Here is a 137,361-nt window from a genome sequence, read left to right as displayed (position 1 = left end):
CAGAAGTTCTACTTCAGCAACATCAGGCCTGCAAAGAAACTGTGTTTCACAGGCCTTTGTAAGAGATGTTCCCGGTAGGCTGTAAGAGCACTGCGCAGAGCTAGTTGTTTCTTAGCTTCCCAAAGAGCTGGAAGCAAGATGCTTTGGGGCCCAACTCGCCCTTTGGAAAGAAGCCTGCACGTTGTGCCTTTCAGCTCTAGGGCAATGTAGCACACCCAGAGCAGAAGTTCTACTTCAGCCAGATCAGGCCTGCAAAGAAACTGCGTTTCACAGGCCTTTGTAAGAGATGTTCCCAGTAGGCTCTAGGAGCACTGTGCAGAGCGAGTTGTTTCTTAGCTTCCCAAAGACCTGGAAGCAAGATGCTTTGGGGCCCAACTCGCCCTCTGTATAGAAGCCTGCACGTTGTCCCTTTCAGCTCTAGGGCAATGGAGCACACCCAGAGCAGAAGTTCTACTTCAGCCAGATCAGGCCTGCAAAGAAACTGCGTTTCGCCGGCCTTTGTAAGAGATGTTCCCGGTAGGCTGTAAGAGCACTGTGCAGAGCGAGTTGTTTGTTAGCTTCCAAAAGAGATGGAAGCAAGATGCTTTGGGGCCCAAATCGCCCTTTGGAAAGAAGCCTGCATGTTGTGCCTTTCAGCTCTAGGGCATTGTAGCACATGCTGAGCAGATGTTCTACTTCAGCCAAATCAGGCCTGCAAAGAAACTGCGTTTCACAGGCCTTTGTAAGAGATGTTCCCGGTAGGCTGTAAGAGCACTGTGCAGAGCGAGTTGTTTCTTAGCTTCCAAAGAGCTGGAAGCAAGGTGCTTTCGGGCCCAACTCGCCCTTTGTAAAGAAGCCTGCACGTTGTGCCTTTCAGCTCTAGGGCAATGTAGCACACCCAGAGCAGAAGTTCTACTTCAGCCAGATCGGGCCTGCAAAGAAACTGCGTTTCACAGGCCTTTGTAAGAGATGTTCCCGGTAGGCTGTAAGAGCACTGTGCAGAGCGAGTTGTTTGTTAGCTTCCCAAAGAGATGGAAGCAAGATGCTTTGGGGCCCAAATCGCCCTTTGGAAAGAAGCCTGCATGTTGTGCCTTTCAGCTCTAGGGCATTGTAGCACATGCTGAGCAGATGTTCCACTTCAGCCAAATCAGGCCTGCAAAGAAACTGCGTTTCACAGGCCTTTGTAAGAGATGTTCCCGGTAGGCTGTAAGAGCACTGTGCAGAGCGAGTTGTTTCTTAGCTTCCCAAAGAGCTGGAAGCAAGGTGCTTTCGGGCCCAACTCGCCCTTTGTAAAGAAGCCTTCACGTTGTGCCTTTCAGCTCTAGGGCAATGTAGCACACCCAGAGCAGAAGTTCTACTTCAGCCAGATCGGGCCTGAAAAGAAACTGCGTTTCACAGGCCTTTGTAAGAGATGTTCGCGGTAGGCTGTAAGAGCACTGTGCAGAGCGAGTTGTTTCTTAGCTTCCCAAAGAGATGGAAGCAAGATGCTTTGGGGCCCAACTCGCCCTTTGGAAAGAAGCCTGCACGTTGTGCCTTCCAGCTCTAGGTCAATGTAGCACACGCAGAGCAGAAGTTCAACTTCAGCAAGATCGGGCCTGCAAAGAAACTGCGTTTCACAGGCCTTTGTAAGAGATGTTCCCGGTAGGCTGTAAGAGCACTGTGCAGAGCGAGTTGTTTCTTAGCTTCCCAAAGAGCTGGAAGCAAGATGCTTTGGGGCCCAACTCGCCCTTTGGAAAGAAGCCTGCACGTTGTGCCTTTCAGCTCTATGGCAATGTAGCACACGCCGAGCAGAAGTTCTACTTCAGCCAGATCAGGCCTGCAAAGAAACTGCGTTTCACAGGCCTTTGTAAGAGATGTTCCCAGTAGGCTCTAGGAGCACTGTGCAGAGCGAGTTGTTTCTTAGCTTCCCAAAGAGCTGGAAGCAAGATGCTTTGGGGCCCAACTCGCCCTTTGGAAAGAAGCCTGCACGTTGTGCCTTCCAGCTCTAGGGTAATGTAGCACACGCAGAGCACATTTTCTACTTCAGTCAGATGAGGCCTGCAAAGAAACTGCGTTTCACAGACCTTTGTAAGAGATGTTCCCAGTAGGCTGTAAGAGCACTGTGCAGAGCGAGTTGTTTCTTAGCTTCCGAAAGAGCTGGAAGCAAGATGCTTTGGGGCCCAACTCGCCCTTTGCAAAGAAGCCTGTACGTTGTGCCTTTCAGCTCTAGGGCAATGGAGCTCACCCAGAGCAGAAGTTCTACTTCAGCAACATCAGGCCTGCAAAGAAACTGTGTTTCACAGGCCTTTGTAAGAGATCTTCCCGGTAGGCTGTAAGAGCACTGTGCAGAGCGAGTTGTTTCTTAGCTTCCCAAAGAGCTGGAAGCAAGATGCTTTGGGGCCCAACTCGCCCTTTGGAAAGAAGCCTGCACGTTGTGCCTTTCAGCTCTATCGCAATGTAGCACACGCAGAGCAGAAGTTCTACTTCAGCCAGATCAGGCCTGCAAGGAAACTGCGTTTCACAGGCCTTTGTAAGAGATGTTCCCAGTAGGCTGTAGGAGCACTGTGCAGAGCGAGTTGTTTCTTAGCTTCCCAAAGAGCTGGAAGCAAGATACTTTGGGGCCCAACTCGCCCTCTGGATAGAAGCCTGCACGTTGTCCCTTTCAGCTCTAGGGCAATGGAGCACACCCAGAGCAGAAGTTCTACTTCAGCCAGATCAGGCCTGCAAAGAAACTGCGTTTCGCCGGCCTTTGTAAGTGATGTTCCCGGTAGGCTATAACAGCACTGTGCAGAGCGAGTTGTTTGTTAGCTTCCCAAAGAGCTGGAAGCAAGATGCTTTGGGGCCCAAATCGCCCTTTGGAAAGAAGCCTGCATGTTGTGCCTTTCAGCTCTAGGGCATTGTAGCACATGCTGAGCAGATGTTCTACTTCAGCCAAATCAGGCCTGCAAAGAAACTTCGTTTCACAGGCCTTTGTAAGAGATGTTCCCGGTAGGCTGTAAGAGCACTGTGCAGAGTGAGTTGTTTCTTAGCTTCCCAAAGAGCTGGAAGCAAGATGCTTTCGGGCCCAACTCGCCCTTTGGAAAGAAGCCTTCACGTTGTGCCTTTCAGCTCTAGGGCAATGTAGCACACCCAGAGCATCAGTTCTACTTCAGCAACATCAGGCCTGCAAAGAAACTGCGTTTCACAGGCCTTTGTAAGAGATGTTCCCAGTAGGCTGTAGGAGCACTGTGCAGAGCGAGTTGTTTCTTAGCTTCCCAAAGAGCTGGAAGCAATATGCTTTGGGGCCCAACTCGCCCTCTGGATAGAAGCCTGCACGTTGTGCCTTCCAGCTCTAGGGCAAAGTAGCACACGCAGAGCAGAAGTTCTACTTCAGCCAGATCAGGCCTGCAAAGAAACTGCGTTTCACAGGCCTTTGTAAGAGATGTTCCCGGTAGGCTGTAAGAGCACTGTGCAGAGCGAGTTGTTTCTTAGCTTCCCAAAGAGATGGAAGGAAGATGCTTTGGGGACCAACTCGCCCTTTGGAAAGAAGCCTGCACGTTGTGCCTTCCAGCTCTAGGGCAATGTAGCATACGCAGAGCAGAAGTTCAACTTCAGCCAGATCGGGCCTGCCAAGAAACTGCGTTTCACAGGCCTTTGTAAGAGATGTTCCTGGTAGGCTGTAAGAGCACTGTGCAGAGCGAGTTGTTTCTTAGCTTCCCGAAGAGCTGGAAGCAAGATGCTTTGGGGCCCAACTCACCCTTTGGAAAGAAGCCTGCACGTTGTGCCTTTCAGCTCTAGGGCAATGTAACACACGCAGAGCAGAAGTTCTACTTCAGCCAGATCAGGCCTGCAAAGACCCTGCGTTTCACAGGCCTTTGCAAGATATGTTGTCGGTAGGCTGTAAGAGCACTGTGCAGAGCGAGTTGTTTCCTAGCTTCCCAAAGACCTGGAAGCAAGATGCTTTGGGGCCCAACTCGCCCTTTGGAAAGAAGCCTGCACGTTGGGCCTTTCAGCTCTAGGGCAATGTAGCACACCCAGAGCAGAAGTTCTACTTCAGCCACATCAGGCCTGCAAAGAAACTGCGTTTCACAGGCCTTGGTAAGAGATCTTCCCGGTAGGCTGTAAGAGCACTGTGCAGAGCGAGTTGTTTCTTAGCTTCCCAAAGAGCTGGAAGCAAGATGCTTTGCGGCCCAACTCACCCTTTGGAAAGAAGCCTGCACGTTGTGCCTTTCAGCTCTAGGGCAATGTAGCACACCCAGAGCAGAAGTTCTACTTCAGCAACATCAGGCCTGCAAAGAAACTGTGTTTCACAGGCCTTTGTAAGAGATGTTCCCGGTAGGCTGTAAGAGCACTGCGCAGAGCTAGTTGTTTCTTAGCTTCCCAAAGAGCTGGAAGCAAGATGCTTTGGGGCCCAACTCACCCTTTGGAAAGAAGCCTGCACGTTGTGCCTTTCAGCTCTAGGGCAATGTAGCACACCCAGAGCAGAAGTTCTACTTCAGCCAGATCAGGCCTGCAAAGAAACTGCGTTTCACAGGCCTTTGTAAGAGATGTTCCCAGTAGGCTCTAGGAGCACTGTGCAGAGCGAGTTGTTTCTTAGCTTCCCAAAGACCTGGAAGCAAGATGCTTTGGGGCCCAACTCGCCCTCTGGATAGAAGCCTGCACGTTGTCCCTTTCAGCTCTAGGGCAATGGAGCACACCCAGAGCAGAAGTTCTACTTCAGCCAGATCAGGCCTGCAAAGAAACTGCGTTTCGCCGGCCTTTGTAAGAGATGTTCCCGGTAGGCTGTAAGAGCACTGTGCAGAGCGAGTTGTTTGTTAGCTTCCCAAAGAGATGGAAGCAAGATGCTTTGGGGCCCAAATCGCCCTTTGGAAAGAAGCCTGCATGTTGTGCCTTTCAGCTCTAGGGCATTGTAGCACATGCTGAGCAAATGTTCCACTTCAGCCAAATCAGGCCTGCAAAGAAACTGCGTTTCACAGGCCTTTGTAAGAGATGTTCCCGGTAGGCTGTAAGAGCACTGTGCAGAGCGAGTTGTTTCTTAGCTTCCCAAAGAGCTGGAAGCAAGGTGCTTTCGGGCCCAACTCGCCCTTTGTAAAGAAGCCTTCACGTTGTGCCTTTCAGCTCTAGGGCAATGTAGCACACCCAGAGCAGAAGTTCTACTTCAGCCAGATCGGGCCTGCAAAGAAACTGCGTTTCACAGGCCTTTGTAAGAGATGTTCGCGGTAGGCTGTAAGAGCACTGTGCAGAGCGAGTTGTTTCTTAGCTTCCCAAAGAGATGGAAGCAAGATGCTTTGGGGCCCAACTCGCCCTTTGGAAAGAAGCTTGCACGTTGTGCCTTCCAGCTCTAGGTCAATGTAGCACACGCAGAGCAGAAGTTCAACTTCAGCAAGATCGGGCCTGCAAAGAAACTGCGTTTCACAGGCCTTTGTAAGAGATGTTCCCGGTAGGCTGTAAGAGCACTGTGCAGAGCGAGTTGTTTCTTAGCTTCCCAAAGAGCTGGAAGCAAGATGCTTTGGGGCCCAAATCGCCCTTTGGAAAGAAGCCTGCACGTTGTGCCTTTCAGCTCTATGGCAATGTAGCACACGCCGAGCAGAAGTTCTACTTCAGCCAGATCAGGCCTGCAAAGAAACTGCGTTTCACAGGCCTTTGTAAGAGATGTTCCCAGTAGGCTCTAGGAGCACTGTGCAGAGCGAGTTGTTTCTTAGCTTCCCAAAGAGCTGGAAGCAAGATGCTTTGGGGCCCAACTCGCCCTTTGGAAAGAAGCCTGCACGTTGTGCCTTCCAGCTCTAGGGTAATGTAGCACACGCAGAGCACATTTTCTACTTCAGCCAGATGAGGCCTGCAAAGAAACTGCGTTTCACAGACCTTTGTAAGAGATGTTCCCAGTAGGCTGTAAGAGCACTGTGCAGAGCGAGTTGTTTCTTAGCTTCCGAAAGAGCTGGAAGCAAGATGCTTTGGGGCCCAACTCGCCCTTTGCAAAGAAGCCTGTACGTTGTGCCTTTCAGCTCTAGGGCAATGGAGCTCACCCAGAGCAGAAGTTCTACTTCAGCCAGATCAGGCCTACAAAGAAACTGCGTTTCACAGGCCTTTGTAAGGGATGTTCCCGGTAGGCTGTAAGAGCACTGTGCAGAGCGAGTTGTTTCTTAGCTTCCCAAAGATATGGAAGCAAGATGCTTTGGGGCCCAACTCGCCCTTTGGAAAGAAGCCTGCACTTTGGGCCTTTCACCTCTAGGGCAATGTAGCACATGCAGAGCAGAAGTTCTGCTTCAGCCAGATCAGACCTGCAAAGAAACTGCGTCTCACAGGCCTTTGTAAGAGATGTTCCCAGTAGGCTGTAAGAGCACTGTGCAGAGCGAGTTGTTTCTTAGCTTCCCAAAGAGCTGGAAGCAAGATGCTTTTGGGGCCCAACTCGTCCTTTGGAAAGAAGCCTGCACGTTGGGCCTTTCAGGTCTAGGGCAATGAGGCACACCCAGAGCAGAAGTTCTACTTCAGCCACATCAGGCCTTCCAAGAAACTGCGTTTCACAGGCCTTTGTAAGAGATGTTCCCGGTAGGCTGTAAGAGCACTGTGCAGAGCGAGTTGTTTCTTAGCTTCCCAAAGAGCTGGAAGCAAGATGCTTTGGGGCCCAACTCGCCCTTTGTAAAGAAACCTGCACGTTGTGCCTTTCTTCTCTAGGGCAATGTAGCACACGCAGAGCAGAAGTTCTACTTCAGCCAGATCAGGCCTTCCAAGAAACTGCGTTCACAGCCCTTTGTAAGAGATGTTCCCGGTAGGCTGTAAGAGCACTGTGCAGAGCGAGTTGTTTCCCAGCTTCCCAAAGAGCTGGAAGCAAGGTGCTTTGGGGTCCAACTCGCTCTTTGGAAAGAAGCCTGCACGTTGTGCCTTCCAGCTCTAGGGCAATGTAGCACACGCAGAGCAGAAGTTCTACTTCAGCCAGATCAGGCTTGCAAAGAAACTGCGTTTCACAGGCCTTTGTAAGATATGTTCCCGGTAGGCTGTAAGAGCACTGTGGAGAGCGAGTTGTTTCTTAGCTTCCCAAAGAGCTGGAAGCAAGATGCTTTGGGGCCCAACTCGCCCTTTGGAAAGAAGCCTGCACGTTGTGCCTTTCAGCTCTATGGCAATGTAGCACACGCAGAGCAGAAGTTCTACTTCAGCCAGATCAGGCCTGCAAAGAAACTCCGTTTCACAGGCCTTTGTAAGAGATGTTCCCAGAAGGCTGTAGGAGCACTGTGCAGAGCGAGTTGTTTCTTAGCTTCCCAAAGAGCTGGAAGCAAGATGCTTTGGGGCCCAACTCGCTCTTTGGAAAGAAGCCTGCACGTTGTGCCTTTCATCTCTAGGGCAATGTAGCACACGCAGTGCAGAAGTTCTTCTTCAGCCACATCAGGCCTGCAAAGAAACTGCGTTTCACAGGCCTTTGTAAGATATGTTCCCGGTAGGCTGTAAGAGCACTGTGGAGAGCGAGTTGTTTCTTAGCTTCGCAAAGAGCTGGAAGCAAGATGCTTTGGGGTCCAACTCGGCCTCTGGATAGAAGCCTGCACGTTGTGCCTTCCAGCTCTAGGGCAATGTAGCACACGCAGAGCAGAAGTTCTACTTCAGCCAGATGAGGCCTGCAAAGAAACTGCGTTTCACAGGCCTTTGTAAGAGATGTTCCCGGTAGGCTGTAAGAGCACTGTGCAGAGCGAGTTGTTTCTTAGCTTCCCAAAGAGATGGAAGCAAGATGCTTTGGGGCCCAACTCGCCCTTTGGAAAGAAGCCTGCACGTTGTGCCTTTCTTCTCTAGGGCAATGTAGCACACGCAGAGCAGAAGTTCTACTTCAGCCAGATCAGGACTGCAAAGAAACAGCGTTTCACAGGCCTTTGAAAGAGATGTTCCTGGTAGGCTGTAAGAGCACTGTGCAGAGCGAGTTGTTTCCCAGCTTCCCAAAGAGCTGGAAGCAAGATGCTTTGGGGTCCAACTCGCTCTTTGGAAAGAAGCCTGCACGTTGTGCCTTCCAGCTCTAGGGCAATGTAGCACACGCAGAGCAGAAGTTCTACTTCAGCCAGATGAGGCCTGCAAAGAAACTGCGTTTCACAGGCCTTTGTAAGAGATGTTCCCGGTAGGCTGTAAGAGCACTGTGCAGAGCGAGTTGTTTCTTAGCTTCCCAAAGAGCTGGAAGCAAGATGCTGTGGGGCCCAACTCGCCCTTTGGAAAGAAGCCTGCACGTTGTGCCTTTCAGCTCTAGGGCAATGTAGCACACCCAGAGCAGAAGTTCTACTTCAGCCAGATCAGGCCTGCAAAGAAACTGCGTTTCACAGGCCTTTGTAAGAGATGTTCCCGGTAGGCTGTAAGAGCACTGTGCAGAGCGAGTTGTTTCCCAGCTTCCCAAAGAGCTGGAAGCAAGATGCTTTGGGGCCCAACTCGCCCTTTGGAAAGAAGCCTGCACGTTGTGCCTTCCAGCTCTAGGGTAATGTAGCACACGCAGAGCACATTTTCTACTTCAGCCAGATGAGGCCTGCAAAGAAACTGCGTTTCACAGACCTTTGTAAGAGATGTTCCCAGTAGGCTGTAAGAGCACTGTGCAGAGCGAGTTGTTTCTTAGCTTCCGAAAAAGCTGGAAGCAAGATGCTTTGGGGCCCAACTCGCCCTTTGCGAAGAAGCCTGTACGTTGTGCCTTTCAGCTCTAGGGCAATGGAGCTCACCCAGAGCAGAAGTTCTACTTCAGCCAGATCAGGCCTACAAAGAAACTGCGTTTCACAGGCCTTTGTAAGATATGTTCCCGGTAGGCTGTAAGAGCACTGTGGAGAGCGAGTTGTTTCTTAGCTTCGCAAAGAGCTGGAAGCAAGATGCTTTGGGGTCCAACTCGCCCTCTGGATAGAAGCCTGCACGTTGTGCCTTCCAGCTCTAGGGCAATGTAGCACACGCAGAGCAGAAGGTCTGCTTCAGCCAGATCAGACCTGCAAAGAAACTGCGTTTCACAGGCCTTTGTAAGAGATGTTCCCAGAAGGCTGTAGGAGCACTGTGCAGAGCGAGTTGTTTCTTAGCTTCCCAAAGAGCTGGAAGCAAGATGCTTTGGGGCCCAACTCGCCCTCTGGATAGAAGCCTGCACGTTGTCCCTTTCAGCTCTAGGGCAATGGAGCACACCCAGAGCAGAAGTTCTACTTCAGCCAGATCAGGCCTGCAAAGAAACTGCGTTTCACAGGCCTTTGTAAGAGATGTTCCCGGTAGGCTGTAAGAGCACTGTGCAGAGCGAGTTGTTTCTTAGCTTCCCGAAGAGCTGGAAGCAAGATGCTTTGGGGCCCAACTCACCCTTTGGAAAGAAGCCTGCACGTTGTGCCTTTCAGCTCTAGCGCAATGTAACACACGCAGAGCAGAAGTTCTACTTCAGCCAGATCAGGCCTGCAAAGACCCTGCGTTTCACAGGCCTTTGCAAGATATGTTGTCGGTAGGCTGTAAGAGCACTGTGCAGAGCGAGTTGTTTCCTAGCTTCCCAAAGACCTGGAAGCAAGATGCTTTGGGGCCCAACTCGCCCTTTGGAAAGAAGCCTGCACGTTGGGCCTTTCAGCTCTAGGGCAATGTAGCACACCCAGAGCAGAAGTTCTACTACAGCCACATCAGGCCTGCAAAGAAACTGCGTTTCACAGGCCTTTATAAGAGATCTTCCCGGTAGGCTGTAAGAGCACTGTGCAGAGCGAGTTGTTTCTTAGCTTCCCAAAGATATGGAAGCAAGATGGTTTGGGGCCCAACTCGCCCTTTGGAAAGAAGCCTGCACTTTGGGCCTTTCACCTCTAGGGCAATGTAGCACATGCAGAGCAGAAGTTCTGCTTCAGCCAGATCAGGCCTGCCAAGAAACTGCGTTTCACAGGCCTTTGTAAGAGATGTTCCCGGTAGGCTGTAAGAGCACTGTGCAGAGCGAGTTGTTTCTTAGCTTCCCAAAGAGCTGGAAGCAAGATGCTTTGGGGCCCAACTCGCCCTTTGTAAAGAAACCTGCACGTTGTGCCTTTCTTCTCTAGGGCAATGTAGCACACGCAGAGCAGAAGTTCTACTTCAGCCAGATCAGGCCTGCCAAGAAACTGCGTTCACAGCCCTTTGTAAGAGATGTTCCCGGTAGGCTGTAAGAGCACTGTGCAGAGCGAGTTGTTTCCCAGCTTCCCAAAGAGCTGGAAGCAAGATGCTTTGGGGTCCAACTCGCTCTTTGGAAAGAAGCCTGCACGTTGCGCCTTCCAGCTCTAGGGCAATGTAGCACACGCAGAGCAGAAGTTCTACTTCAGCCAGATGAGGCCTGCAAAGAAACTGCGTTTCACAGGCCTTTGTAAGATATGTTCCCGGTAGGCTGTAAGAGCACTGTGCAGAGCGAGTTGTTTCTTAGCTTCCCAAAGAGCTGGAAGCAAGATGCTTTGGGGCCCAACTCGCCCTTTGGAAAGAAGCCTGCACGGTTTGCATTTCAGCTCTAGGGCAATGTAACACACGCAGAGCAGAAGTTCTACTTCAGCCAGATCAGGCCTGCAAAGACCCTGCGTTTCACAGGCCTTTGCAAGATATGTTCCCGGTAGGCTGTAAGAGCACTGTGCAGAGCGAGTTGTTTCTTAGCTTCCCAAAGACCTGGAAGCAAGATGCTTTGGGGCCCAACTCGCCCTTTGGAAAGAAGCCTGCACGTTGGGCCTTTCAGCTCTAGGGCAATTTAGCACACCCAGAGCAGAAGTTCTACTTCAGCCACATCAGGCCTGCAAAGAAACTGCGTTTCACAGGCCTTTGTAAGAGATGTTCCCGGTAGGCTGTAAGAGCACTGTGCAGAGCGAGTTGTTCCTTAGCTTCCCAAAGAGCTGGAAGCAAGGTGCTTTCGGGCCCAACTCGCCCTTTGTAAAGAAGCCTGCACGTTGTGCCTTTCAGCTCTAGGGCAATGTAGCACACCCAGAGCAGAAGTTCTACTTCAGCCAGATCGGGCCTGCAGAGAAACTGCGTTTCACAGGCCTTTGTAAGAGATGTTCCCGGTAGGCTGTAAGAGCACTGTGCAGAGCGAGTTGTTTCTTAGCTTCCCAAAGAGATGGAAGGAAGATGCTTTGGGGACCAACTCGCCCTTTGGAAAGAAGCCTGCACGTTGTGCCTTCCAGCTCTAGGGCAATGTAGCATACGCAGAGCAGAAGTTCAACTTCAGCCAGATCGGGCCTGCAAAGAAACTGCGTTTCGCCGGCCTTTGTAAGAGATGTTCCCGGTAGGCTGTAAGAGCACTGTGCAGAGCGACTTGTTTCTTAGCTTCCCAAAGAGCTGGAAGCAAGATGCTTTGGGGCACAACTCGCCCTTTGGAAAGAAGCCTGCACGTTTTGCATTACAGCTCTAGGGCAATGTAACACACGCAGAGCAGAAGTTCTACTTCAGCCAGATCAGGCCTGCAAAGAAAGTGCGTTTCACAGGCCTTTGCAAGAGATGTTCCCGGTAGGTTGTAAGAGCACTGTGCAGAGCGAGTTGTTTCTTAGCTTCCCAAAGACCTGGAAGCAAGATGCTTTGGGGCCCAACTCGCCCTTTGGAAAGAAGCCTGCTTGTTGGGCCTTTCAGCTCTAGGGCAAAGTAGCACACCCAGAGCAGAAGTCCTACTTCAGCCAGATCAGGCCTGCAAAGAAACTGCGTTTCACAGGCCTTTGTAAGAGATGTTCCCAGTAGGCTCTAGGAGCACTGTGCAGAGCGAGTTGTTTCTTAGCTTCCCAAAGACCTGGAAGCAAGATGCTTTGGGGCCCAACTCGCCCTCTGTATAGAAGCCTGCACGTTGTCCCTTTCAGCTCTAGGGCAATGGAGCACACCCAGAGCAGAAGTTCTACTTCAGCCAGATCAGGCCTGCAAAGAAACTGCGTTTCGCCGGCCTTTGTAAGAGATGTTCCCGGTAGGCTGTAAGAGCACTGTGCAGAGCGAGTTGTTTGTTAGCTTCCAAAAGAGATGGAAGCAAGATGCTTTGGGGCCCAAATCGCCCTTTGGAAAGAAGCCTGCATGTTGTGCCTTTCAGCTCTAGGGCATTGTAGCACATGCTGAGCAGATGTTCTACTTCAGCCAAATCAGGCCTGCAAAGAAACTGCGTTTCACAGGCCTTTGTAAGAGATGTTCCCGGTAGGCTGTAAGAGCACTGTGCAGAGCGAGTTGTTTCTTAGCTTCCAAAGAGCTGGAAGCAAGGTGCTTTCGGGCCCAACTCGCCCTTTGTAAAGAAGCCTGCACGTTGTGCCTTTCAGCTCTAGGGCAATGTAGCACACCCAGAGCAGAAGTTCTACTTCAGCCAGATCGGGCCTGCAAAGAAACTGCGTTTCACAGGCCTTTGTAAGAGATGTTCCCGGTAGGCTGTAAGAGCACTGTGCAGAGCGAGTTGTTTGTTAGCTTCCCAAAGAGATGGAAGCAAGATGCTTTGGGGCCCAAATCGCCCTTTGGAAAGAAGCCTGCATGTTGTGCCTTTCAGCTCTAGGGCATTGTAGCACATGCTGAGCAGATGTTCCACTTCAGCCAAATCAGGCCTGCAAAGAAACTGCGTTTCACAGGCCTTTGTAAGAGATGTTCCCGGTAGGCTGTAAGAGCACTGTGCAGAGCGAGTTGTTTCTTAGCTTCCCAAAGAGCTGGAAGCAAGGTGCTTTCGGGCCCAACTCGCCCTTTGTAAAGAAGCCTTCACGTTGTGCCTTTCAGCTCTAGGGCAATGTAGCACACCCAGAGCAGAAGTTCTACTTCAGCCAGATCGGGCCTGCAAAGAAACTGCGTTTCACAGGCCTTTGTAAGAGATGTTCGCGGTAGGCTGTAAGAGCACTGTGCAGAGCGAGTTGTTTCTTAGCTTCCCAAAGAGATGGAAGCAAGATGCTTTGGGGCCCAACTCGCCCTTTGGAAAGAAGCCTGCACGTTGTGCCTTCCAGCTCTAGGTCAATGTAGCACACGCAGAGCAGAAGTTCAACTTCAGCAAGATCGGGCCTGCAAAGAAACTGCGTTTCACAGGCCTTTGTAAGAGATGTTCCCGGTAGGCTGTAAGAGCACTGTGCAGAGCGAGTTGTTTCTTAGCTTCCCAAAGAGCTGGAAGCAAGATGCTTTGGGGCCCAACTCGCCCTTTGGAAAGAAGCCTGCACGTTGTGCCTTTCAGCTCTATGGCAATGTAGCACACGCCGAGCAGAAGTTCTACTTCAGCCAGATCAGGCCTGCAAAGAAACTGCGTTTCACAGGCCTTTGTAAGAGATGTTCCCAGTAGGCTCTAGGAGCACTGTGCAGAGCGAGTTGTTTCTTAGCTTCCCAAAGAGCTGGAAGCAAGATGCTTTGGGGCCCAACTCGCCCTTTGGAAAGAAGCCTGCACGTTGTGCCTTCCAGCTCTAGGGTAATGTAGCACACGCAGAGCACATTTTCTACTTCAGTCAGATGAGGCCTGCAAAGAAACTGCGTTTCACAGACCTTTGTAAGAGATGTTCCCAGTAGGCTGTAAGAGCACTGTGCAGGGCGAGTTGTTTCTTAGCTTCCGAAAGAGCTGGAAGCAAGATGCTTTGGGGCCCAACTCGCCCTTTGCAAAGAAGCCTGTACGTTGTGCCTTTCAGCTCTAGGGCAATGGAGCTCACCCAGAGCAGAAGTTCTACTTCAGCCAGATCAGGCCTACAAAGAAACTGCGTTTCACAGGCCTTTGTAAGGGATGTTCCCGGTAGGCTGTAAGAGCACTGTGCAGAGCGAGTTGTTTCTTAGCTTCCCAAAGAGCTGGAAGCAAGATGCTTTGGGGCCCAACTCGCCCTTTGGAAAGAAGCCTGCACTTTGGGCCTTTCACCTCTAGGGCAATGTAGCACATGCAGAGCAGAAGTTCTGCTTCAGCCAGATCAGACCTGCAAAGAAACTGCGTTTCACAGGCCTTTGTAAGAGATGTTCCCAGTAGGCTGTAAGAGCACTGTGCAGAGCGAGTTGTTTCTTAGCTTCCCAAAGAGCTGGAAGCAAGATGCTTTTGGGGCCCAACTCGTCCTTTGGAAAGAAGCCTGCACGTTGGGCCTTTCAGGTCTAGGGCAATGAAGCACACCCAGAGCAGAAGTTCTACTTCAGCCACATCAGGCCTTCCAAGAAACTGCGTTTCACAGGCCATTGTAAGAGATGTTCCCGGTAGGCTGTAAGAGCACTGTGCAGAGCGAGTTGTTTCTTAGCTTCCCAAAGAGCTGGAAGCAAGATGCTTTGGGGCCCAACTCGCCCTTTGTAAAGAAACCTGCACGTTGTGCCTTTCTTCTCTAGGGCAATGTAGCACACGCAGAGCAGAAGTTCTACTTCAGCCAGATCAGGCCTTCCAAGAAACTGCGTTCACAGCCCTTTGTAAGAGATGTTCCCGGTAGGCTGTAAGAGCACTGTGCAGAGCGAGTTGTTTCCCAGCTTCCCAAAGAGCTGGAAGCAAGGTGCTTTGGGGTCCAACTCGCTCTTTGGAAAGAAGCCTGCACGTTGTGCCTTCCAGCTCTAGGGCAATGTAGCACACGCAGAGCAGAAGTTCTACTTCAGCCAGATCAGGCTTGCAAAGAAACTGCGTTTCACAGGCCTTTGTAAGATATGTTCCCGGTAGGCTGTAAGAGCACTGTGGAGAGTGAGTTGTTTCTTAGCTTCCCAAAGAGCTGGAAGCAAGATGCTTTGGGGCCCAACTCGCCCTTTGGAAAGAAGCCTGCACGTTGTGCCTTTCAGCTCTATGGCAATGTAGCACACGCAGAGCAGAAGTTCTACTTCAGCCAGATCAGGCCTGCAAAGAAACTCCGTTTCACAGGCCTTTGTAAGAGATGTTCCCAGAAGGCTGTAGGAGCACTGTGCAGAGCGAGTTGTTTCTTAGCTTCCCAAAGAGCTGGAAGCAAGATGCTTTGGGGCCCAACTCGCTCTTTGGAAAGAAGCCTGCACGTTGTGCCTTTCAGCTCTAGGGCAATGTAGCACACGCAGTGCAGAAGTTCTTCTTCAGCCACATCAGGCCTGCAAAGAAACTGCGTTTCACAGGCCTTTGTAAGATATGTTCCCGGTAGGCTGTAAGAGCACTGTGGAGAGCGAGTTGTTTCTTAGCTTCGCAAAGAGCTGGAAGCAAGATGCTTTGGGGTCCAACTCGCCCTCTGGATAGAAGCCTGCACGTTGTGCCTTCCAGCTCTAGGGCAATGTAGCACACGCAGAGCAGAAGTTCTACTTCAGCCAGATGAGGCCTGCAAAGAAACTGCGTTTCACAGGCCTTTGTAAGATATGTTCCCGGTAGGCTGTAAGAGCACTGTGCAGAGCGAGTTGTTTCTTAGCTTCCCAAAGAGCTGGAAGCAAGATGCTTTGGGGCCCAACTCGCCCTTTGGAAAGAAGCCTGCACGGTTTGCATTTCAGCTCTAGGGCAATGTAACACACGCAGAGCAGAAGTTCTACTTCAGCCAGATCAGGCCTGCAAAGACCCTGCGTTTCACAGGCCTTTGCAAGATATGTTCCCGGTAGGCTGTAAGAGCACTGTGCAGAGCGAGTTGTTTCTTAGCTTCCCAAAGACCTGGAAGCAAGATGCTTTGGGGCCCAACTCGCCCTTTGGAAAGAAGCCTGCACGTTGGGCCTTTCAGCTCTAGGGCAATTTAGCACACCCAGAGCAGAAGTTCTACTTCAGCCACATCAGGCCTGCAAAGAAACTGCGTTTCACAGGCCTTTGTAAGAGATGTTCCCGGTAGGCTGTAAGAGCACTGTGCAGAGCGAGTTGTTCCTTAGCTTCCCAAAGAGCTGGAAGCAAGGTGCTTTCGGGCCCAACTCGCCCTTTGTAAAGAAGCCTGCACGTTGTGCCTTTCAGCTCTAGGGCAATGTAGCACACCCAGAGCAGAAGTTCTACTTCAGCCAGATCGGGCCTGCAGAGAAACTGCGTTTCACAGGCCTTTGTAAGAGATGTTCCCGGTAGGCTGTAAGAGCACTGTGCAGAGCGAGTTGTTTCTTAGCTTCCCAAAGAGATGGAAGGAAGATGCTTTGGGGACCAACTCGCCCTTTGGAAAGAAGCCTGCACGTTGTGCCTTCCAGCTCTAGGGCAATGTAGCATACGCAGAGCAGAAGTTCAACTTCAGCCAGATCGGGCCTGCAAAGAAACTGCGTTTCGCCGGCCTTTGTAAGAGATGTTCCCGGTAGGCTGTAAGAGCACTGTGCAGAGCGACTTGTTTCTTAGCTTCCCAAAGAGCTGGAAGCAAGATGCTTTGGGGCACAACTCGCCCTTTGGAAAGAAGCCTGCACGTTTTGCATTACAGCTCTAGGGCAATGTAACACACGCAGAGCAGAAGTTCTACTTCAGCCAGATCAGGCCTGCAAAGAAAGTGCGTTTCACAGGCCTTTGCAAGAGATGTTCCCGGTAGGTTGTAAGAGCACTGTGCAGAGCGAGTTGTTTCTTAGCTTCCCAAAGACCTGGAAGCAAGATGCTTTGGGGCCCAACTCGCCCTTTGGAAAGAAGCCTGCTTGTTGGGCCTTTCAGCTCTAGGGCAAAGTAGCACACCCAGAGCAGAAGTCCTACTTCAGCCAGATCAGGCCTGCAAAGAAACTGCGTTTCACAGGCATTTGTAAGAGATGTTCCCGGTAGGCTGTAAGAGCACTGTGCAGAGCGAGTTGTTTCTTAGCTTCCCAAGGAGCTGGAAGCAAGATGCTGTGGGGCCCAACTCGCCCTTTGGAAAGAAGCCTGCACGTTGTGCCTTTCAGCTCTAGGGCAATGTAGCACACCCAGAGCAGAAGTTCTACTTCAGCAACATCAGGCCTGCAAAGAAAATGCGTTTCACAGGCCTTTGTAAGAGATGTTCCCGGTAGGCTGTAAGAGCACTGCGCAGAGCGAGTTGTTTCTTAGCTTCCCAAAGAGCTGGAAGCAAGATGCTTTGGGGCCCAACTCACCCTTTGGAAAGAAGCCTGCACGTTGTGCCTTTCAGCTCTAGGGCAATGTAGCACACCCAGAGCAGAAGTTCTACTTCAGCCACATCAGGCCTGCCAAGAAACTGCGTTTCACAGGCCTTTGTAAGAGATGTTCCCAGTAGGCTGTAGGAGCACTGTGCAGAACGAGTTGTTTCTTAGCTTCCCAAAGAGCTGGAAGCAAGATGCTTTGGGGCCCAACTCGCCCTTTGGAAAGAAGCCTGCACGTTGTGCCTTTCAGCTCTAGGGCAATGTAGCACACGCAGAGCAGAAGTTCTACTTCAGCCACATCAGGCCTGCAAAGAAACTGCGTTTCACAGGCCTTTGTAAGATATGTTCCCGGTAGGCTGTAAGAGCACTGTGCAGAGCGAGTTGTTTCTTAGCTTCCCAAAGAGCTGGAAGCAAGATGCTTTGGGGCCCAACTCGCCCTCTGGATAGAAGCCTGCACGTTGTGCCTTCCAGCTCTAGGGCAATGTAGCACACGCAGAGCAGAAGTTCTACTTCAGCCAGATCAGGCCTGGAAGGAAACTGCGTTTCACAGGCCTTTGTAAGAGATGTTCCCAGAAGGCTGTAGGAGCACTGTGCAGAGCGAGTTGTTTCTTAGCTTCCCAAAGAGCTGGAAGCAAGATGCTTTGGGGCCCAACTCACCCTTTGGAAAGAAGCCTGCACGTTGGGCCTGTAAGCGTTGTTCCCGGTATCCTGTAAGAGCCCTGTGCAGAGCGAGTTGTTTGTTAGCTTCCCAAAGACCTGGAAGCAAGATGCTTGGGGCCCAACTTGCCCTTTGGAAGGAAGCCTGCACGTTGGGCCTTTCAGCTCTAGGGCAATGTAGCACACCCAGAGCAGAAGTTCTACTTCAGCCACATCAGGCCTGCCAGGACATCGCGTTTCACAGGCCTTTGTAAGATATGTTCCCGGTAGGCTGTAAGAGCACTGTGCAGAGCGAGTTGTTTCTTAGATTCCCAAAGAGCTGGAAGCAAGATGCTTTGGGGCCGAACTCGCCCTTTGGAAAGAAGCTTGCAAGTTGTGCCTTTCAGCTCTAGGGTAATGTAGCACACGCAGAGCACATTTTCTACTTCAGCCAGATGAGGCCTTCCAAGAAACTGCGTTTCACAGGCCTTTGTAAGAGATGTTCCCGGTAGGCTGTAAGAGCACTGTGCAGAGCGAGTTGTTTCTTAGCTTCCCAAAGAGCAGGAAGCAAGATGCTTTGGGGCCCAACTCGCCCTTTGGAAAGAAGCGTGCACGTTGGGCCTTTCACCTCTAGGGCAATGTAGCACATGCAGAGCAGAAGTTCTGCTTCAGCCAGATCAGGCCTGCAAAGAAACTTCGTTTCACAGGCCTTTGTAAGAGATGTTCCCAGTAGGCTGTAAGAGCACTGTGCAGAGCGAGTTGTTTCTTAGCTTCCCAAAGAGCTGGAAGCAAGATGCTTTGGGGCCAACTCGCCCTTTGGAAAGAAGCCTGCACGTTGTGCCTTTCTTCTCTAGGGCAATGTAGCACACGCAGAGCAGAAGTTCTACTTCAGCCAGATCAGGACTGCAAAGAAACAGCGTTTCACAGGCCTTTGAAAGAGATGTTCCTGGTAGGCTGTAAGAGCACTGTGCAGAGCGAGTTGTTTCCCAGCTTCCCAAAGAGCTGGAAGCAAGATGCTTTGGGGTCCAACTCGCTCTTTGGAAAGAAGCCTGCACGTTGTGCCTTCCAGCTCTAGGGCAATGTAGCACACGCAGAGCAGAAGTTCTACTTCAGCCAGATCAGGCCTGCAAAGAAACTGCGTTTCACAGGCCTTTGTAAGAGATGTTCCCGGTAGGCTGTAAGAGCACTGTGCAGAGCGAGTTGTTTCTTAGCTTCCCAAAGAGCTGGAAGCAAGATGCTGTGGGGCCCAACTCGCCCTTTGGAAAGAAGCCTGCACGTTGTGCCTTTCAGCTCTAGGGCAATGTAGCACACCCAGAGCAGAAGTTCTACTTCAGCCAGATCAGGCCTGCAAAGAAACTGCGTTTCACAGGCCTTTGTAAGAGATGTTCCCGGTAGGCTGTAAGAGCACTGTGCAGAGCGAGTTGTTTCCCAGCTTCCCAAAGAGCTGGAAGCAAGATGCTTTGGGGCCCAACTCGCCCTTTGGAAAGAAGCCTGCACGTTGTGCCTTCCAGCTCTAGGGTAATGTAGCACACGCAGAGCACATTTTCTACTTCAGCCAGATGAGGCCTGCAAAGAAACTGCGTTTCACAGACCTTTGTAAGAGATGTTCCCAGTAGGCTGTAAGAGCACTGTGCAGAGCGAGTTGTTTCTTAGCTTCCGAAAAAGCTGGAAGCAAGATGCTTTGGGGCCCAACTCGCCCTTTGCAAAGAAGCCTGTACGTTGTGCCTTTCAGCTCTAGGGCAATGGAGCTCACCCAGAGCAGAAGTTCTACTTCAGCCAGATCAGGCCTACAAAGAAACTGCGTTTCACAGGCCTTTGTAAGATATGTTCCCGGTAGGCTGTAAGAGCACTGTGGAGAGCGAGTTGTTTCTTAGCTTCGCAAAGAGCTGGAAGCAAGATGCTTTGGGGTCCAACTCGCACTCTGGATAGAAGCCTGCACGTTGTGCCTTCCAGCTCTAGGGCAATGTAGCACACGCAGAGCAGAAGGTCTGCTTCAGCCAGATCAGACCTGCAAAGAAACTGCGTTTCACAGGCCTTTGTAAGAGATGTTCCCAGAAGGCTGTAGGAGCACTGTGCAGAGCGAGTTGTTTCTTAGCTTCCCAAAGAGCTGGAAGCAAGATGCTTTGGGGCCCAACTCGCCCTCTGGATAGAAGCCTGCACGTTGTCCCTTTCAGCTCTAGGGCAATGGAGCACACCCAGAGCAGAAGTTCTACTTCAGCCAGATCAGGCCTGCAAAGAAACTGCGTTTCACAGGCCTTTGTAAGAGATGTTCCCGGTAGGCTGTAAGAGCACTGTGCAGAGCGAGTTGTTTCTTAGCTTCCCGAAGAGCTGGAAGCAAGATGCTTTGGGGCCCAACTCACCCTTTGGAAAGAAGCCTGCACGTTGTGCCTTTCAGCTCTAGCGCAATGTAACACACGCAGAGCAGAAGTTCTACTTCAGCCAGATCAGGCCTGCAAAGACCCTGCGTTTCACAGGCCTTTGCAAGATATGTTGTCGGTAGGCTGTAAGAGCACTGTGCAGAGCGAGTTGTTTCCTAGCTTCCCAAAGACCTGGAAGCAAGATGCTTTGGGGCCCAACTCGCCCTTTGGAAAGAAGCCTGCACGTTGGGCCTTTCAGCTCTAGGGCAATGTAGCACACCCAGAGCAGAAGTTCTACTACAGCCACATCAGGCCTGCAAAGAAACTGCGTTTCGCCGGCCTTTGTAAGAGATGTTCCCGGTAGGCTGTAAGAGCACTGTGCAGAGCGAGTTGTTTGTTAGCTTCCAAAAGAGATGGAAGCAAGATGCTTTGGGGCCCAAATCGCCCTTTGGAAAGAAGCCTGCATGTTGTGCCTTTCAGCTCTAGGGCATTGTAGCACATGCTGAGCAGATGTTCTACTTCAGCCAAATCAGGCCTGCAAAGAAACTGCGTTTCACAGGCCTTTGTAAGAGATGTTCCCGGTAGGCTGTAAGAGCACTGTGCAGAGCGAGTTGTTTCTTAGCTTCCAAAGAGCTGGAAGCAAGGTGCTTTCGGGCCCAACTCGCCCTTTGTAAAGAAGCCTGCACGTTGTGCCTTTCAGCTCTAGGGCAATGTAGCACACCCAGAGCAGAAGTTCTACTTCAGCCAGATCGGGCCTGCAAAGAAACTGCGTTTCACAGGCCTTTGTAAGAGATGTTCCCGGTAGGCTGTAAGAGCACTGTGCAGAGCGAGTTGTTTCTTAGCTTCCCAAAGAGATGGAAGCAAGATGCTTTGGGGCCCAACTCGCCCTTTGGAAAGAAGCCTGCACGTTGTGCCTTCCAGCTCTAGGTCAATGTAGCACACGCAGAGCAGAAGTTCAACTTCAGCAAGATCGGGCCAGCAAAGAAACTGCGTTTCACAGGCCTTTGTAAGAGATGTTCCCGGTAGGCTGTAAGAGCACTGTGCAGAGCGAGTTGTTTCTTAGCTTCCCAAAGAGCTGGAAGCAAGATGATTTGGGGTCCAACTCGCCCTCTGGATAGAAGCCTGCACGTTGTGCCTTCCAGCTCTAGGGCAATGTAGCACACGCAGAGCAGAAGTTCTACTTCAGCCAGATCAGGCCTGCAAAGAAACTGCGTTTCACAGGCCTTTGTAAGAGATGTTCCCGGTAGGCTGTAAGAGCACTGTGCAGAGCGAGTTGTTTCTTAGCTTCCCGAAGAGCTGGAAGCAAGATGCTTTGGGGTCCAACTCGCTCTTTGGAAAGAAGCCTGCACGTTGTGCCTTCCAGCTCTAGGGCAATGTAGCACACGCAGAGCAGAAGTTCTACTTCAGCCAGATCAGGCCTGCAAAGAAACTGCGTTTCACAGGCCTTTGTAAGAGATGTTCCCGGTAGGCTGTAAGAGCACTGTGCAGAGCGAGTTGTTTCTTAGCTTCCCAAAGAGCTGGAAGCAAGATGCTGTGGGGCCCAACTCGCCCTTTGGAAAGAAGCCTGCACGTTGTGCCTTTCAGCTCTAGGGCAATGTAGCACACCCAGAGCAGAAGTTCTACTTCAGCCAGATCAGGCCTGCAAAGAAACTGCGTTTCACAGGCCTTTGTAAGAGATGTTCCCGGTAGGCTGTAAGAGCACTGTGCAGAGCGAGTTGTTTCCCAGCTTCCCAAAGAGCTGGAAGCAAGATGCTTTGGGGCCCAACTCGCCCTTTGGAAAGAAGCCTGCACGTTGTGCCTTCCAGCTCTAGGGTAATGTAGCACACGCAGAGCACATTTTCTACTTCAGCCAGATGAGGCCTGCAAAGAAACTGCGTTTCACAGACCTTTGTAAGAGATGTTCCCAGTAGGCTGTAAGAGCACTGTGCAGAGCGAGTTGTTTCTTAGCTTCCGAAAAAGCTGGAAGCAAGATGCTTTGGGGCCCAACTCGCCCTTTGCAAAGAAGCCTGTACGTTGTGCCTTTCAGCTCTAGGGCAATGGAGCTCACCCAGAGCAGAAGTTCTACTTCAGCCAGATCAGGCCTACAAAGAAACTGCGTTTCACAGGCCTTTGTAAGATATGTTCCCGGTAGGCTGTAAGAGCACTGTGGAGAGCGAGTTGTTTCTTAGCTTCGCAAAGAGCTGGAAGCAAGATGCTTTGGGGTCCAACTCGCCCTCTGGATAGAAGCCTGCACGTTGTGCCTTCCAGCTCTAGGGCAATGTAGCACACGCAGAGCAGAAGGTCTGCTTCAGCCAGATCAGACCTGCAAAGAAACTGCGTTTCACAGGCCTTTGTAAGAGATGTTCCCAGAAGGCTGTAGGAGCACTGTGCAGAGCGAGTTGTTTCTTAGCTTCCCAAAGAGCTGGAAGCAAGATGCTTTGGGGCCCAACTCGCCCTCTGGATAGAAGCCTGCACGTTGTCCCTTTCAGCTCTAGGGCAATGGAGCACACCCAGAGCAGAAGTTCTACTTCAGCCAGATCAGGCCTGCAAAGAAACTGCGTTTCACAGGCCTTTGTAAGAGATGTTCCCGGTAGGCTGTAAGAGCACTGTGCAGAGCGAGTTGTTTCTTAGCTTCCCGAAGAGCTGGAAGCAAGATGCTTTGGGGCCCAACTCACCCTTTGGAAAGAAGCCTGCACGTTGTGCCTTTCAGCTCTAGCGCAATGTAACACACGCAGAGCAGAAGTTCTACTTCAGCCAGATCAGGCCTGCAAAGACCCTGCGTTTCACAGGCCTTTGCAAGATATGTTGTCGGTAGGCTGTAAGAGCACTGTGCAGAGCGAGTTGTTTCCTAGCTTCCCAAAGACCTGGAAGCAAGATGCTTTGGGGCCCAACTCGCCCTTTGGAAAGAAGCCTGCACGTTGGGCCTTTCAGCTCTAGGGCAATGTAGCACACCCAGAGCAGAAGTTCTACTACAGCCACATCAGGCCTGCAAAGAAACTGCGTTTCACAGGCCTTTATAAGAGATCTTCCCGGTAGGCTGTAAGAGCACTGTGCAGAGCGAGTTGTTTCTTAGCTTCCCAAAGAGCTGGAAGCAAGATGCTTTGCGGCCCAACTCACCCTTTGGAAAGAAGCCTGCACGTTGTGCCTTTCAGCTCTAGGGCAATGTAGCACACCCAGAGCAGAAGTTCTACTTCAGCAACATCAGGCCTGCAAAGAAACTGTGTTTCACAGGCCTTTGTAAGAGATGTTCCCGGTAGGCTGTAAGAGCACTGCGCAGAGCTAGTTGTTTCTTAGCTTCCCAAAGAGCTGGAAGCACGATGCTTTGGGGCCCAACTCGCCCTTTGGAAAGAAGCCTGCACGTTGTGCCTTTCAGCTCTAGGGCAATGTAGCACACCCAGAGCAGAAGTTCTACTTCAGCCAGATCAGGCCTGCAAAGAAACTGCGTTTCACAGGCCTTTGTAAGAGATGTTCCCAGTAGGCTCTAGGAGCACTGTGCAGAGCGAGTTGTTTCTTAGCTTCCCAAAGACCTGGAAGCAAGATGCTTTGGGGCCCAACTCGCCCTCTGTATAGAAGCCTGCACGTTGTCCCTTTCAGCTCTAGGGCAATGGAGCACACCCAGAGCAGAAGTTCTACTTCAGCCAGATCAGGCCTGCAAAGAAACTGCGTTTCGCCGGCCTTTGTAAGAGATGTTCCCGGTAGGCTGTAAGAGCACTGTGCAGAGCGAGTTGTTTCTTAGCTTCCCAAAGAGCTGGAAGCAAGATGCTTTGGGGCCCAACTCGCCCTTTGTAAAGAAACCTGCACGTTGTGCCTTTCTTCTCTAGGGCAATGTAGCACACGCAGAGCAGAAGTTCTACTTCAGCCAGATCAGGCCTTCCAAGAAACTGCGTTCACAGCCCTTTGTAAGAGATGTTCCCGGTAGGCTGTAAGAGCACTGTGCAGAGCGAGTTGTTTCCCAGCTTCCCAAAGAGCTGGAAGCAAGGTGCTTTGGGGTCCAACTCGCTCTTTGGAAAGAAGCCTGCACGTTGTGCCTTCCAGCTCTAGGGCAATGTAGCACACGCAGAGCAGAAGTTCTACTTCAGCCAGATCAGGCTTGCAAAGAAACTGCGTTTCACAGGCCTTTGTAAGATATGTTCCCGGTAGGCTGTAAGAGCACTGTGGAGAGCGAGTTGTTTCTTAGCTTCCCAAAGAGCTGGAAGCAAGATGCTTTGGGGCCCAACTCGCCCTTTGGAAAGAAGCCTGCACGTTGTGCCTTTCAGCTCTATGGCAATGTAGCACACGCAGAGCAGAAGTTCTACTTCAGCCAGATCAGGCCTGCAAAGAAACTCCGTTTCACAGGCCTTTGTAAGAGATGTTCCCAGAAGGCTGTAGGAGCACTGTGCAGAGCGAGTTGTTTCTTAGCTTCCCAAAGAGCTGGAAGCAAGATGCTTTGGGGCCCAACTCGCTCTTTGGAAAGAAGCCTGCACGTTGTGCCTTTCAGCTCTAGGGCAATGTAGCACACGCAGTCCAGAAGTTCTTCTTCAGCCACATCAGGCCTGCAAAGAAACTGCGTTTCACAGGCCTTTGTAAGATATGTTCCCGGTAGGCTGTAAGAGCACTGTGGAGAGCGAGTTGTTTCTTAGCTTCGCAAAGAGCTGGAAGCAAGATGCTTTGGGGTCCAACTCGCCCTCTGGATAGAAGCCTGCACGTTGTGCCTTCCAGCTCTAGGGCAATGTAGCACACGCAGAGCAGAAGTTCTACTTCAGCCAGATGAGGCCTGCAAAGAAACTGCGTTTCACAGGCCTTTGTAAGAGATGTTCCCGGTAGGCTGTAAGAGCACTGTGGAGAGCGAGTTGTTTCTTAGCTTCCCAAAGAGATGGAAGCAAGATGCTTTGGGGCCCAACTCGCCCTTTGGAAAGAAGCCTGCACGTTGTGCCTTCCAGCTCTAGGGTAATGTAGCACACGCAGAGCACATTTTCTACTTCAGCCAGATGAGGCCTGCAAAGAAACTGCGTTTCACAGACCTTTGTAAGAGATGATCCCAGTAGGCTGTAAGAGCACTGTGCAGAGCGAGTTGTTTCTTAGCTTCCGAAAGAGCTGGAAGCAAGATGCTTTGGGGCCCAACTCGCCCTTTGCAAAGAAGCCTGTACGTTGTGCCTTTCAGCTCTAGGGCAATGGAGCTCACCCAGAGCAGAAGTTCTACTTCAGCCAGATCAGGCCTGCAAAGAAACTGCGTTTCACAGGCCTTTGTAAGAGATGTTCCCGGTAGGCTGTAAGAGCACTGTGCAGAGCGAGTTGTTTCTTAGCTTCCCAAAGATATGGAAGCAAGATGGTTTGGGGCCCAACTCGCCCTTTGGAAAGAAGCCTGCACTTTGGGCCTTTCACCTCTAGGGCAATGTAGCACATGCAGAGCAGAAGTTCTGCTTCAGCCAGATCAGGCCTGCCAAGAAACTGCGTTTCACAGGCCTTTGTAAGAGATGTTCCCGGTAGGCTGTAAGAGCACTGTGCAGAGCGAGTTGTTTCTTAGCTTCCCAAAGAGCTGGAAGCAAGATGCTTTGGGGCCCAACTCGCCCTTTGTAAAGAAACCTGCACGTTGTGCCTTTCTTCTCTAGGGCAATGTAGCACACGCAGAGCAGAAGTTCTACTTCAGCCAGATCAGGCCTGCCAAGAAACTGCGTTCACAGCCCTTTGTAAGAGATGTTCCCGGTAGGCTGTAAGAGCACTGTGCAGAGCGAGTTGTTTCCCAGCTTCCCAAAGAGCTGGAAGCAAGATGCTTTGGGGTCCAACTCGCTCTTTGGAAAGAAGCCTGCACGTTGTGCCTTCCAGCTCTAGGGCAATGTAGCACACGCAGAGCAGAAGTTCTACTTCAGCCAGATGAGGCCTGCAAAGAAACTGCGTTTCACAGGCCTTTGTAAGATATGTTCCCGGTAGGCTGTAAGAGCACTGTGCAGAGCGAGTTGTTTCTTAGCTTCCCAAAGAGCTGGAAGCAAGATGCTTTGGGGCCCAACTCGCCCTTTGGAAAGAAGCCTGCACGGTTTGCATTTCAGCTCTAGGGCAATGTAACACATGCAGAGCAGAAGTTCTACTTCAGCCAGATCAGGCCTGCAAAGACCCTGCGTTTCACAGGCCTTTGCAAGATATGTTCCCGGTAGGCTGTAAGAGCACTGTGCAGAGCGAGTTGTTTCTTAGCTTCCCAAAGACCTGGAAGCAAGATGCTTTGGGGCCCAACTCGCCCTTTGGAAAGAAGCCTGCACGTTGGGCCTTTCAGCTCTAGGGCAATTTAGCACACCCAGAGCAGAAGTTCTACTTCAGCCACATCAGGCCTGCAAAGAAACTGCGTTTCACAGGCCTTTGTAAGAGATGTTCCCGGTAGGCTGTAAGAGCACTGTGCAGAGCGAGTTGTTCCTTAGCTTCCCAAAGAGCTGGAAGCAAGGTGCTTTCGGGCCCAACTCGCCCTTTGTAAAGAAGCCTGCACGTTGTGCCTTTCAGCTCTAGGGCAATGTAGCACACCCAGAGCAGAAGTTCTACTTCAGCCAGATCGGGCCTGCAGAGAAACTGTGTTTCACAGGCCTTTGTAAGAGATGTTCCCGGTAGGCTGTAAGAGCACTGTGCAGAGCGAGTTGTTTCTTAGCTTCCCAAAGAGATGGAAGGAAGATGCTTTGGGGACCAACTCGCCCTTTGGAAAGAAGCCTGCACGTTGTGCCTTCCAGCTCTAGGGCAATGTAGCATACGCAGAGCAGAAGTTCAACTTCAGCCAGATCGGGCCTGCAAAGAAACTGCGTTTCGCCGGCCTTTGTAAGAGATGTTCCCGGTAGGCTGTAAGAGCACTGTGCAGAGCGAGTTGTTTCTTAGCTTCCCAAAGAGCTGGAAGCAAGATGCTTTGGGGCACAACTCGCCCTTTGGAAAGAAGCCTGCACGTTTTGCATTACAGCTCTAGGGCAATGTAACACACGCAGAGCAGAAGTTCTACTTCAGCCAGATCAGGCCTGCAAAGAAAGTGCGTTTCACAGGCCTTTGCAAGAGATGTTCCCGGTAGGTTGTAAGAGCACTGTGCAGAGCGAGTTGTTTCTTAGCTTCCCAAAGAGCTGGAAGCAAGATGCTTTGGGGCCCAACTCGCCCTTTGGAAAGAAGCCTGCTTGTTGGGCCTTTCAGCTCTAGGGCAAAGTAGCACACCCAGAGCAGAAGTCCTACTTCAGCCAGATCAGGCCTGCAAAGAAACTGCGTTTCACAGGCATTTGGAAGAGATGTTCCCGGTAGGCTGTAAGAGCACTGTGCAGAGCGAGTTGTTTCTTAGCTTCCCAAGGAGCTGGAAGCAAGATGCTGTGGGGCCCAACTCGCCCTTTGGAAAGAAGCCTGCACGTTGTGCCTTTCAGCTCTAGGGCAATGTAGCACACCCAGAGCAGAAGTTCTACTTCAGCAACATCAGGCCTGCAAAGAAACTGCGTTTCACAGACCTTTGTAAGAGATGTTCCCAGTAGGCTGTAAGAGCACTGTGCAGAGCGAGTTGTTTCCCAGCTTCCCAAAGAGCTGGAAGCAAGATGCTTTGGGGCCCAACTCGCCCTTTGGAAAGAAGCCTGCACGTTGTGCCTTCCAGCTCTAGGGTAATGTAGCACACGCAGAGCACATTTTCTACTTCAGCCACATGAGGCCTGCAAAGAAACTGCGTTTCACAGACCTTTGTAAGAGATGTTCCCAGTAGGCTGTAAGAGCACTGTGCAGAGCGAGTTGTTTCTTAGCTTCCGAAAAAGCTGGAAGCAAGATGCTTTGGGGCCCAACTCGCCCTTTGCAAAGAAGCCTGTACGTTGTGCCTTTCAGCTCTAGGGCAATGGAGCTCACCCAGAGCAGAAGTTCTACTTCAGCCAGATCAGGCCTACAAAGAAACTGCGTTTCACAGGCCTTTGTAAGATATGTTCCCGGTAGGCTGTAAGAGCACTGTGGAGAGCGAGTTGTTTCTTAGCTTCGCAAAGAGCTGGAAGCAAGATGCTTTGGGGTCCAACTCGCACTCTGGATAGAAGCCTGCACGTTGTGCCTTCCAGCTCTAGGGCAATGTAGCACACGCAGAGCAGAAGTTCAACTTCAGCAAGATCGGGCCAGCAAAGAAACTGCGTTTCACAGGCCTTTGTAAGAGATGTTCCCGGTAGGCTGTAAGAGCACTGTGCAGAGCGAGTTGTTTCTTAGCTTCCCAAAGAGCTGGAAGCAAGATGCTTTGGGGTCCAACTCGCCCTCTGGATAGAAGCCTGCACGTTGTGCCTTCCAGCTCTAGGGCAATGTAGCACACGCAGAGCAGAAGTTCTACTTCAGCCAGATCAGGCCTGCAAAGAAACTGCGTTTCACAGGCCTTTGTAAGAGATGTTCCCGGTAGGCTGTAAGAGCACTGTGCAGAGCGAGTTGTTTCTTAGCTTCCCGAAGAGCTGGAAGCAAGATGCTTTGGGGCCCAACTCGCCCTTTGGAAAGAAGCCTGCACGTTTTGCATTTCAGCTCTAGGGCAATGTAACACACGCAGAGCAGAAGTTCTACTTCAGCCAGATCAGGCCTGCAAAGACCCTGCGTTTCACAGGCCTTTGCAAGATATGTTGTCGGTAGGCTGTAAGAGCACTGTGCAGAGCGAGTTGTTTCCTAGCTTCCCAAAGACCTGGAAGCAAGATGCTTTGGGGCCCAACTCGCCCTTTGGAAAGAAGCCTGCTCGTTGGGCCTTTCAGCTCTAGGGCAATGTAGCACACCCAGAGCAGAAGTTCTACTTCAGCCACATCAGGCCTGCAAAGAAACTGCGTTTCACAGGCCTTTGTAAGAGATGTTCCCGGTAGGCTGTAAGAGCACTGTGCAGAGCGAGTTGTTTCTTAGCTTCCCAAAGAGCTGGAAGCAAGATGCTTTGCGGCCCAACTCACCCTTTGGAAAGAAGCCTGCACGTTGTGCCTTTCAGCTCTAGGGCAATGTAGCACACGCAGAGCAGAAGTTCTACTTCAGCAACATCAGGCCTGCAAAGGAACTGTGTTTCACAGGCCTTTGGAAGAGATGCTCCCGGTAGGCTTTAAGAGCACTGTGCAGAGCGAGTTGTTTCTTAGCTTCCCAAAGAGCTGGAAGCAAGATGCTTTGGGGCCCAACTCACCCTTTGGAAAGAAGCCTGCACGTTGTGCCTTTCAGCTCTAGGGCAATGTAGCACACCCAGAGCAGAAGTTCTACTTCAGCCAGATCTGGCCTGCCAAGAAACTGCGTTTCACAGGCCTTTGTAAGAGATGTTCCCAGTAGGCTGTAGGAGCACTGTGCAGAGCGAGTTGTTTCTTAGCTTCCCAAAGAGCTGGAAGCAAGATGCTTTGGGGCCCAACTCGCTCTTTGGAAAGAAGCCTGCACGTTGTGCCTTTCAGCTCTAGGGCAATGTAGCACACGCAGTGCAGAAGTTCTACTTCAGCCACATCAGGCCTGCAAAGAAACTGCGTTTCACAGGCCTTTGTAAGAGATGTTCCCGGTAGGCTGTAAGAGCACTGTGCAGAGCGAGTTGTTTCTTAGCTTCGCAAAGAGCTGGAAGCAAGATGCTTTGGGGTCCAACTCGCCCTCTGGATAGAAGCCTGCACGTTGTGCCTTCCAGCTCTAGGGCAATGTAGCACACGCAGAGCAGAAGTTCTACTTCAGCCAGATGAGGCCTGCAAAGAAACTGCGTTTCACAGGCCTTTGTAAGAGATGTTCCCGGTAGGCTGTAAGAGCACTGTGGAGAGCGAGTTGTTTCTTAGCTTCCCAAAGAGATGGAAGCAAGATGCTTTGGGGCCCAACTCGCCCTTTGGAAAGAAGCCTGCACGTTGTGCCTTCCAGCTCTAGGGTAATGTAGCACACGCAGAGCACATTTTCTACTTCAGCCAGATGAGGCCTGCAAAGAAACTGCGTTTCACAGACCTTTGTAAGAGATGTTCCCAGTAGGCTGTAAGAGCACTGTGCAGAGCGAGTTGTTTCTTAGCTTCCGAAAGAGCTGGAAGCAAGATGCTTTGGGGCCCAACTCGCCCTTTGCAAAGAAGCCTGTACGTTGTGCCTTTCAGCTCTAGGGCAATGGAGCTCACCCAGAGCAGAAGTTCTACTTCAGCCAGATCAGGCCTGCAAAGAAACTGCGTTTCACAGGCCTTTGTAAGAGATGTTCCCGGTAGGCTGTAAGAGCACTGTGCAGAGCGAGTTGTTTCTTAGCTTCCCAAAGATATGGAAGCAAGATGGTTTGGGGCCCAACTCGCCCTTTGGAAAGAAGCCTGCACTTTGGGCCTTTCACCTCTAGAGCAATGTAGCACATGCAGAGCAGAAGTTCTGCTTCAGCCAGATCAGGCCTGCCAAGAAACTGCGTTTCACAGGCCTTTGTAAGAGATGTTCCCGGTAGGCTGTAAGAGCACTGTGCAGAGCGAGTTGTTTCTTAGCTTCCCAAAGAGCTGGAAGCAAGATGCTTTGGGGCCCAACTCGCCCTTTGTAAAGAAACCTGCACGTTGTGCCTTTCTTCTCTAGGGCAATGTAGCACACGCAGAGCAGAAGTTCTACTTCAGCCAGATCAGGCCTGCCAAGAAACTGCGTTCACAGCCCTTTGTAAGAGATGTTCCCGGTAGGCTGTAAGAGCACTGTGCAGAGCGAGTTGTTTCCCAGCTTCCCAAAGAGCTGGAAGCAAGATGCTTTGGGGTCCAACTCGCTCTTTGGAAAGAAGCCTGCACGTTGTGCCTTCCAGCTCTAGGGCAATGTAGCACACGCAGAGCAGAAGTTCTACTTCAGCCAGATGAGGCCTGCAAAGAAACTGCGTTTCACAGGCCTTTGTAAGATATGTTCCCGGTAGGCTGTAAGAGCACTGTGCAGAGCGAGTTGTTTCTTAGCTTCCCAAAGAGCTGGAAGCAAGATGCTTTGGGGCCCAACTCGCCCTTTGGAAAGAAGCCTGCACGGTTTGCATTTCAGCTCTAGGGCAATGTAACACATGCAGAGCAGAAGTTCTACTTCAGCCAGATCAGGCCTGCAAAGACCCTGCGTTTCACAGGCCTTTGCAAGATATGTTCCCGGTAGGCTGTAAGAGCACTGTGCAGAGCGAGTTGTTTCTTAGCTTCCCAAAGACCTGGAAGCAAGATGCTTTGGGGCCCAACTCGCCCTTTGGAAAGAAGCCTGCACGTTGGGCCTTTCAGCTCTAGGGCAATTTAGCACACCCAGAGCAGAAGTTCTACTTCAGCCACATCAGGCCTGCAAAGAAACTGCGTTTCACAGGCCTTTGTAAGAGATGTTCCCGGTAGGCTGTAAGAGCACTGTGCAGAGCGAGTTGTTCCTTAGCTTCCCAAAGAGCTGGAAGCAAGGTGCTTTCGGGCCCAACTCGCCCTTTGTAAAGAAGCCTGCACGTTGTGCCTTTCAGCTCTAGGGCAATGTAGCACACCCAGAGCAGAAGTTCTACTTCAGCCAGATCGGGCCTGCAGAGAAACTGTGTTTCACAGGCCTTTGTAAGAGATGTTCCCGGTAGGCTGTAAGAGCACTGTGCAGAGCGAGTTGTTTCTTAGCTTCCCAAAGAGATGGAAGGAAGATGCTTTGGGGACCAACTCGCCCTTTGGAAAGAAGCCTGCACGTTGTGCCTTCCAGCTCTAGGGCAATGTAGCATACGCAGAGCAGAAGTTCAACTTCAGCCAGATCGGGCCTGCAAAGAAACTGCGTTTCGCCGGCCTTTGTAAGAGATGTTCCCGGTAGGCTGTAAGAGCACTGTGCAGAGCGAGTTGTTTCTTAGCTTCCCAAAGAGCTGGAAGCAAGATGCTTTGGGGCACAACTCGCCCTTTGGAAAGAAGCCTGCACGTTTTGCATTACAGCTCTAGGGCAATGTAACACACGCAGAGCAGAAGTTCTACTTCAGCCAGATCAGGCCTGCAAAGAAAGTGCGTTTCACAGGCCTTTGCAAGAGATGTTCCCGGTAGGTTGTAAGAGCACTGTGCAGAGCGAGTTGTTTCTTAGCTTCCCAAAGAGCTGGAAGCAAGATGCTTTGGGGCCCAACTCGCCCTTTGGAAAGAAGCCTGCTTGTTGGGCCTTTCAGCTCTAGGGCAAAGTAGCACACCCAGAGCAGAAGTCCTACTTCAGCCAGATCAGGCCTGCAAAGAAACTGCGTTTCACAGGCATTTGGAAGAGATGTTCCCGGTAGGCTGTAAGAGCACTGTGCAGAGCGAGTTGTTTCTTAGCTTCCCAAGGAGCTGGAAGCAAGATGCTGTGGGGCCCAACTCGCCCTTTGGAAAGAAGCCTGCACGTTGTGCCTTTCAGCTCTAGGGCAATGTAGCACACCCAGAGCAGAAGTTCTACTTCAGCAACATCAGGCCTGCAAAGAAACTGCGTTTCACAGACCTTTGTAAGAGATGTTCCCGGTAGGCTGTAAGAGCACTGTGCAGAGCGAGTTGTTTCCCAGCTTCCCAAAGAGCTGGAAGCAAGATGCTTTGGGGCCCAACTCGCCCTTTGGAAAGAAGCCTGCACGTTGTGCCTTCCAGCTCTAGGGTAATGTAGCACACGCAGAGCACATTTTCTACTTCAGCCACATGAGGCCTGCAAAGAAACTGCGTTTCACAGACCTTTGTAAGAGATGTTCCCAGTAGGCTGTAAGAGCACTGTGCAGAGCGAGTTGTTTCTTAGCTTCCGAAAAAGCTGGAAGCAAGATGCTTTGGGGCCCAACTCGCCCTTTGCAAAGAAGCCTGTACGTTGTGCCTTTCAGCTCTAGGGCAATGGAGCTCACCCAGAGCAGAAGTTCTACTTCAGCCAGATCAGGCCTACAAAGAAACTGCGTTTCACAGGCCTTTGTAAGATATGTTCCCGGTAGGCTGTAAGAGCACTGTGGAGAGCGAGTTGTTTCTTAGCTTCGCAAAGAGCTGGAAGCAAGATGCTTTGGGGTCCAACTCGCACTCTGGATAGAAGCCTGCACGTTGTGCCTTCCAGCTCTAGGGCAATGTAGCACACGCAGAGCAGAAGTTCAACTTCAGCAAGATCGGGCCAGCAAAGAAACTGCGTTTCACAGGCCTTTGTAAGAGATGTTCCCGGTAGGCTGTAAGAGCACTGTGCAGAGCGAGTTGTTTCTTAGCTTCCCAAAGAGCTGGAAGCAAGATGCTTTGGGGTCCAACTCGCCCTCTGGATAGAAGCCTGCACGTTGTGCCTTCCAGCTCTAGGGCAATGTAGCACACGCAGAGCAGAAGTTCTACTTCAGCCAGATCAGGCCTGCAAAGAAACTGCGTTTCACAGGCCTTTGTAAGAGATGTTCCCGGTAGGCTGTAAGAGCACTGTGCAGAGCGAGTTGTTTCTTAGCTTCCCGAAGAGCTGGAAGCAAGATGCTTTGGGGCCCAACTCGCCCTTTGGAAAGAAGCCTGCACGTTTTGCATTTCAGCTCTAGGGCAATGTAACACACGCAGAGCAGAAGTTCTACTTCAGCCAGATCAGGCCTGCAAAGACCCTGCGTTTCACAGGCCTTTGCAAGATATGTTGTCGGTAGGCTGTAAGAGCACTGTGCAGAGCGAGTTGTTTCCTAGCTTCCCAAAGACCTGGAAGCAAGATGCTTTGGGGCCCAACTCGCCCTTTGGAAAGAAGCCTGCTCGTTGGGCCTTTCAGCTCTAGGGCAATGTAGCACACCCAGAGCAGAAGTTCTACTTCAGCCACATCAGGCCTGCAAAGAAACTGCGTTTCACAGGCCTTTGTAAGAGATGTTCCCGGTAGGCTGTAAGAGCACTGTGCAGAGCGAGTTGTTTCTTAGCTTCCCAAAGAGCTGGAAGCAAGATGCTTTGCGGCCCAACTCACCCTTTGGAAAGAAGCCTGCACGTTGTGCCTTTCAGCTCTAGGGCAATGTAGCACACGCAGAGCAGAAGTTCTACTTCAGCAACATCAGGCCTGCAAAGGAACTGTGTTTCACAGGCCTTTGGAAGAGATGCTCCCGGTAGGCTTTAAGAGCACTGTGCAGAGCGAGTTGTTTCTTAGCTTCCCAAAGAGCTGGAAGCAAGATGCTTTGGGGCCCAACTCACCCTTTGGAAAGAAGCCTGCACGTTGTGCCTTTCAGCTCTAGGGCAATGTAGCACACCCAGAGCAGAAGTTCTACTTCAGCCAGATCTGGCCTGCCAAGAAACTGCGTTTCACAGGCCTTTGTAAGAGATGTTCCCAGTAGGCTGTAGGAGCACTGTGCAGAGCGAGTTGTTTCTTAGCTTCCCAAAGAGCTGGAAGCAAGATGCTTTGGGGCCCAACTCGCTCTTTGGAAAGAAGCCTGCACGTTGTGCCTTTCAGCTCTAGGGCAATGTAGCACACGCAGTGCAGAAGTTCTACTTCAGCCACATCAGGCCTGCAAAGAAACTGCGTTTCACAGGCCTTTGTAAGAGATGTTCCCGGTAGGCTGTAAGAGCACTGTGGAGAGCGAGTTGTTTCTTAGCTTCGCAAAGAGCTGGAAGCAAGATGCTTTGGGGTCCAACTCGCCCTCTGGATAGAAGCCTGCACGTTGTGCCTTCCAGCTCTAGGGCAATGTAGCACACGCAGAGCAGAAGTTCTACTTCAGCCAGATGAGGCCTGCAAAGAAACTGCGTTTCACAGGCCTTTGTAAGAGATGTTCCCGGTAGGCTGTAAGAGCACTGTGGAGAGCGAGTTGTTTCTTAGCTTCCCAAAGAGATGGAAGCAAGATGCTTTGGGGCCCAACTCGCCCTTTGGAAAGAAGCCTGCACGTTGTGCCTTCCAGCTCTAGGGTAATGTAGCACACGCAGAGCACATTTTCTACTTCAGCCAGATGAGGCCTGCAAAGAAACTGCGTTTCACAGACCTTTGTAAGAGATGTTCCCAGTAGGCTGTAAGAGCACTGTGCAGAGCGAGTTGTTTCTTAGCTTCCGAAAGAGCTGGAAGCAAGATGCTTTGGGGCCCAACTCGCCCTTTGCAAAGAAGCCTGTACGTTGTGCCTTTCAGCTCTAGGGCAATGGAGCTCACCCAGAGCAGAAGTTCTACTTCAGCCAGATCAGGCCTGCAAAGAAACTGCGTTTCACAGGCCTTTGTAAGAGATGTTCCCGGTAGGCTGTAAGAGCACTGTGCAGAGCGAGTTGTTTCTTAGCTTCCCAAAGATATGGAAGCAAGATGGTTTGGGGCCCAACTCGCCCTTTGGAAAGAAGCCTGCACTTTGGGCCTTTCACCTCTAGGGCAATGTAGCACATGCAGAGCAGAAGTTCTGCTTCAGCCAGATCAGGCCTGCCAAGAAACTGCGTTTCACAGGCCTTTGTAAGAGATGTTCCCGGTAGGCTGTAAGAGCACTGTGCAGAGCGAGTTGTTTCTTAGCTTCCCAAAGAGCTGGAAGCAAGATGCTTTGGGGCCCAACTCGCCCTTTGTAAAGAAACCTGCACGTTGTGCCTTTCTTCTCTAGGGCAATGTAGCACACGCAGAGCAGAAGTTCTACTTCAGCCAGATCAGGCCTGCCAAGAAACTGCGTTCACAGCCCTTTGTAAGAGATGTTCCCGGTAGGCTGTAAGAGCACTGTGCAGAGCGAGTTGTTTCCCAGCTTCCCAAAGAGCTGGAAGCAAGATGCTTTGGGGTCCAACTCGCTCTTTGGAAAGAAGCCTGCACGTTGTGCCTTCCAGCTCTAGGGCAATGTAGCACACGCAGAGCAGAAGTTCTACTTCAGCCAGATGAGGCCTGCAAAGAAACTGCGTTTCACAGGCCTTTGTAAGATATGTTCCCGGTAGGCTGTAAGAGCACTGTGCAGAGCGAGTTGTTTCTTAGCTTCCCAAAGAGCTGGAAGCAAGATGCTTTGGGGCCCAACTCGCCCTTTGGAAAGAAGCCTGCACGGTTTGCATTTCAGCTCTAGGGCAATGTAACACATGCAGAGCAGAAGTTCTACTTCAGCCAGATCAGGCCTGCAAAGACCCTGCGTTTCACAGGCCTTTGCAAGATATGTTCCCGGTAGGCTGTAAGAGCACTGTGCAGAGCGAGTTGTTTCTTAGCTTCCCAAAGACCTGGAAGCAAGATGCTTTGGGGCCCAACTCGCCCTTTGGAAAGAAGCCTGCACGTTGGGCCTTTCAGCTCTAGGGCAATTTAGCACACCCAGAGCAGAAGTTCTACTTCAGCCACATCAGGCCTGCAAAGAAACTGCGTTTCACAGGCCTTTGTAAGAGATGTTCCCGGTAGGCTGTAAGAGCACTGTGCAGAGCGAGTTGTTCCTTAGCTTCCCAAAGAGCTGGAAGCAAGGTGCTTTCGGGCCCAACTCGCCCTTTGTAAAGAAGCCTGCACGTTGTGCCTTTCAGCTCTAGGGCAATGTAGCACACCCAGAGCAGAAGTTCTACTTCAGCCAGATCGGGCCTGCAGAGAAACTGTGTTTCACAGGCCTTTGTAAGAGATGTTCCCGGTAGGCTGTAAGAGCACTGTGCAGAGCGAGTTGTTTCTTAGCTTCCCAAAGAGATGGAAGGAAGATGCTTTGGGGACCAACTCGCCCTTTGGAAAGAAGCCTGCACGTTGTGCCTTCCAGCTCTAGGGCAATGTAGCATACGCAGAGCAGAAGTTCAACTTCAGCCAGATCGGGCCTGCAAAGAAACTGCGTTTCGCCGGCCTTTGTAAGAGATGTTCCCGGTAGGCTGTAAGAGCACTGTGCAGAGCGAGTTGTTTCTTAGCTTCCCAAAGAGCTGGAAGCAAGATGCTTTGGGGCACAACTCGCCCTTTGGAAAGAAGCCTGCACGTTTTGCATTACAGCTCTAGGGCAATGTAACACACGCAGAGCAGAAGTTCTACTTCAGCCAGATCAGGCCTGCAAAGAAAGTGCGTTTCACAGGCCTTTGCAAGAGATGTTCCCGGTAGGTTGTAAGAGCACTGTGCAGAGCGAGTTGTTTCTTAGCTTCCCAAAGAGCTGGAAGCAAGATGCTTTGGGGCCCAACTCGCCCTTTGGAAAGAAGCCTGCTTGTTGGGCCTTTCAGCTCTAGGGCAAAGTAGCACACCCAGAGCAGAAGTCCTACTTCAGCCAGATCAGGCCTGCAAAGAAACTGCGTTTCACAGGCATTTGGAAGAGATGTTCCCGGTAGGCTGTAAGAGCACTGTGCAGAGCGAGTTGTTTCTTAGCTTCCCAAGGAGCTGGAAGCAAGATGCTGTGGGGCCCAACTCGCCCTTTGGAAAGAAGCCTGCACGTTGTGCCTTTCAGCTCTAGGGCAATGTAGCACACCCAGAGCAGAAGTTCTACTTCAGCAACATCAGGCCTGCAAAGAAACTGCGTTTCACAGGCCTTTGTAAGAGATGTTCCCGGTAGGCTGTAAGAGCACTGTGCAGAGCGAGTTGTTTCCCAGCTTCCCAAAGAGCTGGAAGCAAGATGCTTTGGGGCCCAACTCGCCCTTTGGAAAGAAGCCTGCACGTTGTGCCTTCCAGCTCTAGGGTAATGTAGCACACGCAGAGCACATTTTCTACTTCAGCCACATGAGGCCTGCAAAGAAACTGCGTTTCACAGACCTTTGTAAGAGATGTTCCCAGTAGGCTGTAAGAGCACTGTGCAGAGCGAGTTGTTTCTTAGCTTCCGAAAAAGCTGGAAGCAAGATGCTTTGGGGCCCAACTCGCCCTTTGCAAAGAAGCCTGTACGTTGTGCCTTTCAGCTCTAGGGCAATGGAGCTCACCCAGAGCAGAAGTTCTACTTCAGCCAGATCAGGCCTACAAAGAAACTGCGTTTCACAGGCCTTTGTAAGATATGTTCCCGGTAGGCTGTAAGAGCACTGTGGAGAGCGAGTTGTTTCTTAGCTTCGCAAAGAGCTGGAAGCAAGATGCTTTGGGGTCCAACTCGCACTCTGGATAGAAGCCTGCACGTTGTGCCTTCCAGCTCTAGGGCAATGTAGCACACGCAGAGCAGAAGTTCAACTTCAGCAAGATCGGGCCAGCAAAGAAACTGCGTTTCACAGGCCTTTGTAAGAGATGTTCCCGGTAGGCTGTAAGAGCACTGTGCAGAGCGAGTTGTTTCTTAGCTTCCCAAAGAGCTGGAAGCAAGATGCTTTGGGGTCCAACTCGCCCTCTGGATAGAAGCCTGCACGTTGTGCCTTCCAGCTCTAGGGCAATGTAGCACACGCAGAGCAGAAGTTCTACTTCAGCCAGATCAGGCCTGCAAAGAAACTGCGTTTCACAGGCCTTTGTAAGAGATGTTCCCGGTAGGCTGTAAGAGCACTGTGCAGAGCGAGTTGTTTCTTAGCTTCCCGAAGAGCTGGAAGCAAGATGCTTTGGGGCCCAACTCGCCCTTTGGAAAGAAGCCTGCACGTTTTGCATTTCAGCTCTAGGGCAATGTAACACACGCAGAGCAGAAGTTCTACTTCAGCCAGATCAGGCCTGCAAAGACCCTGCGTTTCACAGGCCTTTGCAAGATATGTTGTCGGTAGGCTGTAAGAGCACTGTGCAGAGCGAGTTGTTTCCTAGCTTCCCAAAGACCTGGAAGCAAGATGCTTTGGGGCCCAACTCGCCCTTTGGAAAGAAGCCTGCTCGTTGGGCCTTTCAGCTCTAGGGCAATGTAGCACACCCAGAGCAGAAGTTCTACTTCAGCCACATCAGGCCTGCAAAGAAACTGCGTTTCACAGGCCTTTGTAAGAGATGTTCCCGGTAGGCTGTAAGAGCACTGTGCAGAGCGAGTTGTTTCTTAGCTTCCCAAAGAGCTGGAAGCAAGATGCTTTGCGGCCCAACTCACCCTTTGGAAAGAAGCCTGCACGTTGTGCCTTTCAGCTCTAGGGCAATGTAGCACACGCAGAGCAGAAGTTCTACTTCAGCAACATCAGGCCTGCAAAGGAACTGTGTTTCACAGGCCTTTGGAAGAGATGCTCCCGGTAGGCTTTAAGAGCACTGTGCAGAGCGAGTTGTTTCTTAGCTTCCCAAAGAGCTGGAAGCAAGATGCTTTGGGGCCCAACTCACCCTTTGGAAAGAAGCCTGCACGTTGTGCCTTTCAGCTCTAGGGCAATGTAGCACACCCAGAGCAGAAGTTCTACTTCAGCCAGATCTGGCCTGCCAAGAAACTGCGTTTCACAGGCCTTTGTAAGAGATGTTCCCAGTAGGCTGTAGGAGCACTGTGCAGAGCGAGTTGTTTCTTAGCTTCCCAAAGAGCTGGAAGCAAGATGCTTTGGGGCCCAACTCGCTCTTTGGAAAGAAGCCTGCACGTTGTGCCTTTCAGCTCTAGGGCAATGTAGCACACGCAGTGCAGAAGTTCTACTTCAGCCACATCAGGCCTGCAAAGAAACTGCGTTTCACAGGACTTTGTAAGAGATGTTCCCGGTAGGCTGTAAGAGCACTGTGCAGAGCGAGTTGTTTCTTAGCTTCCCAAAGAGCTGGAAGCAAGATGCTTTGGGGCCCAACTCGCCCTTTGGAAAGAAGCCTGCACGTTGTGCCTTCCAGCTCTAGGGTAATGTAGCACACGCAGAGCACATTTTCTACTTCAGCCAGATGAGGCCTGCAAAGAAACTGCGTTTCACAGACCTTTGTAAGAGATGTTCCCAGTAGGCTGTAAGAGCACTGTGCAGAGCGAGTTGTTTCTTAGCTTCCGAAAAAGCTGGAAGCAAGATGCTTTGGGGCCCAACTCGCCCTTTGCAAAGAAGCCTGTACGTTGTGCCTTTCAGCTCTAGGGCAATGGAGCTCACCCAGAGCAGAAGTTCTACTTCAGCCAGATCAGGCCTACAAAGAAACTGCGTTTCACAGGCCTTTGTAAGATATGTTCCCGGTAGGCTGTAAGAGCACTGTGGAGAGCGAGTTGTTTCTTAGCTTCGCAAAGAGCTGGAAGCAGGATGCTTTGGGGTCCAACTCGCCCTCTGGATAGAAGCCTGCACGTTGTGCCTTCCAGCTCTAGGGCAATGTAGCACACGCAGAGCAGAAGGTCTGCTTCAGCCAGATCAGACCTGCAAAGAAACTGCGTTTCACAGGCCTTTGTAAGAGATGTTCCCAGAAGGCTGTAGGAGCACTGTGCAGAGCGAGTTGTTTCTTAGCTTCCCAAAGAGCTGGAAGCAAGATGCTTTGGGGCCCAACTCGCTCTTTGGAAAGAAGCCTGCACGTTGGGCCTTTCAGGTCTAGGGCAATGAAGCACACCCAGAGCAGAAGTTCTACTTCAGCCACATCAGGCCTGCCAAGAAACTGCGTTTCACAGGCCTTTCTAAGAGATGTTCCCGGTAGGCTGTAAGAGCACTGTGCAGAGCGAGTTGTTTCTTAGCTTCCCAAAGAGCTGGAAGCAAGATGCTTTGGGGCCCAACTCGCCCTTTGTAAAGAAACCTGCACGTTGTGCCTTTCTTCTCTAGGGCAATGTAGCACACGCAGAGCAGAAGTTCTACTTCAGCCAGATCAGGCCTGCCAAGAAACTGCGTTCACAGCCCTTTGTAAGAGATGTTCCCGGTAGGCTGTAAGAGCACTGTGCAGAGCGAGTTGTTTCCCAGCTTCCCAAAGAGCTGGAAGCAAGATGCTTTGGGCTCCAACTCGCTCTTTGGAAAGAAGCCTGCACGTTGTGCCTTCCAGCTCTAGGGCAATGTAGCACACCCAGAGCAGAAGTTCTACTTCAGCCAGATCGGGCCTGCAGAGAAACTGTGTTTCACAGGCCTTTGTAAGAGATGTTCCCGGTAGGCTGTAAGAGCACTGTGCAGAGCGAGTTGTTTCTTAGCTTCCCAAAGAGATGGAAGGAAGATGCTTTGGGGACCAACTCGCCCTTTGGAAAGAAGCCTGCACGTTGTGCCTTCCAGCTCTAGGGCAATGTAGCATACGCAGAGCAGAAGTTCAACTTCAGCCAGATCGGGCCTGCAAAGAAACTGCGTTTCGCCGGCCTTTGTAAGAGATGTTCCCGGTAGGCTGTAAGAGCACTGTGCAGAGCGAGTTGTTTCTTAGCTTCCCAAAGAGCTGGAAGCAAGATGCTTTGGGGCACAACTCGCCCTTTGGAAAGAAGCCTGCACGTTTTGCATTACAGCTCTAGGGCAATGTAACACACGCAGAGCAGAAGTTCTACTTCAGCCAGATCAGGCCTGCAAAGAAAGTGCGTTTCACAGGCCTTTGCAAGAGATGTTCCCGGTAGGTTGTAAGAGCACTGTGCAGAGCGAGTTGTTTCTTAGCTTCCCAAAGAGCTGGAAGCAAGATGCTTTGGGGCCCAACTCGCCCTTTGGAAAGAAGCCTGCTTGTTGGGCCTTTCAGCTCTAGGGCAAAGTAGCACACCCAGAGCAGAAGTCCTACTTCAGCCAGATCAGGCCTGCAAAGAAACTGCGTTTCACAGGCATTTGGAAGAGATGTTCCCGGTAGGCTGTAAGAGCACTGTGCAGAGCGAGTTGTTTCTTAGCTTCCCAAGGAGCTGGAAGCAAGATGCTGTGGGGCCCAACTCGCCCTTTGGAAAGAAGCCTGCACGTTGTGCCTTTCAGCTCTAGGGCAATGTAGCACACCCAGAGCAGAAGTTCTACTTCAGCAACATCAGGCCTGCAAAGAAACTGCGTTTCACAGGCCTTTGTAAGAGATGTTCCCGGTAGGCTGTAAGAGCACTGTGCAGAGCGAGTTGTTTCCCAGCTTCCCAAAGAGCTGGAAGCAAGATGCTTTGGGGCCCAACTCGCCCTTTGGAAAGAAGCCTGCACGTTGTGCCTTCCAGCTCTAGGGTAATGTAGCACACGCAGAGCACATTTTCTACTTCAGCCACATGAGGCCTGCAAAGAAACTGCGTTTCACAGACCTTTGTAAGAGATGTTCCCAGTAGGCTGTAAGAGCACTGTGCAGAGCGAGTTGTTTCTTAGCTTCCGAAAAAGCTGGAAGCAAGATGCTTTGGGGCCCAACTCGCCCTTTGCAAAGAAGCCTGCACGTTGTGCCTTTCAGCTCTAGGGCAATGGAGCTCACCCAGAGCAGAAGTTCTACTTCAGCCAGATCAGGCCTACAAAGAAACTGCGTTTCACAGGCCTTTGTAAGATATGTTCCCGGTAGGCTGTAAGAGCACTGTGGAGAGCGAGTTGTTTCTTAGCTTCGCAAAGAGCTGGAAGCAAGATGCTTTGGGGTCCAACTCGCACTCTGGATAGAAGCCTGCACGTTGTGCCTTCCAGCTCTAGGGCAATGTAGCACACGCAGAGCAGAAGTTCAACTTCAGCAAGATCGGGCCAGCAAAGAAACTGCGTTTCACAGGCCTTTGTAAGAGATGTTCCCGGTAGGCTGTAAGAGCACTGTGCAGAGCGAGTTGTTTCTTAGCTTCCCAAAGAGCTGGAAGCAAGATGCTTTGGGGTCCAACTCGCCCTCTGGATAGAAGCCTGCACGTTGTGCCTTCCAGCTCTAGGGCAATGTAGCACACGCAGAGCAGAAGTTCTACTTCAGCCAGATCAGGCCTGCAAAGAAACTGCGTTTCACAGGCCTTTGTAAGAGATGTTCCCGGTAGGCTGTAAGAGCACTGTGCAGAGCGAGTTGTTTCTTAGCTTCCCGAAGAGCTGGAAGCAAGATGCTTTGGGGCCCAACTCGCCCTTTGGAAAGAAGCCTGCACGTTTTGCATTTCAGCTCTAGGGCAATGTAACACACGCAGAGCAGAAGTTCTACTTCAGCCAGATCAGGCCTGCAAAGACCCTGCGTTTCACAGGCCTTTGCAAGATATGTTGTCGGTAGGCTGTAAGAGCACTGTGCAGAGCGAGTTGTTTCCTAGCTTCCCAAAGACCTGGAAGCAAGATGCTTTGGGGCCCAACTCGCCCTTTGGAAAGAAGCCTGCTCGTTGGGCCTTTCAGCTCTAGGGCAATGTAGCACACCCAGAGCAGAAGTTCTACTTCAGCCACATCAGGCCTGCAAAGAAACTGCGTTTCACAGGCCTTTGTAAGAGATGTTCCCGGTAGGCTGTAAGAGCACTGTGCAGAGCGAGTTGTTTCTTAGCTTCCCAAAGAGCTGGAAGCAAGATGCTTTGCGGCCCAACTCACCCTTTGGAAAGAAGCCTGCACGTTGTGCCTTTCAGCTCTAGGGCAATGTAGCACACGCAGAGCAGAAGTTCTACTTCAGCAACATCAGGCCTGCAAAGGAACTGTGTTTCACAGGCCTTTGGAAGAGATGCTCCCGGTAGGCTTTAAGAGCACTGTGCAGAGCGAGTTGTTTCTTAGCTTCCCAAAGAGCTGGAAGCAAGATGCTTTGGGGCCCAACTCACCCTTTGGAAAGAAGCCTGCACGTTGTGCCTTTCAGCTCTAGGGCAATGTAGCACACCCAGAGCAGAAGTTCTACTTCAGCCAGATCTGGCCTGCCAAGAAACTGCGTTTCACAGGCCTTTGTAAGAGATGTTCCCAGTAGGCTGTAGGAGCACTGTGCAGAGCGAGTTGTTTCTTAGCTTCCCAAAGAGCTGGAAGCAAGATGCTTTGGGGCCCAACTCGCTCTTTGGAAAGAAGCCTGCACGTTGTGCCTTTCAGCTCTAGGGCAATGTAGCACACGCAGTGCAGAAGTTCTACTTCAGCCACATCAGGCCTGCAAAGAAACTGCGTTTCACAGGACTTTGTAAGAGATGTTCCCGGTAGGCTGTAAGAGCACTGTGCAGAGCGAGTTGTTTCTTAGCTTCCCAAAGAGCTGGAAGCAAGATGCTTTGGGGCCCAACTCGCCCTTTGGAAAGAAGCCTGCACGTTGTGCCTTCCAGCTCTAGGGTAATGTAGCACACGCAGAGCACATTTTCTACTTCAGCCAGATGAGGCCTGCAAAGAAACTGCGTTTCACAGACCTTTGTAAGAGATGTTCCCAGTAGGCTGTAAGAGCACTGTGCAGAGCGAGTTGTTTCTTAGCTTCCGAAAAAGCTGGAAGCAAGATGCTTTGGGGCCCAACTCGCCCTTTGCAAAGAAGCCTGTACGTTGTGCCTTTCAGCTCTAGGGCAATGGAGCTCACCCAGAGCAGAAGTTCTACTTCAGCCAGATCAGGCCTACAAAGAAACTGCGTTTCACAGGCCTTTGTAAGATATGTTCCCGGTAGGCTGTAAGAGCACTGTGGAGAGCGAGTTGTTTCTTAGCTTCGCAAAGAGCTGGAAGCAGGATGCTTTGGGGTCCAACTCGCCCTCTGGATAGAAGCCTGCACGTTGTGCCTTCCAGCTCTAGGGCAATGTAGCACACGCAGAGCAGAAGGTCTGCTTCAGCCAGATCAGACCTGCAAAGAAACTGCGTTTCACAGGCCTTTGTAAGAGATGTTCCCAGAAGGCTGTAGGAGCACTGTGCAGAGCGAGTTGTTTCTTAGCTTCCCAAAGAGCTGGAAGCAAGATGCTTTGGGGCCCAACTCGCTCTTTGGAAAGAAGCCTGCACGTTGGGCCTTTCAGGTCTAGGGCAATGAAGCACACCCAGAGCAGAAGTTCTACTTCAGCCACATCAGGCCTGCCAAGAAACTGCGTTTCACAGGCCTTTCTAAGAGATGTTCCCGGTAGGCTGTAAGAGCACTGTGCAGAGCGAGTTGTTTCTTAGCTTCCCAAAGAGCTGGAAGCAAGATGCTTTGGGGCCCAACTCGCCCTTTGTAAAGAAACCTGCACGTTGTGCCTTTCTTCTCTAGGGCAATGTAGCACACGCAGAGCAGAAGTTCTACTTCAGCCAGATCAGGCCTGCCAAGAAACTGCGTTCACAGCCCTTTGTAAGAGATGTTCCCGGTAGGCTGTAAGAGCACTGTGCAGAGCGAGTTGTTTCCCAGCTTCCCAAAGAGCTGGAAGCAAGATGCTTTGGGCTCCAACTCGCTCTTTGGAAAGAAGCCTGCACGTTGTGCCTTCCAGCTCTAGGGCAATGTAGCACACGCAGAGCAGAAGTTCTACTTCAGCCAGATGAGGCCTGCAAAGAAACTGCGTTTCACAGGCCTTTGTAAGCTATGTTCCCGGTAGGCTGTAAGAGCACTGTGCAGAGCAAGTTGTTTCTTAGCTTCCCAAAGAGCTGGAAGCAAGATGCTTTGGGGCCCAACTCGCCCTTTGGAAAGAAGCCTGCACGTTGTGCCTTCCAGCTCTAGGGCAATGTAGCATACGCAGAGCAGAAGTTCAACTTCAGCCAGATCGGGCCTGCAAAGAAACTGCGTTTCGCCGGCCTTTGTAAGAGATGTTCCCGGTAGGCTGTAAGAGCACTGTGCAGAGCGAGTTGTTTCTTAGCTTCCCAAAGAGCTGGAAGCAAGATGCTTTGGGGCACAACTCGCCCTTTGGAAAGAAGCCTGCACGTTTTGCATTACAGCTCTAGGGCAATGTAACACACGCAGAGCAGAAGTTCTACTTCAGCCAGATCAGGCCTGCAAAGAAACTGCGTTTCACAGGCCTTTGCAAGAGATGTTCCCGGTAGGTTGTAAGAGCACTGTGCAGAGCGAGTTGTTTCTTAGCTTCCCAAAGACCTGGAAGCAAGATGCTTTGGGGCCCAACTCGCCCTTTGGAAAGAAGCCTGCTTGTTGGGCCTTTCAGCTCTAGGGCAAAGTAGCACACCCAGAGCAGAAGTCCTACTTCAGCCAGATCAGGCCTGCAAAGAAACTGCGTTTCACAGGCATTTGGAAGAGATGTTCCCGGTAGGCTGTAAGAGCACTGTGCAGAGCGAGTTGTTTCTTAGCTTCCCAAGGAGCTGGAACCAAGATGCTGTGGGGCCCAACTCGCCCTTTGGAAAGAAGCCTGCACGTTGTGCCTTTCAGCTCTAGGGCAATGTAGCACACCCAGAGCAGAAGTTCTACTTCAGCAACATCAGGCCTGCAAAGAAAATGCGTTTCACAGGCCTTTGTAAGAGATGTTCCCGGTAGGCTGTAAGAGCACTGCGCAGAGCGAGTTGTTTCTTAGCTTCCCAAAGAGCTGGAAGCAAGATGCTTTGGGGCCCAACTCACCCTTTGGAAAGAAGCCTGCACGTTGTGCCTTTCAGCTCTAGGGCAATGTAGCACACCCAGAGCAGAAGTTCTACTTCAGCCACATCAGGCCTGCCAAGAAACTGCGTTTCACAGGCCTTTGTAAGAGATGTTCCCAGTAGGCTGTAGGAGCACTGTGCAGAACGAGTTGTTTCTTAGCTTCCCAAAGACCTGGAAGCAAGATGCTTTGGGGCCCAACTCGCCCTTTGGAAAGAAGCCTGCTCGTTGGGCCTTTCAGCTCTAGGGCAATGTAGCACACCCAGAGCAGAAGTTCTACTTCAGCCACATCAGGCCTGCAAAGAAACTGCGTTTCACAGGCCTTTGTAAGAGATGTTCCCGGTAGGCTGTAAGAGCACTGTGCAGAGCGAGTTGTTTCTTAGCTTCCCAAAGAGCTGGAAGCAAGATGCTTTGCGGCCCAACTCACCCTTTGGAAAGAAGCCTGCACGTTGTGCCTTTCAGCTCTAGGGCAATGTAGCACACGCAGAGCAGAAGTTCTACTTCAGCAACATCAGGCCTGCAAAGGAACTGTGTTTCACAGGCCTTTGGAAGAGATGCTCCCGGTAGGCTTTAAGAGCACTGTGCAGAGCGAGTTGTTTCTTAGCTTCCCAAAGAGCTGGAAGCAAGATGCTTTGGGGCCCAACTCACCCTTTGGAAAGAAGCCTGCACGTTGTGCCTTTCAGCTCTAGGGCAATGTAGCACACCCAGAGCAGAAGTTCTACTTCAGCCAGATCTGGCCTGCCAAGAAACTGCGTTTCACAGGCCTTTGTAAGAGATGTTCCCAGTAGGCTGTAGGAGCACTGTGCAGAGCGAGTTGTTTCTTAGCTTCCCAAAGAGCTGGAAGCAAGATGCTTTGGGGCCCAACTCGCTCTTTGGAAAGAAGCCTGCACGTTGTGCCTTTCAGCTCTAGGGCAATGTAGCACACGCAGTGCAGAAGTTCTACTTCAGCCACATCAGGCCTGCAAAGAAACTGCGTTTCACAGGACTTTGTAAGAGATGTTCCCGGTAGGCTGTAAGAGCACTGTGCAGAGCGAGTTGTTTCTTAGCTTCCCAAAGAGCTGGAAGCAAGATGCTTTGGGGCCCAACTCGCCCTTTGGAAAGAAGCCTGCACGTTGTGCCTTCCAGCTCTAGGGTAATGTAGCACACGCAGAGCACATTTTCTACTTCAGCCAGATGAGGCCTGCAAAGAAACTGCGTTTCACAGACCTTTGTAAGAGATGTTCCCAGTAGGCTGTAAGAGCACTGTGCAGAGCGAGTTGTTTCTTAGCTTCCGAAAAAGCTGGAAGCAAGATGCTTTGGGGCCCAACTCGCCCTTTGCAAAGAAGCCTGTACGTTGTGCCTTTCAGCTCTAGGGCAATGGAGCTCACCCAGAGCAGAAGTTCTACTTCAGCCAGATCAGGCCTACAAAGAAACTGCGTTTCACAGGCCTTTGTAAGATATGTTCCCGGTAGGCTGTAAGAGCACTGTGGAGAGCGAGTTGTTTCTTAGCTTCGCAAAGAGCTGGAAGCAGGATGCTTTGGGGTCCAACTCGCCCTCTGGATAGAAGCCTGCACGTTGTGCCTTCCAGCTCTAGGGCAATGTAGCACACGCAGAGCAGAAGGTCTGCTTCAGCCAGATCAGACCTGCAAAGAAACTGCGTTTCACAGGCCTTTGTAAGAGATGTTCCCAGAAGGCTGTAGGAGCACTGTGCAGAGCGAGTTGTTTCTTAGCTTCCCAAAGAGCTGGAAGCAAGATGCTTTGGGGCCCAACTCGCTCTTTGGAAAGAAGCCTGCACGTTGGGCCTTTCAGGTCTAGGGCAATGAAGCACACCCAGAGCAGAAGTTCTACTTCAGCCACATCAGGCCTGCCAAGAAACTGCGTTTCACAGGCCTTTCTAAGAGATGTTCCCGGTAGGCTGTAAGAGCACTGTGCAGAGCGAGTTGTTTCTTAGCTTCCCAAAGAGCTGGAAGCAAGATGCTTTGGGGCCCAACTCGCCCTTTGTAAAGAAACCTGCACGTTGTGCCTTTCTTCTCTAGGGCAATGTAGCACACGCAGAGCAGAAGTTCTACTTCAGCCAGATCAGGCCTGCCAAGAAACTGCGTTCACAGCCCTTTGTAAGAGATGTTCCCGGTAGGCTGTAAGAGCACTGTGCAGAGCGAGTTGTTTCCCAGCTTCCCAAAGAGCTGGAAGCAAGATGCTTTGGGCTCCAACTCGCTCTTTGGAAAGAAGCCTGCACGTTGTGCCTTCCAGCTCTAGGGCAATGTAGCACACCCAGAGCAGAAGTTCTACTTCAGCCAGATCGGGCCTGCAGAGAAACTGTGTTTCACAGGCCTTTGTAAGAGATGTTCCCGGTAGGCTGTAAGAGCACTGTGCAGAGCGAGTTGTTTCTTAGCTTCCCAAAGAGATGGAAGGAAGATGCTTTGGGGACCAACTCGCCCTTTGGAAAGAAGCCTGCACGTTGTGCCTTCCAGCTCTAGGGCAATGTAGCATACGCAGAGCAGAAGTTCAACTTCAGCCAGATCGGGCCTGCAAAGAAACTGCGTTTCGCCGGCCTTTGTAAGAGATGTTCCCGGTAGGCTGTAAGAGCACTGTGCAGAGCGAGTTGTTTCTTAGCTTCCCAAAGAGCTGGAAGCAAGATGCTTTGGGGCACAACTCGCCCTTTGGAAAGAAGCCTGCACGTTTTGCATTACAGCTCTAGGGCAATGTAACACACGCAGAGCAGAAGTTCTACTTCAGCCAGATCAGGCCTGCAAAGAAAGTGCGTTTCACAGGCCTTTGCAAGAGATGTTCCCGGTAGGTTGTAAGAGCACTGTGCAGAGCGAGTTGTTTCTTAGCTTCCCAAAGAGCTGGAAGCAAGATGCTTTGGGGCCCAACTCGCCCTTTGGAAAGAAGCCTGCTTGTTGGGCCTTTCAGCTCTAGGGCAAAGTAGCACACCCAGAGCAGAAGTCCTACTTCAGCCAGATCAGGCCTGCAAAGAAACTGCGTTTCACAGGCATTTGGAAGAGATGTTCCCGGTAGGCTGTAAGAGCACTGTGCAGAGCGAGTTGTTTCTTAGCTTCCCAAGGAGCTGGAAGCAAGATGCTGTGGGGCCCAACTCGCCCTTTGGAAAGAAGCCTGCACGTTGTGCCTTTCAGCTCTAGGGCAATGTAGCACACCCAGAGCAGAAGTTCTACTTCAGCAACATCAGGCCTGCAAAGAAACTGCGTTTCACAGGCCTTTGTAAGAGATGTTCCCGGTAGGCTGTAAGAGCACTGTGCAGAGCGAGTTGTTTCCCAGCTTCCCAAAGAGCTGGAAGCAAGATGCTTTGGGGCCCAACTCGCCCTTTGGAAAGAAGCCTGCACGTTGTGCCTTCCAGCTCTAGGGTAATGTAGCACACGCAGAGCACATTTTCTACTTCAGCCACATGAGGCCTGCAAAGAAACTGCGTTTCACAGACCTTTGTAAGAGATGTTCCCAGTAGGCTGTAAGAGCACTGTGCAGAGCGAGTTGTTTCTTAGCTTCCGAAAAAGCTGGAAGCAAGATGCTTTGGGGCCCAACTCGCCCTTTGCAAAGAAGCCTGCACGTTGTGCCTTTCAGCTCTAGGGCAATGGAGCTCACCCAGAGCAGAAGTTCTACTTCAGCCAGATCAGGCCTACAAAGAAACTGCGTTTCACAGGCCTTTGTAAGATATGTTCCCGGTAGGCTGTAAGAGCACTGTGGAGAGCGAGTTGTTTCTTAGCTTCGCAAAGAGCTGGAAGCAAGATGCTTTGGGGTCCAACTCGCACTCTGGATAGAAGCCTGCACGTTGTGCCTTCCAGCTCTAGGGCAATGTAGCACACGCAGAGCAGAAGTTCAACTTCAGCAAGATCGGGCCAGCAAAGAAACTGCGTTTCACAGGCCTTTGTAAGAGATGTTCCCGGTAGGCTGTAAGAGCACTGTGCAGAGCGAGTTGTTTCTTAGCTTCCCAAAGAGCTGGAAGCAAGATGCTTTGGGGTCCAACTCGCCCTCTGGATAGAAGCCTGCACGTTGTGCCTTCCAGCTCTAGGGCAATGTAGCACACGCAGAGCAGAAGTTCTACTTCAGCCAGATCAGGCCTGCAAAGAAACTGCGTTTCACAGGCCTTTGTAAGAGATGTTCCCGGTAGGCTGTAAGAGCACTGTGCAGAGCGAGTTGTTTCTTAGCTTCCCGAAGAGCTGGAAGCAAGATGCTTTGGGGCCCAACTCGCCCTTTGGAAAGAAGCCTGCACGTTTTGCATTTCAGCTCTAGGGCAATGTAACACACGCAGAGCAGAAGTTCTACTTCAGCCAGATCAGGCCTGCAAAGACCCTGCGTTTCACAGGCCTTTGCAAGATATGTTGTCGGTAGGCTGTAAGAGCACTGTGCAGAGCGAGTTGTTTCCTAGCTTCCCAAAGACCTGGAAGCAAGATGCTTTGGGGCCCAACTCGCCCTTTGGAAAGAAGCCTGCTCGTTGGGCCTTTCAGCTCTAGGGCAATGTAGCACACCCAGAGCAGAAGTTCTACTTCAGCCACATCAGGCCTGCAAAGAAACTGCGTTTCACAGGCCTTTGTAAGAGATGTTCCCGGTAGGCTGTAAGAGCACTGTGCAGAGCGAGTTGTTTCTTAGCTTCCCAAAGAGCTGGAAGCAAGATGCTTTGCGGCCCAACTCACCCTTTGGAAAGAAGCCTGCACGTTGTGCCTTTCAGCTCTAGGGCAATGTAGCACACGCAGAGCAGAAGTTCTACTTCAGCAACATCAGGCCTGCAAAGGAACTGTGTTTCACAGGCCTTTGGAAGAGATGCTCCCGGTAGGCTTTAAGAGCACTGTGCAGAGCGAGTTGTTTCTTAGCTTCCCAAAGAGCTGGAAGCAAGATGCTTTGGGGCCCAACTCACCCTTTGGAAAGAAGCCTGCACGTTGTGCCTTTCAGCTCTAGGGCAATGTAGCACACCCAGAGCAGAAGTTCTACTTCAGCCAGATCTGGCCTGCCAAGAAACTGCGTTTCACAGGCCTTTGTAAGAGATGTTCCCAGTAGGCTGTAGGAGCACTGTGCAGAGCGAGTTGTTTCTTAGCTTCCCAAAGAGCTGGAAGCAAGATGCTTTGGGGCCCAACTCGCTCTTTGGAAAGAAGCCTGCACGTTGTGCCTTTCAGCTCTAGGGCAATGTAGCACACGCAGTGCAGAAGTTCTACTTCAGCCACATCAGGCCTGCAAAGAAACTGCGTTTCACAGGACTTTGTAAGAGATGTTCCCGGTAGGCTGTAAGAGCACTGTGCAGAGCGAGTTGTTTCTTAGCTTCCCAAAGAGCTGGAAGCAAGATGCTTTGGGGCCCAACTCGCCCTTTGGAAAGAAGCCTGCACGTTGTGCCTTCCAGCTCTAGGGTAATGTAGCACACGCAGAGCACATTTTCTACTTCAGCCAGATGAGGCCTGCAAAGAAACTGCGTTTCACAGACCTTTGTAAGAGATGTTCCCAGTAGGCTGTAAGAGCACTGTGCAGAGCGAGTTGTTTCTTAGCTTCCGAAAAAGCTGGAAGCAAGATGCTTTGGGGCCCAACTCGCCCTTTGCAAAGAAGCCTGTACGTTGTGCCTTTCAGCTCTAGGGCAATGGAGCTCACCCAGAGCAGAAGTTCTACTTCAGCCAGATCAGGCCTACAAAGAAACTGCGTTTCACAGGCCTTTGTAAGATATGTTCCCGGTAGGCTGTAAGAGCACTGTGGAGAGCGAGTTGTTTCTTAGCTTCGCAAAGAGCTGGAAGCAGGATGCTTTGGGGTCCAACTCGCCCTCTGGATAGAAGCCTGCACGTTGTGCCTTCCAGCTCTAGGGCAATGTAGCACACGCAGAGCAGAAGGTCTGCTTCAGCCAGATCAGACCTGCAAAGAAACTGCGTTTCACAGGCCTTTGTAAGAGATGTTCCCAGAAGGCTGTAGGAGCACTGTGCAGAGCGAGTTGTTTCTTAGCTTCCCAAAGAGCTGGAAGCAAGATGCTTTGGGGCCCAACTCGCTCTTTGGAAAGAAGCCTGCACGTTGGGCCTTTCAGGTCTAGGGCAATGAAGCACACCCAGAGCAGAAGTTCTACTTCAGCCACATCAGGCCTGCCAAGAAACTGCGTTTCACAGGCCTTTCTAAGAGATGTTCCCGGTAGGCTGTAAGAGCACTGTGCAGAGCGAGTTGTTTCTTAGCTTCCCAAAGAGCTGGAAGCAAGATGCTTTGGGGCCCAACTCGCCCTTTGTAAAGAAACCTGCACGTTGTGCCTTTCTTCTCTAGGGCAATGTAGCACACGCAGAGCAGAAGTTCTACTTCAGCCAGATCAGGCCTGCCAAGAAACTGCGTTCACAGCCCTTTGTAAGAGATGTTCCCGGTAGGCTGTAAGAGCACTGTGCAGAGCGAGTTGTTTCCCAGCTTCCCAAAGAGCTGGAAGCAAGATGCTTTGGGCTCCAACTCGCTCTTTGGAAAGAAGCCTGCACGTTGTGCCTTCCAGCTCTAGGGCAATGTAGCACACGCAGAGCAGAAGTTCTACTTCAGCCAGATGAGGCCTGCAAAGAAACTGCGTTTCACAGGCCTTTGTAAGCTATGTTCCCGGTAGGCTGTAAGAGCACTGTGCAGAGCAAGTTGTTTCTTAGCTTCCCAAAGAGCTGGAAGCAAGATGCTTTGGGGCCCAACTCGCCCTTTGGAAAGAAGCCTGCACGTTGTGCCTTCCAGCTCTAGGGCAATGTAGCATACGCAGAGCAGAAGTTCAACTTCAGCCAGATCGGGCCTGCAAAGAAACTGCGTTTCGCCGGCCTTTGTAAGAGATGTTCCCGGTAGGCTGTAAGAGCACTGTGCAGAGCGAGTTGTTTCTTAGCTTCCCAAAGAGCTGGAAGCAAGATGCTTTGGGGCACAACTCGCCCTTTGGAAAGAAGCCTGCACGTTTTGCATTACAGCTCTAGGGCAATGTAACACACGCAGAGCAGAAGTTCTACTTCAGCCAGATCAGGCCTGCAAAGAAACTGCGTTTCACAGGCCTTTGCAAGAGATGTTCCCGGTAGGTTGTAAGAGCACTGTGCAGAGCGAGTTGTTTCTTAGCTTCCCAAAGACCTGGAAGCAAGATGCTTTGGGGCCCAACTCGCCCTTTGGAAAGAAGCCTGCTTGTTGGGCCTTTCAGCTCTAGGGCAAAGTAGCACACCCAGAGCAGAAGTCCTACTTCAGCCAGATCAGGCCTGCAAAGAAACTGCGTTTCACAGGCATTTGGAAGAGATGTTCCCGGTAGGCTGTAAGAGCACTGTGCAGAGCGAGTTGTTTCTTAGCTTCCCAAGGAGCTGGAACCAAGATGCTGTGGGGCCCAACTCGCCCTTTGGAAAGAAGCCTGCACGTTGTGCCTTTCAGCTCTAGGGCAATGTAGCACACCCAGAGCAGAAGTTCTACTTCAGCAACATCAGGCCTGCAAAGAAAATGCGTTTCACAGGCCTTTGTAAGAGATGTTCCCGGTAGGCTGTAAGAGCACTGCGCAGAGCGAGTTGTTTCTTAGCTTCCCAAAGAGCTGGAAGCAAGATGCTTTGGGGCCCAACTCACCCTTTGGAAAGAAGCCTGCACGTTGTGCCTTTCAGCTCTAGGGCAATGTAGCACACCCAGAGCAGAAGTTCTACTTCAGCCACATCAGGCCTGCCAAGAAACTGCGTTTCACAGGCCTTTGTAAGAGATGTTCCCAGTAGGCTGTAGGAGCACTGTGCAGAACGAGTTGTTTCTTAGCTTCCCAAAGAGCTGGAAGCAAGATGCTTTGGGGCCCAACTCGCCCTTTGGAAAGAAGCCTGCACGTTGTGCCTTTCAGCTCTAGGGCAATGTAGCACACGCAGAGCAGAAGTTCTACTTCAGCCACATCAGGCCTGCAAAGAAACTGCGTTTCACAGGCCTTTGTAAGAGATGTTCCCGGTAGGCTGTAAGAGCACTGTGCAGAGCGAGTTGTTTCTTAGCTTCCCAAAGAGCTGGAAGCAAGATGCTTTGGGCCCCAACTCGCCCTCTGGATAGAAGCCTGCACGTTGTGCCTTCCAGCTCTAGGGCAATGTAGCACACGCAGAGCAGAAGTTCTACTTCAGCCAGATCAGGCCTGGAAGGAAACTGCGTTTCACAGGCCTTTGTAAGAGATGTTCCCAGAAGGCTGTAGGAGCACTGTGCAGAGCGAGTTGTTTCTTAGCTTCCCAAAGAGCTGGAAGCAAGATGCTTTGGGGCCCAACTCACCCTTTGGAAAGAAGCCTGCACGTTGGGCCTGTAAGCGTTGTTCCCGGTATCCTGTAAGAGCCCTGTGCAGAGCGAGTTGTTTGTTAGCTTCCCAAAGACCTGGAAGCAAGATGCTTGGGGCCCAACTTGCCCTTTGGAAGGAAGCCTGCACGTTGGGCCTTTCAGCTCTAGGGCAATGTAGCACACCCAGAGCAGAAGTTCTACTTCAGCCACATCAGGCCTGCCAAGACACCGCGTTTCACAGGCCTTTGTAAGATATGTTCCCGGTAGGCTGTAAGAGCACTGTGCAGAGCGAGTTGTTTCTTAGATTCCCAAAGAGCTGGAAGCAAGATGCTTTGGGGCCGAACTCGCCCTTTGGAAAGAAGCTTGCAAGTTGTGCCTTTCAGCTCTAGGGTAATGTAGCACACGCAGAGCACATTTTCTACTTCAGCCAGATGAGGCCTTCCAAGAAACTGCGTTTCACAGGCCTTTGTAAGAGATGTTCCCGGTAGCCTGTAAGAGCACTGTGCAGAGCGAGTTGTTTCTTAGCTTCCCAAAGAGCAGGAAGCAAGATGCTTTGGGGCCCAACTCGCCCTTTGGAAAGAAGCGTGCACGTTGGGCCTTTCACCTCTAGGGCAATGTAGCACATGCAGAGCAGAAGTTCTGCTTCAGCCAGATCAGGCCTGCAAAGAAACTGCGTTTCACAGGCCTTTGTAAGAGATGTTCCCAGTAGGCTGTAAGAGCACTGTGCAGAGCGAGTTGTTTCTTAGCTTCCCAAAGAGCTGGAAGCAAGATGCTTTGGGGCCAACTCGCCCTTTGGAAAGAAGCCTGCACGTTGTGCCTTTCAGCTCTAGGGCAATGTAGCACACCCAGAGCAGAAGTTCTACTTCAGCCAGATCAGGACTGCAAAGAAACAGCGTTTCACAGGCCTTTGAAAGAGATGTTCCTGGTAGGCTGTAAGAGCACTGTGCAGAGCGAGTTGTTTCCCAGCTTCCCAAAGAGCTGGAAGCAAGATGCTTTGGGGTCCAACTCGCTCTTTGGAAAGAAGCCTGCACGTTGTGCCTTCCAGCTCTAGGGCAATGTAGCACACGCAGAGCAGAAGTTCTACTTCAGCCAGATCAGGCCTGCAAACAAACTGCGTTTCACAGGCCTTTGTAAGATATGTTCCCGGTAGGCTGTAAGAGCACTGTGCAGAGCGAGTTGTTTCTTAGCTTCCCAAAGAGCTGGAAGCAAGATGCTGTGGGGCCCAACTCGCCCTTTGGAAAGAAGCCTGCACGTTGTGCCTTCCAGCTCTAGGGCAATGTAGCACACCCAGAGCAGAAGTTCTACTTCAGCCAGATCAGGCCTGCAAAGAAACTGCGTTTCACAGGCCTTTGTAAGAGATGTTCCCGGTAGGCTGTAAGAGCACTGTGCAGAGCGAGTTGTTTCCCAGCTTCCCAAAGAGCTGGAAGCAAGATGCTTTGGGGCCCAACTCGCTCTTTGGAAAGAAGCCTGCACGTTGTGCCTTTCAGCTCTACGGCAATGGAGCACACCCAGAGCAGAAGTTCTACTTCAGCCAGATCAGGCCTGCAAAGAAACTGCGTTTCACAGGCCTTTGTAAGATATGTTCCCGGTAGGCTGTAAGAGCACTGTGCAGAGCGAGTTGTTTCTTAGCTTCCCGAAGAGCTGGAAGCAAGATGCTTTGGGGCCCAACTCACCCTTTGGAAAGAAGCCTGCACGTTGTGCCTTTCAGCTCTAGCGCAATGTAACACACGCAGAGCAGAATTTCTACTTCAGCCACATCAGGCCTGCAAAGACCCTGCGTTTCACAGGCCTTTGCAAGATATGTTGTCGGTAGGCTGTAAGAGCACTGTGCAGAGCGAGTTGTTTCCTAGCTTCCCAAAGACCTGGAAGCAAGATGCTTTGGGGCCCAACTCGCCCTTTGGAAAGAAGCCTGCACGTTGTGCCTTTCAGCTCTAGGGCAATGTAGCACACCCAGAGCAGAAGTTCTACTACAGCCACATCAGGCCTGCAAAGAAACTGCGTTTCACAGGCCTTTATAAGAGATCTTCCCGGTAGGCTGTAAGAGCACTGTGCAGAGCGAGTTGTTTCTTAGCTTCCCAAAGAGCTGGAAGCAAGATGCTTTGCGGCCCAACTCACCCTTTGGAAAGAAGCCTGCACGTTGTGCCTTTCAGCTCTAGGGCAATGTAGCACACCCAGAGCAGAAGTTCTACTTCAGCAACATCAGGCCTGCAAAGAAACTGTGTTTCACAGGCCTTTGTAAGAGATGTTCCCGGTAGGCTGTAAGAGCACTGCGCAGAGCTAGTTGTTTCTTAGCTTCCCAAAGAGCTGGAAGCAAGATGCTTTGGGGCCCAACTCGCCCTTTGGAAAGAAGCCTGCACGTTGTGCCTTTCAGCTCTAGGGCAATGTAGCACACCCAGAGCAGAAGTTCTACTTCAGCCAGATCAGGCCTGCAAAGAAACTGCGTTTCACAGGCCTTTGTAAGAGATGTTCCCAGTAGGCTCTAGGAGCACTGTGCAGAGCGAGTTGTTTCTTAGCTTCCCAAAGACCTGGAAGCAAGATGCTTTGGGGCCCAACTCGCCCTCTGTATAGAAGCCTGCACGTTGTCCCTTTCAGCTCTAGGGCAATGGAGCACACCCAGAGCAGAAGTTCTACTTCAGCCAGATCAGGCCTGCAAAGAAACTGCGTTTCGCCGGCCTTTGTAAGAGATGTTCCCGGTAGGCTGTAAGAGCACTGTGCAGAGCGAGTTGTTTGTTAGCTTCCAAAAGAGATGGAAGCAAGATGCTTTGGGGCCCAAATCGCCCTTTGGAAAGAAGCCTGCATGTTGTGCCTTTCAGCTCTAGGGCATTGTAGCACATGCTGAGCAGATGTTCTACTTCAGCCAAATCAGGCCTGCAAAGAAACTGCGTTTCACAGGCCTTTGTAAGAGATGTTCCCGGTAGGCTGTAAGAGCACTGTGCAGAGCGAGTTGTTTCTTAGCTTCCAAAGAGCTGGAAGCAAGGTGCTTTCGGGCCCAACTCGCCCTTTGTAAAGAAGCCTGCACGTTGTGCCTTTCAGCTCTAGGGCAATGTAGCACACCCAGAGCAGAAGTTCTACTTCAGCCAGATCGGGCCTGCAAAGAAACTGCGTTTCACAGGCCTTTGTAAGAGATGTTCCCGGTAGGCTGTAAGAGCACTGTGCAGAGCGAGTTGTTTGTTAGCTTCCCAAAGAGATGGAAGCAAGATGCTTTGGGGCCCAAATCGCCCTTTGGAAAGAAGCCTGCATGTTGTGCCTTTCAGCTCTAGGGCATTGTAGCACATGCTGAGCAGATGTTCCACTTCAGCCAAATCAGGCCTGCAAAGAAACTGCGTTTCACAGGCCTTTGTAAGAGATGTTCCCGGTAGGCTGTAAGAGCACTGTGCAGAGCGAGTTGTTTCTTAGCTTCCCAAAGAGCTGGAAGCAAGGTGCTTTCGGGCCCAACTCGCCCTTTGTAAAGAAGCCTTCACGTTGTGCCTTTCAGCTCTAGGGCAATGTAGCACACCCAGAGCAGAAGTTCTACTTCAGCCAGATCGGGCCTGCAAAGAAACTGCGTTTCACAGGCCTTTGTAAGAGATGTTCGCGGTAGGCTGTAAGAGCACTGTGCAGAGCGAGTTGTTTCTTAGCTTCCCAAAGAGATGGAAGCAAGATGCTTTGGGGCCCAACTCGCCCTTTGGAAAGAAGCCTGCACGTTGTGCCTTCCAGCTCTAGGTCAATGTAGCACACGCAGAGCAGAAGTTCAACTTCAGCAAGATCGGGCCTGCAAAGAAACTGCGTTTCACAGGCCTTTGTAAGAGATGTTCCCGGTAGGCTGTAAGAGCACTGTGCAGAGCGAGTTGTTTCTTAGCTTCCCAAAGAGCTGGAAGCAAGATGCTTTGGGGCCCAACTCGCCCTTTGGAAAGAAGCCTGCACGTTGTGCCTTTCAGCTCTATGGCAATGTAGCACACGCCGAGCAGAAGTTCTACTTCAGCCAGATCAGGCCTGCAAAGAAACTGCGTTTCACAGGCCTTTGTAAGAGATGTTCCCAGTAGGCTCTAGGAGCACTGTGCAGAGCGAGTTGTTTCTTAGCTTCCCAAAGAGCTGGAAGCAAGATGCTTTGGGGCCCAACTCGCCCTTTGGAAAGAAGCCTGCACGTTGTGCCTTCCAGCTCTAGGGTAATGTAGCACACGCAGAGCACATTTTCTACTTCAGCCAGATGAGGCCTGCAAAGAAACTGCGTTTCACAGACCTTTGTAAGAGATGTTCCCAGTAGGCTGTAAGAGCACTGTGCAGAGCGAGTTGTTTCTTAGCTTCCGAAAGAGCTGGAAGCAAGATGCTTTGGGGCCCAACTCGCCCTTTGCAAAGAAGCCTGTACGTTGTGCCTTTCAGCTCTAGGGCAATGGAGCTCACCCAGAGCAGAAGTTCTACTTCAGCCAGATCAGGCCTACAAAGAAACTGCGTTTCACAGGCCTTTGTAAGGGATGTTCCCGGTAGGCTGTAAGAGCACTGTGCAGAGCGAGTTGTTTCTTAGCTTCCCAAAGATATGGAAGCAAGATGCTTTGGGGCCCAACTCGCCCTTTGGAAAGAAGCCTGCACTTTGGGCCTTTCACCTCTAGGGCAATGTAGCACATGCAGAGCAGAAGTTCTGCTTCAGCCAGATCAGACCTGCAAAGAAACTGCGTTTCACAGGCCTTTGTAAGAGATGTTCCCAGTAGGCTGTAAGAGCACTGTGCAGAGCGAGTTGTTTCTTAGCTTCCCAAAGAGCTGGAAGCAAGATGCTTTTGGGGCCCAACTCGTCCTTTGGAAAGAAGCCTGCACGTTGGGCCCTTCAGGTCTAGGGCAATGAAGCACACCCAGAGCAGAAGTTCTACTTCAGCCACATCAGGCCTTCCAAGAAACTGCGTTTCACAGGCCTTTGTAAGAGATGTTCCCGGTAGGCTGTAAGAGCACTGTGCAGAGCGAGTTGTTTCTTAGCTTCCCAAAGAGCTGGAAGCAAGATGCTTTGGGGCCCAACTCGCCCTTTGTAAAGAAACCTGCACGTTGTGCCTTTCTTCTCTAGGGCAATGTAGCACACGCAGAGCAGAAGTTCTACTTCAGCCAGATCAGGCCTTCCAAGAAACTGCGTTCACAGCCCTTTGTAAGAGATGTTCCCGGTAGGCTGTAAGAGCACTGTGCAGAGGGAGTTGTTTCCCAGCTTCCCAAAGAGCTGGAAGCAAGGTGCTTTGGGGTCCAACTCGCTCTTTGGAAAGAAGCCTGCACGTTGTGCCTTCCAGCTCTAGGGCAATGTAGCACACGCAGAGCAGAAGTTCTACTTCAGCCAGATCAGGCTTGCAAAGAAACTGCGTTTCACAGGCCTTTGTAAGATATGTTCCCGGTAGGCTGTAAGAGCACTGTGGAGAGCGAGTTGTTTCTTAGCTTCCCAAAGAGCTGGAAGCAAGATGCTTTGGGGCCCAACTCGCCCTTTGGAAAGAAGCCTGCACGTTGTGCCTTTCAGCTCTATGGCAATGTAGCACACGCAGAGCAGAAGTTCTACTTCAGCCAGATCAGGCCTGCAAAGAAACTCCGTTTCACAGGCCTTTGTAAGAGATGTTCCCAGAAGGCTGTAGGAGCACTGTGCAGAGCGAGTTGTTTCTTAGCTTCCCAAAGAGCTGGAAGCAAGATGCTTTGGTGCCCAACTCGCTGTTTGGAAAGAAGCCTGCACGTTGTGCCTTTCAGCTCTAGGGCAATGTAGCACACGCAGTGCAGAAGTTCTTCTTCAGCCACATCAGGCCTGCAAAGAAACTGCGTTTCACAGGCCTTTGTAAGATATGTTCCCGGTAGGCTGTAAGAGCACTGTGGAGAGCGAGTTGTTTCTTAGCTTCGCAAAGAGCTGGAAGCAAGATGCTTTGGGGTCCAACTCGCCCTCTGGATAGAAGCCTGCACGTTGTGCCTTCCAGCTCTAGGGCAATGTAGCACACGCAGAGCAGAAGTTCTACTTCAGCCAGATGAGGCCTGCAAAGAAACTGCGTTTCACAGGCCTTTGTAAGAGATGTTCCCGGTAGGCTGTAAGAGCACTGTGGAGAGCGAGTTGTTTCTTAGCTTCCCAAAGAGATGGAAGCAAGATGCTTTGGGGCCCAACTCGCCCTTTGGAAAGAAGCCTGCACGTTGTGCCTTCCAGCTCTAGGGTAATGTAGCACACGCAGAGCACATTTTCTACTTCAGCCAGATGAGGCCTGCAAAGAAACTGCGTTTCACAGACCTTTGTAAGAGATGTTCCCAGTAGGCTGTAAGAGCACTGTGCAGAGCGAGTTGTTTCTTAGCTTCCGAAAGAGCTGGAAGCAAGATGCTTTGGGGCCCAACTCGCCCTTTGCAAAGAAGCCTGTACGTTGTGCCTTTCAGCTCTAGGGCAATGGAGCTCACCCAGAGCAGAAGTTCTACTTCAGCCAGATCAGGCCTGCAAAGAAACTGCGTTTCACAGGCCTTTGTAAGAGATGTTCCCGGTAGGCTGTAAGAGCACTGTGCAGAGCGAGTTGTTTCTTAGCTTCCCAAAGATATGGAAGCAAGATGGTTTGGGGCCCAACTCGCCCTTTGGAAAGAAGCCTGCACTTTGGGCCTTTCACCTCTAGGGCAATGTAGCACATGCAGAGCAGAAGTTCTGCTTCAGCCAGATCAGGCCTGCCAAGAAACTGCGTTTCACAGGCCTTTGTAAGAGATGTTCCCGGTAGGCTGTAAGAGCACTGTGCAGAGCGAGTTGTTTCTTAGCTTCCCAAAGAGCTGGAAGCAAGATGCTTTGGGGCCCAACTCGCCCTTTGTAAAGAAACCTGCACGTTGTGCCTTTCTTCTCTAGGGCAATGTAGCACACGCAGAGCAGAAGTTCTACTTCAGCCAGATCAGGCCTGCCAAGAAACTGCGTTCACAGCCCTTTGTAAGAGATGTTCCCGGTAGGCTGTAAGAGCACTGTGCAGAGCGAGTTGTTTCCCAGCTTCCCAAAGAGCTGGAAGCAAGATGCTTTGGGGTCCAACTCGCTCTTTGGAAAGAAGCCTGCACGTTGTGCCTTCCAGCTCTAGGGCAATGTAGCACACGCAGAGCAGAAGTTCTACTTCAGCCAGATGAGGCCTGCAAAGAAACTGCGTTTCACAGGCCTTTGTAAGATATGTTCCCGGTAGGCTGTAAGAGCACTGTGCAGAGCGAGTTGTTTCTTAGCTTCCCAAAGAGCTGGAAGCAAGATGCTTTGGGGCCCAACTCGCCCTTTGGAAAGAAGCCTGCACGGTTTGCATTTCAGCTCTAGGGCAATGTAACACACGCAGAGCAGAAGTTCTACTTCAGCCAGATCAGGCCTGCAAAGACCCTGCGTTTCACAGGCCTTTGCAAGATATGTTCCCGGTAGGCTGTAAGAGCACTGTGCAGAGCGAGTTGTTTCTTAGCTTCCCAAAGACCTGGAAGCAAGATGCTTTGGGGCCCAACTCGCCCTTTGGAAAGAAGCCTGCACGTTGGGCCTTTCAGCTCTAGGGCAAAGTAGCACACCCAGAGCAGAAGTCCTACTTCAGCCAGATCAGGCCTGCAAAGAAACTGCGTTTCACAGGCATTTGGAAGAGATGTTCCCGGTAGGCTGTAAGAGCACTGTGCAGAGCGAGTTGTTTCTTAGCTTCCCAAGGAGCTGGAAGCAAGATGCTGTGGGGCCCAACTCGCCCTTTGGAAAGAAGCCTGCACGTTGTGCCTTTCAGCTCTAGGGCAATGTAGCACACCCAGAGCAGAAGTTCTACTTCAGCAACATCAGGCCTGCAAAGAAAATGCGTTTCACAGGCCTTTGTAAGAGATGTTCCCGGTAGGCTGTAAGAGCACTGCGCAGAGCGAGTTGTTTCTTAGCTTCCCAAAGAGCTGGAAGCAAGATGCTTTGGGGCCCAACTCACCCTTTGGAAAGAAGCCTGCACGTTGTGCCTTTCAGCTCTAGGGCAATGTAGCACACCCAGAGCAGAAGTTCTACTTCAGCCACATCAGGCCTGCCAAGAAACTGCGTTTCACAGGCCTTTGTAAGAGATGTTCCCAGTAGGCTGTAGGAGCACTGTGCAGAACGAGTTGTTTCTTAGCTTCCCAAAGAGCTGGAAGCAAGATGCTTTGGGGCCCAACTCGCCCTTTGGAAAGAAGCCTGCACGTTGTGCCTTTCAGCTCTAGGGCATTGTAGCACATGCTGAGCAGATGTTCTACTTCAGCCAAATCAGGCCTGCAAAGAAACTGCGTTTCACAGGCCTTTGTAAGAGATGTTCCCGGTAGGCTGTAAGAGCACTGTGCAGAGCGAGTTGTTTCTTAGCTTCCAAAGAGCTGGAAGCAAGGTGCTTTCGGGCCCAACTCGCCCTTTGTAAAGAAGCCTGCACGTTGTGCCTTTCAGCTCTAGGGCAATGTAGCACACCCAGAGCAGAAGTTCTACTTCAGCCAGATCGGGCCTGCAAAGAAACTGCGTTTCACAGGCCTTTGTAAGAGATGTTCCCGGTAGGCTGTAAGAGCACTGTGCAGAGCGAGTTGTTTGTTAGCTTCCCAAAGAGATGGAAGCAAGATGCTTTGGGGCCCAAATCGCCCTTTGGAAAGAAGCCTGCATGTTGTGCCTTTCAGCTCTAGGGCATTGTAGCACATGCTGAGCAGATGTTCCACTTCAGCCAAATCAGGCCTGCAAAGAAACTGCGTTTCACAGGCCTTTGTAAGAGATGTTCCCGGTAGGCTGTAAGAGCACTGTGCAGAGCGAGTTGTTTCTTAGCTTCCCAAAGAGCTGGAAGCAAGGTGCTTTCGGGCCCAACTCGCCCTTTGTAAAGAAGCCTTCACGTTGTGCCTTTCAGCTCTAGGGCAATGTAGCACACCCAGAGCAGAAGTTCTACTTCAGCCAGATCGGGCCTGCAAAGAAACTGCGTTTCACAGGCCTTTGTAAGAGATGTTCGCGGTAGGCTGTAAGAGCACTGTGCAGAGCGAGTTGTTTCTTAGCTTCCCAAAGAGATGGAAGCAAGATGCTTTGGGGCCCAACTCGCCCTTTGGAAAGAAGCCTGCACGTTGTGCCTTCCAGCTCTAGGTCAATGTAGCACACGCAGAGCAGAAGTTCAACTTCAGCAAGATCGGGCCTGCAAAGAAACTGCGTTTCACAGGCCTTTGTAAGAGATGTTCCCGGTAGGCTGTAAGAGCACTGTGCAGAGCGAGTTGTTTCTTAGCTTCCCAAAGAGCTGGAAGCAAGATGCTTTGGGGCCCAACTCGCCCTTTGGAAAGAAGCCTGCACGTTGTGCCTTTCAGCTCTATGGCAATGTAGCACACGCCGAGCAGAAGTTCTACTTCAGCCAGATCAGGCCTGCAAAGAAACTGCGTTTCACAGGCCTTTGTAAGAGATGTTCCCAGTAGGCTCTAGGAGCACTGTGCAGAGCGAGTTGTTTCTTAGCTTCCCAAAGAGCTGGAAGCAAGATGCTTTGGGGCCCAACTCGCCCTTTGGAAAGAAGCCTGCACGTTGTGCCTTCCAGCTCTAGGGTAATGTAGCACACGCAGAGCACATTTTCTACTTCAGCCAGATGAGGCCTGCAAAGAAACTGCGTTTCACAGACCTTTGTAAGAGATGTTCCCAGTAGGCTGTAAGAGCACTGTGCAGAGCGAGTTGTTTCTTAGCTTCCGAAAGAGCTGGAAGCAAGATGCTTTGGGGCCCAACTCGCCCTTTGCAAAGAAGCCTGTACGTTGTGCCTTTCAGCTCTAGGGCAATGGAGCTCACCCAGAGCAGAAGTTCTACTTCAGCCAGATCAGGCCTACAAAGAAACTGCGTTTCACAGGCCTTTGTAAGGGATGTTCCCGGTAGGCTGTAAGAGCACTGTGCAGAGCGAGTTGTTTCTTAGCTTCCCAAAGATATGGAAGCAAGATGCTTTGGGGCCCAACTCGCCCTTTGGAAAGAAGCCTGCACTTTGGGCCTTTCACCTCTAGGGCAATGTAGCACATGCAGAGCAGAAGTTCTGCTTCAGCCAGATCAGACCTGCAAAGAAACTGCGTTTCACAGGCCTTTGTAAGAGATGTTCCCAGTAGGCTGTAAGAGCACTGTGCAGAGCGAGTTGTTTCTTAGCTTCCCAAAGAGCTGGAAGCAAGATGCTTTTGGGGCCCAACTCGTCCTTTGGAAAGAAGCCTGCACGTTGGGCCCTTCAGGTCTAGGGCAATGAAGCACACCCAGAGCAGAAGTTCTACTTCAGCCACATCAGGCCTTCCAAGAAACTGCGTTTCACAGGCCTTTGTAAGAGATGTTCCCGGTAGGCTGTAAGAGCACTGTGCAGAGCGAGTTGTTTCTTAGCTTCCCAAAGAGCTGGAAGCAAGATGCTTTGGGGCCCAACTCGCCCTTTGTAAAGAAACCTGCACGTTGTGCCTTTCTTCTCTAGGGCAATGTAGCACACGCAGAGCAGAAGTTCTACTTCAGCCAGATCAGGCCTTCCAAGAAACTGCGTTCACAGCCCTTTGTAAGAGATGTTCCCGGTAGGCTGTAAGAGCACTGTGCAGAGGGAGTTGTTTCCCAGCTTCCCAAAGAGCTGGAAGCAAGGTGCTTTGGGGTCCAACTCGCTCTTTGGAAAGAAGCCTGCACGTTGTGCCTTCCAGCTCTAGGGCAATGTAGCACACGCAGAGCAGAAGTTCTACTTCAGCCAGATCAGGCTTGCAAAGAAACTGCGTTTCACAGGCCTTTGTAAGATATGTTCCCGGTAGGCTGTAAGAGCACTGTGGAGAGCGAGTTGTTTCTTAGCTTCCCAAAGAGCTGGAAGCAAGATGCTTTGGGGCCCAACTCGCCCTTTGGAAAGAAGCCTGCACGTTGTGCCTTTCAGCTCTATGGCAATGTAGCACACGCAGAGCAGAAGTTCTACTTCAGCCAGATCAGGCCTGCAAAGAAACTCCGTTTCACAGGCCTTTGTAAGAGATGTTCCCAGAAGGCTGTAGGAGCACTGTGCAGAGCGAGTTGTTTCTTAGCTTCCCAAAGAGCTGGAAGCAAGATGCTTTGGTGCCCAACTCGCTGTTTGGAAAGAAGCCTGCACGTTGTGCCTTTCAGCTCTAGGGCAATGTAGCACACGCAGTGCAGAAGTTCTTCTTCAGCCACATCAGGCCTGCAAAGAAACTGCGTTTCACAGGCCTTTGTAAGATATGTTCCCGGTAGGCTGTAAGAGCACTGTGGAGAGCGAGTTGTTTCTTAGCTTCGCAAAGAGCTGGAAGCAAGATGCTTTGGGGTCCAACTCGCCCTCTGGATAGAAGCCTGCACGTTGTGCCTTCCAGCTCTAGGGCAATGTAGCACACGCAGAGCAGAAGTTCTACTTCAGCCAGATGAGGCCTGCAAAGAAACTGCGTTTCACAGGCCTTTGTAAGAGATGTTCCCGGTAGGCTGTAAGAGCACTGTGGAGAGCGAGTTGTTTCTTAGCTTCCCAAAGAGATGGAAGCAAGATGCTTTGGGGCCCAACTCGCCCTTTGGAAAGAAGCCTGCACGTTGTGCCTTCCAGCTCTAGGGTAATGTAGCACACGCAGAGCACATTTTCTACTTCAGCCAGATGAGGCCTGCAAAGAAACTGCGTTTCACAGACCTTTGTAAGAGATGTTCCCAGTAGGCTGTAAGAGCACTGTGCAGAGCGAGTTGTTTCTTAGCTTCCGAAAGAGCTGGAAGCAAGATGCTTTGGGGCCCAACTCGCCCTTTGCAAAGAAGCCTGTACGTTGTGCCTTTCAGCTCTAGGGCAATGGAGCTCACCCAGAGCAGAAGTTCTACTTCAGCCAGATCAGGCCTGCAAAGAAACTGCGTTTCACAGGCCTTTGTAAGAGATGTTCCCGGTAGGCTGTAAGAGCACTGTGCAGAGCGAGTTGTTTCTTAGCTTCCCAAAGATATGGAAGCAAGATGGTTTGGGGCCCAACTCGCCCTTTGGAAAGAAGCCTGCACTTTGGGCCTTTCACCTCTAGGGCAATGTAGCACATGCAGAGCAGAAGTTCTGCTTCAGCCAGATCAGGCCTGCCAAGAAACTGCGTTTCACAGGCCTTTGTAAGAGATGTTCCCGGTAGGCTGTAAGAGCACTGTGCAGAGCGAGTTGTTTCTTAGCTTCCCAAAGAGCTGGAAGCAAGATGCTTTGGGGCCCAACTCGCCCTTTGTAAAGAAACCTGCACGTTGTGCCTTTCTTCTCTAGGGCAATGTAGCACACGCAGAGCAGAAGTTCTACTTCAGCCAGATCAGGCCTGCCAAGAAACTGCGTTCACAGCCCTTTGTAAGAGATGTTCCCGGTAGGCTGTAAGAGCACTGTGCAGAGCGAGTTGTTTCCCAGCTTCCCAAAGAGCTGGAAGCAAGATGCTTTGGGGTCCAACTCGCTCTTTGGAAAGAAGCCTGCACGTTGTGCCTTCCAGCTCTAGGGCAATGTAGCACACGCAGAGCAGAAGTTCTACTTCAGCCAGATGAGGCCTGCAAAGAAACTGCGTTTCACAGGCCTTTGTAAGATATGTTCCCGGTAGGCTGTAAGAGCACTGTGCAGAGCGAGTTGTTTCTTAGCTTCCCAAAGAGCTGGAAGCAAGATGCTTTGGGGCCCAACTCGCCCTTTGGAAAGAAGCCTGCACGGTTTGCATTTCAGCTCTAGGGCAATGTAACACACGCAGAGCAGAAGTTCTACTTCAGCCAGATCAGGCCTGCAAAGACCCTGCGTTTCACAGGCCTTTGCAAGATATGTTCCCGGTAGGCTGTAAGAGCACTGTGCAGAGCGAGTTGTTTCTTAGCTTCCCAAAGACCTGGAAGCAAGATGCTTTGGGGCCCAACTCGCCCTTTGGAAAGAAGCCTGCACGTTGGGCCTTTCAGCTCTAGGGCAAAGTAGCACACCCAGAGCAGAAGTCCTACTTCAGCCAGATCAGGCCTGCAAAGAAACTGCGTTTCACAGGCATTTGGAAGAGATGTTCCCGGTAGGCTGTAAGAGCACTGTGCAGAGCGAGTTGTTTCTTAGCTTCCCAAGGAGCTGGAAGCAAGATGCTGTGGGGCCCAACTCGCCCTTTGGAAAGAAGCCTGCACGTTGTGCCTTTCAGCTCTAGGGCAATGTAGCACACCCAGAGCAGAAGTTCTACTTCAGCAACATCAGGCCTGCAAAGAAAATGCGTTTCACAGGCCTTTGTAAGAGATGTTCCCGGTAGGCTGTAAGAGCACTGCGCAGAGCGAGTTGTTTCTTAGCTTCCCAAAGAGCTGGAAGCAAGATGCTTTGGGGCCCAACTCACCCTTTGGAAAGAAGCCTGCACGTTGTGCCTTTCAGCTCTAGGGCAATGTAGCACACCCAGAGCAGAAGTTCTACTTCAGCCACATCAGGCCTGCCAAGAAACTGCGTTTCACAGGCCTTTGTAAGAGATGTTCCCAGTAGGCTGTAGGAGCACTGTGCAGAACGAGTTGTTTCTTAGCTTCCCAAAGAGCTGGAAGCAAGATGCTTTGGGGCCCAACTCGCCCTTTGGAAAGAAGCCTGCACGTTGTGCCTTTCAGCTCTAGGGCATTGTAGCACATGCTGAGCAGATGTTCTACTTCAGCCAAATCAGGCCTGCAAAGAAACTGCGTTTCACAGGCCTTTGTAAGAGATGTTCCCGGTAGGCTGTAAGAGCACTGTGCAGAGCGAGTTGTTTCTTAGCTTCCAAAGAGCTGGAAGCAAGGTGCTTTCGGGCCCAACTCGCCCTTTGTAAAGAAGCCTGCACGTTGTGCCTTTCAGCTCTAGGGCAATGTAGCACACCCAGAGCAGAAGTTCTACTTCAGCCAGATCGGGCCTGCAAAGAAACTGCGTTTCACAGGCCTTTGTAAGAGATGTTCCCGGTAGGCTGTAAGAGCACTGTGCAGAGCGAGTTGTTTGTTAGCTTCCCAAAGAGATGGAAGCAAGATGCTTTGGGGCCCAAATCGCCCTTTGGAAAGAAGCCTGCATGTTGTGCCTTTCAGCTCTAGGGCATTGTAGCACATGCTGAGCAGATGTTCCACTTCAGCCAAATCAGGCCTGCAAAGAAACTGCGTTTCACAGGCCTTTGTAAGAGATGTTCCCGGTAGGCTGTAAGAGCACTGTGCAGAGCGAGTTGTTTCTTAGCTTCCCAAAGAGCTGGAAGCAAGGTGCTTTCGGGCCCAACTCGCCCTTTGTAAAGAAGCCTTCACGTTGTGCCTTTCAGCTCTAGGGCAATGTAGCACACCCAGAGCAGAAGTTCTACTTCAGCCAGATCGGGCCTGCAAAGAAACTGCGTTTCACAGGCCTTTGTAAGAGATGTTCGCGGTAGGCTGTAAGAGCACTGTGCAGAGCGAGTTGTTTCTTAGCTTCCCAAAGAGATGGAAGCAAGATGCTTTGGGGCCCAACTCGCCCTTTGGAAAGAAGCCTGCACGTTGTGCCTTCCAGCTCTAGGTCAATGTAGCACACGCAGAGCAGAAGTTCAACTTCAGCAAGATCGGGCCTGCAAAGAAACTGCGTTTCACAGGCCTTTGTAAGAGATGTTCCCGGTAGGCTGTAAGAGCACTGTGCAGAGCGAGTTGTTTCTTAGCTTCCCAAAGAGCTGGAAGCAAGATGCTTTGGGGCCCAACTCGCTCTTTGGAAAGAAGCCTGCACGTTGTGCCTTCCAGCTCTAGGGCAATGTAGCACACGCAGAGCAGAAGTTCTACTTCAGCCAGATGAGGCCTGCAAAGAAACTGCGTTTCACAGGCCTTTGTAAGCTATGTTCCCGGTAGGCTGTAAGAGCACTGTGCAGAGCAAGTTGTTTCTTAGCTTCCCAAAGAGCTGGAAGCAAGATGCTTTGGGGCCCAACTCGCCCTTTGGAAAGAAGCCTGCACGGTTTGCATTTCAGCTCTAGGGCAATGTAACACACGCAGAGCAGAAGTTCTACTTCAGCCAGATCAGGCCTGCAAAGACCCTGCGTTTCACAGGCCTTTGCAAGATATGTTCCCGGTAGGCTGTAAGAGCACTGTGCAGAGCGAGTTGTTTCTTAGCTTCCCAAAGACCTGGAAGCAAGATGCTTTGGGGCCCAACTCGCCCTTTGGAAAGAAGCCTGCACGTTGGGCCTTTCAGCTCTAGGGCAATGTAGCACACCCAGAGCAGAAGTTCTACTTCAGCCACATCAGGCCTGCAAAGAAACTGCGTTTCACAGGCCTTTGTAAGAGATGTTCCCGGTAGGCTGTAAGAGCACTTTGCAGAGCGAGTTGTTTCTTAGCTTCCCAAAGAGCTGGAAGCAAGGTGCTTTCGGGCCCAACTCGCCCTTTGGAAAGAAGCCTGCACGTTGGGCCTTTCAGCTCTAGGGCAATGTAGCACACCCAGAGCAGAAGTTCTACTTCAGCCAGATCGGGCCTGCAGAGAAACTGCGTTTCACAAGCCTTTGTAAGAGATGTTCCCGGTAGGCTGTAAGAGCACTGTGCAGAGCGAGTTGTTTCTTAGCTTCCCAAAGAGATGGAAGGAAGATGCTTTGGGGACCAACTCGCCCTTTGGAAAGAAGCCTGCACGTTGTGCCTTCCAGCTCTAGGGCAATGTAGCATACGCAGAGCAGAAGTTCAACTTCAGCCAGATCGGGCCTGCAAAGAAACTGCGTTTCGCCGGCCTTTGTAAGAGATGTTCCCAGTAGGCTGTAGGAGCACTGTGCAGAACGAGTTGTTTCTTAGCTTCCCAAAGACCTGGAAGCAAGATGCTTTGGGGCCCAACTCGCCCTTTGGAAAGAAGCCTGCACGTTGTGCGCTTCAGCTCTAGGGCAATGTAGCACACGCAGAGCAGAAGTTCTACTTCAGCCACATCAGGCCTGCAAAGAAACTGCGTTTCACAGGCCTTTGTAAGAGATGCTCCCGGTAGGCTGTAAGAGCACTGTGCAGAGCGAGTTGTTTCTTAGCTTCCCAAAGAGCTGGAAGCAAGATGCTTTGGGGCCCAACTCGCCCTTTGGAAAGAAGCCTGCACGTTGTGCCTTTCAGCTCTAGGGCAATGTAGCACACGCAGAGCAGAAGTTCTACTTCAGCCAGATCAGGCCTGCAAAGAAACTGCGTTTCACAGGCCTTTGTAAGAGATGTTCCCGGTAGGCTGTAAGAGCACTGTGCAGAGCGAGTTGTTTCTTAGCTTCCCAAAGAGCTGGAAGCAAGATGCTTTGGGGCCCAACTCGCCCTTTGTAGAGAAGCCTGCACGTTGTGGCTTTCAGCTCCAGGGCAATGTAGCACACCCAGAGCAGAAGTTCTACTTCAGCCAGATCACGCCTGCCAAGAAACTGTGTTCACAGCCCTTTGTAAGAGATGTTCCCGGTAGGCTGTGAGAGCACTGTGCAGAGCGAGTTGTTTCCCAGCTTCCCAAAGAGCTGGAAGCAAGATGCTTTGGGGTCCAACTCGCTCTTTGGAAAGAAGCCTGCACGTTGTGCCTTCCAGCTCTAGGGCAATGTATCACACGCAGAGCAGGAGTTCTACTTCAGCCAGATCAGGCCTGCAAAGAAACTGCGTTTCACAGGCCTTTGTAAGAGATGTTCCTGGTAGGCTGTTAGAGCACTGTGCAGAGCGAGTTATTTCTTAGCTTCCCAAAGAGGTGGAAGCAAGATGCTTTGGGGCCCAACTCGCCCTTTGGAAAGAAGCCTGCACCTTGTACCTTTCAGCTCTAGGGCAATGTAGCACACGCAGAGCAGAAGTTCTACTTCAGCCAGATCAGGCCTGCAAAGAAACTGCGGTTCACAGGCCTTTGTAAGAGTTGTTCCCGGTATCCTGTAAGAGCACTGTGCAGAGCGAGTTGTTTGTTAGCCTCCCAAAGACCTGGAAGCAAGATGCTTTGGGGCCCAACTCGCCCTTTGGAAAGAAGCCTGCACGTTGTGCCTTTCAGCTCTAGGGCAATGTAGCACACCCAGAGCAGAAGTTCTACTTCAGCCACATCAGGCCTGCCAAGACACCGCGTTTCACAGGTCTTTGTAAGATATGTTCCCGGTAGGCTGTAAGAGCACTGTGCAGAGCGAGTTGTTTCTTAGCTTCCGAAATAGCTGGAAGCAAGATGCTTTGGGGCCCAACTCGCCCTTTGCAAAGAAGCCTGTACGTTGTGCCTTTGAGCTCTAGGGCAAGGGAGCTCACCCAGAGCAGAAGTTCTACTTCAGCCACATCAGGCCTGCCAAGAAACTGCGTTTCACAGGCCTTTGTAAGAGGTGTTCCCGGTAGGCTGTAAGAGCACTGTGCAGAGCGAGTTGTTTCTTAGCTTCCCAAAGAGCTGCAAGCAAGATGCTTTGGGGCCCCACTCGCCCTTTGGAAAGAAGCCTGCACGTTGTGCCTTTCTTCTCTAGGTCAATGTAGCACACGCAGAGCAGAAGTTCTACTTCAGCCACATCAGGCCTGCCAAGAAATTGCGTTTCACAGGCCTTTGTAAGATATGTTCCCGGTAGGCTGTAAGAGCACTGTGCAGAGCGAGTTGTTTCTTAGCTTCCCAAAGAGCTGGAAGCAAGATGCTTTGGGGACCAACTCGGCCTTTTTAGAGAAGCCTGCACGTTGTGCCTTTCAGCTCCAGGGTAATGTAGCACACCCAGAGCAGAAGTTCTCCTTCAGCCAGATCAGGCCTGCAAATAAACTGCGTTTCACAGGCCTTTGAAAGAGATGTTCCCGGTAGGCTGTAAGTGCACTGTGCAGAGCGATTTGTTTCTTAGCTTCCCAAAAAGCTGGAAGCAAGATGCTTTGGGGCCCAACTCGCCCTTTTGAATGAAGCCTGCACGTTGTGCCTTTCAGCTCTAGGGCAATGTAGCACACCCAGAGCAGAAGTTCTACTTCAGCCAGATCAGGCCTGCCAAGAAACTGCGTTTCACAGGCCTTTGAAAGAGATGTTCCCAGTAGGCTGTAGGAGCACTGTGCAGAACGAGTTGTTTCTTAGCTTCCCAAAGAGCTGGAAGCAAGATGCTTTGGGGCCCAACTCGCCCTTTGGAAAGAAGCCTGCACGTTGTGCCTTTCAGCTCTAGGGCAATGTAGCACACGCAGAGCAGAAGTTCTACTTCAGGCACATCAGGCCTGGAAAGAAACTGCGTTTCACAGGCCTTTGTAAGATATGTTCCCGGTAGGCTGTAAGAGCACTGTGCAGAGCGAGTTGTTTCTTAGCTTCCCAAAGAGCTGGAAGCAAGATGCTTTGGGGCCCAACTCGCCCTCTGGATAGAAGCCCGCACGTTGTGCCTTCCAGCTCTAGGGCAATGTAGCACACGCAGAGCAGAAGTTCTACTTCAGCCATATCAGGCCTGCAAAGAAACTGCGTTTCACAGGCCTTTGTAAGAGATGTTCCCGGTAGGCTGTAAGAGCACTGTGCAGAGCGAGTTGTTTCTTAGCTTCCCAAAGAGATGGAAGCAAGATGCTTTGGGGCCCAACTCGCCCTTTGGAAAGAAGCCTGCACGTTGTGCCTTTCAGCTTTAGGGTAATGTAGCACACGCAGAGCAGAAGTTCTACTTCAGCCAGATGAGGCCTGCAAAGAAACTGCGTTTCACAGGCCTTTGTAAGAGATGTTCCCGGTAGGCTGTAAGAGCACTGTGCAGAGCGAGTTGTTTCTTAGCTTCCCAAAGAGCTGGAAGCAAGATGCTTTGGGGCCCTACTCGCTCTTTGGAAAGAAGCCTGCACGTTGGGCCTTTCACCTCTAGGGCAATGTAGCACACGCAGAGCAGAAGTTCTGCTTCAGCCAGATCAGGCCTGCAACGAAACTGCGTTTCACAGGCCTTTGTAAGCGATGTGCCCAGTAGGCTGTAAGAGCACTTTGCAGAGTGAGTTGTTTCTTAGCTTCCCAAAGAGCTGGAAGCAAGATGCTTTGGGGACAACGCGCCCTTTGGAAAGAAGCCTGCACGTTGTGCCTTTTTTCTCTAGGGCAATGTAGCACACGCCGAGGAGAAGTTCTACTTCAGCCAGATCAGGCCTGCCAAGAAACTGCGGTTCACAGGCCTTTGTAAGAGCTGTTCCCGGTATCCTGTAAGAGCACTGTGCAGAGCGAGTTGTTTGTTAGCCTCCCAAAGACCTGGAAGCAAGATGCTTTGGGGCCCAACTCGCCCTTTGGAAAGAAGCCTGCACCTTGTACCTTTCAGCTCTAGGGCAATGTAGCACACGCAGAGCAGAAGTTCTACTTCAGCCAGATCAGGCCTGCAAAGAAACTGCGGTTCACAGGCCTTTGTAAGAGCTGTTCCCGGTATCCTGTAAGAGCACTGTGCAGAGCGAGTTGTTTGTTAGCCTCCCAAAGACCTGGAAGCAAGATGCTTTGGGGCCCAACTCGCCGTTTGGAAAGAAGCCTGCACGTTGTGCCTTTCAGCTCTAGGGCAATGTAGCACACCCAGAGCAGAAGTTCTACTTCAGCCACATCAGGCCTGCCAAGAAACTGCGTTTCACAGGTCTTTGTAAGATGTGTTCCCGGTAGGCTGTAAGAGCACTGTGCAGAGCGAGTTGTTTCTTAGCTTCCCAAAGAGCTGCAAGCAAGATGCTTTGGGGCCCCACTCGCCCTTTGGAAAGAAGCCTGCACGTTGTGCCTTTCTTCTCTAGGGCAATGTAGCACACGCAGAGCAGAAGTTCTACTTCAGCCACATCAGGCCTGCCAAGAAATTGCGTTTCACAGGCCTTTGTAAGATATGTTCCCGGTAGGCTGTAAGAGCACTGTGCAGAGCGAGTTGTTTCTTAGCTTCCCAAAGAGCTGGAAGCAAGATGCTTTGGGGACCAACTCGCCCTTTGTAGAGAAGCCTGCACGTTGTGCCTTTCAGCTCCAGGGTAATGTAGCACACCCAGAGCAGAAGTTCTCCTTCAGCCAGATCAGGCCTGCAAAGAAACTGCGTTTCACAGGCCTTTGTAAGAGATGTTCCCAGAAGGCTGTAGGAGCACTGTGCAGAGCGAGTTGTTTCTTAGCTTCCCAAAGAGCTGGAAGCAAGATGCTTTGGGGCCCAACTCGCTCTTTGGAAAGAAGCCTGCACGTTGTGCCTTTCAGCTCTAGGGCAATGTAGCACACGCAGTGCAGAAGTTCTTCTTCAGCCACATCAGGCCTGCAAAGAAACTGCGTTTCACAGGCCTTTGTAAGATATGTTCCCGGTAGGCTGTAAGAGCACTGTGGAGAGCGAGTTGTTTCTTAGCTTCGCAAAGAGCTGGAAGCAAGATGCTTTGGGGTCCAACTCGCCCTCTGGATAGAAGCCTGCACGTTGTGCCTTCCAGCTCTAGGGCAATGTAGCACACGCAGAGCAGAAGGTCTGCTTCAGCCAGATCAGACCTGCAAAGAAACTGCGTTTCACAGGCCTTTGTAAGAGATGTTCCCAGTAGGCTGTAAGAGCACTGTGCAGAGCGAGTTGTTTCTTAGCTTCCCAAAGAGCTGGAAGCAAGATGTTTTGGGGCCCAACTCGCCCTTTGGAAAGAAGCCTGCACGTTGGGCCTTTCAGGTCTAGGGCAATGTAGCACACCCAGAGCAGAAGTTCTACTTCAGCCACATCAGGCCTGCCAAGAAACTGCGTTTCACAGGCCTTTGTAAGAGATGTTCCCGGTAGGCTGTAAGAGCACTGTGCAGAGCGAGTTGTTTCTTAGCTTCCCAAAGAGCTGGAAGCAAGATGCTTTGGGGCCCAACTCGCCCTTTGTAAAGAAACCTGCACGTTGTGCCTTTCTTCTCTAGGGCAATGTAGCACACGCAGAGCAGAAGTTCTACTTCAGCCAGATCAGGCCTGCCAAGAAACTGCGTTCACAGCCCTTTGTAAGAGATGTTCCCGGTAGGCTGTAAGAGCACTGTGCAGAGCGAGTTGTTTCCCAGCTTCCCAAAGAGCTGGAAGCAAGATGCTTTGGGCTCCAACTCGCTCTTTGGAAAGAAGCCTGCACGTTGTGCCTTCCAGCTCTAGGGCAATGTAGCACACGCAGAGCAGAAGTTCTACTTCAGCCAGATGAGGCCTGCAAAGAAACTGCGTTTCACAGGCCTTTGTAAGCTATGTTCCCGGTAGGCTGTAAGAGCACTGTGCAGAGCAAGTTGTTTCTTAGCTTCCCAAAGAGCTGGAAGCAAGATGCTTTGGGGCCCAACTCGCCCTTTGGAAAGAAGCCTGCACGGTTTGCATTTCAGCTCTAGGGCAATGTAACACACGCAGAGCAGAAGTTCTACTTCAGCCAGATCAGGCCTGCAAAGACCCTGCGTTTCACAGGCCTTTGCAAGATATGTTCCCGGTAGGCTGTAAGAGCACTGTGCAGAGCGAGTTGTTTCTTAGCTTCCCAAAGACCTGGAAGCAAGATGCTTTGGGGCCCAACTCGCCCTTTGGAAAGAAGCCTGCACGTTGGGCCTTTCAGCTCTAGGGCAATGTAGCACACCCAGAGCAGAAGTTCTACTTCAGCCACATCAGGCCTGCAAAGAAACTGCGTTTCACAGGCCTTTGTAAGAGATGTTCCCGGTAGGCTGTAAGAGCACTTTGCAGAGCGAGTTGTTTCTTAGCTTCCCAAAGAGCTGGAAGCAAGGTGCTTTCGGGCCCAACTCGCCCTTTGTAAAGAAGCCTGCACGTTGTGCCTTTCAGCTCTAGGGCAATGTAGCACACCCAGAGCAGAAGTTCTACTTCAGCCAGATCGGGCCTGCAGAGAAACTGCGTTTCACAAGCCTTTGTAAGAGATGTTCCCGGTAGGCTGTAAGAGCACTGTGCAGAGCGAGTTGTTTCTTAGCTTCCCAAAGAGATGGAAGCAAGATGCTTTGGGGCCCAACTCGCCATTTGGAAAGAAGCCTGCACGTTGTGCCTTTCAGCTCTAGGGTAATGTAGCACACGCAGAGCAGAAGTTCTACTTCAGCCAGATGAGGCCTGCAAAGAAACTGCGTTTCCCAGTCCTTTGTAAGAGATGTTCCCGGTAGGCTGTAAGAGCACTGTGCAGAGCGAGTTGTTTCTTAGCTTCCCAAAGAGCTGGAAGCAAGATGCTTTGGGGCCCTACTCGCTCTTTGGAAAGAAGCCTGCACGTTGGGCCTTTCACCTCTAGGGCAATGTAGCACACGCAGAGCAGAAGTTCTGCTTCAGCCAGATCAGGCCTGCAAAGAAACTGCGTTTCACAGGCCTTTGTAAGCGATGTTCCCAGTAGGCTGTAAGAGCACTGTGCAGAGCGAGTTGTTTCTTAGCTTCCCAAAGAGCTGGAAGCAAGATGCTTTGGGGACAACGCGCCCTTTGGAAAGAAGCCTGCACGTTGTGCCTTTTTTCTCTAGGGCAATGTAGCACACGCAGAGCAGAAGTTCTACTTTAGCCAGATCAGGCATGCAAAGAAACTGCGTTTCACAGGGCTTTGTAAGAGATGTTCCCGGTAGGCTGTAAGAGCACTGTGCAGAGCGAGTTGTTTCTTAGCTTCCCAAAGAGCTGGAAGCAAGATGCTTTGGGGCCCAACTCGCCCTTTGGAAAGAAGCCTGCACGTTGTGCCTTTCAGCTCTAGGGCAAAGTAGCACACGCCGAGGAGAAGTTCTACTTCAGCCAGATCAGGCCTGCAAAGAAACTGCGTTTCACAGGCCTTTGTAAGAGAGGTTCCCGGTAGGCTGTAAGAGCACTGTGCAGAGCGAGCTGTTTCTTAGCTTCCCAAAGAGCTGGAAGCAAGATGGTTTGGGGCCCAACTCGCCCTTTGGAAAGAAGCCTGCACGTTGTGCCTTTCAGCTCTAGGGCAATGTAGCTCACCCAGAGCAGAAGTTCTACTTCAGCCAGATCAGGCCTGCAAAGAAACTGCGTTTCACAGGCCTTTGTAAGAGATGCTCCCGGTAGGCTGTAAGAGCACTGTGCAGAGCGAGTTGTTTCTTAGCTTCCCAAAGAGCTGGAAGCAAGATGCTTTGGGGCCCAACTCGCCCTTTGGAAAGAAGCCTGCACGTTGTGCCTTTCAGCTCTAGGGCAATGTAGCGCACGCAGAGCAGAAGTTCTACTTCAGCCAGATCAGGCCTGCAAAGAAACTGCGTTTCACAGGCCTTTGTAAGAGATGTTCCCGGTAGGCTGTAAGAGCACTGTGCAGAGCGAGTTGTTTCTTAGCTTCCCAAAGAGCTGGAAGCAAGATGCTTTGGGGCCCAACTCGCCCTTTGTAGAGAAGCCTGCACGTTGTGGCTTTCAGCTCCAGGGCAATGTAGCACACCCAGAGCAGAAGTTCTACTTCAGCCAGATCACGCCTGCCAAGAAACTGTGTTCACAGCCCTTTGTAAGAGATGTTCCCGGTAGGCTGTGAGAGCACTGTGCAGAGCGAGTTGTTTCCCAGCTTCCCAAAGAGCTGGAAGCAAGATGCTTTGGGGTCCAACTCGCTCTTTGGAAAGAAGCCTGCACGTTGTGCCTTCCAGCTCTAGGGCAATGTATCACACGCAGAGCAGGAGTTCTACTTCAGCCAGATCAGGCCTGCAAAGAAACTGCGTTTCACAGGCCTTTGTAAGAGATGTTCCTGGTAGGCTGTTAGAGCACTGTGCAGAGCGAGTTATTTCTTTGCTTCCCAAAGAGCTGGAAGCAAGATGCTTTGGGGCCCAACTCGCCCTTTGGAAAGAAGCCTGCACCTTGTACCTTTCAGCTCTAGGGCAATGTAGCACACGCAGAGCAGAAGTTCTACTTCAGCCAGATCAGGCCTGCAAAGAAACTGCGGTTCACAGGCCTTTGTAAGAGTTGTTCCCGGTATCCTGTAAGAGCACTGTGCAGAGCGAGTTGTTTGTTAGCCTCCCAAAGACCTGGAAGCAAGATGCTTTGGGGCCCAACTCGCCCTTTGGAAAGAAGCCTGCACGTTGTGCCTTTCAGCTCTAGGGCAATGTAGCACACCCAGAGCAGAAGTTCTACTTCAGCCACATCAGGCCTGCCAAGACACCGCGTTTCACAGGTCTTTGTAAGATATGTTCCCGGTAGGCTGTAAGAGCACTGTGCAGAGCGAGTTGTTTCTTAGCTTCCGAAATAGCTGGAAGCAAGATGCTTTGGGGCCCAACTCGCCCTTTGCAAAGAAGCCTGTACGTTGTGCCTTTGAGCTCTAGGGCAAGGGAGCTCACCCAGAGCAGAAGTTCTACTTCAGCCACATCAGGCCTGCCAAGAAACTGCGTTTCACAGGCCTTTGTAAGAGGTGTTCCCGGTAGGCTGTAAGAGCACTGTGCAGAGCGAGTTGTTTCTTAGCTTCCCAAAGAGCTGCAAGCAAGATGCTTTGGGGCCCCACTCGCCCTTTGGAAAGAAGCCTGCACGTTGTGCCTTTCTTCTCTAGGGCAATGTAGCACACGCAGAGCAGAAGTTCTACTTCAGCCACATCAGGCCTGCCAAGAAATTGCGTTTCACAGGCCTTTGTAAGATATGTACCCGGTAGGCTGTAAGAGCACTGTGCAGAGCGAGTTGTTTCTTAGCTTCCCAAAGAGCTGGAAGCAAGATGCTTTGGGGCCCAACTCGCCCTCTGGACAGAAGCCCGCACGTTGTGCCTTCCAGCTCTAGGGCAATGTAGCACACGCAGAGCAGAAGTTCTACTTCAGCCAGATCAGGCCTGCAAAGAAACTGCGTTTCACAGGCCTTTGTAAGAGATGTTCCCGGTAGGCTGTAAGAGCACTGTGCAGAGCGAGTTGTTTCTTAGCTTCCCAAAGAGCTGGAAGCAAGATGCTTTGGGGCCCAACTCGCCCTTTGGAAAGAAGCCTGCACGTTGTGCCTTTCAGCTTTAGGGTAATGTAGCACACGCAGAGCAGAAGTTCTACTTCAGCCAGATGAGGCCTGCAAAGAAACTGCGTTTCACAGGCCTTTGTAAGAGATGTTCCCGGTAGGCTGTAAGAGCACTGTGCAGAGCGAGTTGTTTCTTAGCTTCCCAAAGAGCTGGAAGCAAGATGCTTTGGGGCCCTACTCGCTCTTTGGAAAGAAGCCTGCACGTTGGGCCTTTCACCTCTAGGGCAATGTAGCACACGCAGAGCAGAAGTTCTGCTTCAGCCAGATCAGGCCTGCAACGAAACTGCGTTTCACAGGCCTTTGTAAGCGATGTGCCCAGTAGGCTGTAAGAGCACTTTGCAGAGTGAGTTGTTTCTTAGCTTCCCAAAGAGCTGGAAGCAAGATGCTTTGGGGACAACGCGCCCTTTGGAAAGAAGCCTGCACGTTGTGCCTTTTTTCTCTAGGGCAATGTAGCACAAGCCGAGGAGAAGTTCTACTTCAGCCAGATCAGGCCTGCAAAGAAACTGCGTTTCACAGGCCTTTGTAAGAGATGTTCCCGGTAGGCTGTAAGAGCACTGTGCAGAGCGAGCTGTTTCTTAGCTTCCCAAAGAGCTGGAAGCAAGATGGTTTGGGGCCCAACTCGCCCTTTGTAGAGAAGCCTGCACGTTGTGCCTTTCAGCTCCAGGGCAATGTAGCACACCCAGAGCAGAAGTTCTACTTCAGCCAGATCAGGCCTGCAAAGAAACTGCGTTTCACAGGCCTTTGTAAGAGATGTTCCCGGTAGGCTGTAAGAGCACTGTGCAGAGCGAGTTGTTTCTTACCTTCCCAAAGAGATGGAAGCAAGATGCTTTGGGGCCTAACTCGCCCTTTAGAAAGAAGCCTGCACGTTGGGCCTTTCAGCTCTAGGGCAATGAAGCACACCCAGAGCGGAAGTTCTACTTCAGCCACATTAGGCCTGCCAAGAAACTGCGTTTCACAGGCCTTTGTAAGAGATGTTCCCGGTAGGCTGTAAGAGCACTGTGCAGAGCGAGTTGTTTCTTAGCTTCCCAAAGAGCTGGAAGCAAGATGCTTTGGGGCCCAACTCGCCCTTTGTAGAGAAGCCTGCACGTTGTGGCTTTCAGCTCCAGGGCAATGTAGCACACCCAGAGCAGAAGTTCTACTTCAGCCAGATCACGCCTGCCAAGAAACTGCGTTTCACAGGTCTTTGTAAGATATGTTCCCGGTAGGCTGTAAGAGCACTGTGCAGAGCGAGTTGTTTCTTACCTTCCCAAAGAGCTGGAAGCAATATGCTTTGGGGCCCAACTCGCCCTTTGGATAGAAGCCTGCACGTTGTGCCTTCCAGCTCTAGGGCAATGTAGCACACGCAGAGCAGAAGTTCTACTTCAGCCAGATCAGGCCTGCAAAGAAACTGCGTTTCACAGGCCTTTGTAAGAGATGTTCCTGGTAGGCTGTTAGAGTACTGTTCAGAGCGAGTTGTTTCTTAGCTTCCCAAAGAGTTGGAAGCAAGATGCTTTGGTGCCCAACTCGCCCTTTGGAAAGAAGCCTGCACGTTGGGCCTTTCAGAACTAGGGCAATGAAGCACACCCAGAGCAGAAGTTCTACTTCAGCCAGATGAGGCCTGCAAAGAAACTGCGTTTCACAGGCCTTTGTAAGAGATGTTGCCGGTAGGCTGTAAGAGCACTGTGCAGAGCGAGTTGTTTCTTAGCTTCCCAAAGACCTGGAAGTAAGATGCTTTGGGGACGAATTCGCCCTTTGGAAAGAAGCCTGCACGTTGTGCCTTTCAGCTCTAGGGCAATGTAGCACACCCAGAGCAGAAGTTCTACTTCAGCCAGATCAGGCCTGCAAAGAAACAGCGTTTCACAGGCCTTTGAAAGAGATGTTCCTGGTAGGCTGTAAGAGCACTGTGCAGAGCGAGTTGTTTCTTAGCTTCCCAAAGAGCTGGAAGCAAGATGCTTTGGGGCCGAACTCGCCCTTTGGAAAGGAGACTGCACGTTTTTCCTTTCACCTCTAGTGGAATGTAGCACACGCCGAGCAGAAGTTCTACTTCAGCCAGGTTAGGCCTGTAAAGAAACTGCGTTTCACAGGCCTTTGTAAAAGATGTTGCCGGTAGGCTGTAAGAGAACTGTGCAGAGCGAGTTGTTTCTTAGCTTCGCAAAGAGCTGGAAGCAAGATGCTTTGCGGCCCAACTCGCCCTTTGGAAAGAAGCCTGCACGTTGTGCCTTTCAGCTCGAGGGCAATGTAGCACACGCAGAGCAGAAGTTCTACTTCAGCCAGATCAGGCCTGCAAAGAAACTGCGTTTCACAGGCCTTTGTAAGAGATGTTCCCGGTAGGCTGTAAGAGCACTGGCAGAGCGAGTTGTTTCTTAGCTTCCCAAAGACCTGGAAGCAAGATGCTTTGGGGACCAACTCGCCCTTTGTACAGAAGCCTGCACGTTGTGCCTTTCAGCTCCAGGGTAATGTAGCACACCCAGAGCAGAAGTTCTACTTCAGCCAGATTAGGCCTGCAAAGAAACTGCGTTTCACAGGCCTTTGTAAGAGATGTTCCCGGTAGGCTGTATGTGCACTGTGCAGAGCGATTTGTTTCTTAGCTTCCCAAAAAGCTGGAAGCAAGATGCTTTGGGGCCCAACTCGCCCTTTGGAAAGAAGCCTGCATGTTGTGCCTTTCAGCTCTAGGGCATTGTAGCACATGCTGAGCAGATGTTCTACTTCAGCCAAATCAGGCCTGCAAAGAAACTGCGTTTCACAGGCCTTTGTAAGAGATGTTCCCGGTAGGCTGTAAGAGCACTGTGCAGAGCGAGTTGTTTCTTAGCTTCGCAATGAGCTGGAAGCAAGATGCTTTGGGGCCCAACTCGCCTTTTGTATAGAACCCTGCACGTTGTGCCTTTCTTCTCTAGGGCAATGTAGCACACGCAGAGCAGAAGTTCTACTTCAGCCAGATCAGGCCTGCCAAGAAACTGCGTTCACAGCCCTTTGTAAGAGATGTTCGCGGTAGGCTGTGAGAGCACTGTGCAGAGCGAGTTGTTTCCCAGCTTCCCAAAGAGCTGGAAGCAAGATGCTTTGGGGTCCAACTCGCTCTTTGGAAAGAAGCCTGCACGTTGTGCCTTCCAGCTCTAGGGCAATGTAGCACACGCAGAGCAGAAGTTCTACTTCAGCCAGATCAGGCCTGCAAAGAAACTGCGTTTCACAGGCCTTTGTAAGAGATGTTCCTGGTAGGCTGTAAGAGCACTGTGCAGAGCGAGTTATTTCTTAGCTTCCCAAAGAGCTGGAAGCAAGATGCTTTGGGGCCCAACTCGCCCTTTGGAAAGAAGCCTGCACCTTGTACCTTTCAGCTCTAGGGCAATGTAGCACACGCAGAGCAGAAGTTCTACTTCAGCCAGATCAGGCCTGCAAAGAAACTGCGGTTCACAGGCCTTTGTAAGAGTTGTTCCCGGTATCCTGTAAGAGCACTGTGCAGAGCGAGATGTTTGTTAGCCTCCCAAAGACCTGGAAGCAAGATGCTTTGGGGCCCAACTCGCCCTTTGGAAAGAAGCCTGCACGTTGTGCCTTTCAGCTCTAGGGCAATGTAGCACACCCAGAGCAGAAGTTCTACTTCAGCCACATCAGGCCTGCCAAGAAACTGCGTTTCACAGGTCTTTGTAAGATATGTTCCCGGTAGGCTGTAAGAGCACTGTGCAGAGCGAGTTGTTTCTTAGCTTCCCAAAGAGCTGGAAGCAAGATGCTTTGGGGCCCAACTCGCCCTTTGGATAGAAGCCTGCACGTTGTGCCTTCCAGCTCTAGGGCAATGTAGCACACGCAGAGCAGAAGTTCTACTTCAGCCAGATCAGGCCTGCAAAGAAACTGCATTTCACAGGCCTTTGTAAGAGATGTTCCTGGTAGGCTGTTAGAGTACTGTTCAGAGCGAGTTGTTTCTTAGCTTCCCAAAGAGTTGGAAGCAAGATGCTTTGGTGCCCAACTCGCCCTTTGGAAAGAAGCCTGCACGTTGGGCCTTTCAGAACTAGGGCAATGAAGCACACCCAGAGCAGAAGTTCTACTTCAGCCAGATGAGCCCTGCAAAGAAACTGCGTTTCACAGGCCTTTGTAAGAGATGTTGCCGGTAGGCTGTAAGAGCACTGTGCAGAGCGAGTTGTTTCTTAGCTTCCCAAAGACCTGGAAGTAAGATGCTTTGGGGACGAATTCGCCCTTTGGAAAGAAGCCTGCACGTTGTGCCTTTCAGCTCTAGGGCAATGTAGCACACCCAGAGCAGAAGTTCTACTTCAGCCAGATCAGGCCTGCAAAGAAACAGCGTTTCACAGGCCTTTGAAAGAGATGTTCCTGGTAGGCTGTAAGAGCACTGTGCAGAGCGAGTTGTTTCTTAGCTTCCCAAAGAGCTGGAAGCAAGATGCTTTGGGGCCGAACTCGCCCTTTGGAAAGGAGACTGCACGTTTTTCCTTTCACCTCTAGTGGAATGTAGCACACGCCGAGCAGAAGTTCTACTTCAGCCAGGTTAGGCCTGTAAAGAAACTGCGTTTCACAGGCCTTTGTAAAAGATGTTGCCGGTAGGCTGTAAGAGAACTGTGCAGAGCGAGTTGTTTCTTAGCTTCGCAAAGAGCTGGAAGCAAGATGCTTTGCGGCCCAACTCGCCCTTTGGAAAGAAGCCTGCACGTTGTGCCTTTCAGCTCGAGGGCAATGTAGCACACGCAGAGCAGAAGTTCTACTTCAGCCAGATCAGGCCTGCAAAGAAACTGCGTTTCACAGGCCTTTGTAAGAGATGTTCCCGGTAGGCTCTAAGAGCACTGGCAGAGCGAGTTGTTTCTTAGCTTCCCAAAGACCTGGAAGCAAGATGCTTTGGGGACCAACTCGCCCTTTGTACAGAAGCCTGCACGTTGTGCCTTTCAGCTCCAGGGTAATGTAGCACACCCAGAGCAGAAGTTCTACTTCAGCCAGATCAGGCCTGCAAAGAAACTGCGTTTCACAGGCCTTTGTAAGAGATGTTCCCGGTAGGCTGTATGTGCACTGTGCAGAGCGATTTGTTTCTTAGCTTCCCAAAAAGCTGGAAGCAAGATGCTTTGGGGCCCAACTCGCCCTTTGGAAAGAAGCCTGCATGTTGTGCCTTTCAGCTCTAGGGCATTGTAGCACATGCTGAGCAGATGTTCTACTTCAGCCAAATCAGGCCTGCAAAGAAACTGCGTTTCACAGGCCTTTGTAAGAGATGTTCCCGGTAGGCTGTAAGAGCACTGTGCAGAGCGAGTTGTTTCTTAGCTTCCCAAAGAGCTGGAAGCAAGATGCTTTCGGGCCCAACTCGCCCTTTGGAAAGAAGCCTGCACGTTGTGCCTTTCAGCTCTAGGGCAATGTAGCACACCCAGAGCAGAAGTTCTACTTCAGCAACATCAGGCCTGCAAAGAAACTGCGTTTCACAGGCCTTTGTAAGAGATGTTCCCGGTAGGCTGTAAGAGCACTGCGCAGAGCGAGTTGTTTCTTAGCTTCCCAAAGAGCTGGAAGCAAGATGCTTTGGGGCCCAACTCGCCCTTTGGAAAGAAGCCTGCACGTTGTGCCTTTCAGCTCTAGGGCAATGTAGCACACCCAGAGCAGAAGTTCTACTTCAGCCAGATCAGGCCTGCCAAGAAACTGTGTTCACAGCCCTTTGTAAGAGATGTTCCCGGTAGGCTGTGAGAGCACTGTGCAGAGCGAGTTGTTTCCCAGCTTCCCAAAGAGCTGGAAGCAAGATGCTTTGGGGTCCAACTCGCTCTTTGGAAAGAAGCCTGCACGTTGTGCCTTCCAGCTCTAGGGCAATGTATCACACGCAGAGCAGAAGTTCTACTTCAGCCAGATCAGGCCTGCAAAGAAACTGCGTTTCACAGGCCTTTGTAAGAGATGTTCCTGGTAGGCTGTTAGAGCACTGTGCAGAGCGAGTTATTTCTTAGCTTCCCAAAGAGCTGGAAGCAAGATGCTTTGGGGCCCAACTCGCCCTTTGGAAAGAAGCCTGCACCTTGTACCTTTCAGCTCTAGGGCAATGTAGCACACGCAGAGCAGAAGTTCTACTTCAGCCAGATCAGGCCTGCAAAGAAACTGCGGTTCACAGGCCTTTGTAAGAGTTGTTCCCGGTATCCTGTAAGAGCACTGTGCAGAGCGAGTTGTTTGTTAGCTTCCCAAAGACCTGGAAGCAAGATGCTTTGGGGCCCAACTCGCCCTTTGGAAAGAAGCCTGCACGTTGTGCCTTTCAGCTCTAGGGCAATGTAGCACACCCAGAGCAGAAGTTCTACTTCAGCCACATCAGGCCTGCCAAGAAACTGCGTTTCACAGGTCTTTGTAAGATATGTTCCCGGTAGGCTGTAAGAGCACTGTGCAGAGCGAGTTGTTTCTTAGCTTCCGAAATAGCTGGAAACAAGATGCTTTGGGGCCCAACTCGCCCTTTGCAAAGAAGCCTGTACGTTGTGCCTTTGAGCTCTAGGGCAAGGGAGCTCACCCAGAGCAGAAGTTCTACTTCAGCCAGATCAGGCCTGCAAAGAAACTGCGTTTCACAGGCCTTTGTAAGAGGTGTTCCCGGTAGGCTGTAAGAGCACTGTGCAGAGCGAGTTGTTTCTTAGCTTCCCAAAGAGCTGCAAGCAAGATGCTTTGGGGCCCCACTCGCCCTTTGGAAAGAAGCCTGCACGTTGTGCCTTTCAGCTCTAGGGCAATGTAGCACACGCAGAGCAGAAGTTCTACTTCAGGCACATCAGGCCTGCAAAGAAACTGCGTTTCACAGGCCTTTGTAAGATATGTTCCCGGTAGGCTGTAAGAGCACTGTGCAGAGCGAGTTGTTTCTTAGCTTCCCAAAGAGCTGGAAGCAAGATGCTTTGGGGCCCAACTCGCCCTCTGGATAGAAGCCCGCACGTTGTGCCTTCCAGCTCTAGGGCAATGTAGCACACGCAGAGCAGAAGTTCTACTTCAGCCAGATCAGGCCTGCAAAGAAACTGCGTTTCGCCGGCCTTTGTAAGAGATGTTCCCGGTAGGCTGTAAGAGCACTGTGCAGAGCGAGTTGTTTCTTAGCTTCCCAAAGAGATGGAAGCAAGATGCTTTGGGGCCCAACTCGCCCTTTGGAAAGAAGCCTGCACGTTGTGCCTTTCAGCTTTAGGGTAATGTAGCACACGCAGAGCAGAAGTTCTACTTCAGCCAGATGAGGCCTGCAAAGAAACTGCGTTTCACAGGCCTTTGTAAGAGATGTTCCCGGTAGGCTGTAAGAGCACTGTGCAGAGCGAGTTGTTTCTTAGCTTCCCAAAGAGCTGGAAGCAAGATGCTTTGGGGCCCTACTCGCTCTTTGGAAAGAAGCCTGCACGTTGGGCCTTTCACCTCTAGGGCAATGTAGCACACGCAGAGCAGAAGTTCTGCTTCAGCCAGATCAGGCCTGCAACGAAACTGCGTTTCACAGGCCTTTGTAAGCGATGTGCCCAGTAGGCTGTAAGAGCACTTTGCAGAGTGAGTTGTTTCTTAGCTTCCCAAAGAGCTGGAAGCAAGATGCTTTGGGGACAACGCGCCCTTTGGAAAGAAGCCTGCACGTTGTGCCTTTTTTCTCTAGGGCAATGTAGCACACGCCGAGGAGAAGTTCTACTTCAGCCAGATCAGGCCTGCCAAGAAACTGCGGTTCACAGGCCTTTGTAAGAGCTGTTCCCGGTATCCTGTAAGAGCACTGTGCAGAGCGAGTTGTTTGTTAGCCTCCCAAAGACCTGGAAGCAAGATGCTTTGGGGCCCAACTCGCCCTTTGTAGAGAAGCCTGCACGTTGTGCCTTTCAGCTCCAGGGCAATGTAGCACACCCAGAGCAGAAGTTCTACTTCAGCCAGATCAGGCCTGCCAAGAAACTGCGTTTCACAGGCCTTTGTAAGAGATGTTCCCGGTAGGCTGTAAGAGCACTGTGCAGAGCGAGTTGTTTCTTAGCTTCGCAATGAGCTGGAAGCAAGATGCTTTGGGGCCCAACTCGCCCTTTGTATAGAACCCTGCACGTTGTGCCTTTCTTCTCTAGGGCAATGTAGCACACGCAGAGCAGAAGTTCTACTTTAGCCAGATCAGGCATGCAAAGAAACTGCGTTTCACAGGGCTTTGTAAGAGATGTTCCCGGTAGGCTGTAAGAGCACTGTGCAGAGCTAGTTGTTTCTTAGCTTCCCAAAGAGCTGGAAGCAAGATGCTTTGGGGCCCAACTCGCCCTTTGGAAAGAAGCCTGCACGTTGTGCCTTTCAGCTCTAGGGCAAAGTAGCACACGCCGAGGAGAAGTTCTACTTCAGCCAGATCAGGCCTGCAAAGAAACTGCGTTTCACAGGCCTTTGTAAGAGAGGTTCCCGGTAGGCTGTAAGAGCACTGTGCAGAGCGAGCTGTTTCTTAGCTTCCCAAAGAGCTGGAAGCAAGATGGTTTGGGGCCCAACTCGCCCTTTGGAAAGAAGCCTGCACGTTGTGGCTTTCAGCTCCAGGGCAATGTAGCACACCCAGAGCAGAAGTTCTACTTCAGCCAGATCACGCCTGCCAAGAAACTGCGTTTCACAGGTCTTTGTAAGATATGTTCCCGGTAGGCTGTAAGAGCACTGTGCAGAGCGAGTTGTTTCTTAGCTTCCCAAAGAGCTGGAAGCAATATGCTTTGGGGCCCAACTCGCCCTTTGGATAGAAGCCTGCACGTTGTGCCTTCCAGCTCTAGGGCAATGTAGCACACGCAGAGCAGAAGTTCTACTTCAGCCAGATCAGGCCTGCAAAGAAACTGCGTTTCACAGGCCTTTGTAAGAGATGTTCCTGGTAGGCTGTTAGAGTACTGTTCAGAGCGAGTTGTTTCTTAGCTTCCCAAAGAGTTGGAAGCAAGATGCTTTGGTGCCCAACTCGCCCTTTGGAAAGAAGCCTGCACGTTGGGCCTTTCAGAACTAGGGCAATGAAGCACACCCAGAGCAGAAGTTCTACTTCAGCCAGATGAGGCCTGCAAAGAAACTGCGTTTCACAGGCCTTTGTAAGAGATGTTGCCGGTAGGCTGTAAGAGCACTGTGCAGAGCGAGTTGTTTCTTAGCTTCCCAAAGACCTGGAAGTAAGATGCTTTGGGGACGAATTCGCCCTTTGGAAAGAAGCCTGCACGTTGTGCCTTTCAGCTCTAGGGCAATGTAGCACACCCAGAGCAGAAGTTCTACTTCAGCCAGATCAGGCCTGCAAAGAAACAGCGTTTCACAGGCCTTTGAAAGAGATGTTCCTGGTAGGCTGTAAGAGCACTGTGCAGAGCGAGTTGTTTCTTAGCTTCCCAAAGAGCTGGAAGCAAGATGCTTTGGGGCCGAACTCGCCCTTTGGAAAGGAGACTGCACGTTTTTCCTTTCACCTCTAGTGGAATGTAGCACACGCCGAGCAGAAGTTCTACTTCAGCCAGGTTAGGCCTGTAAAGAAACTGCGTTTCACAGGCCTTTGTAAAAGATGTTGCCGGTAGGCTGTAAGAGAACTGTGCAGAGCGAGTTGTTTCTTAGCTTCGCAAAGAGCTGGAAGCAAGATGCTTTGCGGCCCAACTCGCCCTTTGGAAAGAAGCCTGCACGTTGTGCCTTTCAGCTCTAGGGCAATGTAGCACACGCAGAGCAGAAGTTCTACTTCAGCCAGATCAGGCCTGCAAAGAAACTGCGTTTCACAGGCCTTTGTAAGAGATGTTCCCGGTAGGCTGTAAGAGCACTGGCAGAGCGAGTTGTTTCTTAGCTTCCCAAAGACCTGGAAGCAAGATGCTTTGGGGACCAACTCGCCCTTTGTACAGAAGCCTGCACGTTGTGCCTTTCAGCTCCAGGGTAATGTAGCACACCCAGAGCAGAAGTTCTACTTCAGCCAGATTAGGCCTGCAAAGAAACTGCGTTTCACAGGCCTTTGTAAGAGATGTTCCCGGTAGGCTGTATGTGCACTGTGCAGAGCGATTTGTTTCTTAGCTTCCCAAAAAGCTGGAAGCAAGATGCTTTGGGGCCCAACTCGCCCTTTGGAAAGAAGCCTGCATGTTGTGCCTTTCAGCTCTAGGGCATTGTAGCACATGCTGAGCAGATGTTCTACTTCAGCCAAATCAGGCCTGCAAAGAAACTGCGTTTCACAGGCCTTTGTAAGAGATGTTCCCGGTAGGCTGTAAGAGCACTGTGCAGAGCGAGTTGTTTCTTAGCTTCGCAATGAGCTGGAAGCAAGATGCTTTGGGGCCCAACTCGCCTTTTGTATAGAACCCTGCACGTTGTGCCTTTCTTCTCTAGGGCAATGTAGCACACGCAGAGCAGAAGTTCTACTTCAGCCAGATCAGGCCTGCCAAGAAACTGCGTTCACAGCCCTTTGTAAGAGATGTTCGCGGTAGGCTGTGAGAGCACTGTGCAGAGCGAGTTGTTTCCCAGCTTCCCAAAGAGCTGGAAGCAAGATGCTTTGGGGTCCAACTCGCTCTTTGGAAAGAAGCCTGCTCGTTGTGCCTTCCAGCTCTAGGGCAATGTAGCACACGCAGAGCAGAAGTTCTACTTCAGCCAGATCAGGCCTGCCAAGAAACTGCGGTTCACAGGCCTTTGTAAGAGCTGTTCCCGGTATCCTGTAAGAGCACTGTGCAGAGCGAGTTGTTTGTTAGCCTCCCAAAGACCTGGAAGCAAGATGCTTTGGGGCCCAACTCGCCCTTTGGAAAGAAGCCTGCACCTTGTACCTTTCAGCTCTAGGGCAATGTAGCACACGCAGAGCAGAAGTTCTACTTCAGCCAGATCAGGCCTGCAAAGAAACTGCGGTTCACAGGCCTTTGTAAGAGCTGTTCCCGGTATCCTGTAAGAGCACTGTGCAGAGCGAGTTGTTTGTTAGCCTCCCAAAGACCTGGAAGCAAGATGCTTTGGGGCCCAACTCGCCGTTTGGAAAGAAGCCTGCACGTTGTGCCTTTCAGCTCTAGGGCAATGTAGCACACCCAGAGCAGAAGTTCTACTTCAGCCACATCAGGCCTGCCAAGAAACTGCGTTTCACAGGTCTTTGTAAGATGTGTTCCCGGTAGGCTGTAAGAGCACTGTGCAGAGCGAGTTGTTTCTTAGCTTCCCAAAGAGCTGCAAGCAAGATGCTTTGGGGCCCCACTCGCCCTTTGGAAAGAAGCCTGCACGTTGTGCCTTTCTTCTCTAGGGCAATGTAGCACACGCAGAGCAGAAGTTCTACTTCAGCCACATCAGGCCTGCCAAGAAATTGCGTTTCACAGGCCTTTGTAAGATATGTTCCCGGTAGGCTGTAAGAGCACTGTGCAGAGCGAGTTGTTTCTTAGCTTCCCAAAGAGCTGGAAGCAAGATGCTTTGGGGACCAACTCGCCCTTTGTAGAGAAGCCTGCACGTTGTGCCTTTCAGCTCCAGGGTAATGTAGCACACCCAGAGCAGAAGTTCTCCTTCAGCCAGATCAGGCCTGCAAAGAAACTGCGTTTCACAGGCCTTTGTAAGAGATGTTCCCAGAAGGCTGTAGGAGCACTGTGCAGAGCGAGTTGTTTCTTAGCTTCCCAAAGAGCTGGAAGCAAGATGCTTTGGGGCCCAACTCGCTCTTTGGAAAGAAGCCTGCACGTTGTGCCTTTCAGCTCTAGGGCAATGTAGCACACGCAGTGCAGAAGTTCTTCTTCAGCCACATCAGGCCTGCAAAGAAACTGCGTTTCACAGGCCTTTGTAAGATATGTTCCCGGTAGGCTGTAAGAGCACTGTGGAGAGCGAGTTGTTTCTTAGCTTCGCAAAGAGCTGGAAGCAAGATGCTTTGGGGTCCAACTCGCCCTCTGGATAGAAGCCTGCACGTTGTGCCTTCCAGCTCTAGGGCAATGTAGCACACGCAGAGCAGAAGGTCTGCTTCAGCCAGATCAGACCTGCAAAGAAACTGCGTTTCACAGGCCTTTGTAAGAGATGTTCCCAGTAGGCTGTAAGAGCACTGTGCAGAGCGAGTTGTTTCTTAGCTTCCCAAAGAGCTGGAAGCAAGATGTTTTGGGGCCCAACTCGCCCTTTGGAAAGAAGCCTGCACGTTGGGCCTTTCAGGTCTAGGGCAATGAAGCACACCCAGAGCAGAAGTTCTACTTCAGCCACATCAGGCCTGCCAAGAAACTGCGTTTCACAGGCCTTTGTAAGAGATGTTCCCGGTAGGCTGTAAGAGCACTGTGCAGAGCGAGTTGTTTCTTAGCTTCCCAAAGAGCTGGAAGCAAGATGCTTTGGGGCCCAACTCGCCCTTTGTAAAGAAACCTGCACGTTGTGCCTTTCTTCTCTAGGGCAATGTAGCACACGCAGAGCAGAAGTTCTACTTCAGCCAGATCAGGCCTGCCAAGAAACTGCGTTCACAGCCCTTTGTAAGAGATGTTCCCGGTAGGCTGTAAGAGCACTGTGCAGAGCGAGTTGTTTCCCAGCTTCCCAAAGAGCTGGAAGCAAGATGCTTTGGGCTCCAACTCGCTCTTTGGAAAGAAGCCTGCACGTTGTGCCTTCCAGCTCTAGGGCAATGTAGCACACGCAGAGCAGAAGTTCTACTTCAGCCAGATGAGGCCTGCAAAGAAACTGCGTTTCACAGGCCTTTGTAAGCTATGTTCCCGGTAGGCTGTAAGAGCACTGTGCAGAGCAAGTTGTTTCTTAGCTTCCCAAAGAGCTGGAAGCAAGATGCTTTGGGGCCCAACTCGCCCTTTGGAAAGAAGCCTGCACGGTTTGCATTTCAGCTCTAGGGCAATGTAACACACGCAGAGCAGAAGTTCTACTTCAGCCAGATCAGGCCTGCAAAGACCCTGCGTTTCACAGGCCTTTGCAAGATATGTTCCCGGTAGGCTGTAAGAGCACTGTGCAGAGCGAGTTGTTTCTTAGCTTCCCAAAGACCTGGAAGCAAGATGCTTTGGGGCCCAACTCGCCCTTTGGAAAGAAGCCTGCACGTTGGGCCTTTCAGCTCTAGGGCAATGTAGCACACCCAGAGCAGAAGTTCTACTTCAGCCACATCAGGCCTGCAAAGAAACTGCGTTTCACAGGCCTTTGTAAGAGATGTTCCCGGTAGGCTGTAAGAGCACTTTGCAGAGCGAGTTGTTTCTTAGCTTCCCAAAGAGCTGGAAGCAAGGTGCTTTCGGGCCCAACTCGCCCTTTGTAAAGAAGCCTGCACGTTGTGCCTTTCAGCTCTAGGGCAATGTAGCACACCCAGAGCAGAAGTTCTACTTCAGCCAGATCGGGCCTGCAGAGAAACTGCGTTTCACAAGCCTTTGTAAGAGATGTTCCCGGTAGGCTGTAAGAGCACTGTGCAGAGCGAGTTGTTTCTTAGCTTCCCAAAGAGCTGGAAGCAAGATGCTTTGGGGCCCAACTCGCCCTTTGGAAAGAAGCCTGCACGTTGTGCCTTTCAGCTCTAGGGCAATGTAGCGCACGCAGAGCAGAAGTTCTACTTCAGCCAGATCAGGCCTGCAAAGAAACTGCGTTTCACAGGCCTTTGTAAGAGATGTTCCCGGTAGGCTGTAAGAGCACTGTGCAGAGCGAGTTGTTTCTTAGCTTCCCAAAGAGCTGGAAGCAAGATGCTTTGGGGCCCAACTCGCCCTTTGTAGAGAAGCCTGCACGTTGTGGCTTTCAGCTCCAGGGCAATGTAGCACACCCAGAGCAGAAGTTCTACTTCAGCCAGATCACGCCTGCCAAGAAACTGTGTTCACAGCCCTTTGTAAGAGATGTTCCCGGTAGGCTGTGAGAGCACTGTGCAGAGCGAGTTGTTTCCCAGCTTCCCAAAGAGCTGGAAGCAAGATGCTTTGGGGTCCAACTCGCTCTTTGGAAAGAAGCCTGCACGTTGTGCCTTCCAGCTCTAGGGCAATGTATCACACGCAGAGCAGGAGTTCTACTTCAGCCAGATCAGGCCTGCAAAGAAACTGCGTTTCACAGGCCTTTGTAAGAGATGTTCCTGGTAGGCTGTTAGAGCACTGTGCAGAGCGAGTTATTTCTTTGCTTCCCAAAGAGCTGGAAGCAAGATGCTTTGGGGCCCAACTCGCCCTTTGGAAAGAAGCCTGCACCTTGTACCTTTCAGCTCTAGGGCAATGTAGCACACGCAGAGCAGAAGTTCTACTTCAGCCAGATCAGGCCTGCAAAGAAACTGCGGTTCACAGGCCTTTGTAAGAGTTGTTCCCGGTATCCTGTAAGAGCACTGTGCAGAGCGAGTTGTTTGTTAGCCTCCCAAAGACCTGGAAGCAAGATGCTTTGGGGCCCAACTCGCCCTTTGGAAAGAAGCCTGCACGTTGTGCCTTTCAGCTCTAGGGCAATGTAGCACACCCAGAGCAGAAGTTCTACTTCAGCCACATCAGGCCTGCCAAGACACCGCGTTTCACAGGTCTTTGTAAGATATGTTCCCGGTAGGCTGTAAGAGCACTGTGCAGAGCGAGTTGTTTCTTAGCTTCCGAAATAGCTGGAAGCAAGATGCTTTGGGGCCCAACTCGCCCTTTGCAAAGAAGCCTGTACGTTGTGCCTTTGAGCTCTAGGGCAAGGGAGCTCACCCAGAGCAGAAGTTCTACTTCAGCCACATCAGGCCTGCCAAGAAACTGCGTTTCACAGGCCTTTGTAAGAGGTGTTCCCGGTAGGCTGTAAGAGCACTGTGCAGAGCGAGTTGTTTCTTAGCTTCCCAAAGAGCTGCAAGCAAGATGCTTTGGGGCCCCACTCGCCCTTTGGAAAGAAGCCTGCACGTTGTGCCTTTCTTCTCTAGGGCAATGTAGCACACGCAGAGCAGAAGTTCTACTTCAGCCACATCAGGCCTGCCAAGAAATTGCGTTTCACAGGCCTTTGTAAGATATGTACCCGGTAGGCTGTAAGAGCACTGTGCAGAGCGAGTTGTTTCTTAGCTTCCCAAAGAGCTGGAAGCAAGATGCTTTGGGGCCCAACTCGCCCTCTGGACAGAAGCCCGCACGTTGTGCCTTCCAGCTCTAGGGCAATGTAGCACACGCAGAGCAGAAGTTCTACTTCAGCCAGATCAGGCCTGCAAAGAAACTGCGTTTCACAGGCCTTTGTAAGAGATGTTCCCGGTAGGCTGTAAGAGCACTGTGCAGAGCGAGTTGTTTCTTAGCTTCCCAAAGAGCTGGAAGCAAGATGCTTTGGGGCCCAACTCGCCCTTTGGAAAGAAGCCTGCACGTTGTGCCTTTCAGCTTTAGGGTAATGTAGCACACGCAGAGCAGAAGTTCTACTTCAGCCAGATGAGGCCTGCAAAGAAACTGCGTTTCACAGGCCTTTGTAAGAGATGTTCCCGGTAGGCTGTAAGAGCACTGTGCAGAGCGAGTTGTTTCTTAGCTTCCCAAAGAGCTGGAAGCAAGATGCTTTGGGGCCCTACTCGCTCTTTGGAAAGAAGCCTGCACGTTGGGCCTTTCACCTCTAGGGCAATGTAGCACACGCAGAGCAGAAGTTCTGCTTCAGCCAGATCAGGCCTGCAACGAAACTGCGTTTCACAGGCCTTTGTAAGCGATGTGCCCAGTAGGCTGTAAGAGCACTTTGCAGAGTGAGTTGTTTCTTAGCTTCCCAAAGAGCTGGAAGCAAGATGCTTTGGGGACAACGCGCCCTTTGGAAAGAAGCCTGCACGTTGTGCCTTTTTTCTCTAGGGCAATGTAGCACAAGCCGAGGAGAAGTTCTACTTCAGCCAGATCAGGCCTGCAAAGAAACTGCGTTTCACAGGCCTTTGTAAGAGATGTTCCCGGTAGGCTGTAAGAGCACTGTGCAGAGCGAGCTGTTTCTTAGCTTCCCAAAGAGCTGGAAGCAAGATGGTTTGGGGCCCAACTCGCCCTTTGTAGAGAAGCCTGCACGTTGTGCCTTTCAGCTCCAGGGCAATGTAGCACACCCAGAGCAGAAGTTCTACTTCAGCCAGATCAGGCCTGCAAAGAAACTGCGTTTCACAGGCCTTTGTAAGAGATGTTCCCGGTAGGCTGTAAGAGCACTGTGCAGAGCGAGTTGTTTCTTACCTTCCCAAAGAGATGGAAGCAAGATGCTTTGGGGCCTAACTCGCCCTTTAGAAAGAAGCCTGCACGTTGGGCCTTTCAGCTCTAGGGCAATGAAGCACACCCAGAGCGGAAGTTCTACTTCAGCCACATTAGGCCTGCCAAGAAACTGCGTTTCACAGGCCTTTGTAAGAGATGTTCCCGGTAGGCTGTAAGAGCACTGTGCAGAGCGAGTTGTTTCTTAGCTTCGCAATGAGCTGGAAGCAAGATGCTTTGGGGCCCAACTCGCCCTTTGTATAGAACCCTGCACGTTGTGCCTTTCTTCTCTAGGGCAATGTAGCACACGCAGAGCAGAAGTTCTACTTCAGCCAGATCAGGCCTGCCAAGAAACTGCGTTCACAGCCCTTTGTAAGAGATGTTCCCGGTAGGCTGTGAGAGCACTGTGCAGAGCGAGTTGTTTCCCAGCTTCCCAAAGAGCTGGAAGCAAGATGCTTTGGGGTCCAACTTGCTCTTTGGAAAGAAGCCTGCACGTTGTGCCTTCCAGCTCTAGGGCAATGTAGCACACGCAGAGCAGAAGTTCTACTTCAGCCAGATCAGGCCTGCAAAGAAAATGCGTTTCACAGGCCTTTGTAAGACATGTTCCTGGTAGGCTGTTAGAGCACTGTGCAGAGCGAGTTATTTCTTAGCTTCCCAAAGAGCTGGAAGCAAGATGCTTTGGGGCCCAACTCGCCCTTTGGAAAGAAGCCTGCACCTTGTACCTTTCAGCTCTAGGGCAATGTAGCACACGCAGAGCAGAAGTTCTACTTCAGCCAGATCAGGCCTGCAAAGAAACTGCGGTTCACAGGCCTTTGTAAGAGCTGTTCCCGGTATCCTGTAAGAGCACTGTGCAGAGCGAGTTGTTTGTTAGCCTCCCAAAGACCTGGAAGCAAGATGCTTTGGGGCCCAACTCGCCGTTTGGAAAGAAGCCTGCACGTTGTGCCTTTCAGCTCTAGGGCAATGTAGCACACCCAGAGCAGAAGTTCTACTTCAGCCACATCAGGCCTGCCAAGAAACTGCGTTTCACAGGTCTTTGTAAGATGTGTTCCCGGTAGGCTGTAAGAGCACTGTGCAGAGCGAGTTGTTTCTTAGCTTCCCAAAGAGCTGCAAGCAAGATGCTTTGGGGCCCCACTCGCCCTTTGGAAAGAAGCCTGCACTTTGTGCCTTTCAGCTCTAGGGCAATGTAGCACACGCAGAGCAGAAGTTCTACTTCAGCCACATCAGGCCTGCCAAGAAATTGCGTTTCACAGGCCTTTGTAAGATATGATCCCGGTAGGCTGTAAGAGCACTGTGCAGAGCGAGTTGTTTCCCAGCTTCCCAAAGAGCTGGAAGCAAGATGCTTTGGGGACCAACTCGCCCTTTGTAGAGAAGCCTGCACGTTGTGCCTTTCAGCTCCAGGGTAATGTAGCACACCCAGAGCAGAAGTTCTCCTTCAGCCAGATCAGGCCTGCAAAGAAACTGCGTTTCACAGGCCTTTGAAAGAGAAGTTCCCGGTAGGCTGTAAGTGCACTGTGCAGAGCGATTTGTTTCTTAGCTTCCCAAAAAGCTGGAAGCAAGATGCTTTGGGGCCCAACTCGCCCTTTTTAATGAAGCCTGCACGTTGTGCCTTTCAGCTCTAGGGCAATGTAGCACACCCAGAGCAGAAGTTCTACTTCAGCCAGATCAGGCCTGCCAAGAAACTGCGTTTCACAGGCCTTTGAAAGAGATGTTCCCAGTAGGCTGTAAGAGCACTGTGCAGAGCGAGTTATTTCTTAGCTTCCCAAAGAGCTGGAAGCAAGATGCTTTGGGGCCCAACTCGCCCTTTGGAAAGAAGCCTGCACCTTGTACCTTTCAGCTCTAGGGCAATGTAGCACACGCAGAGCAGAAGTTCTACTTCAGCCAGATCAGGCCTGCAAAGAAACTGCGGTTCACAGGCCTTTGTAAGAGTTGTTCCCGGTATCCTGTAAGAGCACTGTGCAGAGCGAGATGTTTGTTAGCCTCCCAAAGACCTGGAAGCAAGATGCTTTGGGGCCCAACTCGCCCTTTGGAAAGAAGCCTGCACGTTGTGCCTTTCAGCTCTAGGGCAATGTAGCACACCCAGAGCAGAAGTTCTACTTCAGCCACATCAGGCCTGCCAAGAAACTGCGTTTCACAGGTCTTTGTAAGATATGTTCCCGGTAGGCTGTAAGAGCACTGTGCAGAGCGAGTTGTTTCCCAGCTTCCCAAAGAGCTGGAAGCAAGATGCTTTGGGCTCCAACTCGCTCTTTGGAAAGAAGCCTGCACGTTGTGCCTTCCAGCTCTAGGGCAATGTAGCACACGCAGAGCAGAAGTTCTACTTCAGCCAGATGAGGCCTGCAAAGAAACTGCGTTTCACAGGCCTTTGTAAGCTATGTTCCCGGTAGGCTGTAAGAGCACTGTGCAGAGCAAGTTGTTTCTTAGCTTCCCAAAGAGCTGGAAGCAAGATGCTTTGGGGCCCAACTCGCCCTTTGGAAAGAAGCCTGCACGGTTTGCATTTCAGCTCTAGGGCAATGTAACACACGCAGAGCAGAAGTTCTACTTCAGCCAGATCAGGCCTGCAAAGACCCTGCGTTTCACAGGCCTTTGCAAGATATGTTCCCGGTAGGCTGTAAGAGCACTGTGCAGAGCGAGTTGTTTCTTAGCTTCCCAAAGACCTGGAAGCAAGATGCTTTGGGGCCCAACTCGCCCTTTGGAAAGAAGCCTGCACGTTGGGCCTTTCAGCTCTAGGGCAATGTAGCACACCCAGAGCAGAAGTTCTACTTCAGCCACATCAGGCCTGCAAAGAAACTGCGTTTCACAGGCCTTTGTAAGAGATGTTCCCGGTAGGCTGTAAGAGCACTTTGCAGAGCGAGTTGTTTCTTAGCTTCCCAAAGAGCTGGAAGCAAGGTGCTTTCGGGCCCAACTCGCCCTTTGTAAAGAAGCCTGCACGTTGTGCCTTTCAGCTCTAGGGCAATGTAGCACACCCAGAGCAGAAGTTCTACTTCAGCCAGATCGGGCCTGCAGAGAAACTGCGTTTCACAAGCCTTTGTAAGAGATGTTCCCGGTAGGCTGTAAGAGCACTGTGCAGAGCGAGTTGTTTCTTAGCTTCCCAAAGAGATGGAAGGAAGATGCTTTGGGGACCAACTCGCCCTTTGGAAAGAAGCCTGCACGTTGTGCCTTCCAGCTCTAGGGCAATGTAGCATACGCAGAGCAGAAGTTCAACTTCAGCCAGATCGGGCATGCAAAGAAACTGCGTTTCGCCGGCCTTTGTAAGAGATGTTCCCGGTAGGCTGTAAGAGCACTGCGCAGAGCGAGTTGTTTCTTAGCTTCCCAAAGAGCTGGAAGCAAGATGCTGTGGGGCCCAACTCGCCCTTTGGAAAGAAGCCTGCACGTTGTGCCTTTCAGCTCTAGGGCAATGTAGCACACCCAGAGCAGAAGTTCTACTTCAGCAACATCAGGCCTGCAAAGAAACTGCGTTTCACAGGCCTTTGTAAGAGATGTTCCCGGTAGGCTGTAAGAGCACTGCGCAGAGCGAGTTGTTTCTTAGCTTCCCAAAGAGCTGGAAGCAAGATGCTTTGGGGCCCAACTCACCCTTTGGAAAGAAGCCTGCACGTTGTGCCTTTCAGCTCTAGGGCAATGTAGCACACCCAGAGCAGAAGTTCTACTTCAGCCACATCAGGCCTGCCAAGAAACTGCGTTTCACAGGCCTTTGTAAGAGATGTTCCCAGTAGGCTGTAGGAGCACTGTGCAGAACGAGTTGTTTCTTAGCTTCCCAAAGACCTGGAAGCAAGATGCTTTGGGGCCCAACTCGCCCTTTGGTAAGAAGCCTGCACGTTGTGCGCTTCAGCTCTAGGGCAATGTAGCACACGCAGAGCAGAAGTTCTACTTCAGCCAGATCAGGCCTGCAAAGAAACTGCGTTTCACAGGCCTTTGTAAGAGATGTTCCCGGTAGGCTGTAAGAGCACTGTGCAGAGCGAGTTGTTTCTTAGCTTCCCAAAGAGCTGGAAGCAAGATGCTTTGGGGCCCAACTCGCCCTTTGTAGAGAAGCCTGCACGTTGTGGCTTTCAGCTCCAGGGCAATGTAGCACACCCAGAGCAGAAGTTCTACTTCAGCCAGATCACGCCTGCCAAGAAACTGCGTTTCACAGGTCTTTGTAAGATATGTTCCCGGTAGGCTGTAAGAGCACTGTGCAGAGCGAGTTGTTTCTTACCTTCCCAAAGAGCTGGAAGCAATATGCTTTGGGGCCCAACTCGCCCTTTGGATAGAAGCCTGCACGTTGTGCCTTCCAGCTCTAGGGCAATGTAGCACACGCAGAGCAGAAGTTCTACTTCAGCCAGATCAGGCCTGCAAAGAAACTGCGTTTCACAGGCCTTTGTAAGAGATGTTCCTGGTAGGCTGTTAGAGTACTGTTCAGAGCGAGTTGTTTCTTAGCTTCCCAAAGAGTTGGAAGCAAGATGCTTTGGTGCCCAACTCGCCCTTTGGAAAGAAGCCTGCACGTTGGGCCTTTCAGAACTAGGGCAATGAAGCACACCCAGAGCAGAAGTTCTACTTCAGCCAGATGAGGCCTGCAAAGAAACTGCGTTTCACAGGCCTTTGTAAGAGATGTTGCCGGTAGGCTGTAAGAGCACTGTGCAGAGCGAGTTGTTTCTTAGCTTCCCAAAGACCTGGAAGTAAGATGCTTTGGGGACGAATTCGCCCTTTGGAAAGAAGCCTGCACGTTGTGCCTTTCAGCTCTAGGGCAATGTAGCACACCCAGAGCAGAAGTTCTACTTCAGCCAGATCAGGCCTGCAAAGAAACAGCGTTTCACAGGCCTTTGAAAGAGATGTTCCTGGTAGGCTGTAAGAGCACTGTGCAGAGCGAGTTGTTTCTTAGCTTCCCAAAGAGCTGGAAGCAAGATGCTTTGGGGCCGAACTCGCCCTTTGGAAAGGAGACTGCACGTTTTTCCTTTCACCTCTAGTGGAATGTAGCACACGCCGAGCAGAAGTTCTACTTCAGCCAGGTTAGGCCTGTAAAGAAACTGCGTTTCACAGGCCTTTGTAAAAGATGTTGCCGGTAGGCTGTAAGAGAACTGTGCAGAGCGAGTTGTTTCTTAGCTTCGCAAAGAGCTGGAAGCAAGATGCTTTGCGGCCCAACTCGCCCTTTGGAAAGAAGCCTGCACGTTGTGCCTTTCAGCTCGAGGGCAATGTAGCACACGCAGAGCAGAAGTTCTACTTCAGCCAGATCAGGCCTGCAAAGAAACTGCGTTTCACAGGCCTTTGTAAGAGATGTTCCCGGTAGGCTGTAAGAGCACTGGCAGAGCGAGTTGTTTCTTAGCTTCCCAAAGACCTGGAAGCAAGATGCTTTGGGGACCAACTCGCCCTTTGTACAGAAGCCTGCACGTTGTGCCTTTCAGCTCCAGGGTAATGTAGCACACCCAGAGCAGAAGTTCTACTTCAGCCAGATTAGGCCTGCAAAGAAACTGCGTTTCACAGGCCTTTGTAAGAGATGTTCCCGGTAGGCTGTATGTGCACTGTGCAGAGCGATTTGTTTCTTAGCTTCCCAAAAAGCTGGAAGCAAGATGCTTTGGGGCCCAACTCGCCCTTTGGAAAGAAGCCTGCATGTTGTGCCTTTCAGCTCTAGGGCATTGTAGCACATGCTGAGCAGATGTTCTACTTCAGCCAAATCAGGCCTGCAAAGAAACTGCGTTTCACAGGCCTTTGTAAGAGATGTTCCCGGTAGGCTGTAAGAGCACTGTGCAGAGCGAGTTGTTTCTTAGCTTCGCAATGAGCTGGAAGCAAGATGCTTTGGGGCCCAACTCGCCTTTTGTATAGAACCCTGCACGTTGTGCCTTTCTTCTCTAGGGCAATGTAGCACACGCAGAGCAGAAGTTCTACTTCAGCCAGATCAGGCCTGCCAAGAAACTGCGTTCACAGCCCTTTGTAAGAGATGTTCGCGGTAGGCTGTGAGAGCACTGTGCAGAGCGAGTTGTTTCCCAGCTTCCCAAAGAGCTGGAAGCAAGATGCTTTGGGGTCCAACTCGCTCTTTGGAAAGAAGCCTGCACGTTGTGCCTTCCAGCTCTAGGGCAATGTAGCACACGCAGAGCAGAAGTTCTACTTCAGCCAGATCAGGCCTGCAAAGAAACTGCGTTTCACAGGCCTTTGTAAGAGATGTTCCTGGTAGGCTGTAAGAGCACTGTGCAGAGCGAGTTATTTCTTAGCTTCCCAAAGAGCTGGAAGCAAGATGCTTTGGGGCCCAACTCGCCCTTTGGAAAGAAGCCTGCACCTTGTACCTTTCAGCTCTAGGGCAATGTAGCACACGCAGAGCAGAAGTTCTACTTCAGCCAGATCAGGCCTGCAAAGAAACTGCGGTTCACAGGCCTTTGTAAGAGTTGTTCCCGGTATCCTGTAAGAGCACTGTGCAGAGCGAGATGTTTGTTAGCCTCCCAAAGACCTGGAAGCAAGATGCTTTGGGGCCCAACTCGCCCTTTGGAAAGAAGCCTGCACGTTGTGCCTTTCAGCTCTAGGGCAATGTAGCACACCCAGAGCAGAAGTTCTACTTCAGCCACATCAGGCCTGCCAAGAAACTGCGTTTCACAGGTCTTTGTAAGATATGTTCCCGGTAGGCTGTAAGAGCACTGTGCAGAGCGAGTTGTTTCTTAGCTTCCCAAAGAGCTGGAAGCAAGATGCTTTGGGGCCCAACTCGCCCTTTGGATAGAAGCCTGCACGTTGTGCCTTCCAGCTCTAGGGCAATGTAGCACACGCAGAGCAGAAGTTCTACTTCAGCCAGATCAGGCCTGCAAAGAAACTGCATTTCACAGGCCTTTGTAAGAGATGTTCCTGGTAGGCTGTTAGAGTACTGTTCAGAGCGAGTTGTTTCTTAGCTTCCCAAAGAGTTGGAAGCAAGATGCTTTGGTGCCCAACTCGCCCTTTGGAAAGAAGCCTGCACGTTGGGCCTTTCAGAACTAGGGCAATGAAGCACACCCAGAGCAGAAGTTCTACTTCAGCCAGATGAGCCCTGCAAAGAAACTGCGTTTCACAGGCCTTTGTAAGAGATGTTGCCGGTAGGCTGTAAGAGCACTGTGCAGAGCGAGTTGTTTCTTAGCTTCCCAAAGACCTGGAAGTAAGATGCTTTGGGGACGAATTCGCCCTTTGGAAAGAAGCCTGCACGTTGTGCCTTTCAGCTCTAGGGCAATGTAGCACACCCAGAGCAGAAGTTCTACTTCAGCCAGATCAGGCCTGCAAAGAAACAGCGTTTCACAGGCCTTTGAAAGAGATGTTCCTGGTAGGCTGTAAGAGCACTGTGCAGAGCGAGTTGTTTCTTAGCTTCCCAAAGAGCTGGAAGCAAGATGCTTTGGGGCCGAACTCGCCCTTTGGAAAGGAGACTGCACGTTTTTCCTTTCACCTCTAGTGGAATGTAGCACACGCCGAGCAGAAGTTCTACTTCAGCCAGGTTAGGCCTGTAAAGAAACTGCGTTTCACAGGCCTTTGTAAAAGATGTTGCCGGTAGGCTGTAAGAGAACTGTGCAGAGCGAGTTGTTTCTTAGCTTCGCAAAGAGCTGGAAGCAAGATGCTTTGCGGCCCAACTCGCCCTTTGGAAAGAAGCCTGCACGTTGTGCCTTTCAGCTCGAGGGCAATGTAGCACACGCAGAGCAGAAGTTCTACTTCAGCCAGATCAGGCCTGCAAAGAAACTGCGTTTCACAGGCCTTTGTAAGAGATGTTCCCGGTAGGCTCTAAGAGCACTGGCAGAGCGAGTTGTTTCTTAGCTTCCCAAAGACCTGGAAGCAAGATGCTTTGGGGACCAACTCGCCCTTTGTACAGAAGCCTGCACGTTGTGCCTTTCAGCTCCAGGGTAATGTAGCACACCCAGAGCAGAAGTTCTACTTCAGCCAGATCAGGCCTGCAAAGAAACTGCGTTTCACAGGCCTTTGTAAGAGATGTTCCCGGTAGGCTGTATGTGCACTGTGCAGAGCGATTTGTTTCTTAGCTTCCCAAAAAGCTGGAAGCAAGATGCTTTGGGGCCCAACTCGCCCTTTGGAAAGAAGCCTGCATGTTGTGCCTTTCAGCTCTAGGGCATTGTAGCACATGCTGAGCAGATGTTCTACTTCAGCCAAATCAGGCCTGCAAAGAAACTGCGTTTCACAGGCCTTTGTAAGAGATGTTCCCGGTAGGCTGTAAGAGCACTGTGCAGAGCGAGTTGTTTCTTAGCTTCCCAAAGAGCTGGAAGCAAGATGCTTTCGGGCCCAACTCGCCCTTTGGAAAGAAGCCTGCACGTTGTGCCTTTCAGCTCTAGGGCAATGTAGCACACCCAGAGCAGAAGTTCTACTTCAGCAACATCAGGCCTGCAAAGAAACTGCGTTTCACAGGCCTTTGTAAGAGATGTTCCCGGTAGGCTGTAAGAGCACTGCGCAGAGCGAGTTGTTTCTTAGCTTCCCAAAGAGCTGGAAGCAAGATGCTTTGGGGCCCAACTCGCCCTTTGGAAAGAAGCCTGCACGTTGTGCCTTTCAGCTCTAGGGCAATGTAGCACACCCAGAGCAGAAGTTCTACTTCAGCCAGATCAGGCCTGCCAAGAAACTGTGTTCACAGCCCTTTGTAAGAGATGTTCCCGGTAGGCTGTGAGAGCACTGTGCAGAGCGAGTTGTTTCCCAGCTTCCCAAAGAGCTGGAAGCAAGATGCTTTGGGGTCCAACTCGCTCTTTGGAAAGAAGCCTGCACGTTGTGCCTTCCAGCTCTAGGGCAATGTATCACACGCAGAGCAGAAGTTCTACTTCAGCCAGATCAGGCCTGCAAAGAAACTGCGTTTCACAGGCCTTTGTAAGAGATGTTCCTGGTAGGCTGTTAGAGCACTGTGCAGAGCGAGTTATTTCTTAGCTTCCCAAAGAGCTGGAAGCAAGATGCTTTGGGGCCCAACTCGCCCTTTGGAAAGAAGCCTGCACCTTGTACCTTTCAGCTCTAGGGCAATGTAGCACACGCAGAGCAGAAGTTCTACTTCAGCCAGATCAGGCCTGCAAAGAAACTGCGGTTCACAGGCCTTTGTAAGAGTTGTTCCCGGTATCCTGTAAGAGCACTGTGCAGAGCGAGTTGTTTGTTAGCTTCCCAAAGACCTGGAAGCAAGATGCTTTGGGGCCCAACTCGCCCTTTGGAAAGAAGCCTGCACGTTGTGCCTTTCAGCTCTAGGGCAATGTAGCACACCCAGAGCAGAAGTTCTACTTCAGCCACATCAGGCCTGCCAAGAAACTGCGTTTCACAGGTCTTTGTAAGATATGTTCCCGGTAGGCTGTAAGAGCACTGTGCAGAGCGAGTTGTTTCTTAGCTTCCGAAATAGCTGGAAACAAGATGCTTTGGGGCCCAACTCGCCCTTTGCAAAGAAGCCTGTACGTTGTGCCTTTGAGCTCTAGGGCAAGGGAGCTCACCCAGAGCAGAAGTTCTACTTCAGCCAGATCAGGCCTGCAAAGAAACTGCGTTTCACAGGCCTTTGTAAGAGGTGTTCCCGGTAGGCTGTAAGAGCACTGTGCAGAGCGAGTTGTTTCTTAGCTTCCCAAAGAGCTGCAAGCAAGATGCTTTGGGGCCCCACTCGCCCTTTGGAAAGAAGCCTGCACGTTGTGCCTTTCAGCTCTAGGGCAATGTAGCACACGCAGAGCAGAAGTTCTACTTCAGGCACATCAGGCCTGCAAAGAAACTGCGTTTCACAGGCCTTTGTAAGATATGTTCCCGGTAGGCTGTAAGAGCACTGTGCAGAGCGAGTTGTTTCTTAGCTTCCCAAAGAGCTGGAAGCAAGATGCTTTGGGGCCCAACTCGCCCTCTGGATAGAAGCCCGCACGTTGTGCCTTCCAGCTCTAGGGCAATGTAGCACACGCAGAGCAGAAGTTCTACTTCAGCCAGATCAGGCCTGCAAAGAAACTGCGTTTCGCCGGCCTTTGTAAGAGATGTTCCCGGTAGGCTGTAAGAGCACTGTGCAGAGCGAGTTGTTTCTTAGCTTCCCAAAGAGATGGAAGCAAGATGCTTTGGGGCCCAACTCGCCCTTTGGAAAGAAGCCTGCACGTTGTGCCTTTCAGCTTTAGGGTAATGTAGCACACGCAGAGCAGAAGTTCTACTTCAGCCAGATGAGGCCTGCAAAGAAACTGCGTTTCACAGGCCTTTGTAAGAGATGTTCCCGGTAGGCTGTAAGAGCACTGTGCAGAGCGAGTTGTTTCTTAGCTTCCCAAAGAGCTGGAAGCAAGATGCTTTGGGGCCCTACTCGCTCTTTGGAAAGAAGCCTGCACGTTGGGCCTTTCACCTCTAGGGCAATGTAGCACACGCAGAGCAGAAGTTCTGCTTCAGCCAGATCAGGCCTGCAACGAAACTGCGTTTCACAGGCCTTTGTAAGCGATGTGCCCAGTAGGCTGTAAGAGCACTTTGCAGAGTGAGTTGTTTCTTAGCTTCCCAAAGAGCTGGAAGCAAGATGCTTTGGGGACAACGCGCCCTTTGGAAAGAAGCCTGCACGTTGTGCCTTTTTTCTCTAGGGCAATGTAGCACACGCCGAGGAGAAGTTCTACTTCAGCCAGATCAGGCCTGCCAAGAAACTGCGGTTCACAGGTCTTTGTAAGAGCTGTTCCCGGTATCCTGTAAGAGCACTGTGCAGAGCGAGTTGTTTGTTAGCCTCCCAAAGACCTGGAAGCAAGATGCTTTGGGGCCCAACTCGCCCTTTGTAGAGAAGCCTGCACGTTGTGCCTTTCAGCTCCAGGGCAATGTAGCACACCCAGAGCAGAAGTTCTACTTCAGCCAGATCAGGCCTGCAAAGAAACTGCGTTTCACAGGCCTTTGTAAGAGATGTTCCCGGTAGGCTGTAAGAGCACTGTGCAGAGCGAGTTGTTTCTTACCTTCCCAAAGAGCTGGAAGCAAGATGCTTTGCGGCCCAACTCGCCCTTTGGAAAGAAGCCTGCACGTTGTGCCTTTCAGCTCGAGGGCAATGTAGCACACGCAGAGCAGAAGTTCTACTTCAGCCAGATCAGGCCTGCAAAGAAACTGCGTTTCACAGGCCTTTGTAAGAGATGTTCCCGGTAGGCTGTAAGAGCACTGGCAGAGCGAGTTGTTTCTTAGCTTCCCAAAGACCTGGAAGCAAGATGCTTTGGGGACCAACTCGCCCTTTGTACAGAAGCCTGCACGTTGTGCCTTTCAGCTCCAGGGTAATGTAGCACACCCAGAGCAGAAGTTCTACTTCAGCCAGATTAGGCCTGCAAAGAAACTGCGTTTCACAGGCCTTTGTAAGAGATGTTCCCGGTAGGCTGTATGTGCACTGTGCAGAGCGATTTGTTTCTTAGCTTCCCAAAAAGCTGGAAGCAAGATGCTTTGGGGCCCAACTCGCCCTTTGGAAAGAAGCCTGCATGTTGTGCCTTTCAGCTCTAGGGCATTGTAGCACATGCTGAGCAGATGTTCTACTTCAGCCAAATCAGGCCTGCAAAGAAACTGCGTTTCACAGGCCTTTGTAAGAGATGTTCCCGGTAGGCTGTAAGAGCACTGTGCAGAGCGAGTTGTTTCTTAGCTTCGCAATGAGCTGGAAGCAAGATGCTTTGGGGCCCAACTCGCCTTTTGTATAGAACCCTGCACGTTGTGCCTTTCTTCTCTAGGGCAATGTAGCACACGCAGAGCAGAAGTTCTACTTCAGCCAGATCAGGCCTGCCAAGAAACTGCGTTCACAGCCCTTTGTAAGAGATGTTCGCGGTAGGCTGTGAGAGCACTGTGCAGAGCGAGTTGTTTCCCAGCTTCCCAAAGAGCTGGAAGCAAGATGCTTTGGGGTCCAACTCGCTCTTTGGAAAGAAGCCTGCACGTTGTGCCTTCCAGCTCTAGGGCAATGTAGCACACGCAGAGCAGAAGTTCTACTTCAGCCAGATCAGGCCTGCAAAGAAACTGCGTTTCACAGGCCTTTGTAAGAGATGTTCCTGGTAGGCTGTAAGAGCACTGTGCAGAGCGAGTTATTTCTTAGCTTCCCAAAGAGCTGGAAGCAAGATGCTTTGGGGCCCAACTCGCCCTTTGGAAAGAAGCCTGCACCTTGTACCTTTCAGCTCTAGGGCAATGTAGCACACGCAGAGCAGAAGTTCTACTTCAGCCAGATCAGGCCTGCAAAGAAACTGCGGTTCACAGGCCTTTGTAAGAGTTGTTCCCGGTATCCTGTAAGAGCACTGTGCAGAGCTAGATGTTTGTTAGCCTCCCAAAGACCTGGAAGCAAGATGCTTTGGGGCCCAACTCGCCCTTTGGAAAGAAGCCTGCACGTTGTGCCTTTCAGCTCTAGGGCAATGTAGCACACCCAGAGCAGAAGTTCTACTTCAGCCACATCAGGCCTGCCAAGAAACTGCGTTTCACAGGTCTTTGTAAGATATGTTCCCGGTAGGCTGTAAGAGCACTGTGCAGAGCGAGTTGTTTCTTAGCTTCCCAAAGAGCTGGAAGCAAGATGCTTTGGGGCCCAACTCGCCCTTTGGATAGAAGCCTGCACGTTGTGCCTTCCAGCTCTAGGGCAATGTAGCACACGCAGAGCAGAAGTTCTACTTCAGCCAGATCAGGCCTGCAAAGAAACTGCATTTCACAGGCCTTTGTAAGAGATGTTCCTGGTAGGCTGTTAGAGTACTGTTCAGAGCGAGTTGTTTCTTAGCTTCCCAAAGAGTTGGAAGCAAGATGCTTTGGTGCCCAACTCGCCCTTTGGAAAGAAGCCTGCACGTTGGGCCTTTCAGAACTAGGGCAATGAAGCACACCCAGAGCAGAAGTTCTACTTCAGCCAGATGAGCCCTGCAAAGAAACTGCGTTTCACAGGCCTTTGTAAGAGATGTTGCCGGTAGGCTGTAAGAGCACTGTGCAGAGCGAGTTGTTTCTTAGCTTCCCAAAGACCTGGAAGTAAGATGCTTTGGGGACGAATTCGCCCTTTGGAAAGAAGCCTGCACGTTGTGCCTTTCAGCTCTAGGGCAATGTAGCACACCCAGAGCAGAAGTTCTACTTCAGCCAGATCAGGCCTGCAAAGAAACAGCGTTTCACAGGCCTTTGAAAGAGATGTTCCTGGTAGGCTGTAAGAGCACTGTGCAGAGCGAGTTGTTTCTTAGCTTCCCAAAGAGCTGGAAGCAAGATGCTTTGGGGCCGAACTCGCCCTTTGGAAAGGAGACTGCACGTTTTTCCTTTCACCTCTAGTGGAATGTAGCACACGCCGAGCAGAAGTTCTACTTCAGCCAGGTTAGGCCTGTAAAGAAACTGCGTTTCACAGGCCTTTGTAAAAGATGTTGCCGGTAGGCTGTAAGAGAACTGTGCAGAGCGAGTTGTTTCTTAGCTTCGCAAAGAGCTGGAAGCAAGATGCTTTGCGGCCCAACTCGCCCTTTGGAAAGAAGCCTGCACGTTGTGCCTTTCAGCTCGAGGGCAATGTAGCACACGCAGAGCAGAAGTTCTACTTCAGCCAGATCAGGCCTGCAAAGAAACTGCGTTTCACAGGCCTTTGTAAGAGATGTTCCCGGTAGGCTCTAAGAGCACTGGCAGAGCGAGTTGTTTCTTAGCTTCCCAAAGACCTGGAAGCAAGATGCTTTGGGGACCAACTCGCCCTTTGTACAGAAGCCTGCACGTTGTGCCTTTCAGCTCCAGGGTAATGTAGCACACCCAGAGCAGAAGTTCTACTTCAGCCAGATCAGGCCTGCAAAGAAACTGCGTTTCACAGGCCTTTGTAAGAGATGTTCCCGGTAGGCTGTATGTGCACTGTGCAGAGCGATTTGTTTCTTAGCTTCCCAAAAAGCTGGAAGCAAGATGCTTTGGGGCCCAACTCGCCCTTTGGAAAGAAGCCTGCATGTTGTGCCTTTCAGCTCTAGGGCATTGTAGCACATGCTGAGCAGATGTTCTACTTCAGCCAAATCAGGCCTGCAAAGAAACTGCGTTTCACAGGCCTTTGTAAGAGATGTTCCCGGTAGGCTGTAAGAGCACTGTGCAGAGCGAGTTGTTTCTTAGCTTCCCAAAGAGCTGGAAGCAAGATGCTTTCGGGCCCAACTCGCCCTTTGGAAAGAAGCCTGCACGTTGTGCCTTTCAGCTCTAGGGCAATGTAGCACACCCAGAGCAGAAGTTCTACTTCAGCAACATCAGGCCTGCAAAGAAACTGCGTTTCACAGGCCTTTGTAAGAGATGTTCCCGGTAGGCTGTAAGAGCACTGCGCAGAGCGAGTTGTTTCTTAGCTTCCCAAAGAGCTGGAAGCAAGATGCTTTGGGGCCCAACTCGCCCTTTGGAAAGAAGCCTGCACGTTGTGCCTTTCAGCTCTAGGGCAATGTAGCACACCCAGAGCAGAAGTTCTACTTCAGCCAGATCAGGCCTGCCAAGAAACTGTGTTCACAGCCCTTTGTAAGAGATGTTCCCGGTAGGCTGTGAGAGCACTGTGCAGAGCGAGTTGTTTCCCAGCTTCCCAAAGAGCTGGAAGCAAGATGCTTTGGGGTCCAACTCGCTCTTTGGAAAGAAGCCTGCACGTTGTGCCTTCCAGCTCTAGGGCAATGTATCACACGCAGAGCAGAAGTTCTACTTCAGCCAGATCAGGCCTGCAAAGAAACTGCGTTTCACAGGCCTTTGTAAGAGATGTTCCTGGTAGGCTGTTAGAGCACTGTGCAGAGCGAGTTATTTCTTAGCTTCCCAAAGAGCTGGAAGCAAGATGCTTTGGGGCCCAACTCGCCCTTTGGAAAGAAGCCTGCACCTTGTACCTTTCAGCTCTAGGGCAATGTAGCACACGCAGAGCAGAAGTTCTACTTCAGCCAGATCAGGCCTGCAAAGAAACTGCGGTTCACAGGCCTTTGTAAGAGTTGTTCCCGGTATCCTGTAAGAGCACTGTGCAGAGCGAGTTGTTTGTTAGCTTCCCAAAGACCTGGAAGCAAGATGCTTTGGGGCCCAACTCGCCCTTTGGAAAGAAGCCTGCACGTTGTGCCTTTCAGCTCTAGGGCAATGTAGCACACCCAGAGCAGAAGTTCTACTTCAGCCACATCAGGCCTGCCAAGAAACTGCGTTTCACAGGTCTTTGTAAGATATGTTCCCGGTAGGCTGTAAGAGCACTGTGCAGAGCGAGTTGTTTCTTAGCTTCCGAAATAGCTGGAAACAAGATGCTTTGGGGCCCAACTCGCCCTTTGCAAAGAAGCCTGTACGTTGTGCCTTTGAGCTCTAGGGCAAGGGAGCTCACCCAGAGCAGAAGTTCTACTTCAGCCAGATCAGGCCTGCAAAGAAACTGCGTTTCACAGGCCTTTGTAAGAGGTGTTCCCGGTAGGCTGTAAGAGCACTGTGCAGAGCGAGTTGTTTCTTAGCTTCCCAAAGAGCTGCAAGCAAGATGCTTTGGGGCCCCACTCGCCCTTTGGAAAGAAGCCTGCACGTTGTGCCTTTCAGCTCTAGGGCAATGTAGCACACGCAGAGCAGAAGTTCTACTTCAGGCACATCAGGCCTGCAAAGAAACTGCGTTTCACAGGCCTTTGTAAGATATGTTCCCGGTAGGCTGTAAGAGCACTGTGCAGAGCGAGTTGTTTCTTAGCTTCCCAAAGAGCTGGAAGCAAGATGCTTTGGGGCCCAACTCGCCCTCTGGATAGAAGCCCGCACGTTGTGCCTTCCAGCTCTAGGGCAATGTAGCACACGCAGAGCAGAAGTTCTACTTCAGCCAGATCAGGCCTGCAAAGAAACTGCGTTTCGCCGGCCTTTGTAAGAGATGTTCCCGGTAGGCTGTAAGAGCACTGTGCAGAGCGAGTTGTTTCTTAGCTTCCCAAAGAGATGGAAGCAAGATGCTTTGGGGCCCAACTCGCCCTTTGGAAAGAAGCCTGCACGTTGTGCCTTTCAGCTTTAGGGTAATGTAGCACACGCAGAGCAGAAGTTCTACTTCAGCCAGATGAGGCCTGCAAAGAAACTGCGTTTCACAGGCCTTTGTAAGAGATGTTCCCGGTAGGCTGTAAGAGCACTGTGCAGAGCGAGTTGTTTCTTAGCTTCCCAAAGAGCTGGAAGCAAGATGCTTTGGGGCCCTACTCGCTCTTTGGAAAGAAGCCTGCACGTTGGGCCTTTCACCTCTAGGGCAATGTAGCACACGCAGAGCAGAAGTTCTGCTTCAGCCAGATCAGGCCTGCAACGAAACTGCGTTTCACAGGCCTTTGTAAGCGATGTGCCCAGTAGGCTGTAAGAGCACTTTGCAGAGTGAGTTGTTTCTTAGCTTCCCAAAGAGCTGGAAGCAAGATGCTTTGGGGACAACGCGCCCTTTGGAAAGAAGCCTGCACGTTGTGCCTTTTTTCTCTAGGGCAATGTAGCACACGCCGAGGAGAAGTTCTACTTCAGCCAGATCAGGCCTGCCAAGAAACTGCGGTTCACAGGCCTTTGTAAGAGCTGTTCCCGGTATCCTGTAAGAGCACTGTGCAGAGCGAGTTGTTTGTTAGCCTCCCAAAGACCTGGAAGCAAGATGCTTTGGGGCCCAACTCGCCCTTTGTAGAGAAGCCTGCACGTTGTGCCTTTCAGCTCCAGGGCAATGTAGCACACCCAGAGCAGAAGTTCTACTTCAGCCAGATCAGGCCTGCAAAGAAACTGTGTTTCACAGGCCTTTGTAAGAGATGTTCCCGGTAGGCTGTAAGAGCACTGTGCAGAGCGAGTTGTTTCTTACCTTCCCAAAGAGATGGAAGCAAGATGCTTTGGGGCCTAACTCGCCCTTTAGAAAGAAGCCTGCACGTTGGGCCTTTCAGCTCTAGGGCAATGAAGCACACCCAGAGCAGAAGTTCTACTTCAGCCACATTAGGCCTGCCAAGAAACTGCGTTTCACAGGCCTTTGTAAGAGATGTTCCCGGTAGGCTGTAAGAGCACTGTGCAGAGCGAGTTGTTTCTTAGCTTCGCAATGAGCTGGAAGCAAGATGCTTTGGGGCCCAACTCGCCTTTTGTATAGAACCCTGCACGTTGTGCCTTTCTTCTCTAGGGCAATGTAGCACACGCAGAGCAGAAGTTCTACTTCAGCCAGATCAGGCCTGCCAAGAAACTGCGTTCACAGCCCTTTGTAAGAGATGTTCGCGGTAGGCTGTGAGAGCACTGTGCAGAGCGAGTTGTTTCCCAGCTTCCCAAAGAGCTGGAAGCAAGATGCTTTGGGGTCCAACTCGCTCTTTGGAAAGAAGCCTGCACGTTGTGCCTTCCAGCTCTAGGGCAATGTAGCACACGCAGAGCAGAAGTTCTACTTCAGCCAGATCAGGCCTGCAAAGAAACTGCGTTTCACAGGCCTTTGTAAGAGATGTTCCTGGTAGGCTGTAAGAGCACTGTGCAGAGCGAGTTATTTCTTAGCTTCCCAAAGAGCTGGAAGCAAGATGCTTTGGGGCCCAACTCGCCCTTTGGAAAGAAGCCTGCACCTTGTACCTTTCAGCTCTAGGGCAATGTAGCACACGCAGAGCAGAAGTTCTACTTCAGCCAGATCAGGCCTGCAAAGAAACTGCGGTTCACAGGCCTTTGTAAGAGTTGTTCCCGGTATCCTGTAAGAGCACTGTGCAGAGCGAGATGTTTGTTAGCCTCCCAAAGACCTGGAAGCAAGATGCTTTGGGGCCCAACTCGCCCTTTGGAAAGAAGCCTGCACGTTGTGCCTTTCAGCTCTAGGGCAATGTAGCACACCCAGAGCAGAAGTTCTACTTCAGCCACATCAGGCCTGCCAAGAAACTGCGTTTCACAGGTCTTTGTAAGATATGTTCCCGGTAGGCTGTAAGAGCACTGTGCAGAGCGAGTTGTTTCTTAGCTTCCCAAAGAGCTGGAAGCAAGATGCTTTGGGGCCCAACTCGCCCTTTGGATAGAAGCCTGCACGTTGTGCCTTCCAGCTCTAGGGCAATGTAGCACACGCAGAGCAGAAGTTCTACTTCAGCCAGATCAGGCCTGCAAAGAAACTGCATTTCACAGGCCTTTGTAAGAGATGTTCCTGGTAGGCTGTTAGAGTACTGTTCAGAGCGAGTTGTTTCTTAGCTTCCCAAAGAGTTGGAAGCAAGATGCTTTGGTGCCCAACTCGCCCTTTGGAAAGAAGCCTGCACGTTGGGCCTTTCAGAACTAGGGCAATGAAGCACACCCAGAGCAGAAGTTCTACTTCAGCCAGATGAGCCCTGCAAAGAAACTGCGTTTCACAGGCCTTTGTAAGAGATGTTGCCGGTAGGCTGTAAGAGCACTGTGCAGAGCGAGTTGTTTCTTAGCTTCCCAAAGACCTGGAAGTAAGATGCTTTGGGGACGAATTCGCCCTTTGGAAAGAAGCCTGCACGTTGTGCCTTTCAGCTCTAGGGCAATGTAGCACACCCAGAGCAGAAGTTCTACTTCAGCCAGATCAGGCCTGCAAAGAAACAGCGTTTCACAGGCCTTTGAAAGAGATGTTCCTGGTAGGCTGTAAGAGCACTGTGCAGAGCGAGTTGTTTCTTAGCTTCCCAAAGAGCTGGAAGCAAGATGCTTTGGGGCCGAACTCGCCCTTTGGAAAGGAGACTGCACGTTTTTCCTTTCACCTCTAGTGGAATGTAGCACACGCCGAGCAGAAGTTCTACTTCAGCCAGGTTAGGCCTGTAAAGAAACTGCGTTTCACAGGCCTTTGTAAAAGATGTTGCCGGTAGGCTGTAAGAGAACTGTGCAGAGCGAGTTGTTTCTTAGCTTCGCAAAGAGCTGGAAGCAAGATGCTTTGCGGCCCAACTCGCCCTTTGGAAAGAAGCCTGCACGTTGTGCCTTTCAGCTCGAGGGCAATGTAGCACACGCAGAGCAGAAGTTCTACTTCAGCCAGATCAGGCCTGCAAAGAAACTGCGTTTCACAGGCCTTTGTAAGAGATGTTCCCGGTAGGCTCTAAGAGCACTGGCAGAGCGAGTTGTTTCTTAGCTTCCCAAAGACCTGGAAGCAAGATGCTTTGGGGACCAACTCGCCCTTTGTACAGAAGCCTGCACGTTGTGCCTTTCAGCTCCAGGGTAATGTAGCACACCCAGAGCAGAAGTTCTACTTCAGCCAGATCAGGCCTGCAAAGAAACTGCGTTTCACAGGCCTTTGTAAGAGATGTTCCCGGTAGGCTGTATGTGCACTGTGCAGAGCGATTTGTTTCTTAGCTTCCCAAAAAGCTGGAAGCAAGATGCTTTGGGGCCCAACTCGCCCTTTGGAAAGAAGCCTGCATGTTGTGCCTTTCAGCTCTAGGGCATTGTAGCACATGCTGAGCAGATGTTCTACTTCAGCCAAATCAGGCCTGCAAAGAAACTGCGTTTCACAGGCCTTTGTAAGAGATGTTCCCGGTAGGCTGTAAGAGCACTGTGCAGAGCGAGTTGTTTCTTAGCTTCCCAAAGAGCTGGAAGCAAGATGCTTTCGGGCCCAACTCGCCCTTTGGAAAGAAGCCTGCACGTTGTGCCTTTCAGCTCTAGGGCAATGTAGCACACCCAGAGCAGAAGTTCTACTTCAGCAACATCAGGCCTGCAAAGAAACTGCGTTTCACAGGCCTTTGTAAGAGATGTTCCCGGTAGGCTGTAAGAGCACTGCGCAGAGCGAGTTGTTTCTTAGCTTCCCAAAGAGCTGGAAGCAAGATGCTTTGGGGCCCAACTCGCCCTTTGGAAAGAAGCCTGCACGTTGTGCCTTTCAGCTCTAGGGCAATGTAGCACACCCAGAGCAGAAGTTCTACTTCAGCCAGATCAGGCCTGCCAAGAAACTGTGTTCACAGCCCTTTGTAAGAGATGTTCCCGGTAGGCTGTGAGAGCACTGTGCAGAGCGAGTTGTTTCCCAGCTTCCCAAAGAGCTGGAAGCAAGATGCTTTGGGGTCCAACTCGCTCTTTGGAAAGAAGCCTGCACGTTGTGCCTTCCAGCTCTAGGGCAATGTATCACACGCAGAGCAGAAGTTCTACTTCAGCCAGATCAGGCCTGCAAAGAAACTGCGTTTCACAGGCCTTTGTAAGAGATGTTCCTGGTAGGCTGTTAGAGCACTGTGCAGAGCGAGTTATTTCTTAGCTTCCCAAAGAGCTGGAAGCAAGATGCTTTGGGGCCCAACTCGCCCTTTGGAAAGAAGCCTGCACCTTGTACCTTTCAGCTCTAGGGCAATGTAGCACACGCAGAGCAGAAGTTCTACTTCAGCCAGATCAGGCCTGCAAAGAAACTGCGGTTCACAGGCCTTTGTAAGAGTTGTTCCCGGTATCCTGTAAGAGCACTGTGCAGAGCGAGTTGTTTGTTAGCTTCCCAAAGACCTGGAAGCAAGATGCTTTGGGGCCCAACTCGCCCTTTGGAAAGAAGCCTGCACGTTGTGCCTTTCAGCTCTAGGGCAATGTAGCACACCCAGAGCAGAAGTTCTACTTCAGCCACATCAGGCCTGCCAAGAAACTGCGTTTCACAGGTCTTTGTAAGATATGTTCCCGGTAGGCTGTAAGAGCACTGTGCAGAGCGAGTTGTTTCTTAGCTTCCGAAATAGCTGGAAACAAGATGCTTTGGGGCCCAACTCGCCCTTTGCAAAGAAGCCTGTACGTTGTGCCTTTGAGCTCTAGGGCAAGGGAGCTCACCCAGAGCAGAAGTTCTACTTCAGCCAGATCAGGCCTGCAAAGAAACTGCGTTTCACAGGCCTTTGTAAGAGGTGTTCCCGGTAGGCTGTAAGAGCACTGTGCAGAGCGAGTTGTTTCTTAGCTTCCCAAAGAGCTGCAAGCAAGATGCTTTGGGGCCCCACTCGCCCTTTGGAAAGAAGCCTGCACGTTGTGCCTTTCAGCTCTAGGGCAATGTAGCACACGCAGAGCAGAAGTTCTACTTCAGGCACATCAGGCCTGCAAAGAAACTGCGTTTCACAGGCCTTTGTAAGATATGTTCCCGGTAGGCTGTAAGAGCACTGTGCAGAGCGAGTTGTTTCTTAGCTTCCCAAAGAGCTGGAAGCAAGATGCTTTGGGGCCCAACTCGCCCTCTGGATAGAAGCCCGCACGTTGTGCCTTCCAGCTCTAGGGCAATGTAGCACACGCAGAGCAGAAGTTCTACTTCAGCCAGATCAGGCCTGCAAAGAAACTGCGTTTCGCCGGCCTTTGTAAGAGATGTTCCCGGTAGGCTGTAAGAGCACTGTGCAGAGCGAGTTGTTTCTTAGCTTCCCAAAGAGATGGAAGCAAGATGCTTTGGGGCCCAACTCGCCCTTTGGAAAGAAGCCTGCACGTTGTGCCTTTCAGCTTTAGGGTAATGTAGCACACGCAGAGCAGAAGTTCTACTTCAGCCAGATGAGGCCTGCAAAGAAACTGCGTTTCACAGGCCTTTGTAAGAGATGTTCCCGGTAGGCTGTAAGAGCACTGTGCAGAGCGAGTTGTTTCTTAGCTTCCCAAAGAGCTGGAAGCAAGATGCTTTGGGGCCCTACTCGCTCTTTGGAAAGAAGCCTGCACGTTGGGCCTTTCACCTCTAGGGCAATGTAGCACACGCAGAGCAGAAGTTCTGCTTCAGCCAGATCAGGCCTGCAACGAAACTGCGTTTCACAGGCCTTTGTAAGCGATGTGCCCAGTAGGCTGTAAGAGCACTTTGCAGAGTGAGTTGTTTCTTAGCTTCCCAAAGAGCTGGAAGCAAGATGCTTTGGGGACAACGCGCCCTTTGGAAAGAAGCCTGCACGTTGTGCCTTTTTTCTCTAGGGCAATGTAGCACACGCCGAGGAGAAGTTCTACTTCAGCCAGATCAGGCCTGCCAAGAAACTGCGGTTCACAGGCCTTTGTAAGAGCTGTTCCCGGTATCCTGTAAGAGCACTGTGCAGAGCGAGTTGTTTGTTAGCCTCCCAAAGACCTGGAAGCAAGATGCTTTGGGGCCCAACTCGCCCTTTGTAGAGAAGCCTGCACGTTGTGCCTTTCAGCTCCAGGGCAATGTAGCACACCCAGAGCAGAAGTTCTACTTCAGCCAGATCAGGCCTGCAAAGAAACTGCGTTTCACAGGCCTTTGTAAGAGATGTTCCCGGTAGGCTGTAAGAGCACTGTGCAGAGCGAGTTGTTTCTTACCTTCCCAAAGAGATGGAAGCAAGATGCTTTGGGGCCTAACTCGCCCTTTAGAAAGAAGCCTGCACGTTGGGCCTTTCAGCTCTAGGGCAATGAAGCACACCCAGAGCAGAAGTTCTACTTCAGCCACATTAGGCCTGCCAAGAAACTGCGTTTCACAGGCCTTTGTAAGAGATGTTCCCGGTAGGCTGTAAGAGCACTGTGCAGAGCGAGTTGTTTCTTAGCTTCGCAATGAGCTGGAAGCAAGATGCTTTGGGGCCCAACTCGCCCTTTGTATAGAACCCTGCACGTTGTGCCTTTCTTCTCTAGGGCAATGTAGCACACGCAGAGCAGAAGTTCTACTTCAGCCAGATCAGGCCTGCCAAGAAACTGCGTTCACAGCCCTTTGTAAGAGATGTTCCCGGTAGGCTGTAAGAGCACTGTGCAGAGCGAGTTGTTTCCCAGCTTCCCAAAGAGCTGGAAGCAAGATGCTTTGGGGTCCAACTCGCTCTTTGGAAAGAAGCCTGCACGTTGTGCCTTCCAGCTCTAGGGCAATGTAGCACACGCAGAGCAGAAGTTCTACTTCAGCCAGATCAGGCCTGCAAAGAAACTGCGTTTCACAGGCCTTTGTAAGAGATGTTCCTGGTAGGCTGTTAGAGCACTGTGCAGAGCGAGTTATTTCTTAGCTTCCCAAAGAGCTGGAAGCAAGATGCTTTGGGGCCCAACTCGCCCTTTGGAAAGAAGCCTGCACCTTGTACCTTTCAGCTCTAGGGCAATGTAGCACACGCAGAGCAGAAGTTCTACTTCAGCCAGATCAGGCCTGCAAAGAAACTGCGGTTCACAGGCCTTTGTAAGAGTTGTTCCCGGTATCCTGTAAGAGCACTGCGCAGAGCGAGTTGTTTGTTAGCCTCCCAAAGACCTGGAAGCAAGATGCTTTGGGGCCCAACTCGCCCTTTGGAAAGAAGCCTGCACGTTGTGCCTTTCAGCTCTAGGGCAATGTAGCACACGCAGAGCAGAAGTTCTACTTCAGCCACATCAGGCCTGCCAAGAAACTGCGTTTCACAGGTCTTTGTAAGATATGTTCCCGGTAGGCTGTAAGAGCACTGTGCAGAGCGAGTTGTTTCTTAGCTTCCCAAAGAGCTGGAAGCAAGATGCTTTGGGGCCCAACTCGCCCTTTGGAAAGGAGACTGCACGTTTTTCCTTTCACCTCTAGTGGAATGTAGCACACGCCGAGCAGAAGTTCTACTTCAGCCAGGTTAGGCCTGTAAAGAAACTGCGTTTCACAGGCCTTTGTAAAAGATGTTGCCGGTAGGCTGTAAGAGAACTGTGCAGAGCGAGTTGTTTCTTAGCTTCGCAAAGAGCTGGAAGCAAGATGCTTTGCGGCCCAACTCGCCCTTTGGAAAGAAGCCTGCACGTTGTGCCTTTCAGCTCGAGGGCAATGTAGCACACGCAGAGCAGAAGTTCTACTTCAGCCAGATCAGGCCTGCAAAGAAACTGCGTTTCACAGGCCTTTGTAAGAGATGTTCCCGGTAGGCTGTAAGAGCACTGGCAGAGCGAGTTGTTTCTTAGCTTCCCAAAGACCTGGAAGCAAGAAGCTTTGGGGACCAACTCGCCCTTTGTACAGAAGTCTGCACGTTGTGCCTTTCAGCTCCAGGGTAATGTAGCACACCCAGAGCAGAAGTTCTACTTCAGTCAGATCAGGCCTGCAAAGAAACTGCGTTTCACAGGCCTTTGTAAGAGATGTTCCCGGTAGGCTGTATGTGCACTGTGCAGAGCGATTTGTTTCTTAGCTTCCCAAAAAGCTGGAAGCAAGATGCTTTGGGGCCCAACTCGCCCTTTGGAAAGAAGCCTGCATGTTGTGCCTTTCAGCTCCAGGGCATTGTAGCACATGCTGAGCAGATGTTCTACTTCAGCTAAATCAGGCCTGCAAAGAAACTGCGTTTCACAGGCCTTAGTAAGAGATGTTCCCGGTAGGCTGTAAGAGCACTGTGCAGAGCGAGTTGTTTCTTAGCTTCCCAAAGAGCTGGAAGCAAGATGCTTTGGGGCCCAACTCCCCCTTTGGAAAGAAGCCTGCACCTTGTACCTTTCAGCTCTAGGGCAATGTAGCACACGCAGAGCAGAAGTTCTACTTCAGCCAGATCAGGCCTGCAAAGAAACAGCGGTTCACAGGCCTTTGTAAGAGTTGTTCCCGGTATCCTGTAAGAGCACTGTGCAGAGCGAGTTGTTTGTTAGCCTCCCAAAGACCTGGAAGCAAGATGCTTTGGGGCCCAACTCGCCCTTTGGAAAGAAGCCTGCACGTTGTGCCTTTCAGCTCTATGGCAATGTAGCACACGCAGAGCAGAAGTTCTACTTCAGCCAGATCAGGCCTGCAAAGAAACTGCGTTTCACAGGCCTTTGTAAGAGATGTTCCCAGAAGGCTGTAGGAGCACTGTGCAGAGCGAGTTGTTTCTTAGCTTCCCAAAGAGCTGGAAGCAAGATGCTTTGGGGCCCAACTCGCTCTTTGGAAAGAAGCCTGCACGTTGTGCCTTTCAGCTCTAGGGCAATGTAGCACACGCAGTGCAGAAGTTCTTCTTCAGCCACATCAGGCCTGCAAAGAAACTGCGTTTCACAGGCCTTTGTAAGATATGTTCCCGGTAGGCTGTAAGAGCACTGTGGAGAGCGAGTTGTTTCTTAGCTTCGCAAAGAGCTGGAAGCAAGATGCTTTGGGGTCCAACTCGCCCTCTGGATAGAAGCCTGCACGTTGTGCCTTCCAGCTCTAGGGCAATGTAGCACACGCAGAGCAGAAGGTCTGCTTCAGCCAGATCAGACCTGCAAAGAAACTGCGTTTCACAGGCCTTTGTAAGAGATGTTCCCAGTAGGCTGTAAGAGCACTGTGCAGAGCGAGTTGTTTCTTAGCTTCCCAAAGAGCTGGAAGCAAGATGCTTTTGGGGCCCAACTCGCCCTTTGGAAAGAAGCCTGCACGTTGGGCCTTTCAGGTCTAGGGCAATGAAGCACACCCAGAGCAGAAGTTCTACTTCAGCCACATCAGGCCTGCCAAGAAACTGCGTTTCACAGGCCTTTGTAAGAGATGTTCCCGGTAGGCTGTAAGAGCACTGTGCAGAGCGAGTTGTTTCTTAGCTTCCCAAAGAGCTGGAAGCAAGATGCTTTGGGGCCCAACTCGCCCTTTGTAAAGAAACCTGCACGTTGTGCCTTTCTTCTCTAGGGCAATGTAGCACACGCAGAGCAGAAGTTCTACTTCAGCCAGATCAGGCCTGCCAAGAAACTGCGTTCACAGCCCTTTGTAAGAGATGTTCCCGGTAGGCTGTAAGAGCACTGTGCAGAGCGAGTTGTTTCCCAGCTGCCCAAAGAGCTGGAAGCAAGATGCTTTGGGCTCCAACTCGCTCTTTGGAAAGAAGCCTGCACGTTGTGCCTTCCAGCTCTAGGGCAATGTAGCACACGCAGAGCAGAAGTTCTACTTCAGCCAGATGAGGCCTGCAAAGAAACTGCGTTTCACAGGCCTTTGTAAGCTATGTTCCCGGTAGGCTGTAAGAGCACTGTGCAGAGCAAGTTGTTTCTTAGCTTCCCAAAGAGCTGGAAGCAAGATGCTTTGGGGCCCAACTCGCCCTTTGGAAAGAAGCCTGCACCTTGTACCTTTCAGCTCTAGGGCAATGTAGCACACGCAGAGCAGAAGTTCTACTTCAGCCAGATCAGGCCTGCAAAGAAACTGCGGTTCACAGGCCTTTGTAAGAGTTGTTCCCGGTATCCTGTAAGAGCACTGTGCAGAGCGAGTTGTTTGTTAGCCTCCCAAAGACCTGGAAGCAAGATGCTTTGGGGCCCAACTCGCCCTTTGGAAAGAAGCCTGCACGTTGTGCCTTTCAGCTCTAGGGCAATGTAGCACACCCAGAGCAGAAGTTCTACTTCAGCCACATCAGGCCTGCCAAGAAACTGCGTTTCACAGGTCTTTGTAAGATATGTTCCCGGTAGGCTGTAAGAGCACTGTGCAGAGCGAGTTGTTTCTTAGCTTCCGAAATAGCTGGAAACAAGATGCTTTGGGGCCCAACTCGCCCTTTGCAAAGAAGCCTGTACGTTGTGCCTTTGAGCTCTAGGGCAAGGGAGCTCACCCAGAGCAGAAGTTCTACTTCAGCCAGATCAGGCCTGCAAAGAAACTGCGTTTCACAGGCCTTTGTAAGATATGTTCCCGGTAGGCTGTAAGAGCACTGTGCAGAGCGAGTTGTTTCTTAGCTTCCCAAAGAGCTGGAAGCAAGATGCTTTGGGGCCCAACTCGCCCTCTGGATAGAAGCCCGCACGTTGTGCCTTCCAGCTCTAGGGCAATGTAGCACACGCAGAGCAGAAGTTCTACTTCAGCCAGATCAGGCCTGCAAAGAAACTGCGTTTCGCCGGCCTTTGTAAGAGATGTTCCCGGTAGGCTGTAAGAGCACTGTGCAGAGCGAGTTGTTTCTTAGCTTCCCAAAGAGATGGAAGCAAGATGCTTTGGGGCCCAACTCGCCCTTTGGAAAGAAGCCTGCACGTTGTGCCTTTCAGCTTTAGGGTAATGTAGCACACGCAGAGCAGAAGTTCTACTTCAGCCAGATGAGGCCTGCAAAGAAACTGCGTTTCACAGGCCTTTGTAAGAGATGTTCCCGGTAGGCTGTAAGAGCACTGTGCAGAGCGAGTTGTTTCTTAGCTTCCCAAAGAGCTGGAAGCAAGATGCTTTGGGGCCCTACTCGCTCTTTGGAAAGAAGCCTGCACGTTGGGCCTTTCACCTCTAGGGCAATGTAGCACACGCAGAGCAGAAGTTCTGCTTCAGCCAGATCAGGCCTGCAACGAAACTGCGTTTCACAGGCCTTTGTAAGCGATGTGCCCAGTAGGCTGTAAGAGCACTTTGCAGAGTGAGTTGTTTCTTAGCTTCCCAAAGAGCTGGAAGCAAGATGCTTTGGGGACAACGCGCCCTTTGGAAAGAAGCCTGCACGTTGTGCCTTTTTTCTCTAGGGCAATGTAGCACACGCCGAGGAGAAGTTCTACTTCAGCCAGATCAGGCCTGCCAAGAAACTGCGGTTCACAGGCCTTTGTAAGAGCTGTTCCCGGTATCCTGTAAGAGCACTGTGCAGAGCGAGTTGTTTGTTAGCCTCCCAAAGACCTGGAAGCAAGATGCTTTGGGGCCCAACTCGCCCTTTGTAGAGAAGCCTGCACGTTGTGCCTTTCAGCTCCAGGGCAATGTAGCACACCCAGAGCAGAAGTTCTACTTCAGCCAGATCAGGCCTGCAAAGAAACTGCGTTTCACAGGCCTTTGTAAGAGATGTTCCCGGTAGGCTGTAAGAGCACTGTGCAGAGCGAGTTGTTTCTTACCTTCCCAAAGAGATGGAAGCAAGATGCTTTGGGGCCTAACTCGCCCTTTAGAAAGAAGCCTGCACGTTGGGCCTTTCAGCTCTAGGGCAATGAAGCACACCCAGAGCAGAAGTTCTACTTCAGCCACATTAGGCCTGCCAAGAAACTGCGTTTCACAGGCCTTTGTAAGAGATGTTCCCGGTAGGCTGTAAGAGCACTGTGCAGAGCGAGTTGTTTCTTAGCTTCGCAATGAGCTGGAAGCAAGATGCTTTGGGGCCCAACTCGCCCTTTGTATAGAACCCTGCACGTTGTGCCTTTCTTCTCTAGGGCAATGTAGCACACGCAGAGCAGAAGTTCTACTTCAGCCAGATCAGGCCTGCCAAGAAACTGCGTTCACAGCCCTTTGTAAGAGATGTTCCCGGTAGGCTGTAAGAGCACTGTGCAGAGCGAGTTGTTTCCCAGCTTCCCAAAGAGCTGGAAGCAAGATGCTTTGGGGTCCAACTCGCTCTTTGGAAAGAAGCCTGCACGTTGTGCCTTCCAGCTCTAGGGCAATGTAGCACACGCAGAGCAGAAGTTCTACTTCAGCCAGATCAGGCCTGCAAAGAAACTGCGTTTCACAGGCCTTTGTAAGAGATGTTCCTGGTAGGCTGTTAGAGCACTGTGCAGAGCGAGTTATTTCTTAGCTTCCCAAAGAGCTGGAAGCAAGATGCTTTGGGGCCCAACTCGCCCTTTGGAAAGAAGCCTGCACCTTGTACCTTTCAGCTCTAGGGCAATGTAGCACACGCAGAGCAGAAGTTCTACTTCAGCCAGATCAGGCCTGCAAAGAAACTGCGGTTCACAGGCCTTTGTAAGAGTTGTTCCCGGTATCCTGTAAGAGCACTGTGCAGAGCGAGTTGTTTGTTAGCTTCCCAAAGACCTGGAAGCAAGATGCTTTGGGGCCCAACTCGCCCTTTGGAAAGAAGCCTGCACATTGTGCCTTTCAGCTCTAGGGCAATGTAGCACACCCAGAGCAGAAGTTCTACTTCAGCCACATCAGGCCTGCCAAGAAACTGCGTTTCACAGGTCTTTGTAAGATATGTTCCCGGTAGGCTGTAAGAGCACTGTGCAGAGCGAGTTGTTTCTTAGCTTCCCAAAGAGCTGGAAGCAAGATGCTTTGGGGCCCAACTCGCCCTTTGGAAAGGAGACTGCACGTTTTTCCTTTCACCTCTAGTGGAATGTAGCACACGCCGAGCAGAAGTTCTACTTCAGCCAGGTTAGGCCTGTAAAGAAACTGCGTTTCACAGGCCTTTGTAAAAGATGTTGCCGGTAGGCTGTAAGAGAACTGTGCAGAGCGAGTTGTTTCTTAGCTTCGCAAAGAGCTGGAAGGAAGATGCTTTGCGGCCCAACTCGCCCTTTGGAAAGAAGCCTGCACGTTGTGCCTTTCAGCTCGAGGGCAATGTAGCACACGCAGAGCAGAAGTTCTACTTCAGCCAGATCAGGCCTGCAAAGAAACTGCGTTTCACAGGCCTTTGTAAGAGATGTTCCCGGTAGGCTGTAAGAGCACTGGCAGAGCGAGTTGTTTCTTAGCTTCCCAAAGACCTGCAAGCAAGAAGCTTTGGGGACCAACTCGCCCTTTGTACAGAAGTCTGCACGTTGTGCCTTTCAGCTCCAGGGTAATGTAGCACACCCAGAGCAGAAGTTCTACTTCAGTCAGATCAGGCCTGCAAAGAAACTGCGTTTCACAGGCCTTTGTAAGAGATGTTCCCGGTAGGCTGTATGTGCACTGTGCAGAGCGATTTGTTTCTTAGCTTCCCAAAAAGCTGGAAGCAAGATGCTTTGGGGCCCAACTCGCCCTTTGGAAAGAAGCCTGCATGTTGTGCCTTTCAGCTCCAGGGCATTGTAGCACATGCTGAGCAGATGTTCTACTTCAGCTAAATCAGGCCTGCAAAGAAACTGCGTTTCACAGGCCTTAGTAAGAGATGTTCCCGGTAGGCTGTAAGAGCACTGCGCAGAGCGAGTTGTTTCTTAGCTTCCCAAAGAGCTGGAAGCAAGATGCTTTGGGGCCCAACTCACCCTTTGGAAAGAAGCCTGCACGTTGTGCCTTTCAGCTCTAGGGCAATGTAGCACACCCAGAGCAGAAGTTCTACTTCAGCCAGATCAGGCCTGCCAAGAAACTGTGTTCACAGCCCTTTGTAAGAGATGTTCCCGGTAGGCTGTGAGAGCACTGTGCAGAGCGAGTTGTTTCCCAGCTTCCCAAAGAGCTGGAAGCAAGATGCTTTGGGGTCCAACTCGCTCTTTGGAAAGAAGCCTGCACGTTGTGCCTTCCAGCTCTAGGGCAATGTATCACACGCAGAGCAGAAGTTCTACTTCAGCCAGATCAGGCCTGCAAAGAAACTGCGTTTCACAGGCCTTTGTAAGAGATGTTCCTGGTAGGCTGTTAGAGCACTGTGCAGAGCGAGTTATTTCTTAGCTTCCCAAAGAGCTGGAAGCAAGATGCTTTGGGGCCCAACTCGCCCTTTGGAAAGAAGCCTGCACCTTGTACCTTTCAGCTCTAGGGCAATGTAGCACACGCAGAGCAGAAGTTCTACTTCAGCCAGATCAGGCCTGCAAAGAAACTGCGGTTCACAGGCCTTTGTAAGAGTTGTTCCCGGTATCCTGTAAGAGCACTGTGCAGAGCGAGTTGTTTGTTAGCCTCCCAAAGACCTGGAAGCAAGATGCTTTGGGGCCCAACTCGCCCTTTGGAAAGAAGCCTGCACGTTGTGCCTTTCAGCTCTAGGGCAATGTAGCACACCCAGAGCAGAAGTTCTACTTCAGCCACATCAGGCCTGCCAAGAAACTGCGTTTCACAGGTCTTTGTAAGATATGTTCCCGGTAGGCTGTAAGAGCACTGTGCAGAGCGAGTTGTTTCTTAGCTTCCGAAATAGCTGGAAGCAAGATGCTTTGGGGCCCAACTCGCCCTTTGCAAAGAAGCCTGTACGTTGTGCCTTTGAGCTCTAGGGCAAGGGAGCTCACCCAGAGCAGAAGTTCTACTTCAGCCAGATCAGGCCTGCAAAGAAACTGCGTTTCACAGGCCTTTGTAAGAGGTGTTCCCGGTAGGCTGTAAGAGCACTGTGCAGAGCGAGATGTTTCCTAGCTTCCCAAAGAGCTGCAAGCAAGATGCTTTGGGGCCCCACTCGCCCTTTGGAAAGAAGCCTGCACGTTGTGCCTTTCTTCTCTAGGGCAATGTAGCACACGCAGAGCAGAAGTTCTACTTCAGCCACATCAGGCCTGCCAAGAAATTGCGTTTCACAGGCCTTTGTAAGACATGTTCCCGGTAGGCTGTAAGAGCACTGTGCAGAGCGAGTTGTTTCTTAGCTTCCCAAAGAGCTGGAAGCAAGATGCTTTGGGGACCAACTCGCCCTCTGGATAGAAGCCTGCACGTTGTGCCTTCCAGCTCTAGGGCAATGTAGCACACGCAGAGCAGAAGGTCTGCTTCAGCCAGATCAGACCTGCAAAGAAACTGCGTTTCACAGGCCTTTGTAAGAGATGTTCCCAGAAGGCTGTAGGAGCACTGTGCAGAGCGAGTTGTTTCTTAGCTTCCCAAAGAGCTGGAAGCAAGATGCTTTGGGGCCCAACTCGCTCTTTGGAAAGAAGCCTGCACGTTGTGCCTTTCAGCTCTAGGGCAATGTAGCACACGCAGTGCAGAAGTTCTTCTTCAGCCACATCAGGCCTGCAAAGAAACTGCGTTTCACAGGCCTTTGTAAGAGATGTTCCCGGTAGGCTGTAAGAGCACTGTGCAGAGCGAGTTGTTTCTTAGCTTCCCAAAGAGCTGGAAGCAAGATGCTTTGGGGCCCAACTCGCCCTTTGGAAAGAAGCCTGCACGTTGGGCCTTTCAGGTCTAGGGCAATGAAGCACACCCAGAGCAGAAGTTCTACTTCAGCCACATCAGGCCTGCCAAGAAACTGCGTTTCACAGGCCTTTCTAAGAGATGTTCCCGGTAGGCTGTAAGAGCACTGTGCAGAGCGAGTTGTTTCTTAGCTTCCCAAAGAGCTGGAAGCAAGATGCTTTGGGGCCCAACTCGCCCTTTGTAAAGAAACCTGCACGTTGTGCCTTTCTTCTCTAGGGCAATGTAGCACACGCAGAGCAGAAGTTCTACTTCAGCCAGATCAGGCCTGCCAAGAAACTGCGTTCACAGCCCTTTGTAAGAGATGTTCCCGGTAGGCTGTAAGAGCACTGTGCAGAGCGAGTTGTTTCTTAGCTTCCCAAAGAGATGGAAGGAAGATGCTTTGGGGCCCAACTCGCCCTTTGTAAAGAAACCTGCACGTTGTGCCTTTCTTCTCTAGGGCAATGTAGCACACGCAGAGCAGAAGTTCTACTTCAGCCAGATCAGGCCTGCCAAGAAACTGCGTTCACAGCAATTTGTAAGAGATGTTCCCGGTAGGCTGTAAGAGCACTGTGCAGAGCGAGTTGTTTCCCAGCTTCCCAAAGAGCTGGAAGCAAGATGCTTTGGGGTCCAACTCGCTCTTTGGAAAGAAGCCTGCACGTTGTGCCTTCCAGCTCTAGGGCAATGTAGCACACGCAGAGCAGAAGTTCTACTTCAGCCAGATCAGGCCTGCAAAGAAACTGCGTTTCACAGGCCTTTGTAAGAGATGTTCCCGGTAGGCTGTAAGAGCACTTTGCAGAGCGAGTTGTTTCTTAGCTTCCCAAAGAGCTGAAAGCAAGGTGCTTTCGGGCCCAACTCGCCCTTTGTAAAGAAGCCTGCACGTTGTGCCTTTCAGCTCTAGGGCAATGTAGCACACCCAGAGCAGAAGTTCTACTTCAGCCACATCAGGCCTGCCAAGAAACTGCGTTTCACAGGTCTTTGTAAGATATGTTCCCGGTAGGCTGTAAGAGCACTGTGCAGAGCGAGTTGTTTCTTAGCTTCCGAAATAGCTGGAAGCAAGATGCTTTGGGGCCCAACTCGCCCTTTGCAAAGAAGCCTGTACGTTGTGCCTTTGAGCTCTAGGGCAAGGGAGCTCACCCAGAGCAGAAGTTCTACTTCAGCCAGATCAGGCCTGCAAAGAAACTGCGTTTCACAGGCCTTTGTAAGAGGTGTTCCCGGTAGGCTGTAAGAGCACTGTGCAGAGCGAGATGTTTCCTAGCTTCCCAAAGAGCTGCAAGCAAGATGCTTTGGGGCCCCACTCGCCCTTTGGAAAGAAGCCTGCACGTTGTGCCTTTCTTCTCTAGGGCAATGTAGCACACGCAGAGCAGAAGTTCTACTTCAGCCACATCAGGCCTGCCAAGAAATTGCGTTTCACAGGCCTTTGTAAGACATGTTCCCGGTAGGCTGTAAGAGCACTGTGCAGAGCGAGTTGTTTCTTAGCTTCCCAAAGAGCTGGAAGCAAGATGCTTTGGGGACCAACTCGCCCTCTGGATAGAAGCCTGCACGTTGTGCCTTCCAGCTCTAGGGCAATGTAGCACACGCAGAGCAGAAGGTCTGCTTCAGCCAGATCAGACCTGCAAAGAAACTGCGTTTCACAGGCCTTTGTAAGAGATGTTCCCAGAAGGCTGTAGGAGCACTGTGCAGAGCGAGTTGTTTCTTAGCTTCCCAAAGAGCTGGAAGCAAGATGCTTTGGGGCCCAACTCGCTCTTTGGAAAGAAGCCTGCACGTTGTGCCTTTCAGCTCTAGGGCAATGTAGCACACGCAGTGCAGAAGTTCTTCTTCAGCCACATCAGGCCTGCAAAGAAACTGCGTTTCACAGGCCTTTGTAAGAGATGTTCCCGGTAGGCTGTAAGAGCACTGTGCAGAGCGAGTTGTTTCTTAGCTTCCCAAAGAGCTGGAAGCAAGATGCTTTGGGGCCCAACTCGCCCTTTGGAAAGAAGCCTGCACGTTGGGCCTTTCAGGTCTAGGGCAATGAAGCACACCCAGAGCAGAAGTTCTACTTCAGCCAGATCAGGCCTGCCAAGAAACTGCGTTTCACAGGCCTTTGTAAGAGATGTTCCCGGTAGGCTGTAAGAGCACTGTGCAGAGCGAGTTGTTTCCCAGCTTCCCAAAGAGATGGAAGCAAGATGCTTTGGGGCCCAACTCGCCCTTTGGAAAGAAGCCTGCACGTTGTGCCTTTCAGCTCTAGGGCAATGTAGCACACGCAGAGCAGAAGTTCTACTTCAGCCAGATCAGGCCTGCAAAGAAACTGCGTTTCACAGCCCTTTGTAAGAGATGTTCCCAGAAGGCTGTAGGAGCACTGTGCAGAGCGAGTTGTTTCTTAGCTTCCCAAAGAGCTGGAAGCAAGATGCTTTGGGGCCCAACTCGCCCTTTGTAAAGAAACCTGCACGTTGTGCCTTTCTTCTCTAGGGCAATGTAGCACACGCAGAGCAGAAGTTCTACTTAAGCCAGATCAGGCCTGCCAAGAAACTGCGTTCACAGCCCTTTGTAAGAGATGTTCCCGGTAGGCTGTAAGAGCACTGTGCAGAGCGAGTTGTTTCCCAGCTTCCCAAAGAGCTGGAAGCAAGATGCTTTGGGGTCCAACTCGCTCTTTGGAAAGAAGCCTGCACGTTGTGCCTTCCAGCTCTAGGGCAATGTAGCACACGCAGAGCAGAAGTTCTACTTCAGCCAGATCAGGCCTGTAAAAAAACTGCGTTTCGCCGGCCTTTGTAAGAGATGTTCACGGTAGGCTGTAAGAGCACTGTGCAGAGCGAGTTGTTTCTTAGCTTCCCAAAGAGCTGGAAGCAAGATGCTTTGGGGCCCAACTCGCCCTTTGGAAAGAAGCCTGCACGTTGTGCCTTTCAGCTCTAGGGCAATGTAGCACACGCAGAGCAGAAGTTCTACTTCAGGCACATCAGGCCTGCAAAGAAACTGCGTTTCACAGGCCTTTGTAAGATATGTTCCCGGTAGGCTGTAAGAGCACTGTGCAGAGCGAGTTGTTTCTTAGCTTCCCAAAGAGCTGGAAGCAAGATGCTTTGGGGCCCAACTCGCTCTTTGGAAAGAAGCCTGCACGTTGTGCCTTTCAGCTCTAGGGCAATGTAGCACACGCAGTGCAGAAGTTCTTCATCAGCCACATCAGGCCTGCAAAGAAACTGCGTTTCACAGGCCTTTGTAAGAGATGTTCCCGGTAGGCTGTAAGAGCACTGTGCAGAGCGAGTTGTTTCTTAGCTTCCCAAAGAGCTGGAAGCAAGATGCTTTGGGGCCCAACTCGCCCTTTGGAAAGAAGCCTGCACGTTGGGCCTTTCAGGTCTAGGGCAATGAAGCACACCCAGAGCAGAAGTTCTACTTCAGCCACATCAGGCCTGCCAAGAAACTGCGTTTCACAGGCCTTTCTAAGAGATGTTCCCGGTAGGCTGTAAGAGCACTGTGCAGAGCGAGTTGTTTCTTAGCTTCCCAAAGAGCTGGAAGCAAGATGCTTTGGGGACCAACTCGCCCTTTGTACAGAAGTCTGCACGTTGTGCCTTTCAGCTCCAGGGTAATGTAGCACACCCAGAGCAGAAGTTCTACTTCAGTCAGATCAGGCCTGCAAAGAAACTGCGTTTCACAGGCCTTTGTAAGAGATGTTCCCGGTAGGCTGTATGTGCACTGTGCAGAGCGATTTGTTTCTTAGCTTCCCAAAGAGCTGGAAGCAAGATGCTTTGGGGCCCAACTCACCCTTTGGAAAGAAGCCTGCACGTTGTGCCTTTCAGCTCTAGGGCAATGTAGCACACCCAGAGCAGAAGTTCTACTTCAGCCAGATCAGGCCTGCCAAGAAACTGTGTTCACAGCCCTTTGTAAGAGATGTTCCCGGTAGGCTGTGAGAGCACTGTGCAGAGCGAGTTGTTTCCCAGCTTCCCAAAGAGCTGGAAGCAAGATGCTTTGGGGTCCAACTCGCTCTTTGGAAAGAAGCCTGCACGTTGTGCCTTCCAGCTCTAGGGCAATGTATCACACGCAGAGCAGAAGTTCTACTTCAGCCAGATCAGGCCTGCAAAGAAACTGCGTTTCACAGGCCTTTGTAAGAGATGTTCCTGGTAGGCTGTTAGAGCACTGTGCAGAGCGAGTTATTTCTTAGCTTCCCAAAGAGCTGGAAGCAAGATGCTTTGGGGCCCAACTCGCCCTTTGGAAAGAAGCCTGCTCCTTGTACCTTTCAGCTCTAGGGCAATGTAGCACACGCAGAGCAGAAGTTCTACTTCAGCCAGATCAGGCCTGCAAAGAAACTGCGTTTCACAGGCCTTTGTAAGAGTTGTTCCCGGTATCCTGTAAGAGCACTGTGCAGAGCGAGTTGTTTGTTAGCCTCCCAAAGACCTGGAAGCAAGATGCTTTGGGGCCCAACTCGCCCTTTGGAAAGAAGCCTGCACGTTGTGCCTTTCAGCTCTAGGGCAATGTAGCACACCCAGAGCAGAAGTTCTACTTCAGCCACATCAGGCCTGCCAAGAAACTGCGTTTCACAGGTCTTTGTAAGATATGTTCCCGGTAGGCTGTAAGAGCACTGTGCAGAGCGAGTTGTTTCTTAGCTTCCGAAATAGCTGGAAGCAAGATGCTTTGGGGCCCAACTCGCCCTTTGCAAAGAAGCCTGTACGTTGTGCCTTTGAGCTCTAGGGCAAGGGAGCTCACCCAGAGCAGAAGTTCTACTTCAGCCAGATCAGGCCTGCAAAGAAACTGCGTTTCACAGGCCTTTGTAAGAGGTGTTCCCGGTAGGCTGTAAGAGCACTGTGCAGAGCGAGATGTTTCCTAGCTTCCCAAAGAGCTGCAAGCAAGATGCTTTGGGGCCCCACTCGCCCTTTGGAAAGAAGCCTGCACGTTGTGCCTTTCTTCTCTAGGGCAATGTAGCACACGCAGAGCAGAAGTTCTACTTCAGCCACATCAGGCCTGCCAAGAAATTGCGTTTCACAGGCCTTTGTAAGACATGTTCCCGGTAGGCTGTAAGAGCACTGTGCAGAGCGAGTTGTTTCTTAGCTTCCCAAAGAGCTGGAAGCAAGATGCTTTGGGGACCAACTCGCCCTCTGGATAGAAGCCTGCACGTTGTGCCTTCCAGCTCTAGGGCAATGTAGCACACGCAGAGCAGAAGGTCTGCTTCAGCCAGATCAGACCTGCAAAGAAACTGCGTTTCACAGGCCTTTGTAAGAGATGTTCCCAGAAGGCTGTAGGAGCACTGTGCAGAGCGAGTTGTTTCTTAGCTTCCCAAAGAGCTGGAAGCAAGATGCTTTGGGGCCCAACTCGCTCTTTGGAAAGAAGCCTGCACGTTGTGCCTTTCAGCTCTAGGGCAATGTAGCACACGCAGTGCAGAAGTTCTTCTTCAGCCACATCAGGCCTGCAAAGAAACTGCGTTTCACAGGCCTTTGTAAGAGATGTTCCCGGTAGGCTGTAAGAGCACTGTGCAGAGCGAGTTGTTTCTTAGCTTCCCAAAGAGCTGGAAGCAAGATGCTTTGGGGCCCAACTCGCCCTTTGGAAAGAAGCCTGCACGTTGGGCCTTTCAGCTCTAGGGCAATGAAGCACACCCAGAGCAGAAGTTCTACTTCAGCCACATCAGGCCTGCCAAGAAACTGCGTTTCACAGGCCTTTGTAAGAGATGTTCCCGGTAGGCTGTAAGAGCACTGTGCAGAGCGAGTTGTTTCTTAGCTTCCCAAAGAGCTGGAAGCAAGATGCTTTGGGGCCCAACTCGCCCTTTGTAAAGAAACCTGCACGTTGTGCCTTTCTTCTCTAGGGCAATGTAGCACACGCAGAGCAGAAGTTCTACTTAAGCCAGATCAGGCCTGCCAAGAAACTGCGTTCACAGCCCTTTGTAAGAGATGTTCCCGGTAGGCTGTAAGAGCACTGTGCAGAGCGAGTTGTTTCCCAGCTTCCCAAAGAGCTGGAAGCAAGATGCTTTGGGGTCCAACTCGCTCTTTGGAAAGAAGCCTGCACGTTGTGCCTTCCAGCTCTAGGGCAATGTAGCACACGCAGAGCAGAAGTTCTACTTCAGCCAGATCAGGCCTGCAAAGAAACTGCGTTTCGCCGGCCTTTGTAAGAGATGTTCACGGTAGGCTGTAAGAGCACTGTGCAGAGCGAGTTGTTTCTTAGCTTCCCAAAGAGCTGGAAGCAAGATGCTTTGGGGCCCAACTCGCCCTTTGGAAAGAAGCCTGCACGTTGTGCCTTTCAGCTCTAGGGCAATGTAGCACACGCAGAGCAGAAGTTCTACTTCAGGCACATCAGGCCTGCAAAGAAACTGCGTTTCACAGGCCTTTGTAAGATATGTTCCCGGTAGGCTGTAAGAGCACTGTGCAGAGCGAGTTGTTTCTTAGCTTCCCAAAGAGCTGGAAGCAAGATGCTTTGGGGCCCAACTCGCTCTTTGGAAAGAAGCCTGCACGTTGTGCCTTTCAGCTCTAGGGCAATGTAGCACACGCAGTGCAGAAGTTCTTCTTCAGCCACATCAGGCCTGCAAAGAAACTGCGTTTCACAGGCCTTTGTAAGAGATGTTCCCGGTAGGCTGTAAGAGCACTGTGCAGAGCGAGTTGTTTCTTAGCTTCCCAAAGAGCTGGAAGCAAGATGCTTTGGGGCCCAACTCGCCCTTTGGAAAGAAGCCTGCACGTTGGGCCTTTCAGGTCTAGGGCAATGAAGCACACCCAGAGCAGAAGTTCTACTTCAGCCACATCAGGCCTGCCAAGAAACTGCGTTTCACAGGCCTTTCTAAGAGATGTTCCCGGTAGGCTGTAAGAGCACTGTGCAGAGCGAGTTGTTTCTTAGCTTCCCAAAGAGCTGGAAGCAAGATGCTTTGGGGACCAACTCGCCCTTTGTACAGAAGTCTGCACGTTGTGCCTTTCAGCTCCAGGGTAATGTAGCACACCCAGAGCAGAAGTTCTACTTCAGTCAGATCAGGCCTGCAAAGAAACTGCGTTTCACAGGCCTTTGTAAGAGATGTTCCCGGTAGGCTGTATGTGCACTGTGCAGAGCGATTTGTTTCTTAGCTTCCCAAAGAGCTGGAAGCAAGATGCTTTGGGGCCCAACTCACCCTTTGGAAAGAAGCCTGCACGTTGTGCCTTTCAGCTCTAGGGCAATGTAGCACACCCAGAGCAGAAGTTCTACTTCAGCCAGATCAGGCCTGCCAAGAAACTGTGTTCACAGCCCTTTGTAAGAGATGTTCCCGGTAGGCTGTGAGAGCACTGTGCAGAGCGAGTTGTTTCCCAGCTTCCCAAAGAGCTGGAAGCAAGATGCTTTGGGGTCCAACTCGCTCTTTGGAAAGAAGCCTGCACGTTGTGCCTTCCAGCTCTAGGGCAATGTATCACACGCAGAGCAGAAGTTCTACTTCAGCCAGATCAGGCCTGCAAAGAAACTGCGTTTCACAGGCCTTTGTAAGAGATGTTCCCGGTAGGCTGTAAGAGCACTTTGCAGAGCGAGTTGTTTCTTAGCTTCCCAAAGAGCTGGAAGCAAGGTGCTTTCGGGCCCAACTCGCCCTTTGTAAAGAAGCCTGCACGTTGTGCCTTTCAGCTCTAGGGCAATGTAGCACACCCAGAGCAGAAGTTCTACTTCAGCCAGATCGGGCCTGCAGAGAAACTGCGTTTCACAAGCCTTTGTAAGAGATGTTCCCGGTAGGCTGTAAGAGCACTGTGCAGAGCGAGTTGTTTCTTAGCTTCCCAAAGAGATGGAAGGAAGATGCTTTGGGGACCAACTCGCCCTTTGGAAAGAAGCCTGCACGTTGTGCCTTTCAGCTCTAGGGCAATGTAGCACACCCAGAGCAGAAGTTCTACTTCAGCCACATCAGGCCTGCCAAGAAACTGCGTTTCACAGGTCTTTGTAAGATATGTTCCCGGTAGGCTGTAAGAGCACTGTGCAGAGCGAGTTGTTTCTTAGCTTCCCAAAGAGCTGGAAGCAAGATGCTTTGGGGCCCAACTCGCCCTTTGGAAAGGAGACTGCACGTTTTTCCTTTCACCTCTAGTGGAATGTAGCACACGCCGAGCAGAAGTTCTACTTCAGCCAGGTTAGGCCTGTAAAGAAACTGCGTTTCACAGGCCTTTGTAAAAGATGTTGCCGGTAGGCTGTAAGAGAACTGTGCAGAGCGAGTTGTTTCTTAGCTTCGCAAAGAGCTGGAAGCAAGATGCTTTGCGGCCCAACTCGCCCTTTGGAAAGAAGCCTGCACGTTGTGCCTTTCAGCTCGAGGGCAATGTAGCACACGCAGAGCAGAAGTTCTACTTCAGCCAGATCAGGCCTGCAAAGAAACTGCGTTTCACAGGCCTTTGTAAGAGATGTTCCCGGTAGGCTGTAAGAGCACTGGCAGAGCGAGTTGTTTCTTAGCTTCCCAAAGAGCTGGAAGCAAGATGCTTTGGGGACCAACTCGCCCTCTGGATAGAAGCCTGCACGTTGTGCCTTCCAGCTCTAGGGCAATGTAGCACACGCAGAGCAGAAGGTCTGCTTCAGCCAGATCAGACCTGCAAAGAAACTGCGTTTCACAGGCCTTTGTAAGAGATGTTCCCAGAAGGCTGTAGGAGCACTGTGCAGAGCGAGTTGTTTCTTAGCTTCCCAAAGAGCTGGAAGCAAGATGCTTTGGGGCCCAACTCGCCCTTTGGAAAGAAGCCTGCACTTTGTGCCTTTCAGCTCTAGGGCAATGTAGCACACGCCGAGGAGAAGTTCTACGTCAGCCAGATCAGGCCTGCAAAGAAACTGCGTTTCACAGGCCTTTGTAAGAGATGTTCCCGGTAGGCTGTAAGAGCACTGTGCAGAGCGAGCTGTTTCTTAGCTTCCCAAAGAGCTGGAAGCAAGATGGTTTGGGGCCCAACTCGCCCTTTGGAAAGGAGCCTGCACGTTGTGCCTTTCAGCTCTAGGGCAATGTAGCTCACCCAGAGCAGAAGTTCTACTTCAGCCAGATCAGGCCTGCAAAGAAACTGCGTTTCACAGGCCTTTGTAAGAGATGCTCCCGGTTGGCTGTAAGAGCACTGTGCAGAGCGAGTTGTTTCTTAGCTTCCCAAAGAGCTGGAAGCAAGATGCTTTGGGGCCCAACTCGCCCTTTGGAAAGAAGCCTGCACGTTGTGCCTTTCAGCTCCAGGGCAATGTAGCACACGCAGAGCAGAAGTTCTACTTCAGCCAGATCAGGCCTGCAAAGAAACTGCGTTTCACAGGCCTTTGTAAGAGATGTTCCCGGTAGGCTGTAAGAGCACTGTGCAGAGCGAGTTTTTTCTTAGCTTCCCAAAGAGCTGGAAGCAAGATGCTTTGGGGCCCAACTCGCCCTTTGTAGAGAAGCCTGCACGTTGTGCCTTTCAGCTCCAGGGCAATGTAGCACACCCAGAGCAGAAGTTCTACTTCAGCCAGATCAGGCCTGCAAAGAAACTGCCTTTCACAGGCCTTTGTAAGAGATGTTCCCGGTAGGCTGTAAGAGCACTGTGCAGAGCGAGTTGTTTCTTAGCTTCCCAAAGAGATGGAAGCAAGATGCTTTGGGGCCCAACTCGCCCTTTGGAAAGAAACCTGCACGTTGTGCCTTTCTTCTCTAGGGCAATGTAGCACACGCAGAGCAGAAGTTCTACTTAAGCCAGATCAGGCCTGCCAAGAAACTGCGTTCACAGCCCTTTGTAAGAGATGTTCCCGGTAGGCTGTAAGAGCACTGTGCAGAGCGAGTTGTTTCCCAGCTTCCCAAAGAGCTGGAAGCAAGATGCTTTGGGGTCCAACTCGCTCTTTGGAAAGAAGCCTGCACGTTGTGCCTTCCAGCTCTAGGGCAATGTAGCACACGCAGAGCAGAAGTTCTACTTCAGCCAGATCAGGCCTGCAAAGAAACTGCGTTTCGCCGGCCTTTGTAAGAGATGTTCACGGTAGGCTGTAAGAGCACTGTGCAGAGCGAGTTGTTTCTTAGCTTCCCAAAGAGCTGGAAGCAAGATGCTTTGGGGCCCAACTCGCCCTTTGGAAAGAAGCCTGCACGTTGTGCCTTTCAGCTCTAGGGCAATGTAGCACACGCAGAGCAGAAGTTCTACTTCAGGCACATCAGGCCTGCAAAGAAACTGCGTTTCACAGGCCTTTGTAAGATATGTTCCCGGTAGGCTGTAAGAGCACTGTGCAGAGCGAGTTGTTTCTTAGCTTCCCAAAGAGCTGGAAGCAAGATGCTTTGGGGCCCAACTCGCTCTTTGGAAAGAAGCCTGTACGTTGTGCCTTTCAGCTCTAGGGCAATGTAGCACACGCAGTGCAGAAGTTCTTCTTCAGCCACATCAGGCCTGCAAAGAAACTGCGTTTCACAGGCCTTTGTAAGAGATGTTCCCGGTAGGCTGTAAGAGCACTGTGCAGAGCGAGTTGTTTCTTAGCTTCCCAAAGAGCTGGAAGCAAGATGCTTTGGGGCCCAACTCGCCCTTTGGAAAGAAGCCTGCACGTTGGGCCTTTCAGGTCTAGGGCAATGAAGCACACCCAGAGCAGAAGTTCTACTTCAGCCACATCAGGCCTGCCAAGAAACTGCGTTTCACAGGCCTTTCTAAGAGATGTTCCCGGTAGGCTGTAAGAGCACTGTGCAGAGCGAGTTGTTTCTTAGCTTCCCAAAGAGCTGGAAGCAAGATGCTTTGGGGACCAACTCGCCCTTTGTACAGAAGTCTGCACGTTGTGCCTTTCAGCTCCAGGGTAATGTAGCACACCCAGAGCAGAAGTTCTACTTCAGTCAGATCAGGCCTGCAAAGAAACTGCGTTTCACAGGCCTTTGTAAGAGATGTTCCCGGTAGGCTGTATGTGCACTGTGCAGAGCGATTTGTTTCTTAGCTTCCCAAAGAGCTGGAAGCAAGATGCTTTGGGGCCCAACTCGCCCTTTGGAAAGAAGCCTGCACGTTGTGCCTTTCAGCTCTAGGGCAATGTAGCACACCCAGAGCAGAAGTTCTACTTCAGCCAGATCAGGCCTGCCAAGAAACTGTGTTCACAGCCCTTTGTAAGAGATGTTCCCGGTAGGCTGTGAGAGCACTGTGCAGAGCGAGTTGTTTCCCAGCTTCCCAAAGAGCTGGAAGCAAGATGCTTTGGGGTCCAACTCGCTCTTTGGAAAGAAGCCTGCACGTTGTGCCTTCCAGCTCTAGGGCAATGTAGCACACGCAGAGCAGAAGTTCTACTTCAGCCAGATCAGGCCTGCAAAGAAACTGCGTTTCACAGGCCTTTGTAAGAGATGTTCCTGGTAGGCTGTTAGAGCACTGTGCAGAGCGAGTTATTTCTTAGCTTCCCAAAGAGCTGGAAGCAAGATGCTTTGGGGCCCAACTCGCCCTTTGGAAAGAAGCCTGCACCTTGTACCTTTCAGCTCTAGGGCAATGTAGCACACGCAGAGCAGAAGTTCTACTTCAGCCAGATCAGGCCTGCAAAGAAACTGCGTTTCACAGGCCTTTGTAAGAGTTGTTCCCGGTATCCTGTAAGAGCACTGTGCAGAGCGAGTTGTTTGTTAGCTTCCCAAAGACCTGGAAGCAAGATGCTTTGGGGCCCAACTCGCCCTTTGGAAAGAAGCCTGCACGTTGTGCCTTTCAGCTCTAGGGCAATGTAGCACACCCAGAGCAGAAGTTCTACTTCAGCCACATCAGGCCTGCCAAGAAACTGCGTTTCACAGGTCTTTGTAAGATATGTTCCCGGTAGGCTGTAAGAGCACTGTGCAGAGCGAGTTGTTTCTTAGCTTCCGAAATAGCTGGAAGCAAGATGCTTTGGGGCCCAACTCGCCCTTTGCAAAGAAGCCTGTACGTTGTGCCTTTGAGCTCTAGGGCAAGGGAGCTCACCCAGAGCAGAAGTTCTACTTCAGCCAGATCAGGCCTGCAAAGAAACTGCGTTTCACAGGCCTTTGTAAGAGGTGTTCCCGGTAGGCTGTAAGAGCACTGTGCAGAGCGAGATGTTTCCTAGCTTCCCAAAGAGCTGCAAGCAAGATGCTTTGGGGCCCCACTCGCCCTTTGGAAAGAAGCCTGCACGTTGTGCCTTTCTTCTCTAGGGCAATGTAGCACACGCAGAGCAGAAGTTCTACTTCAGCCACATCAGGCCTGCCAAGAAATTGCGTTTCACAGGCCTTTGTAAGACATGTTCCCGGTAGGCTGTAAGAGCACTGTGCAGAGCGAGTTGTTTCTTAGCTTCCCAAAGAGCTGGAAGCAAGATGCTTTGGGGACCAACTCGCCCTCTGGATAGAAGCCTGCACGTTGTGCCTTCCAGCTCTAGGGCAATGTAGCACACGCAGAGCAGAAGGTCTGCTTCAGCCAGATCAGACCTGCAAAGAAACTGCGTTTCACAGGCCTTTGTAAGAGATGTTCCCAGAAGGCTGTAGGAGCACTGTGCAGAGCGAGTTGTTTCTTAGCTTCCCAAAGAGCTGGAAGCAAGATGCTTTGGGGCCCAACTCGCTCTTTGGAAAGAAGCCTGCACGTTGTGCCTTTCAGCTCTAGGGCAATGTAGCACACGCAGTGCAGAAGTTCTTCTTCAGCCACATCAGGCCTGCAAAGAAACTGCGTTTCACAGGCCTTTGTAAGAGATGTTCCCGGTAGGCTGTAAGAGCACTGTGCAGAGCGAGTTGTTTCTTAGCTTCCCAAAGAGCTGGAAGCAAGATGCTTTG

This window comes from Equus caballus, chromosome 10 (assembly GCF_041296265.1).
Source record: "Equus caballus isolate H_3958 breed thoroughbred chromosome 10, TB-T2T, whole genome shotgun sequence".
Taxonomy (NCBI): domain Eukaryota; kingdom Metazoa; phylum Chordata; class Mammalia; order Perissodactyla; family Equidae; genus Equus; species Equus caballus.
The sequence above is the reverse complement of the archived record's forward strand: the minus strand, read 5'-3'. Positions refer to the sequence as shown.